At 38.7% G+C, this 121,896-nt stretch overlaps 2 protein-coding genes and 3 long non-coding RNA genes across 5 annotated transcripts; 4 read left to right on the top strand and 1 right to left on the bottom strand.

Annotated features, from left to right (window-relative positions):
- Positions 1-918: 918 nt before the first annotated feature.
- On the bottom strand, positions 919-24,650 carry LOC102157045 (SH3-containing GRB2-like protein 3-interacting protein 1). The gene is made up of 4 exons (XM_038549493.1): positions 24,593-24,650; positions 24,256-24,483; positions 6,344-6,424; positions 919-1,318 (listed from the first exon to the last, which is right to left on the bottom strand). Exons 1-4 carry the CDS (start codon positions 24,648-24,650, stop codon positions 1,233-1,235), a joined length of 453 nt encoding a protein of 150 aa, XP_038405421.1. The 3' UTR covers positions 919-1,232.
- KCNJ2 (potassium inwardly rectifying channel subfamily J member 2) lies at positions 24,558-31,341 on the top strand. Its single transcript, NM_001003120.3, is given in 2 exon segments — positions 24,558-24,677; positions 29,840-31,341. A coding segment is annotated over 1 exon segment (1,284 nt). The 5' UTR covers positions 24,558-24,677; positions 29,840-30,057.
- Positions 31,342-50,637: 19,296 nt separating this feature from the next.
- On the top strand, positions 50,638-53,372 carry LOC119873420. The gene is made up of 3 exons (XR_005363996.1): positions 50,638-51,117; positions 52,952-52,999; positions 53,307-53,372. It is a non-coding gene; the product is annotated as an uncharacterized LOC119873420 (long non-coding RNA).
- Positions 53,373-53,863: 491 nt separating this feature from the next.
- On the top strand, positions 53,864-56,945 carry LOC119873421. The gene is made up of 2 exons (XR_005363995.1): positions 53,864-54,455; positions 56,565-56,945. It is a non-coding gene; the product is annotated as an uncharacterized LOC119873421 (long non-coding RNA).
- A 26,274-nt stretch (positions 56,946-83,219) lies between these two features.
- On the top strand, positions 83,220-88,719 carry LOC111097529. The gene is made up of 2 exons (XR_005364254.1): positions 83,220-84,531; positions 88,325-88,719. It is a non-coding gene; the product is annotated as an uncharacterized LOC111097529 (long non-coding RNA).
- The last annotated feature ends 33,177 nt before the right edge of the window (positions 88,720-121,896 follow it).

Genomic DNA, 121,896 nt, shown 5'->3' with positions numbered 1-121,896 from the left:
TGAGCCAAAGGCATATGCTTAATGGCCTGAGCCACCCAGGAGCCCCACATTTCTGATTCTCAGTTCCCCAACCCTAGAGTGTTTCTTGCCACATTCAGCTGTCACGAAGAGCGCAGGCTTAAGAACCAGACTGCCTCGGTTTAGGCAAAATTTCTACTATTTTCTTGCTGTGTGACTGTGGACAATTTACCTCAGCTCTCTGGGCCCCAGTTTTCTCAGCTATGGAGCCAGGAAAACAAGAGAACCCACCTCCCTGTTGCTGCAAGGATTAAGTGCACTGACATTTGTAAGATGCTCACAACAGTACCTGGCACGTCACGAGTGCTAATAAAGTGCAGGCTGCCGTGGTCAGCGGCAAACTCTTCATCTCTTACAGTGTTTTGTCGATGAATTCACATTCCTTGGCACTTGATGTTGACTTAAGCCCCTTCTCCCCCCCCCCCCCAAAAAAAAGAAGAAAAAAGAAACAAAAGAAATTAAAAGGAACATTTGGTAGAAGGGATGGAAGTTCTTCCCATCCAAATGTAAACGATTTGTGTACTATTTTGCCCCAACCACTTTGGATTATGTAAACCACACTTCCTCTCCATTGTGTGAGGCATTCAGGATTCGGTAAAATGGTGTTTTGAGAATATGAGAATAAAAATACAGCTCTACTCCTATACACAGAAGGCTTCGTGAGTAGTACCAAACCAAGGAAAAAATCAGACTGCAGATCATACAGGAGGCTGTCCTGTGGAAACTGCCAACTGGGCTTTGCATGCAAGCAGCTTCAGAAGTATTGAACCAAAAAAAAAAAAAAAAAAAAGAAAGAAAGAAAGAAAGAAAGAAAGAAAGAAAGAAAGAAAGAAAGAAAGAAAGAAAGAAAGAAAGAAAGAAAGAAAAGAAAAGAAAAGGAAAAAGAAACTATTGAACCACTCTATGTCATAATATCATGCATTGTATTCAAACTTCTCAACTTGTTCCAGCAAATTAAAGGGCTTCTGGGAGTAGCAGGCTCATTATCCAAAAATGACCCATCCCAACCCAGTCGAGCTGTCACTAACTGAACCTGGAAACCCTGGCTGGCCTAAGATGCGTGGGCCCCGTGGGTCTGCGGAGCACCCGGAAGACTGGGAACCAAGCTTCATGTGCCAGAAGAGAAGTGTGTCAAACTCATCTGGGATGAAGGAAAAATGATCCTTTTTCTCTAATGAACGATGGACGGTAGTAGGATGATTGCGGACTTGAAATCAGACAGGAGTAGGTTCAAATTCCAGCCGTGCCCCTTGCCAGCCATGTGAACAAGGCAATTTTGTAGTCGTCACTGAGTTCGATCCTGCATGAGTATAAATGCAGATAATAGTCTCTATCTTGAGGGCCAACCATGAAGTGTGTACCAGGATGCTCACAGGCACACACACACATGTACCTACATACGTATGTATTTAAAGGCATATACCTATCAGGTACATGGGATCTGCTCAATAAAACTAATATTCCCTGTTTTCCTTCAAAAAATCAGTAATAGTAGATCCTTCCTTCCTTCCCTCCTTCCTTCCTTCCTTCCTTCCTTCCTCCCTTCCTCCCTTCCTTTCTTCCTTTCTTTTTCTTTCTTTCTTTCTTTCTCTTTCTTTCTTTCTTTTTCTTTTCTTTTCTTTTCTTTCTTTTCTTTTCTTTTCTTTTCTTTTTTCTTTCTTCTTTCTTTCTTTCTTTCTTTCTTTCTTTCTTTCTTTCTTTCTTTCTTTCTTTCTTCTTTCTTCTTTCTTTCTTTTTCTTCTTTTTTCCAGAGACAGGGAGTGGAGAGGGGTATATATAGAGAGAGAATCTTAAGCAGGCTCCACACCTAGCATGGAGCCTGATGTGAGGCTCGATCTCACGACCTTGAGATGGTGACCTGAGCAGAAATCAAGAGTTGGAAGTTGAACCCACTGAGCCACCCAGGCACTCCAATTGTAGCATTTTTCAAAGAGATTTGAAAACAAAAACATTATCAGCTGTGGGATAATCATGTATTATCACAATTTTTTTTTTCTAATTAGCTAGGTTTTCATCTTGATGTCTAAAGTCAACTTTCTAGACGTATTCTTTTCCTGACCCCAGGAGTACTTGATTTTAATGCCAGCCCTGCCACAAATTAGCTGTGCCGTTTCAGGGAATTACTCAACCTCCCTGGTCCACTGTTTCTGAGTGTTACGGCAGGGATGTTGCTTTATGTTACTCCATGATTCCTTGTAACCTCAAAATGTGATGATTTTCTCTTCCTCTACTTCTCACCCTGATTCTTTTTCATTTCTTGTTGGCTTTTTATGCTTTTTTTTTTTTATTAGTGTACCTAATTCACTGCAGTCTTCCCTATTCTCATGATTACTGTACTAACTGAATTTTATAAGAAAGGTCTATTTCATGTTATTTTCTGTTTCTTTAAAATTCTTATTTTGGTAGGGGCAGAGGAAGAGGGAGAGAGAGAATCTCAAGTGGGCTCCATGCCGGGCATGGAGCCCGACTCTGGGCTTGATCTCACAACCCTGAGATCATGACCTGAGCCGAAATCAAGAGTCAGACACTTAACAGACTGGGCCACCCAGGCTCCCCAATAAAATTCTTCTTTAATGTGTAACTGTAATGTGCCTTTTTTACTTACTGTGATAATATATGGTCAATTCAGCTACAATAATATTTGTTGAACTTAGTTCTCAGGTCTGACATTACTTTTTCTGAAATAGGATCTAGTGTAAATAGCAAAATTTGAGGAATTTAAAAATGATACACGTCTGATTGTTTTTTAAAAAAAGATAAATTATTACTTCATAATTACAATGGCAGGAAGCAAATAGTGACATGAAAAATGTGGTAACTAAAGTAGAGCATTAGAATTCTCATGAGGGCCACCTAAATTTATGACCAACTCACAAAGGGTATTAAATGTGCTATTAAAATTTGTGAAATGCCAGAACACTTGATCTATGGAAGTTGAGGAAAAAATTTTCAGTGAAGGATGCTACTAACCCTTTGTATTACTACTAAGAGTTGCTTCTTCAGATTGGTGATTTACGTAGTGAAAAACTAAACAACTGCATCTGGTCGGCCTGTGTTATGTTTCCAGTTGGGCAAAAGTGGCCGCTCTTTTTTATCCTCCCAATAACTATAACTGTCTATGATTGCACCTTGTTTCCTATACACTAGTGGTCTGTGATTACCCCAAGCATGAGAAGAGATGGTCTATTCTTAGTATCAAACAATCATAAAATTAAGTGGACGGCACATTGGAATCTCCTGGGTGTTCTTCCCAATATCGTGTCTGGTGTAGGACCAGAGAAAGCATAAATTCCAAATAATGAACCTGAATTTTGTATTCTTATATTACAGATTAATTTTAAAATAGTCACAGAATGACTAAAACTAAATTGAGAACATCATATACATCAAACAATATAAAATTTGGTTTATCCTTCTCCAGACATGTAACTTATTATTTAAGTCATTACTCTTTGTCTTAAAATTTTGGATAATTATTAAACGAAGGATCTACACACCTACTTGTCCTTCCTGGATTTGGGGGTTGGGAAAAAGCAAAATATTGATGATTTTGCAGACAGATGGAAGATGATAAAAAAAATAAATAAAAGCACTTTATCTTTTCACCGAAGGCTAAGATGGTATGTTGGTCTTCTGAAATATCGTACTGATAATAAGACACAGTATTAATAATAACAATTATGTAAAAGCCTCTGGTAATTGCAATTCTATTAGGATGTTGAATATTCTTGGTCACCATTGTGCCACCTTGTGGTCACAAGAGAACACATGTTTTTTCCATGAAGTAAATCGATTAAGTTTTTATTCTCTCCCCACTACTATGGGAGGATATTTGGAAGAATAAGTTGGGAAGCACATTGCCAACAAGGACTGTAAATAAAATATAATGGGCACCACTCAAATTAGAAACTAGCATACAGTGAAAAGCAACAAATGGTATTGGTGTAGGTATGGATTCCATGTACTAGATTTTCCCTCTGCTACCTCAATGTGAATTACATATTTAGAGGATGAGGGGTGCCTGGGTGGTTCAGTCAGTTAAGCATCTGCCTTTGGCTCAGGTCATAATCCCCAGGGTGCGGGGAGGGGGGGCGGGGATTGAGCCCTCTGTGGGGTTCCTTGCTCAGTGGGGAGCCTAGTTCTCCCTCTCTTTCTGTTCCTCCCCAGCTCACTCACTCGCCTGCTCTCTCTCTTTTGGTCTCTCTTACCTGTGCTCTATCTCTCTCTAATGAATAAATAAAATCTTTAGAAAAAAGAAGATGGGGGCACCTGGGTGCCTCAGTGGTTGAGCAGACATCTGCCTTTCACTCAGGTCGTGATCCCGGAGTTGCCCTAGGGATGGAGTCCCCCATCAGGTTTCCCACAGGGAGCCTGCTTCTCTCTCTGCCTATGTCTCTGCCTCTCTCTGTGTGTCTCTCATGAATAAATGAGTAAAATCTTTTTTTTTTTTTTTTAAATGAAGTTGAAGTTCATGTAGGTTGCCATTCTTGATTTGCAAACATAGACATGGAAGTCTGGATCATGACCATTGAGAATCTAATTATTAATTCAGCAATCTATTTATAGTAAAAGAAAGCAATCAAAATTTAGGTATCAATCACCAATACTAGATTAGAATGACTACTTTAATGCATATATAGGAACAGTTTAAAAAATACAGTTTTTATAGTGAGTATTTGCTTTGTAAATATATTACAACTTCGTAAGTTTTACGCTTTTCAAAGAATTGTGTTATTTGTTTAAATGATTTTTTTTTTTTAATTTCTAAATCCCACTAGGTCAGCATCCAGATGTGAAGAACAGAGAAAGACAGGATTGGCCACCATCCCACAGAGTACTTGTCTACTAGGGACGAAATAATATATTTTGTACCAAATTCAGAAATGTAACGGCCACTGATTTATATTCTCATTGCTTGTTTGATCAAGGCTACAGCTTTTATCAAGGATGAAACTATTAGAAAAAAATGAAGTTCCAAAAATCTCTCATTATAAGTAGTGGGTGTGTAGAGAATGAGAGAGAGAGAGAGAGAGAGAAAGAGAGAGACAGAGACAGAACCAGTTTAACAAATTCTCACAGATGCATTACTGGGCTAACACACTGGTCTTCGTTTTCTCTTCATCTGACTCTTGGTCTCTTATATCTCTGTCTTCTTTTTACCTATCAATTTCCTATTTCAATCTCTGATTCTCATTCTCTGTATGGTAGTCTTTCCACACCTCTCTTTCTCTGTTACATTTTCTCATTTAATTTAGACTGAAATCCAGGTCTTCTGGCCTAGATTTGAGTCCCAGCTCTGTGGATTTCTAGCGGTGTGCCCTTGCACAAAGTACTCAAACTCTGCTTCCTTATCTGTTAAATAGGGGTAAAAGTACTTACCTCCCACAACTGTTGTGACAACTGAATGACTCATTGCATGCAAAAGCACGTAAGACCATACTTAGCACAGAGTACATGGCCAGTGCATGGTAGCCCATCTCTATTTTTATTGTCAGAAAAAAAAAGTATCCATTCTTAATATTCAAGTCCATGTCATCGTGTTCCAATACTGCCTCACTTAGAGGTATGATGTCACTGTAAATTAGAGATGTAGCTCATAGAATGTTAAAACAGAAATATCTCCCATGTACCTCTTCTCACAACTGTATCAATAAAATGCTAAATCAGGAAATGCCCCGCCTAGACTCATGCAGTTATTAAGTAGAAGAACCCAAAATGATCTCTATCTTATTATGAACAATAATCCTCATTCTAAACCGTGGCTTTATTTTTTGACTCGTTTTACTTTTTCCTTCTCTCCTTGCCTCTCTTTCTTTATTTCTTATCTATCATTTTTAATCTATCCCCTAGCTATTATCACCCAGTTATTATCTATCTATCTATCTATCTATCTATCTATCTATCTATCTATCTACCTATCATTATTTATCTACCATTACTTGTCTATCATCTATCATTATCTAGTATCTATCTTTCTATCTACCTACCTATCTAGTATCTGTCTATTCATCTATCATCCATCTATTTATTTGCCAGGGCTAGAATTAATACAGTCAGTGAGATAAAAATCTTCCATTGCAATACCTCATTTTTCTAACACTCACTAATTCATATATTCATATATTAACACCTACCTCATATCTGGTCACTCATAGATATTGTGAAGGTAAAATGAACTAAACAGAAAGAAAATGATATTTCTAGGAACTTATAGTCTAGTAGTAGAGACAAAGGTAAAATGAACAAATGACAAACAAACCAAACATAATGTAATGCCAGGCACAATAAATTGCTATGGAAAAAAAAAAAAAGTAAAGGAATATACCTGTGCAGAGAGGGATGGGTGCCATTTTAGGTAGAGTAGTCAAAGAAGGCCTCTCAGTGGAGGTAACAATTGCCCAGAAATCTAGAAGAGGGAAAGTAAACCATGTGGCTATCTGGGGAAACAGAGTTCCAAGCCAGTGCAGAAGCCTTGAAGCAGAAACAAGTTTGAGAGCTGGGGGAGAAGCAAAAACTTAAGAGTTCAGTTTTGACCACGATGCATCTCAAGTGCCTATTGGATGTACCCAAGCAGAGAAAACAGTAGGGCGTTGTGTATGTGGGTTTGGAGCTGGGGGAGGTCAGACCTGAGCATGGAAAGTTGGAAGCCCTCTCCATAGATAGGTCTATAAAAGTACAGGTTTGCAAGCGGTCGCTCAGAGAACTGAGTGGGATTGCGGGGTGGGGGTGGGGGGCAGCAGGGAGGGGCAGTAGGGGAGGAGACAGTATGATCCAAGAGCCAGGGGCATTGCAGTATGGTGGGTTGAAGCTCATGAAGTCATTAAAGGGAGACAAGAAGAAGCTGCCTTGTGAGGGAGGAGAAAAGAGAGATGAGTGGTTACTTAGCCAAGTAAAAAAAGTGAGCAAATGATTGACTGTCAAATACTTCTTGGAGGTCAAATGGGAGGAAACAGAGTTGATGGGGGGGGGGGGTGGTAAGAATGCCTGGGGGGTGTGGCCAACTCAAGGGGATTCAATGGAGAATTTGGTTTGAGAAGACAGGAACATCTTCTGAAACGTTTTGATAAAAAGGGGAGGAGATAAATGAAGTTAACAGCTGGAGAAAGGGATAGGGTCAAGGGAAGCTTCCCCCCCCCCCTTTTTTTTAAATTTCCTTCTTTGTATTTTTCTTTCTTTTGTTAGTGGGAGGTAGTTCAGCATGTTTATGAGCAGATGGGAATGATCCCATAGAGAGGAAAAAATAGACAATGTAGGAGACAGGGGATAAATAAAGAAGAGGCCTTGAATAGATGAGCAGGGATGGCGCCCAGTCTACAAGTGGAGGGAGGGGGACACCCCAGCCCCAGCAGACACGAGAGGGAGGGCAGCATACCCAGGTGGGGATGACCATGTGGATGCGTGCAGGAACCTGAAGGGTGAAGAGGTATCCTTCTCTCTGCTGCCATTTCTCTCAGTGTGATGAGGAGCAAGGGAGTCAGCCAAGAATGAAGCGTATGTTGGAGGTTTGGGTGGAGCTGGAAATGGCTCAGGACTCCTCTCAGAGCCCAGGAGTGTGAATGGACCAGGAAAATCTAATGGGGTTGTCAGGTGTTCCCAAAGTCCCTCGGAGGCCTGTGACCATGTTTAAAGTCACATCAGCCAGCGGGGCTCTGTTATAACATTTGCCATAAAACTGAATTTACCAAGAATTTACCAATTTTTTAAAAAAAATCCAGATTAAAAAAAAATACACCCAAAAACCCTCTGTCCAACCTCAAAAACCCAGCTTTTGAAATGAGCAAGTGGCACATGCACTCACACAGTTTAATCAAAGGGATAACTAATTTTACCTGTCATGGAAACACGAATTGTGAAGATCTAGAAGGAAATGGCTGGATCACCATTTTGGTTCAGAAAGAACATCTGACCATGTGAATATACTGAAGAGGGAAAAAAAAAAAAAAAAAAAAAAAAGCCTCTGACTCAACGTGCTAGCTCTCCCTCTCTCTGTGTTTGGTCCTAGATTACAACCAACTGTCGAAAGCAAATGTGTAAAGTGTGTTGGGACTCCATCCTGGCCCATGGGTCTGTATAGTATTTCACAAGCTTTTTAGGATGTGGTATTAAAGTGTAGTAAAAGAGGCTGTGTTGAGTACTCGAGCTGCAGAATCAGAGTCTGTTTGAAGCTGGGGTTTTTCTAGAGCTGCGGCCACCTGGCTGCTATGCATTGGTGCTGGAGCTAAAGAGCAATCAACTGAGGGACACAGTTTTTAATCAAACATTTGTTTGTCTTTATGGTAGTTTGACTTTTATTTTTTTCCATCCATGGGTTTGATTTTTTTTTCCCCCATGTATTGCGTATGATGTCAAAACTGGTCTTTCCACTTAAAGTCAGCCCATCCCCTTGTATGTACCCTGGATTGCTATGAATGTCTTCTCCAATGAACTTTTTCCACAACCACTCCTTTTTTTTTTTTTTTTTTTGAGGAGGAGGAGGGATTTGGTGCTGCCTTGGTTTGGGATATTGCTTGACATGCTCTTACAACCAAGTCCTTTTAAATTTGATTTTTTATTTATTTTTTATTTTTTTATAGAGGGGAGAGGTAGAGAGTGTGCATGCATATAGGGGACAGGGAGGGCACGGGAGAGAGAGAAAATCTTAAGCAGGTCCACACTCAGCATGGAGCCACGATGGGGGGCTCGATCTCATGACTCTGAGATCATGATCTGAGCTGAAAATAAGAGTTGGAGGCTTTACTGACTAAGCCACCCAGGTGTCCCTAAATTTCATTTTTGAATTTACTTTTCATGCTTTTAAAATTTGCTATTACAGAGCATGTAGTTAAGTGATGCTAAAATCTAATAAGGTGAATTTCAATCATTCAATAGAAGATAAAAACTAGAGAAGTTGATTTTTCATTGTAAATGTAAAGAAGGAGGGTGATGGATTCAAGTCCAACAATGGGCTTTTCAATGAACACATTAACTATTTGTAAAGCTATGTTGGGCATATATCAGGGCATGGATTTTTGTATTGATCAATGAAAAATGTTCAATGTATACTCCTAAAGGTATTGAAAAAGAGGCATTTATGATGTAAACAAAACTCTGATGCATATTTTGTGGTTGTCATTGTAAATTCAACTGTAATATTTGGATGAGGGTTGTACTTATATTTAGCTTATATTAAAGTTGCTGTTTATTGGGTTGCTACGGTGGATTGGTTGACTATCATAACATATAAATAAGAGAGAGGGTCAAAGGGCAGCCCGGGTGGCTCAGCGATTTAGCGTCGCCTTCAGCCCAGGGCGTGATCCTGGGGATATGGGATCGAGTCCCACGTCGGGCTCACTGCGTGGAGCCTGCTTCTCTGTCTGCCTGTGTCTCTGCCACTTTCTCTCTGTGTCTCTCATGCATAAATAAATCAAATCTTAAGAAAAAAAAAAAGGGAGAGGGTCAGAAAAGCTCGTTAGAATGCTTATTTACAAGTAACTACTAAGGAAACACTCTTGAAAGCAACAAATGCACTATCTTCTTATTTTTTTGTGTTTGCAATGATAGCTGCCATCTAATTAGCTTTTCCGGGAGACTATATGAAGGAAATCCATAATCCTGTAAGAACATTGTGTTGGAAATACAAAACATTATGGTTTTTAAACTCACAATTATTGGCTATGAAGAAAGAAAGGGCTGGTCTTTAGCTTAACATTCTCTGAACTGGAAACTATAATGATAATGATGACAAAATAGTAATAATAGTAACAGCACCTTTATATCAACCTTCAGAGATCAACAGATTAAAGTAACTACGCAAAAACAAACAGAAGAAATATATACTGATGTCATATTGAATGTCACAGGACTGAAACCACCCAGGCCAACGGAGAACTAAGGTAATAACTCATATTTAACTGTGTTTACATCTTAATCATTCAAATTAAATATGACTCTCAGAGGACTTACATTCATGCGGAAGTTTTAAAAAGAGATTATAACAATTTTATTTCTCATAGAGGAAGTTAAGAGGCCCAATAATATAAGGTAAAATTTCTGCCATTTTACTTTGGCCAAAGAGATCACAGAAAAATAACTTTGGACAGAATCGTAAGAAAAATCTTGTTCAACCCCCTCTTCCAAGTTCATACAATAAAAACAGGATAAAATAAGATTTTTTATCCACGGATTGATTTTTATCCATGGATTTTTGATGAATAATATTTAACCCCAAAGATCACTAACATCCCTTTTTAAAAAATAAAAAAGAATTAAACTAAATATAAAGGATTGAGGGAATCTTATAATGTTTGAGAGAATTAGCATCATCATTACCATCTCACTAGAGTAGATTCTGAAAACTCAAAATTCCATCTGAAAACTCAGGATTCTGAAATCAGTGGGCTGGCTTTATTTCTTTTTGATGTTTGATGAATTTTCTTCCTACAATTTCTCAGGATATACAACAATTTATTAGTTTTTAAATCCCATGGGGATCACATTTGATTTTTCTCCCTGTTGCGTTTTTCTTTAATTGATTCCTGTAGGCTATTCTGAAATTTTTCTCCATGCAACATGTTGAATGGCTAATTGTTCTCTATGGAAGCACAGCTGTTATGCTACTATTTAATTGGGTTACGAAAAATTAATGTCAGGTGACAAACCTATCAGGCACAAGCTCACTGGAAATCACTACTTTAAAGGAAGATTTTCACATTAGAATCTGGTTTTCGGGGTCAGTCTGTGGGTTTAGCATTTCATATTATTAACAGTGTGATGACAAACCAGAGACAGGAGAGTTAATGATAGGATGTGTTCCCGTCTCTCTCCTTGTAAAGGAAATATTCAAATACGCAGAAGGCCAAAGCTCTATTTATTTAATATTGAGTTTCTGATATTGCAATAAACAAACAAGGTAACTCTTACAAAATACGATTAAATGAGGCTTACAGTCGTGACTAGTTTTGTGTAGGGAGAAAAGACCAAACTCCTATTAATTAATTATTAATTAATTTCTTAGAATTGCATCCCAAAATACTGGAAACAAGTCTTGATGATGTTGTACTTCTGTTCCTTGAAGGAATTGACCAGTATTTGCCTTCTGTGAGGCAGGGTTGGTAAAAGGTGCATGCTGAATTATGTTTAAAATGTGCATTCTGGTTTTTATTTTTTCTTGTGAAACCCAGGGAGGAAATTTCCCCTAGCCTCACCAGTGAACTTACATTGATTTAGAACTATTTCTGCATTCACTCATTTAACAGCTAAAGAACAAGAGATTATATAAATGACTTAGTTGTGCTTCTAGACAGATATAATATTTTTTTCCCTAATGAGTACAGAAATATGATTGCAAAGTCTGTGTGAACTGGAAGAGCATTTAACCAGTATTATTTGTAGTTACCTCAGCAAATGAAAGATCAAAATGCTGTCTTGGTCTTAACAAAGAAGACAAACTTCTAATAAAAAGGAATGGCATCTTCATTTTAGTCTTAAAATTATACGGTGTATTAGGTTTTTTTCTTTATTACGAAATAGTAAGTATTTGGATAAAAATGAGAAAATGCCAATACACAGTTACAAGAAAATAAAAATAAGTTATAATCACATCTACTAGGTCATTGTTAAATTTTATATCGGGAGGCACCCAGCATATGGTCTGCAGAGAGCCCATCTTTTTACATGTAAGAGAAATAGGCCTATATTTTTTGATATATTGATATTCTGAATTTTTCTATTGCAGGAACTCCAACAAATCTGAATTGCATAACAATTTTGGCCTATTTTGTTTATCATGGATTATTTTGCATTATATCATATTTTTTAAAAAATATGCATTTAAACTATTACTTATCTTGATTCCTGGTTTTTTGTTTTTATTTTTGCAATTCTTAAAGTTCATACTTGAGGTGTGTAGTGCCTTCTTTACCACATCCAAATCCTAGCGCTGAAGACAAATATAGAAAGAGGTTTAGATTCAGAAACTGATTTAAACTTAAAGATTTTCTTTTCTCAAAGAAATGGAATCATATGATACAATCTGCATTCAAAATTCAGAGTCCTTAAACATTTTCCAGGATGCAATTTCTTTTTTCTAATATAATATATTTTCTTCTATTATTTATTTTTAAGATATTTTTCAATCACTAAATACTCTTATATGCAACACTTAATGATTGCTAATGAGATCAAATTCAACATTTGTTGAGTTGAAGCAACTCAAAGTGAAATACTTGTCTGATAGTTTCACAGACTCTCAGGTCCCTTATGTATCTGTGAGCATAAAACAGGCTATCTATGGATTTGTAAAAATCAATCTCCATAGAATCAATTTTGACATTTACTAATTTTTAAATTATTTATATTATTTTTTAAAAGATTTTTTAAATTTATTTGAGAGACATTGAGAGTGAAAGAGAGTCTAGAGGGAGAGGCAGAGGCAGAGGGAGAATCAGACTTCCCACTGAGCAGGGAGCCTGGTGCGGGACTCGATCACAGGACCCGGAGATTATGACCTGAGCTGAAGGCAGACACTTAACCAACTGAGCCACCCAAGTGCTCCTAAGGATTTATATTAAGAGTAACCTTAATTTTATTTTGTGAGCCTACTTGAAAGACACTTAATTTTGACAAGTAAGTGAATCTGATCAAAATATCGAATAAACTAAATATTAGTTTAGACAGAAAACACTTATTGTTTGAATATACATTTTATAATCCATATATAGCTAATCCTAAAAATAAACCTATGAGCATTTTCTTTCCTTTTAAAGAAGGAGGTACCCACAGTTAAATAAATGCTACAATTAAATGTATTCAGTCTGCTAGTAGGAGAGCTGAGGAATGGCTTTTACACCCTTTTTACTCCACTTGGCCTAATGCCCATAGCAGTATTTTGGATCAGTGGTCAGCAAACTTTTTCTGTAAGGGGCCAGAGAGTCAGTATTCTAAGGTTTGTGGGCCACATATGGCCTCTGTGTCTTCTGCTCGACTTTGCTGTCATAGACAATCTGTAAGCAAATGAGCATAGCTATGTTCCAACTGCAACTTTACTAATGAATATAGAAATCTGAATTTTATAAAATATTCAAGTGTGACAAAATATTATTATTTTTTATTTTTTCCCCAACATTTAAGAAATGTAAATCATTCTTAGCTCAGGAGCTATATAGATGGTGAGCCAGATTTGGCCTGTGGGCTGCAGCTTGCAGATCCCCTGGTCCAGAACAGTCAGTGGAAAGGGTGACCTCCTTGATTTAAAATCTCAGGAAGTCCCTGATTTCAGAAGAAAAGTTTTCATTTTTCTATGGGTCTTGTAATAGAGGGACATTTGCATATGATGTATCAATCATATATCTTTGCTCTGGTTCGTTTTCTTGATGTACATACTCTCCCATCAAAATCCTCAATCCTGTATTGTTTTCATGAACAAAATAAAGGGCATTTTAAAATAAAATTCTACCCAAGGAGGGGAGCCTGGGTGGCTCAGTCAGTTGAGTATCTGCCTTCTGCTCAGGTCATGATCCCAGGTTCCTGGGATGGAGCCCCACAACCCTCATGGCATTGGGCTCTCTGCTCAGCAGGGAGCCTGCTTCTCCCTCTCCTTCTATTTATTGCTCCACCTGCTTCTGCTTGCTCGCACTCTCTCTCTCTCTCTGTCAAATAAATGAATAAAATCTTTAAAAAAATTCCACAAGGAATCAAGTTTTTTGAAAAAAATGATATTTAGGGGGAAAAAATCTCCCAGTAACGCTATCTCAAAATGTCTCATTTGTTTTCTTCCCAGGTTGTTACATTTTTCATTGTAATTGAGCCCTTCATTAGGTACTTCTAACAATTTACTGTATGGAAAACTCCCCAAGACCACCTCTTCCAGATATGTGCCCATCTAGATATTTGAGTTCCATTGCCAAGAAGCATCATAAAGGTTTTCCTCGAGACATTTGTGTACAAATCCCAAAGGAGGAGGAGGAGAGGGGAGGAAGAGAACAGAGTGACATGGGGAGGACCTGTCCCAAGCAGCTGCTGCTGGCCCGTCTAGTATCCGGGGGCTCCACAGGCAAACACAAGGCCACCCAGATGCAGCCATGGCCAAGTGCAAAAGTGCAACATCTCCCATCAGTGTGACAACTGATGTCCCTGCCTTCCAGCTGATGGAAAATTCCTGGAGAAAGGGAAAAAAGGAAAGGAGCCTGTTGGGATGGGGAAGGGGCGGGGTTGAGTTAGGGATCTGAGTGGTGCAGGTTAGTTCCGCCCACTTTCAATCACCCTCACCTGGACCCTCTATAGAGAGCTCAGGTAGAGAAGCTTCCACTGCAGGATGAGGACCCAGAGGACTGCAGCATGTAGCTCATTCACTCTTTGGAGCATTTGATCTCAGATATCTCTAAAGGAAAGAAAACAAATGCATGCTCCCTGTTTTTCTCCAGGACCATTTTTTGTTTGTTTGTTTTGTTTTTAAACTTAAGCCACTGCTGTGGCTTTTCTCTGCTCAGGATTCTTTCTGAAGCCAAGTCCTTTGGCTGTTGAAACCATGCATCTTCCTCACACTTAGGTTAAGATCAGGACAAAACAGTCCTAATTCTAGAACGTGTCAGCCAGAATCAGACCATCACAAACCAATCACCCAAGACTGCTCCCTGCTCCCAATACTTGAGATTATTTTTCCATGATGTAATAAACCTTTTAGATCCTCTTGAAAGAAAAATCACCAGCAAGTACATCTCTCTGCCTAGAGATCCTTGCGAACCAGAAAGTTGTTGAAAAGGTTTTTCAGACCAGAAGCATTAGTTATGGATGTTGTCATTGTTGTTCCTTGCAAGGAAGAGAATAAAAGTGTAATCATACTAGGTCATGTGTAAGTTTATGCTGTTTTTACTGGCTCTTAACCCTTTTCCTTCCAGGAATTGTTAAGTTCCTTTGCAGTGATAGATCAGTTCTTGGGTACATTCTCACCAAGGGTGACCGTTTGACGGTAAGGTCCCTCAGTAGACCAACAGAATAGAAGTCGGGTCACATAACGGACTCCCTGGAAATTACGTAAGAGAAATAAATACCCTGGTATTTGCCCAGAGAGGAAATTAGGAAATTCACTTCGAGCATGAACTCATAGACTCTCTCAAACTCTCCTGTGAGAAAAAGTCTTCTTGGTCTGAGGGGGTCTTCAGTGGAGTTGGGGGGGCTTGTAGGAGAGACCTCCAGTCCCTATGTTGCTTGCAACAGGGCTGCAGGGCAGGCTGCCTTCCTTGCCGTGGAGACTCCGAAGAGGGTTCAGGAGACAGGAGAAAGAACAGGACACCTGTCTGTGGCAGGAAGGGGGGGGGTGGGTTCCTTTTTTCCCCTGTTCTTTCTTTCATTTTTGGGCTTTGTGTCATGGCCTTCAAGTCAATTTACAGAGAAATGCTTGTGGGAAAAAAAAAAAAAACAATTTCAAAAACGGTTTTTATATTTTATTTTTATTTTATGCCGACTGGACTATTTTGCCTGCAGGGTATGGGTTGGTTTTATATTAAGTGTGCTTGATGCTTTTCCGGCAAGTTGCTTTGATAGGCTGTGCTTTTGTAATGGAGCCTGTGGAGCTGGAATCATGCAGATCCTGAACTGCATTTCCGAAGATGAATCAAATGCTGAATAATGTTAATAATATAATTATAAGTGCTCTGCCTGGATCACTGGCTATGTCTGAGTCCCCTTTTCTTGTAGGATTTGAAATAACGTGTGGATCGTGGAGAGGAAAAATGAACCAAGGCGAGCAATGCATGAGGAAAGAAGATAGAACAAAGAAAAGAGTGAATTAATATCTGTGCTTAATTCACTTAGGGAAGAGCACCGATTCATTGTGAGCCCAGGATTAAGGAGACTTGCAGACGTTTCCATTATACTGCCTGGATTTTGACATTATGGATACGGCACTGGTGACAAAGTCTTTTGTGCTAAATGATGCTTTGACCAAGTAGATGTTCAGATAATCTCTGCCAGGATGTACAAATCACACTTTTACCGTGTGCTACTCCAAGGGAAGAACTGCTTATGTTATGTGTACTTAGCTAGCATTTTGCAGAAAGATTAAAGTGGTGTAGCCTCAGAGCTTTATAGATTATTCTATTTTTGGAAAATACTGACAGAGTCACCACTATCTGATTTGAAAGTTTCATATTTTAATGCATCAGAAATATGTGTGCAATGGGTGAGTAGATAATGTTTTAAATTGCAAATTGTAAAATATGAGTGAACTCTTAAACACCATAAAATCAGAATCGTGAACGCAAGTTGCCGAGAAATTGGAGACTCAAAGCTGACTACAGCTCTTTTGTCACAACTAAGTAACTACAAATCAAACTTGAACCATCTTCAACGTCTTGTGAGGTTTTCAGATATGACACCATGAGGTCAAGAGATAGAACTCTGTGTGCGTGTGCATTTTCACTTTTATGCACTTTGAGTTTGCTTTGTGCCAACTAATTTATTAGGTACATCCCTTCTTTCTTAATCCAGTACTAAGGAGGCACTATATTTTTATATAAAAATAATAGGCATTAAGAACAATAGCTTTGGGTTTTAACCTTTGCCCAAGCGGGAAATACCTCATTAGTTTTCAAGAATTTTTCTTTTTGGAAAGCATTACTGCATGTGTTAACACGTATAAGTGGTTTAATATCAGTTAGTTGGAAAGCTAGCTCTCTTAGTTGATTTTTTTTCCAAGTTGACTTCACAGGTACAGTAAGGGGTCTTTGTATTTCGGTTTACATGCAGGAAGATGACAATGAGGTGACAAGAAGGCATTATTTATAGCATCAGTTCCTGGCCTGCTAAAATTTGGCAATTCAGTTATGCCAACCACATAAAGGGATAGATTTAGCATAAATACAAGTCTTAAAATGAGATCTTCTTTGCTGACAAGAAGATCAGAAGCTGCAACACTGTGACCACTGTGACAGAATTTAAGTCTGTGAAATAAATTCAGAGTTTCTCTGTTGCTAATCATAGAAACAATTTTCTGAAATGCTTCTTTACAGTAATCATTCCTTTGAATTTCTTTAACATTTAGAATGGACTGGATGAAGCTCAGATCCAAGTGGAGGAGAAGAAATATCTGGATTTGATCCCAATTAGTACATTAAAATACCCAAGTAAGCACCTATAAAATGGGTACTAACATAACTTGGGTTTTCTTTTTAATAATCATATAATGTTATTAATGCTATTTTTCCTGTTATCGTGAGTCATTAATGTTATCGGTGACAATGAGGTATAGCATTTTATTTCTGCATAGTTATAACACAAGTTGTCTGTAATTTATACATAAGGCTTTGAATGTGAAAAGATAAATTTACCAAGGACCAATGAAGGTTCTTATACCTGCAGAACACAAGTCAATGAAGGAGGAAACCATCAGTCATCTCCTCCGATACTGACCAAATTTATTTTTAAAATGGAAGAGAGTCTCTCACAGTGAAGCCTCAGAATTAAGTCAAACGTTTGGAAGTAAGGTCTTGTATGAGGAGTGCTGGGCCAAATTTTATATATTACAGTCAGCGTAGGAATAATTTGGGGGGGGGGGGATTAGTCACTGGCTGTGAAAATTATCAGCCTTATTCTATGATTTCTAGATTTGTCTGAGCACCGATGTCATGAAAAGTTGTACTCTGCAGAAAGCAGAGGAAGGAATGAGCAGGCTTAGAGGCTGTATCAACAGCTTCCACTCACATGAGGAGCTTCCCTGTGACAGAATTTCTCTATTTCCTTATAAATTAAAATTGGGATTTGGGAAATCATATGAAGAGAAATCCAGAAGCCAAGATCACATGGGAGGACTCCAGCCAGAGGCAACGGAGAGAAATGACAATCAGATCAGTGTCCTAACAGTCCTGCTCACATCTTTTAGCCCTGCATTCACTCATCTGCAGATTGCCCCCTCTCTAAAGAATAGAGTGTCACTCCTCCTGCTTGTCTAAAGAGTCTAAAATCTGGCCCAAATTTGATGTTCAGTTCTAAAATCTCTTTATTCATGAATGTATTCAAATGCTGACCATCACCAGGAAAATCCACTCTGCTTTTCTCCCTCTAACACCAACCCATACTTCGACACAGCTATAAAATGTTCCCAAACTCCTCAGATACTTACCTCTTCGTTTATGATTTTCGCACTTAAGCAGGCACTGCAACAGATTGCTATGTTATTTAAAGGCTTATTACATATAAATATCTCTTGAATACATCTTACTTCCCCAATTAAGTTATTCTATTTATTAACCTCATCATCATTAGTAGCAGCAAGAGCTAGTGTAAATAATTCCACCGCCTAAGTGTTCATTATGTAGCAAGCATTTTTTTTATTGTATTATTTCTAATCCCTATAACAGACTTTTACAGCTAGCTGGATCAATGTCACAAACACATATCAGGCTGACCCAAAGCCCAAACTCTCCCCACTGTGCAATGCCGTCACCACTGTCAAGATCACATAACTTAGAACATCCTTGAAATTCAGTGCATCAGGATTTCACTTGAAAGAAGGCAATAAAAAAAAAAGTTTCAGGAGATCACACCCTTTGACCTAGTAATTCCACATTTGGAAACCTAACAAAACAGTAGGAGATGAAGATAAACAATCTACAAAAGGAGTTAATGTATCTTTATACAAATATAAACCAAAAATGAATAGAAAGGTATCAGAATAGGTGATGATTCATCAAAGTTTGGCTCACAAATACATATAAACATGAAAACATATGCCTTCAAATGAATTTTAATTGCATGACAAATATTTAAATATAAAAGGTATGGTACTCATGTATCAAAAAGTATGTCACAATTGATCCTAAAAGTATAAAAAATATATAAAGATAAAAAAATAGAAACAAAAAGATAGGAAAAAGGGAAGAAATACACCAAAGTATTCACAATGGTGGGGATATGGATTTATTTTCGGTGTTTTCCTACATCCACCTACATTTTTTAATGTTTATCTTATGCATTTTCCATAGTTGCTTTGACAATAAAAAAAAAAGAAAGACCTACATACACATACTCAACACTTGAAAGACCACACACACAAATTGTTAAAGCCGATATTCCAAACCCTGGACATGAGGGTATGTACCCTCTCTTTCAAAAGTAACATGACAAAATAAAATAACATGACAATATCATTGACATTACTCAAAATATGTTTTCTATATTCTTTGTATCTTGTGGCATATTCCTGAAATGCCTACAGCAGTGACTAACTTTGGTTGTCTGAAGTTGTTTTCTGTTATTGTTAGTTCTGGAAAAAGTCAAGTTGCAGGCATCTTATGGCAGGGTTACCTGACCTAAGCAGCTGCCATCCACTTTAACAGAGAATGAACGGAGACTTTAGTTTAGGCTCATTACGTCTAAGGGAGCTAATGTGCCACAGACAACACAGATGAAATGGTCATCATCATCATCATCGTGTTAAGAGCCATGGTAATGGGGGTCTGGATGAATAAAGCATTTTCAGAATGTAATTGTCTCACCCACACAAAATACGTAAGGTCTTCCAGAGCATGACAGAAGAGTAATTTGCTAAATAATAATTCAGCTGCTCTGGAAGTATGAATGAAAAAAAAAAAATGATCCCACTTATTACTGTTGGTTTTAACATATTTGATAGAAAGCAAAGATCATAGTAATGGACACAGTAAGTACTTAGATGATTCCTGAATAAATGGCTGCATGATTTTGTTGTACATGTACATATAAATATATGCATATTTGCAGACACAAAGTTACCTCCCTTACCCAGAGGTCTTCCTCAACTACTTATTGCACAGTAAATGCAAGGACTAAACCATTTAAATGCTCTGAGAAGCTAAAATAGATGTCAGAAATCCATATCCTGAAGCTTTTTTACCCAAAAAAGGAAACTAGCCAAAAAGCAAGGTAACTCCAAATTTGGCATCTGCTCATACTATTTCAAAAATATATAGCCACCTTAAGCCCTTTAGATTATATTTGCTTTCACTTCACATATATTTTAAAGCAACCTTGGTTATATAATTTCTCAGTACAGTGCAGATTAGAATCAACAAATTAGACAGAGCATGGTGACAGCCTGATATATTTGGCAGAAGCAAAAATGAGAAGTGAAGGCTGTCATTGGTGAAGAAGAGAGAGAAAGCAAACAGACGACTTAAATAAGCTTAGTTTCTGGTCATTTAATGTTGAAGACATTACTCTTAGCGTACCCGGACAGTCCTCCTCTATTGCAGGTAAAAATGAAATAGCTCGTGTTTATTATAATGATACTGAGTCACCGTGCAAAAGTCGTAGTATACTCAAAAATACTGTTGCTTTCATTCCACCCTGCATTTACTGACATTTATTCAGACTGATGTATTTCTTTGGCTGTGTGCAAGGCAATGGAGGTATAAAGATAAAAGACATGGCAGTGGATCCTGAAAAGCTCACTATTGGTCGGTGCAAAAAACATAGGGAGCCATAGCTGTAATAGCACGAGAGGAACAAAACATGCTATACTTGAGAGAGATACAGAGTGTTCCAGGGGCAATCGGATAGAGCTCGAGGATGCATACAGTATATTAGAGAAGATCATTCCCACCACAAAGAAATACCAATTAGTCAGAAAAAGCTCTTATGCGATATGCTGCATTCCCAGGTATGCCAGAAAAATAAGGCATCATCACTGCACTGTGTGTTACAGTGGTAACAAATGACCAATAAAGCCCACTGCTCTAGAAGAAACGGTGTCTGTGTAGGCAGAGACGTGTAGCATTCTTAGAAGCAGCTTCTAATTTATACACACAATTACATGTATATAGACAGATCTGGGAGCCTAACAGGTGTTTTGGGACATAAACTGCATGAAGAGGCAATCCTGTCTTCTGGCACACTCTTAGCATCCTTAACACAACTCATTATCCCTACACGGTAATGCGTCATCCATAGTAAGTAAACCCTCCATTCTAAACTTGCCCATAAATTCTAGTTGGTTTCACAACTCAGAAACGCTCCAGGAATGTTTTTTTTTCCCTTGCATGATCGATTTTAGCACTTCAATCATAGGCTGCCTTACGCTGTCATTTGGCCATTTGATTTCACTTGTGCATTGCTTGTCTTCTCAATGAGAGATTGTGAATTCTCAGAGGGAAGGAATGGTTTCACCCAGGGCTCTTAAGTCTCCCATATCACCCAGCAAACAGTTCAGGTACAAAGTATTTACTCAACAAATACATTTATTAAATTTCATATGAACATTAAATCTTACCAGTACGGGAAGTGAAACTGCCAAGGCTGCTGTCCCATTGGTAAGATTACGTTCAGCGCCTTAAAATACCATAGCCCATGGCTGGTCCTCATTGCCGCAGATTGCAGACTCAACCTGCCTGCCCTTTAAATTCATCTGACATTGATTTATTATTTATTGCTATTAATTATTACTGTGAAGATTAGTAAGGTGTTCTTAATAGCAAGCAGTTGCAAATGACAGGAGATTTTCATTTCTCATCACTGTAAAATCGGACTGCCTATATGGTTGATGGAAGTCTGAAAATATATCTAATTGCTAGAGATATTTATATAAGTGCAAAGGAAAGATTTGTGCTGCTGGTGGAGGAATCACCTTCTGCGTCACACAACCATTCATAATCTGATTGCAGATCTAGATTGTGACTAATATTTGGCTCTAATGTTATAGGTGGTTACTGTGGAGCGAACCAGTAAGAGCACGACTGTCATTTCCTTGGAAAAATTTAATCCACAGATGGATCCCAACACCCAACGGCATTGGTGTCCAAAACTAATGGGGATTTTTGCTAAATAAGGACTGATTCAGCCAAAAAAGAGAGATTCTGACTAGAGAAATCTGTATCATGCATCACTCCCAAAAGTACTGAATGCTTTGGAACACTAGAATTTTCCTAATAGGGGCATAATGAAAAGTCACCTATTAATTAAAATGCACATTTCATTTTTTTCCCTTTATAACATGAAGCAGTGGAGTTAATCGATGCTATCATGCATTTACAAAGTTTCATTTACTTACAAAACCTAATCCTTCATGTTTCCTAATTGAGCTAAGTAATTAAGGCAAAACTTCTATCCAGGCTGAGAAGCTGCTTATTGCAATAACCAATATTGCTCTGACTTTCTACTTCAAGAAATAAGCATTGCTGCATATCAGCCCATGGTGGGTAGGAGGGATGTTGATAAGAAAGATTAGGATATATATATTTATCTGCCCCCTGCCATAACTAAATTTACACGACCAACCATCATCTTGTAACTTTTCTTTTCTTTAAAGATTTAAAGATTCTTCTATTATATGAAACTATTTCGGCCTATGGCGCATTCGGCTTATTTAGAGCAAAACATTACAATAAAACAATTTCAATCCACCTTCCGGAGAAATGGCAGCCCTTTCTGGATGACTGATTTTCAAAAAGAGCTCATTACCTGGAAATAAGAACGCCGCCTCTCTGAATTCACATGGGTTGGAAAATTCTTAGCCATCTACAGATGCTCGGATTGATTCATCATAAAAGAAGAGAACATAAAGTGATGAATTTCCTCTTTCCATTTAGGCCCAATATGTGTTAAGGGATTAAACGGACCTCTCCCACCTGTTTCTGAGAAGAAATCCATGCAGAAACACATTTCAGAAGAAGCCCACTGGGGCAGAGTGAGATGTTACTCATTCTCCTTCCTTTGACCACATAGAATTAGCGTGGCTGTCTCCACGTTTTTAGGTCTGGGCTACAGCCTGGGTTGCTATCCATCCATCCATCTATTTTGCAGAGTCAACTCAAGTTGTCCAAAAGTAATACATTCCTTAATAACTATTAAAGAAGACAGACTTCCTCCCAACCCCCTCCCCTCCCCTCCCCTCCCCAGGCCCCTGTAAGTGTGAGAGGCATTATTCCCACATACGGGGTTTTAAAAGGCAAGACGGCTACAGGGCTCGGCGTGCTGGATAATCTCAGCAAGTGCAACAGAAGAGCAATACGTCTGGCTCTCCCGAGCAGACACACCGCATGCACAACTTGCTCAACACTTAATTTCAGGCTCTCGCTCAGCGCGCTCGCTGAGGCAGGGTTAAGCACGCATCTGCAAAACCCAGCGCATCTCACCAGCACCTCCTAGGGGCCATGTGAGGGTATGGGGCTAGGAAGTGGGTACCCGCGCAGACCTTCCTTCAATTGTCGGTTTCACCTCCCCTACACACACACACACACACACACACACACACACACATCACCCCCAGTGTGTGCCGCCCCGAATACGAGCCAGATCGGCCTAGGCAGCTTGGCGACTCCAGGCCGCCTTTCAGAGGTTTGCACAAACTGCACGGAAAGACGCATTTGCTCGCTTGGGGGGAAATAAGCATTACACACACACACAGGAATCTCCAACTCTGCGTAAGGAAGACTCCTAAACACCCTGCGTCCCTTCAGAGCAGAAGCTGGGTTGTGACACCACCGTGCTCAGAGGTATATGCACGCACTGCACTTGCACACGACAGACACACACGGACACACACGCATCGATCCGCAAAGTTGCAGGCTCCAGACGCGGTTAACACTGAAGTCGACATAGGTTTTCAGAAAAGGGTCTGCATGCTCTTGCCTGGTTGCTGGGAATGAGGGCTGGGAGGCGCTGATGCGAGGGCAGAGCTGAGTGTCTGTAGGAGTTGCTGTTCCAGAGAATTCATTACTCTAATTGCTCTGGTTTTAGATCAGGAGAGCGCTGCCGGGCGGTGGTGGAGCAAGAGACTGAGGGCGGACAGTGCGAGAAGGGGAACGAGTCGTTCACCCTTCAGGGAAGTCTAGGCGCTTCGTAAGGGATTCCGCCAGCAGCCCCGAGCCGGCGAGAGCGCCAAGCGGCTCTGCGGCTGCAACAGTTGTGCGCGTCCGCATCCAGCCGGGGGCTGCGCGCCGCTCCCGGGTCCCGGGTCCCGGGTCGGTCCCTTCCCCCCCCACCCCCGCCCCCGCCCCGCCCACCTCCCGCAGTGGGGTCGCGCTGCTCCTCCGCGCACCGCAGGTTCTGCGGGGAAGGGGGAGGGCGCGGGGCTCTGGGTGCGAGCGAGGGGAGAGGGACACGCGCCGGGGCTGCAATGCAAGCCTCCCCGCCTGCAAACGTGTCGACGGGGGCCCCCGCAGGAGCGCGCACAGCACAGCACCGCCGCCCGCCGCGGAGAGGGAAGAGGGAAGTGTAGGGCTCTGGGGGGGAGGGGGAAGCTTTCTGCCCGAGGCCAGGCTGCAAAGGGGCAGCCGCGGAGCTCCCCACCTGCTGCTGTCCCAGCCGGGGCGCGACCTCCTCCTCCTCCTCCGCGACCCGGCTCGGCGGGCGGAGGGGGAGGCAGCCAGCGGCGGCAGGTTCTCCTCGCTGGCAGCGCCGCGGGCCGCGGGTGTAGCGCGGTCCCCTCCCCGCCGCGAGTCCCGGGGCCGGCCGGGCGGCCAGGCGCGCTGCGATTGGCCGACAGGGCCCGGGGGGCGGGGCCAGGCGGGCCGGTATCTCAAAAGAGCCCAGGATATTGCAGAGCGCACTGGAGCCCTGGCCAGCGCGCAGCCTTCCCCGGCGCCGGCAAGCTGGGTCTTGGGGATTCTGGTTTGCTTTGGCTCACTCGCTTTCACAAACTGCCGGATCTTACATGCCTCTGTGCCCCCCCACTTCCACTTCATGTCCCCATGCTCCTGCGCCAGCAACAGGTAAGGGCCGCTGTGTGTTTTCTTCCCTCCTTGTCTCCCGCTGCCTGTGTGTCCCGGGGAGTGGACTCGGGCCGCGGGCCGCACCCCTCCCCGGCCCCGCTGCTCCAGAGGTGCCCAGCTGTCACGCCGCGGAGTCCCAGATCATGCCTATAGAGTTTGTGCGCGCACCAAGAACATCCCCAGAGCTAAAAATACTGAGACATGCTTGGAACAGTTGAGCAATAGAAACAGATTTTCTCTGCAGCATCTGTTTGTGCTCATAACTTCCAGTGCACCACCAGCTGCAGCGAGATACTGAGTTTGGAGACAAGGGGCGAGGGAGCCTGTGTTCGATTCTCGCTCTAAGGAAGACCAAAAAAAAAAAAAAAAAAAAAGGCGGGGGTTGGGGAGTGCTTCTAAGAGCATTGGTCTCAAACCTTTGGCAGACTTGGGACTCAGCACTAGTCTTGATCCTTGGCGTCTTCTTCCCCCCCCCCCCTTTGTCATTGCTTCAAGTGTAGCGTCTCGAGTTCCAAACGGAGCGAGCGTCTCAAAGTTGCTTTGCTGGGGAAAGAGAGCGCGAGCCCGAGCTGGATTTGAGCCCCGAAGACCGCAAAACTTTCACATCCTATGTCACTCTCTCCCAAGCAACGTCTTATTCGTAGTAATGATCGTATTGATACCTAAGTTGAAGACAGCGTGGTTTCAGGAAAGCACAGAGGTCAAAGAGACTTGATTCTGCAAAGATTGCATCATAACATAGACTCGTCATGACAATTGAAAAAAAAAAATCGAGATAGGAAATGGGCAGTTTAATGTCTGTGTCTGGATGAGCCTACCCAGTGGGATGGTAGCTAGGATACGGCTGTGAATCCTGGGGATTTTCATAAACTCAGAATTTACCTGTTAGGAAACAAGGCATTGAAAACGTGTTTTGGGTATGCAAAGAATGCATATTGCCTTTTACCCCTTGCTTTCTTTTCACATTAGTGATCAATAGGCTGTTAGATCTCCTCTCACTAACCACTGCCCTAGATCTGCTGTATCTTACCTGTACACTTGTTAAGCTTTTACCAACTCACTCCCACCCCCACCCCCCCAAGTGCTTTATTTATATTTGCCAGTAGCTGGAAAAATCTCAAGGCTCAGGAGTAAAGAGGACGTTACTGCAGGGATGGTGGGAGGGGTCAAAGTTGGGGTCAAGGTCATTTAACTTTGCTTTTAAGCCCTCTCCCTCCTGTTTTGATGGCACTTTCTTTAACGTTATCGGTATCGCCTAGGTATATCAGTACTAAACTCTTGTGAATTGGGCCTCTTTTTCCTTTTTCTTTTTCTTTCTTTCTTTCTTTCTTTCTTTCTTTCTTTCTTTCTTTCTTTCTTTTTTTCTTTCTATTTCTTTTTTAAAGAACATACAGTATTTCTACTCTCTTCAGAAGCCCCAGTTGTAGAATCTCTGGGTAGCTGGCGAGTCCTTGTATGACTTTTCAGTGGCATGGAAGATTGGCCACATTATTACCTGAACAGATAGACCTTTGCAGGCTTTTTTTTTTTTTTAATCACCAAATATATATATTTCTCAGCATTTGCCAATGCTGAGTGATGCTACATGCACTGTTGAGTATAAATGCTAGAGTGCTCAAATAGATAAATGTGGATCCCTCTGCCCCTTCCCTTCCTTCCCCTCCCCCCTCCCTTCTGTTTACTGAGCTTCTAAGAGGTTGCTTTGCTAGCAGTTGTGCTCACATAGCAACATGTGCCCAGAGCATACTCAGGCTGGTCTATATGGCGTCAGCTGGGGAATAACTGCCCTGAACACTCATTAGCAGACCTCTCTGTCAGCCCAGCACACTTTCTTTTACTATCCTCATTTGCTATCCTTAGTTAGAAACTTTCTTATTCACTGCACACCATGACCATATTATGAGGCACATTTATTCTCATCTATTCGTCATAATGATATTTTTCTAGTTTTTTTATACTCCAAATTGGGAATATTTCCTATATGGTAAAAATGACTTCTTTTCACTCATTTATACGTGTTATCTCCTTGACCTTGAATTTTATCTATAGCACTCTCTCTCTTTAACATCTACCTAAGATTGAAATGGCTGAACTATTTTTTTCCATTGCTTATGCTTAATTTTGGCTCAGCCTATAAATAGTCTTAACATGAACAGCACCACATGTAGCCTCTCAATTTCCCAGAAATACTTTCTACCTCATTGGTGAGAGCCTGGGTAAAATGATTATTTGTATCTATTAAATTGACATCAGCCCCTTAAATATTTTGGCTGAGAGGGGAATTTACACATTGTTCCTCAAATCAAATATGGATTCTCCTGAACTGCACCCATCAAGGAGTCAGATCACTTCGTGTTCTCATCATTCTTCATCAGATGTCTCTGAAAAAATTATTTTGAATATATGCCTAAAATAAAGTTGCACGAAAGCCCTATTCCTAATGGAAGTTTTTTTTCCAGATGCTCACCAATCGGTGTTTTTTAGTGAGAGAAAAGCAGGCAAGGAAGTTTTCTGCTTGCCTAAAGCCACTTGGGCATGTGGGCAGGTCAGTAAGGAGGGCCTTCTTCATAATGAAATGTTGAGACAATCACCCGAGCGAACTGTGGCAGGTTCCAGATTTTTGCTATGTAATCAGCTCCCCAAAACTCTAAAATACACATACAGTGTGTGCACACATATACACACATAAATCTGTTTTGGAGCATATCTATTTGAAGTGACAAAAGCTTCCATTTTGCCAGAAAAATCTTTTTTTCCCCCTTTCCAGCAGAATGGTAAAATTTGTAAATGATGCTGCGCATGTGGAACAAATTCTGTCATTAACAGTGGAAATAAGACAATAATAGTCGTTCAATACAGGCTACTTTCAAAGTTCCAAATGCAGAAAGCTATTGGTAGGAAGCTGGTATTGTGTGTTTTGTGGAATTCGAACTAATGTCCTAGGGTCAAGATTTTTGGAGGGTCGTAATTCAGTCTTTAGATTTCATATGGTTGTTATGCTTTAATCTGGAAAGAGTGCAGAAATAAGTCAGAAGAAATTTGAAACTGTCTACTCATGGTCCCTAATGGTAACTCAGATGGAAGGATTGTTTTGAATCATGAAAAGGGAATTTCTTGGTGTCAGCTTATAATATACGATTCTGAAGTCATCCAGACCTCAAGGATTCAAGCACTATTTAAATGAGGCCTCCTCTTCTCCCCCCTTTTTTGGAAAGTACACCTGCATCTGATGTTGCATTGTTATCTCTCTCTGGTCTTGCGTAGAAATCCTTGGCAATATCATATGAGCCCAGTAATCTGAAGTCACTGTTGAAAAAATTCTTTCCATGTCCAGGATCTAGAACCCTGAGGAATAGGAGTCTTATTTCTTTTGTCCAAGTACAAACTTCATAGGGAAGCAGACAAAACATTGAAGCAGGTGGAAGACTAGGAAGGCACAGTAACTTCTTTTTATAAAGTAATTCAAAGGCACTTTCAAATCGGGCATCATTTACGTGTCAAAAGCTGCCAAAATGTAACACACATTGCAATTTTCACAGATGACTAATCTCAGGAAAAATGTGTTGGGGCACATTCTTGCATAATAACTTGGATAAGGAGAGAGAAGTGAAAAGACTGTAACAAGGCATTTTCAAAGACAATGCACCTTGCCTCTCTTGAAGGGGGGGGGTGCGCAAAAACAAGATAAATGACTCGCTTTATTTGTTGGCAGGTGGCTCGGCTGAAATTGGTTCTGTTAACTACTTAATCTCTATGCGGTTGTGGGGGGGGGTGGAGAAAGAAAAAGTGGCGTCCTCATAATCAGGGCTCCAGTGACTTTCTGCTCCTTCCCATCTGTTTCCCATTGCCCCCCTCCCCCCTCCTTTCCTACAGGAGATCGATTGGGTTGTTTGACAAGTGGAGAGTCACTTCTGGGTTTTCAGTTCTATGCCGGGGTTCATTTTGTTAATTTCTATTTGATAGAGGAGACACTTTGGACTTTATCTTAGACACTTTTGTTAGTCAAGGAAAAAAAATAGTTTCTTGGGAGTGAAGATGGGAAGTTCAAGGCGATAGATCGTTTTTATCTGGGTTAGGATGAGGCTAGAGGAGAAGACTGAAAACGATTATTGGTTCACGTTAGGTAAAGGTGAGTGCCTTCTCCATGGGAACCTAGAGCAAACAGCAGCACTGGAAGTGAAAGTGAGCCGACTGACAGTCGTGATCTACTCCTACCAAGTTGTCTCTGTTTGGGAAAACACGGAATTGGACCCACATGAAATGAGTTCCTGCCTTATCTCAATTCGCTGAAGACCTGGTCCTTTGGCACAAAGGTGCTTACTTCCTAGCCTGTCATTACACATGGCAGTCCCATCTCCGGAGAATTTCAGGACTCATTGCTAGGCAACAGACTCGCTCTTTATCCCCCAGAGCAAACCCACGCCTTCAAGTCAGAATCACTTGCAGTAACAGAGATGTTATCGGGCATTTCTGCAAAGTGGCTGCTAGCGCCGTGCGAAGTGATGGAGCAAGCCCAAACAGTCTCCAGAAATTGGGACCGATTTCAGATCACTCTAAGGGCTGTCTGCTCAGTTGTTGGTTTTTTATTTTTTTTAAATGATTAAAAAAAAATGTTTAATCATTTAAACAAAATAGTCTGTGCCTTCTGATTTCCACCGTGTCCTCGAGGGCTCCGCTCTATTCTCCCCCGATGCACCTGCAGCTCAGTTAATATTAATATTCTGCGTTTATACGAACGGTCGGTCCTCTGGACATGTCTGAGTTCCCAAAGCCTCGTGACAAACCTTGGCCTTGCTCAGCCAGTCTCCCTTCTGCTTGACAACCTGGGGCCCTAGCAAGCAGAGTAGGCACGAGAGAGGATAAGAGGGGTTTCTCTGGAAAATAGAATCGCCTAGATTGCTGGAAAAAAAAAAAAAGAAAAAAGAAAACAGGGGGAAAAGAACCTGACATTTTGATTGAAAGACTGTCCCAAACTCTTCCACGTTCGATGACTTGATGCTTTTAAGTACAATAAAAGATACAGTTCAGGGGACAAAGCAGCTAAGAACACCTTCTAACTCAGCGCAGGGTGTACGTCCGCTAGGAAATGTCCCCCGAGAGAGCAGAACCCCTTGCCGATGCCTTCTTTTCGGATGAATAACGTCTTGTCTCGTTGTTTCCAGGTCACGTCCTCCCCTGGATGTCAGCTGAGTTACTGAGGTGGCTCTGCATGTCCGGAGACAGACGTTGGTAGAAGCCCCGGCTCCTGGAGGCCCGCCGTCTCTCCTTCTTCTTTGGCGTGTGTGTCCTCACCGAGCATTCAAAACTGTTTCTCCAAAGGGTCTTGCAAAAACTCAGACTGTTTTCCAAAGCCGAAGCACTGGCGTCCACAGCAGGAGCGATGGGCAGTGTGCGGACCAACCGCTACAGCATCGTCTCTTCCGAAGAGGACGGGATGAAGTTGGCCACCATGGCGGTTGCCAACGGCTTTGGGAACGGGAAGAGTAAGGTCCACACCCGACAGCAGTGCAGGAGCCGCTTCGTGAAGAAGGACGGCCACTGCAACGTCCAGTTCATCAACGTGGGGGAGAAGGGACAGCGGTACCTCGCAGACATCTTTACCACATGCGTGGACATTCGCTGGCGGTGGATGCTGGTCATCTTCTGCCTGGCGTTCGTGCTCTCCTGGCTGTTCTTTGGCTGTGTGTTTTGGTTGATAGCTCTGCTCCATGGCGATCTGGATGCATCTAAAGAGAGCAAGGCTTGCGTGTCCGAGGTCAACAGCTTCACGGCGGCCTTCCTCTTCTCCATCGAGACCCAGACGACCATAGGCTACGGCTTCCGCTGTGTCACAGACGAATGCCCAGTTGCCGTGTTCATGGTGGTCTTCCAGTCCATCGTGGGCTGCATCATCGATGCCTTCATCATCGGCGCGGTCATGGCGAAGATGGCCAAGCCAAAGAAGAGGAACGAGACTCTGGTCTTCAGTCACAACGCTGTGATCGCCATGAGAGATGGCAAGCTGTGTTTGATGTGGCGGGTGGGCAACCTTCGGAAGAGCCACTTGGTGGAGGCCCACGTGAGGGCCCAGCTGCTCAAATCCCGAATCACTTCCGAGGGGGAGTACATCCCCCTGGATCAAATAGATATCAACGTTGGGTTCGACAGCGGGATTGACCGGATATTTCTGGTGTCCCCCATCACCATAGTCCACGAGATAGATGAAGACAGTCCTTTATATGACTTGAGCAAACAGGACATCGACAATGCAGACTTTGAAATCGTTGTCATACTGGAGGGCATGGTGGAGGCCACGGCCATGACCACCCAGTGCCGTAGCTCCTATCTGGCGAATGAGATCCTCTGGGGCCACCGCTACGAGCCTGTCCTCTTCGAGGAGAAGCACTACTACAAAGTGGACTACTCAAGGTTCCACAAGACCTACGAAGTGCCCAACACGCCCCTCTGTAGTGCCAGAGACTTAGCCGAAAAGAAATACATCCTCTCAAATGCTAACTCCTTTTGCTACGAAAACGAAGTTGCCCTCACAAGCAAAGAGGAAGATGACAGTGAAAATGGAGTTCCAGAAAGCACGAGTACGGACACGCCCCCTGACCTAGACCTTCACAACCAGGCAAGCGTACCTCTAGAGCCCAGGCCCTTAAGGCGAGAGTCGGAGATCTGACTGCTTCCTCCTCTGGAATATTGACTTTCAACTAACAGTCTGTTGGTCAAAGGCCCCAAGCAGTTATTCAGACGACGGTACTGGTGAAGAGGTGGGTCAAGGCACGTGGCCACAAGGGACCGAGGCGAGTACGGTGGCGTCGAAGAAAGGACTGTAAGCTCGGAGATTTAACCTTAGAGCACTCAACACGCCTCCTCTCCCCCCTCCCCCACCCCATGACCCGATGGCACATACATGTGATAGAATAAGTTATGGGGTTTTTCTGTTTCGTTTTGTGTGTTTTACAAAACTTGAACTCGCAGGCCAGCCTCGGTTGGGTATTTGACGAATCCAGAATGCTTCTCCTTAGGGAACAAGAATGTTTTTAATGGCATAACAAAGGCAAGACTCTGCCTTAATTTTTTTTGAAAAGCTGCTAACTACATGAACACAAATTGTATTTTTGTTGCCGTGTAGTTCTTCTTTCGTGTAATTTAAAAGTCAGTGTTGAACTTTGTTGAAAGCTCATGATATGTGCTTCAAAGTGGCAAGTATTTGGCTATTAAGCTGCCAAAACGAGAGCCTGATTTTTTGAGGCCAGTAATTTGTTTGCTAGAATTGATTTTTTTTTTCTCTCTCTCTCTCTCTCTCTTTCTCTCTCTCTCTTTGGTTACATAAGGGCATTATGTAACACTAGCCAAATGGTAGCCTCTGGGTTTTCTTTTTTTTTTTTTTCTTCCATGATGTTAATGGGTTATCTCAAATTTTAAGTTAGACTACCTAAAATAAATACCAAAGATAATGCACATTTTTGCACAGTGGAGCTTATACTAAAAAGGATAGAAAGCCCCACGGCTGCCTTGAAATCAAGAAACAGTAACTTTGAACCTCAGCAAGACCTTGAACTGCCCTCTCCTTTTTTCACCTTATTCAGAAAATAGAATATCCTCCGCAGAGTATAGTAAGTGTCGTGCTTTTTCAGTTTTGCTCTTTCATGCAACTAGTGTATGATGAGAGGAAGAAGAAAGGGGAAGGAAAATTCACACACACACAATCAAAATATCCTTTCTTTCCTGTGAGGTTGGGCTGGCCAGGCCGACGCATAAGGTGAGAGATGGTGACGGGCTCTTAGATTTTTCTGGCTCTCCCCTTTGGGCGCCTTCCAGGATTTATTCCATAAGATAAGACCTAGGTTGGAGTTAGTTGGCATCCCCAAAAGCTGAGCCATCCAACGTGAAAGATAGAGAAGTTTAAACCCTTGCAGCTGAATTCATTGGCCCAACTGTCAGGACATTTCCAGGCCGACTTCGCCTTTGAGAAGATGCCACGCCTGGCCTCTAGGCTGGTTCTTCCGATCAGTGTGTCTGGAGTGAGTCCTATAGTGTCTGGGAGGCTGCAGATGCCCAAGGGGGAGCTGGTGAGGTGTGGACCGTGTGGACCGGCCACTTTGATACAGCACGTCAGCTCAAGTATTCGGGAGGGAGAGGAAAGTTATTTATTTATTTTTAATGGTAGAGGGTAGGAATGAAAATGTCGCAGTATTCTGGGGTCAACCAGAGCCATACAAGATATAACAGCCACAAGTAGAAGAGATAATGATCTAAAAGGATTATTTCTCCTTTATGTATGCACATTTGGGATTGGATCTGAGCTGATCCTTCTCGCCTATAGAGCCCTAGAGCAGGTTACTAAGGACACATTGTTTTCCAGAAGTCTCTCCTGCCTGGCTGCCTGACTTGACTGAAACTTTTTTTTTTTTTTTTTTTACCCTGCTCTAACTCAATAATGGAGCTCTTTTTTGGTTTAAAGTTCCTTATGTGTGAATTCTGGGGGTTGCTGACTTTTCTTTTTTAATTGGAGTCTCAAAATCAACTCTCTTATGGTATTATAACCCTGTATGCCATTAAAAAACAGCTTGTTCTGGAATCCTGTATTTCGTAAATTGATGTGTGTGATGGTCTCTGGTTCTTGAACAGCCATCTCTGAATGCCGTGCCTGCAATAATATTACAGTTTCTGCTGTTCTCAGCCTTCAGAGTCGATGGGTTTGAAAACTGGTGTTCTTCTCATGGAAACCAAGACAGAGATGTCAAGCAAGCGGATGCTATTTTAAATCCAAATTTAAAGGCAGGTTTGGGAAGTTGTTTTGAGAGTTGGAGGAATTGGGATTGATAGGACAAAAGAATTGACAGAAGAGAGAACAAGTTGGCTGTTGAGGGTGAGAGGTTACTGAGGGCTTCAGCTGCTGCTATTTCGATATTTTGCAAAGGAAAATAATCAAACCAAAGAGTATTCAGTGATATGTAAATTAAATGAAGATGCAGTGGAGCATGGGGTGACCACTGAGAGGGCTCCTCCCAAACACACAGTGCTGCCACTTAAAAAGACTTGAGATATTTGAAAGGGGGTGGGTCTGGGGGCAAGAATGAGGGAGGGAAATCTTTCAACTTATTTCTGAAAAACAGAAAAAAAATCTAAAATTTCTGGTGCACAGGTTTGTTTTTGTTTCTGTTTTTTTTTTTCCAAGAAAATTTTGCAGAAGCTATGTTTTTAAAGTGTACATTTTATAAAGTTTATCAGATATTTTCATATTTAAAGCCAAATGTAAATAGAAGTCTGTAAAGGAAAAAAAAATTGCCATAGAAAGTATAATTTCAGTGCAGCAATTTCAGAGAGCTAGTACCTCTATGCTACCGGTTAGCATGGTTTTAGCAAATATTTACCAGCCTTATAAGGTTCGTATTGCTATGTTCTGTTATTTATTTCAGCATGGACTGTTCATTTGAAAGCTCTTTCTAGTTAGTATTTTAACAATTACAAGCTTTAAATGGCAATTTTTTTTTTTTTTTTTTTTTTTTTTTGTCAAGAGCCAAGACACAGGTAATGCACAACATTTTTTGTTGCATTTTACCTTCAAAACATTTGTCCTTATTGACTGAGTCTCCTTAATTAGTGCACATACGTCGTTAAAATGAAGTCCGAGGAGACTCGCCGTGAATATCTGGGGTCTGTCCCCAGCTATGTGTTGCTTCTCTATTGCAAGCAAACCCCCGTTGAATTTACTTAAGAATTACTCCCTTTTAAAGAATTTTTGCTCGTATCTGGATGGGCATTATATTTTTGGGAGGAGGCATAGATTCCTGGTTATCCTATTTTTAAATAAAAGATAGACAAAGTGAATTCTATTTTGACTATTGAGAATGGAATAGTTTTCTATCCCTCTAAGAGTATACTTGAATCAGACATTGTAAGGATGTCAATATAGCACTGTAGCCATTTCCAAATTCCTGGAGAAAGTCTGTTTTACCTTTTTTTTTTAAAAAAAAGAAAAAAACTATTAATGCATTATTTCTTCTTTTCACTTCCTTTCTTCCCTATATTGTCTATTTGATGAGCTCTGTCCCCCAAATCATGTTACCTTTGCAAATGACAAATGTCAGCTCATGTTTTATAATAAGCCACTCAGTAAAGGCAAAAAGCTTGTTCTGAGGAGCAGAGTGAGCTCTCCTTCGCTCTGTCTAATAATGTTAAGGTGAAAAATAAAAGTGTTGCATAGTCACCTCCCCACTCCTGACTAGAATCTCTTTTCTAGTTACGTTGGGTTTCAGCTCTGGGCTCTGGCGAGTTGAACAATCCCGGCCTTTGACAATCGTGATAGTCATTATTTTCCCGTTTGCCGTCTTTTTGTATCTAAAAGTCTTCCTATTGTACTGCACAAACCATGGATTGTACATATTTTTATATATTATGTCTTATTTTATTATTTCTAAATAAAAAATTAAAAACTGAAGACAAATTGGTGCAAGAATCTGCGGGCTTCCTGTATGGTTACTGTAGCATCGCTGAGATGCGAAGCAAATGCTCCCAAACAACAGGACCTAAGTGCTGAGAGTTGGGATGAATAAAGCCATAGAAATTGCCTGAACAGGGAGGTGTGGTGTGGTGGCAGATTAGCTTAATCCAAGTTAGAGGAAGTCAAGCTCATATTTTGTTTTTGGATGGAGTGGCGCAGGTAGACGGAGGGTAGAAAACAAGCAAGCAAACAAAACTGATCATAAGACATATGATAAGCTTTAGATTTTGAGTCTCTGTTTAATGATAATAGTCATCCTTTACGGAGCCCAATCTTGTATAGGGTCCCGCCTGATATGTTATCTCAACCCACCCACCCCCACGCGATTAGGATATTATTCTCCTTGTACTGTGAGTCGGGAATTGGTAAAAGTGGAGGGTCAGATGGTAAATATGTTTGGCTCTGCAGAACAGAGAGTCTGTCTCAACTGTGCCCTTGTAGTGCAAAAGCAATCACTGATAATATGAAAACAAATGGTGTGGCTGTGTTTCAATAAAACTTTACTTATAACGGGGCACCTGGGTGGCTCAGTGGTTGAGCGTCTGCCTTTGGCTCAGGTCGTGATCCTGGGATCGAGTCCCACATCAGGTTCCCCATGGGGAACCTACTTCTCCCTCTGCCCATGTCTCTGCCTCTCTCTGTGTGTCTCTCATGAATAAAGAAACAAAATCTTTTAAAAAACCAAACAATTTTACTTATAACTATAGGTGATGGGCCAGATGGGGCCCATGGCCTATAATTTATCAACCTCTGTTATAGAAGAAACAAGCCAGGTTTAAAGCTAATGGACCACAGACGTGGTATTCAAATTCAAATGTATCTATCTGCCTCTACACTTAGTTTAATCCACTAACCTATAGTTTCAGGAAGCAGAGTTACTAGGGATATGCAATCTCAGAGAAAATGCCACTTCTAGCAGATTTGGAACAACTTCACTTTTTTCATGATTGGAAATACTGAGAAAATCTGCATTCTGAAATATGGGTTGCATCTTAATGCATTTTCTTTAACAAAACTCCTGTGGCACTTGTTGTGTTTCCAGCATGGCTCTGGATTCCTCGTATGAATTAGGTAATTTAATCTTAACAGCAACTCAATGGAGTAGGCAGTGATATTCTCCTCAGTTAAGAAATGGGGAACCAGGACCAGAGAGGTTGAGTGCCTTGTGCAAGCACACACAGCAAGCAGGGATTAGAACTGAGATTTAAAATTAGGCCAGTTAGCACTGGGTTGTGATTCTTTTTTTAAGATTTTATTTATTTATTTGAGAGAGAGAGAGAGAGCGAGCACAAGCAGCATGAGTGGCAGATGGAGAAGGAGAAACAGACTCCTTGCTAAGCAGGAAGCCTGATGTGGGGCTCAATCCCAGGAACCAAAGGCAGAAGCTTAACCAACTGAGCCACCCAGGCACCCCTGGGCTGTGCTTTTTATCAATACTCTGCTTTCCATTTAGAAGCATTCTTGGTAAAAGCCCATCATTTACCCCATGGCTTCTTAGTTTTTATTTTCCTACATGATGAAAATGCATTCTTTTTCTTCACACGGGACACATCAGGCCAGGATTTCGACCTCCTTCAAAACCTGCTCCTCCATTTCTCATCCAGTTCTTAAAGAGAGGGAACAACTCACAAAAGGTAGACTGGACAAATTTAAGCACTGATTGTGGGATTTGGGTAAATTTCAAACTTCAGATTAATTTCAATTAGCTGAGAATTGCTTACTCCTGTCTCCAGGTGCAACCACAAAGCTCCTTTACTAACCAGGTCACAGGCCCCCTACCACGTCATACACTTCAGCTCTCTTCCCACTGTAGGGAGCCAAAGGTGTAACAGGATCTCCTTGGGGATTGGTCCCACTGAGCAAAATATATAATTGTACCTCCAGGCAGTGAGTTGAATGCTATATGGGCCTCACCTTTACTTTAAAAAAAAAAGTTATTAAATATATATGCAAAAAGAAAAAGTAGAGGTGGGATCTCATTGTCCTGCTTAGGCTTCTTTTCAGTCACAGTTGGACAAAACCTCCAGATACTGGCCTTCTGAAGCAGCAACCCAGATCACACCTGCGAAGAATCAAAAACAAATTTCCCACTCGAAGTTTCCATCTTACAACTGGCAGAACAGATTAAGTCCATCAGTTTTCCTTCCCAAATTTCATAAACAAATACCTAAATAAATGAAGGCTAGCTCTACCCACGTTAAGTGAAGAACCAAGTCCATGATCAGCATATTTCAAGAAGCCAGAGCCCTTTTTTTTTTTTTTTTTTAATTTTCAAAAGAGTTCAGGTCAAGGACTCTAGGGAACCTGATGATTTGAGCCACTATAGGAGGATTGTGAACACGACTTTAAAAATTGCATGAGTACAAGGTAATACGTGCAAAGCACCAGTGCAATAATACTCTCACAGTGCCCGCTTCTGGAGTAGGGTGACCAACTGTCCTGGTTTGGCCGGGACAGAGGGGTTTCCCCCGACGCAGGGCTCACAGTGCTAAAACTGGGAACGTTCTGGGCGAGCCGGGATGAGTCAGTCCCCTGGTTTGGAAGCTAGAGGAGTGTTGGGGAAAGAAAGGAGAGAGACGGTTAAGAAGAACGTGGAAGGGGAGGAGTTTAAAAATCAGCACAGGAGTGTTATTAACTAATAAGAATAATAATGATGAATAATTACATCTAAGTGGTTTTTTCTAAATAACAAAGTTGTTGCCTCCAGGGCATCCATTGTTTGGGAGCAATGGTTCTCTAAAATATTACACAATTCCCTGCTTATTTAAAAAAAGTGGTATGTGTTATTTAATGTTTCCTTGTGTCACACAAGCTAATAGGTGTCCCTCTGCCTGGTGGGACGTGCTTGTGAATTTTACCCATTAGGTCATCAGCTGCTGTTTCGTCCTTTGCCACAGTCCCCTAGCATCATTTAGATCTTTGCTTCCCATCTGCTGTGCCCAGGAAATAAAGAATCCATTCTAAGGACTATATGACTAATATCAGAATGCCAGGCAAATCAGGAAAGGTACAGATGAGACACAAAAGTCTGGCTTGAATGGAGGGATTTTATGGTGACTGTACTCATTTTCAGACTCCCCCCGCCGCCCCGAATTTCTGAGAGGTTGAGGCTGTTAAGGGGTTTGGCTTCTAAAAAATCCTATTCAACTTGACCAAATATTTATGGAGGAATTATTATACGGTGCTGGTTATTCAGAGTTTTCTATAGGGACTTTGTCTTCATTAGATGATGGTTTAGGAAATGAGCAGTACAAATGTATATTCATTTTGCCTTGCAACTGAGACAAATAGCTGATTTTTTTTTTAAGATTTTATTTATTCATGAGAGACACAGAGAGAGAGAGAGAGAGAGAGGCAGAGACACAGGCAAGGGGAGAAGCAGGCTCCATGCAGGGAGCCTGATGGGGGACTCGATCCCAGGTCTCCAGGATCACACCTTGGGCCGAAGGCAGCACTAAATCGCTGAGCCACCGGGGCTGCCCCAATAGCTGAGCTTTAGATAAAAGAAATGTATGTATAAAACAATAGCTGCCAGTTATGTAGTGCTGATGATGCACTCGGTGCTACACAAAGATACAGTGCTTGCCCTCCACATGCAGGAATCTTCTTCACTAATTTTTTCAAGGATGTTGCCATAGATTCAAATACTTTTACAACACCTTATTGCTAATTGCTTAAGTTGGTTTTGTAAAAACTTTGCTGCCAAGGATGCTGTTCTTTCACTTCATGCTGAATGACCACCTGACCCCAGTCTCTGCTGAGATTAGGTCTGTGGAATCATCTACCTTAGCACCCTCCCAGGCCTGACACATGGGCAGAAGAACATCCCTTGGGCAAGTGTCCTGGTTCACTCCTGGTTAACAAAGGAACGAACCAATTCTCACACTGCGTAGTTTTATTTGGCTTTTGTTTTTCAAATTTTTGCTGATGTGCTTCTACATCTAAAGTCCTAGATAAGCCACTTTTTCTTTGATCCCACAGAGTATTCCACTAAATAGTATATAAGAGTTTCTTTTAAAATATATAAATAAATAAATAATAAATAAATAAATAATAAAAAATAAAATATATAAATAGCTGCATTAGGTATTTAGACACAGACCCATAACAGCTGATTATTTACCAATAGTGAAATTTCAGAGGCAAGTGTGTACATATCCCTGACAAAATACTCTTGGCAAAACGCAGTCTCAGATGGCAGCCATTCATACGAAAACGAGGGAAAGTCAAATCAACAATTCAGAGATTTTCTTCGGGCCTTTCATAAGCTCTTTGGTGGCCAAAAGATTAACAACACTCCTCCCTGCCTTTTCCAGTATCAGCCAAAAGTTGCAGCCTGCATCACTTGGGCACATTCAGTCAATGAGGCAGCTGAATTAGATACCCCAGGGTTGCCATAGAAACTGAAAGAAGCACCGAAGCACCTTCTCCTGCATACTCTTTAATTTCATCTGAGTGACTTATTCAAGAACCAAAAATAAAAAGTGCACAAGGATGTAATTATTTAAAAAGCTGTGTTCGATTATAAATACAGTATGTACTTTGGCCTCAGTCTACAGCTTGCTCCTCCCTTCTATTTCGAGACATTTGAACTATTCAAACCAGAGTCTTCATTGAAGGTTTAATTGAAGCGAGCCCAAATTTGCCAAGATAAGGGGAATGAGGCTTTCTTCTGAATTTCTACCTTTTCCCAGCTCATACCCGGCATCTGAATGCGAAGTCTTTTAAAAGAGGGTCCGGTTCTAGTGTGTGTTTGTTCCTATTAGGCCACCTGGACTCACCAGGGCCTACTAAAATTGCTCTGCCTTAAGGCATTTGCTGGTCTAAAACATTCTATCGGTTTATGATCATTTTGTAGGTTAATAAAAAGAAGTGGACAGGAGAATGCCAAAAAAACAATTAGGGAAGAAGCTAGCTAACAAAATTCTTCTTCTTTTTCTTCTTCTTCTTCTTCCTTTTTTTTTTTAAAAAAAAAACTTTTTTTATCCTGTTGCTACTTGCAATAAACAGCTCCTTTCACAATGAAGAGGTGGAGAAGGGAGACACAGTACCTTAACTCTAGTCCTATTGCAATATTCACCCAGGAGAAAGGGTCAGAACTGCAGAGGCAGCCCCTGTTCTCGACCCCTTCTTATAGGCTGATGGATTAAATGTGCTGGAAGAAAAAGTTACCTCTTTCTTCTCCCTTCTCTCCTGTTCTGGAAACAAGGCCATCCTGAACCTACCTGCTGGCATGATTTGAAAAGTGTTTAGGCTGCTATTTCCTGCTCGTGATTTGCATGAAATTGTGTGTGATATGGAATTTACTTAAAAAGGAAAATGCAAAGGCACAAGGTGTGTCTGATATGCAAGAATACAACCTTAGTCGTTGTCAGGGAATATGCCTGTACGTACGTTCTTTTGATCTGGAGGATGAGGTATATACCCTCTCCCCATTTTACATGGTGTGTGGATCTGACACCAAGGTTTTCTGCCAGGCAAATAAGTCCTTTGTATGAAAAAAATATGAAAGAACTTCCCCATTTTGGAGAGAGAGCAGCCTGCAGGTAAAAACTGGCTCGCCATGTCACTCAAGCACCTGCTGAAACCAGCGACATGCTTGCAAAAAAAACAAACAAAAAAAAATATGGGGCTGAAGAACTGGCTTGAGAATCTAAGGTGGGAGATGCTTACGTTAACAAACCTGGAATTTTCAGACCTTTGTACCTAACGCTATATAAGAACTACTCAGAAGAGGTTATTACTCTGTCCATCTTAGTTATTATAAAAGATAAAAAGAAATCTGTGCAACCAACAGAGTTGCCGGCTTCTAACAAGGAGGGTCTTGCGAACCACATGGTCCATTTGTGCTGTTTAGCATTTTCATGGGCTTTGGGAGATAAAAAGAGTCCAGTCTGGCTGGGTACTCCTAGTGGAGAGGGGGGAAGAGAAAAAATCTTCACAGAAATAGGACCTGCAAAATGAGTTAGATGCTTTTTCCCGTGGAGTGTGTGCAGAAAACCCCTACTCAGCCTCTCATACGAGATTTTCTGCAAAGCCCACATTGCTTAATAATGGATTTTTCAATTATTTGGAAAGACTCAAAGAGGAGTTGAATTCTAGCTGTGGGTTGATGTGGGGAAAACAAAAACAAAACCAAACCAACACCAACAATGGCAGCTGAAAACCAGAAACAATTCATCTGAACTCGGAGCTAAGCGGATTTTTAAGGCTGTGTTTGAGTGAACCTCTAAGTGGTTATTACGTACCTCTGGGTACAGAAGTCTGAGAATTCTAGATTTTAGAGTCCAGTTACGTTTGACTTTCGAGCCTGGTTTACTCAGTGGAAAATAAGAGCAAAAACCGAATTCTGTGAGATTTAAAAAGAGATCATTTTTGTAAGGGTGCTTTACGATTTGAAGTACTCTATATGTGTTCGTTTTATATTTGCATTTTTTAAAATTTTCTAATCTAGATCATCTTTATCCCAAATTCAAAGCATATGTCAATCTCCCTCCCCCCTCCAAAAAGGAAAAAAAAAAAGGAAGAAGAAAGAAAAGAAAAGGAAAAGGAAATTACTTTTTCTCATTTTGGAAACATTCACCAAGCACCCAGCACCTAGAACTATGATGTGTGTTGGAGATTCCAAGGTGCTCTTTTCCAAGAGCTTGCAGCAGGACGAGGGGGAATGAGAACAACAATCACAGTAAACTAATTTTAGACTTAGACTTCTATTTGTGCTCTGACCTTAGCAATCAAATCAAAAGACCTCCAATATGGTATCTGTGCAAGGGATGGAAGCATACTCTTCTCCACCCTTGCTGAGAAAAATCCATGGCATTACCTGTCATATTATATTATATGTACCAAATGCCAAGGTGGTGGTTTTTTGTTTTTCTGTTTTGCAATTTTTTTTTTTTTTTTTTGCACTGGAGTTTGTAAGGTTGGAGTTTATGCACCTGGACCCTGGCACTACGTGAAGGAAAGGCGTTGTTCTTGGCAAAGTGCTCAGTCACAAACCTATCAGATTACAGAGTGGATTTCCTTTATCTTGGGGCATTGGACTCTATTCAGGGGGCAAGAAGAATAGAATTTCACAGCTTGTTAGGACATGCTCATTATTTCTTATTCTCGTTCTTTCTGAGAGAAGAGTGCAGTCTCTGGCATACCTCCTTGTAGGGTCAATGCCCAAACAAGAAACACATTAGGTGCCCCAGATGCCTTCTGCTGAGCAAAATGGCTTCACTGGCCAAAAACACAACTGCTTCCTACGTGCAAGGGGTTGGCTCTTCCTGGAACTTGGAGCCAAACTAGAGTGGCCTCGCTCTTTCACAGAGGATTGGTGACGTTTCTGTCAGGGTTGATTGTATAAGAAAGCTTCCTGTCACCATCTCGGAAGTGATTTCCCCTTATTGGATTCCAAAGGGTTCTTTCCCTATCACTTCCTTTCAGATTTCTTTTTTCTCTCACTGCTTTCATCAAATCATTTTGCAAGCCAAATCACTAAATTTTCATGTCACTGAAATCTTTCTGGGAAGTCTGCTGAAAGGAACCATTTATTTTCCTTTGACAAATTCTTTTAAAAGGAAAGCAGTATTCCTGACAAAGAGTTAAGAGGGAGCTCATTTTGCCCATCATTCACACCCTGCCACATGCACACACACACACACACACACACACCATCCCCACGCACCACTTGCACATGCACGTATAAAACTGAATACACTACACTTACTCCATTTACTCCCAGAATCCTCACTGTTAAGGACACTCTCTTGTGATATTGGTAAGATCAAAGGGGAAATCTAGCCCAGAAACTGCGCTAACATCCCATAATTCAGATCATTTGGTCTGAGTTATTTATTGTTATATGTATTACAGTTACAAGAAAGGAAAGAGTAATAACAGTGGGATTGTGGGTGATTTTCACCTTTTGCTTTACAATTTGTTTACAATTTCCACAACTTTCCAATGAAAATATATTATCACCGTTTTAGGTCTTACCCAAGATTGTTGAGTTGAACACATGGCTCATTTTTTTCATTCTCTTTTTCCTTTGTTTTCTAACACATGCATTAATTTATAGAATATCAGCTGGGTGCCACTTTTGCCAAAACCCATAGGCTTTTGGATATGTAGCATTCTCATGTTTTTAAAAATTTCTAAGTAGTTTGTAATAGCTCAAAGATTATCAAAAAGGATCTTCTAAAATGTTCAGTTGGATATTTGTTTATTTTTTTGTATGGTTTTATTCTTGTGGGAGGAGGCCATCTCTTTCCTTTTGGTTTTTATATCTAATTTTATTGAACCATGCTCAGAAAACACGTAATATATTATTTTCTTTCAAATATAATGATTAATTTTTGTACATATGCCATGACTATTTGAAATGAAAGTATATCTGTACTTTGTTATGTATACATTCTATGCATTTATATGCCTGTTAATGATACCATTTTATAATCCAAGTATTATATAATTCAAATATTCCATACCTTTAAATATGTTCATCTGTATAATCTCTTGGCTACTAAGTGTGTTTAAGTCTCTTGAATGATGTTGGAATAGTCTACTTCTACTTATATTTTCTTTTTTTTTTAAGATTTATTTATTTATTTGAGAGAGAGCATGTACAATTGCACTCACAAGCTGGGGGAGGAGCAGAGGGAGAGAATCTTCAAGTAGGCTCCCTTGCTGAGCGCTGAGCCCAACTTGGGGCTCACTCTCAAGACCCAATGAGATCATGACCTGAGGTGAAACCAAGAGTTGGTCGCCTAACTGACTGAGCCACCCAGGCTCCTCACTACTTGTATTTCTAACAGCACTTGCTTCCTGTATGTCTCAGTGATATATTGTTAGGTGTATTCATCTTAATAACTGTTCAACCTCACTGGCGGATTGTTGCTTTATCAAATAAAATAATCCTCTCTTTTGCCGTGAATTATTTTTTTTGTCAGACACTATGGCAATGCTGTTTTAGGTTTTTTAGTGTGTGGTTTCCTTCCTTCCTTTCTTTCTTTGATTCATACTTTTTGTTGTTGTTGTTTACCCAGCATATGTTTTTCCTCCCTGCACTGTGTATCTTTCTATGTATTTTTATATGTCTGATTTTTTTTACCAAATTTGAGAAGAATATCTGTCATTATTATGAGTACTCATGTTTTCTATTTTCCTTCTCCTTCTTTCTTTCCTGCCCTTTAGATTGATGTATTTGTCTTAACTTTTTCTTTTATTGACTTATAAATATATATTCTAGCTCTTTTAGTGGTTGTCCTTATATATTCAATAAACAAGCCGTTCCGAAAATCTAGGATTGGTTCACATTTATATCAATTTTTCCAGTAAGACAAAACCTTAACATGCCTCTCTTCCCTTCCTTCATATCCCTGTGCTTGTAATTCCTGCACCCTATTGTACATGCTAAAACTCAGAACTGAATGCATTTTCGTGGATTATATTTTAGCTTTGATGCAAATTCATTATGCTCTCTTCATGAAGATGCAATAGACATTGTTACAGTGATTCAAGCAGAATAAAATTTTTACTATGTCAACAGAGGAATCTGGATTAAGTTGTAAATTCCAGGAAATAGGTCAAGTTGTTAATTTGATATTGAGCACAGCTGCCTTTCAGTTTGGTCTTCAGAACCCGCAATGGTTTACCTTTCATCCAACATTGTGTGTGGTAAAGGACCACTTGTATTTAAACAGATCTTCTGAGTCATTCTGATGCATGAGAGTTTGAGAACGCTTGCAGTAGACCTAACATAGATGGGCCTCACCCCAGAGTTTCTAAGTCAGTAGGCTTGAGGTGGGATCCCAGACTTTGCATTTCTAACAAGTTCTGAAGTGGCGCACAAGATGCTGGCCCCAGGGCCCCAGATGAGGTACAAAGGGTCTAGCGCAATAAATTCTGAATGGAGCTCTGAGTACTTATCTTGCCTGTAATAGACTAGTTTTACTCTTTTGGGACATTTACCCTCCCAAGATTCCAGTTTCCTCAAGCAAAGGGACAGAGGAAGGACAGATGGCTTCTAAGGTCCAGCTAACTCTAGTTTTTGCATTTTTTTAAAAAAATCTCTCTCTTTCTCTCTCTCTGTAAAGACACTATGATTTACTTTCTATTTCATTTAATAGGAGAGAACATCACATTCATGCATTTATCAGTGATGTTAAGACAATTACATAAAGATTGTTGCTTTTAGTATATGCTAGTAAAAATTTCATACAAAAAATATACAGCAGATTTGTTAGAAGCAAAACCAAAACCAAAAAAACCCCAATAACAACTAGGGAATTAAAGTTCCAACAGAATAGAGAGTAGCCTGCATAATTCATGCCATTAATATTTATATGTTTAACCAGAGGGGCAAAAATATGCTTCTGTGTATATGTTGTTAGCAGCCAAATTAAAGGAAAACAGTCAAAATAAGATAAATGGCTTAAGAAATACATATAGTGCTGTTTTCAACTGAAGGCAAAGGAAAATACCTTAATTCAGGGAGCCTGGTTAAAACAGAGAGATTTTGGTAACAGAGAGTTTTTTTGGATAAACTGAAAATGATAGTTATGATTTGAATAGGGATGGTAGGAAAGACATCCTAAGCAGAGGGCCCACTGCGGGGACACATACAGACATGGGAAACCTAAGGCATATCTTGCTAACCACAAGAGACCCATTTTGTCTAGGGCGGTGATTTTGCTCCCCGGGAACTTTTGACAATGTCTAGAGTTATTTTTAGTTGTCAAAATTGGCGGGGGGTGGGGGAGAACAGTGCAACTGGCATCTTAGTAGGTGGAGGGCAGAAGTGCTGTTCAACATCCTACATGAACAAGAGAGACCCACAACAAAGATTTATCCAGTCTAATATGTCAATAGGGCCAACATTGAGAAGCCCTGGTCTAGGGCATAGCTTCTTTAAGACCTTAATGGGGAATAAGATTGGAAAGTAGCTTAAGGTTTTTAAATGATTTTATTTGAAATGAAAGGCTGTGAGCGACCACTGAAGTTTTTGGAGAAGAGAATGGGGTAGTTATAGTGACTTTTAGGAAGATGAAATGTCAAATACATAGGAAGATTAAGAGGTGAAGATAGGAGCTGGTTAAGAGCCAATGGGGATATTTTAATAATAGGTAATAAGTGCTTGAACTTGAGGATGGAAGAGAAGTGGTCAATTCCAGAGACATTGCAGAAGAAGAATGTATATGATTTGGCAACTGCTTAAATGTCAGGAGGGGAAAAGATGGTAGCAAGAATCAAGGATTGGACACAGTGTGGCTGAATTAGGAAACAAGAGTCATGAGGGAGGGCTGGTTGGACCGGCGGGGAATACCCACGGGGTCTAAAGTGCCAGCAAGACATTTATAGGTGGATATATCAAACAGGCTGCAAGAAGGCAGATAGAATCAGAGTAACACCTCTGTCTACATTCCTAAACTCTTCCAGTTGAGTTGAATCAAGTTATCACCCTCATTCACAACAATGAAATATTTTTACTCTTAGGTGTCAGGGGGCACAGGCTGGCTTGGCTTTTCAGCAATTCCACTAGAGAGGACAGTTCATCTAGTCTCATCCTAGCAGTGTATGACTGGAGTTCACTAAACACTTAACAATAGTCCAGGGAAGTAATGGCTTCTGTTTACTAGAAATTGTGCCTGCTTCTGTGTACCATCTTCCATGATTTTAGGGTTGTAAATTTGCAAGTCACATTTGTTTTCTGGGCATGAGTTCACATTTATGTAAATCATCTTCACATGCTGCTGCAAATCCACTCAAGTCGACTGTTCAGCACATCCCAACATGTACATTTCCATGAATTACATTCTTTGTTCTAATCCTGCATTGACTCATTCCCATGTACTTGCCATCATTCCTGCTGCAACTTGACTCACGGTGCTTTGTTAGCCTTGTTATGTATGTCTTACTTTGCAGTGGGCAAAGATGCTATCCCTCCTCCTCTTACGGCATGAGTGGAAGTAGTGGAGGCCAGGAATTAATCACTGCCCACAGCTGATGTACACAGCAGCCAGAAACAGGCATTTTGATGTATTCATTAGATGGAAGCATGGCCAGTTTAATTCGTTCTGACTTATGCAAGGCACATTTGCTTTCACTTCGGGATTTCCTCATGCTCCCAGTTCCATTAAATCATGAGATGCTAGAATCTATATGTTCTATGTCTCCCAACCATATTTTTACCATGCAATTTGAGTTCACGATTCAAAGAGTAGACATGATACAAGGCAGCTAACTGTAGTCAGTTACACCATTTCTTTCTCTCTGTCCTATGAGTTTCTATTAACTGGTGGTGTTAGTGTGCTGCCCACTAGGTGCAGGAGTACATGTATTTCATGAATTTTATTGACTGGGCGGGATTCAGTACATAAGCTCCTTGAGCTACTCCATGTCCAATAGTCAAACTCACCAAGAAGAGAAACATAAACTAGGGTGATATACCTTGAACCCTGCTGAAAGACTATCTTCCTACTACTAGGAAGGGGCAAAGAGAAGGTACTGTCTTCCAGTCTACCACCTTCCACATGCCACCAAAGAAACAATTGCTAGGCAGACAAATTGGTCAGTTCCTTCTTGCCACTTCTACATTTTTCTGTACAAACTATAATATCTACATTCCCAAAGATCTATAATAGTTTTGGCAAATGCTTTCGAAGCTGAAGGTACCATAGCAGGTGACTTAAAAGAAAGAGAAAAAAAGAAAAGCTTAACTAACTTCACAATTCTATACAATGAGTCCTGCTTCTCTGGCTATTTTAATTTGAAGTTTGTTTGAAAATCCTGAGTTTAAAGAAGATAAAGAACCATAGAGAATAAAGAGTGGGATGATTTAAAAAAAAAAAAAGCCTTAGGAAATATGAATTCTTGAAAAGCTATGGAATGGATTGAGATTTCTTGTTTAGAGGATTTAGATGGATAAAATCATGTTTTATTTAATCATCTGAACTTCCAGGCAGGCAAACTGCTCCCCTGGGGCTCTGGAAGGGACTTCCAGAACAGTATTTGTGACAGATGAGTTCCTTAGGGGCCTGGGAAGGAGAAAATACCTTTAGAAATTCTTCTTTATTCCACATAAGACTGACTCAGTCACAATCTTTCTTCCTTCTTGGTTTACCAATCTGGAACAGTTTTTTGGAAATACCATCTTCAGACTGTAAACTTCAGCAACAATGACATAATTTTACTGAGATGAAATGGAAAGTATGGCACTAATAATATCTCAGATTCATAGCAAGTGTTTCCCATTCCGGGATTCCTGTCAAAAACGATCACTGGGATCGAGTTGAGTGCTAATGCCCATCACTATCTAAAAACCATTTTAGTCTGACTGCTGCTGGGGAGTACCACCTGGGTTGTCTAACTTTTAGCTCTTTATGCACCTGCACACAGACACACAGCTGCGTTATTTTCCATTGTACCTTAAACAGTTCCCTCTGTCACATTCTTCCCTATGACAACCTTGGATGAAAGAGTTCCACTTGTGGAGTCACATATTCTTTCACCTGCCAATGGAGCCAGGATTTATTAATTCTATAGATTTGGAAGCCCTTAGTTTTACGTCATTTAGGGTTTCATGATTAGTAAACAATCTACCCTAAGAACTTTAAAGCAGTTCCTAAACTACCTATACTAATCCAGAAACTATAGGGAGGAAAAAAAAAAAGTCCTTTGGGTCATTAGCCCATGCCTTACATGCAATATCTGTGCCTCTGCTAATTACACCAAATGAATCTAAACTATCTGCTGTGTCGCCATTCACGATGTCTCAGGGTAAAGATATGGGTTTGCTAACTAGCCTCTGTCTCCTCTAGTCACCAGACAATGATTTAGTGTAAGTAACCGAAGACAAATATTTTTAGTGGCAAGGAATATTAGTCCTCAAGGCCACCAACCCGCTATTTGGCAACCTTGTTGTTAACTTTAGGTCTTCCTCTTAAAGAATTACAGGAAAGCTTAAATTGTTCTGGATAATTCTGGACAACCTTTGAAACTTGTGAAAACTTTTATAAAAGCACCGCTTTTGAAAGGGGTCGCCATGATCCTGGAAAAGTGTGGTCAGTAATAGGTTTCTGAATTTTGGGAAGTTCTGACTATTTTCTTTTTGTCAAGTACTAAAATCCCTGAGAAGTGAATCATTTTGGCTTTTTTATAAAAACGACTTCACAAATGGTAAATGAATGATGGTGCGGGAATAAAGACAAAGCTGCGCTCTGGAAATTGCGATTTGAAGTTACCTATGTGCTGCATCAAGCTATCATAGCTGCTAGTATTTAGGTGATTTTGAAGTTTGAAAGATCATGAAAAAAGAATCAGACATTATTGCTTTTATGGACTTAAAAAAATGGCTTCATCTTTATTTCTCAGACTGTTTCCACAAAAATAATGCCATGCACAATGCCAAAAATGTTAGGTTACTGCTCAGGTAGTTACAGATTTAAACAAAGTAAAACAAAACAAAAAAAAAAAACAAAATATTTTCACTGAGTTGGTTTGTAATTGGCATGAGATCTGTCTTTGCCTGTGTCGTTTTTCACCAAATAACTTTTTAGAATATAATACCGACAACAATAATAAAGGTGACTTTGCTACACACTATTAGAAGCATTTGACACACAGTATGATCTCATTGAATCCGGGACAGCTAGGTATTATGACTATCATTTTTGCATAATCGAAGAGATTTTGAGAAACTTGCTCACAAATAAATTGTTCTAGGGTGAGTCAAGATTTGAACCCGGGTCTCTTTGAGTCCGATCGATTCTAATTGCTATGTTACTCTGTACAGAACTGCTATTGATCCACATTTATTCTTTCTCAATGTGCTGTGAAACACTGATCTTCCTGTTTCATTTTGTCAGCAAAGTGCAGGCTTCCGTGAGAAAAAACTCTCTATTACCCAACTCCTGTGTTAACTCTTCCCACCCATGCATTTTTTCTGGCCCCCACATTCCCTGGTGGCACCTTATGAGTTATACAATCGCCATTCATGTGTTTAAATTAAAAAAAAAAAAAAAAGCACAGTGAGTATAGGGAAACCTGTCAGAAGTCAATTTTAAAAGTCCCTAGGGATGAATAAACGGCACACTATCCGGAGACACATGCAAAAGAAACTCTCGAACACTGGCTAAGTGGAGGTCAAAGAGAACTGCCATGTGAGGCAGTTCTAGTAGTATATCTGTTCATATGAAGTTAATGCTTACACAGTTAAAAATAATTGCCATATTGATCACCGGAATGGATCACAGTATCTAGGAAATGTGCAATTTGTTCTTTTGTCTACAGTTTTAATTTTAGTTCAAATGACTTTCTGAATCTATTCTTTAATCTAGACCTATTGCATCTGTGGTAGAAAATATAGGAACCCAATCCTCAACATCCTTTGCTTGAGACTCATAATTCTCATTGCGGTATACAGTTTGGCATAGTGTCATTAATGAATTGACATTGAAGCCATCACGTTTATTTTGCTGCTGCAGCAGTCTGAGCCCCGGTTACCCTGGGTGACTTTAAACTGCAGAAACTAATCCCATACCCATTTAATCTGCCTAACTCAGAACTTCTAAAAGAGATGACCCAGGAAAAAGCACTTTCACTTGGCAGTCCTCCACCAAAGACACCCCGCTCCAAACAACAGAATTAACAAGAAAAAGAACAGAAAAGAAATATCTTGCTCAAGGGAATGAGGAATTCACCACTGCTGCGACATTAATGGTGATGGCTATTTGTGAAGCCTACTGAACCCTGGATGGCTCTGAAGAAGACCCCTAGGAGAAACTGTATCTTTAGCTTTTGAGCAATGCAGCTAATTTTTCACCCAAAGGTGACAAAATCAAAGGTTTGACCCATGACCATTGACTTGGAAAACCAAAATGCAGGAGTCTCTGTTTCAGCTACAGAGCATCCGGAAGACAGAGGGGAGAGCTGAACAGATGAATGGACAACAAGTAGTAGGTACCCGTCTTTCCTTGTTTCCATGTTTACGCTCTTGCCACATAGAGCTGCAGCCTTTGTTCCTTTTTTGGTTTTCTACCAAACATGTAGAGCCCATGGGATACTCTGGGTAGATTTACATCTGGGCCCGAATAGAACATTGTGTTCTATCTTTAACTCACAGGACATCACAGCAGGAGTCTGGGTCTCCTGAGAAGTCCTGGAATAATCTACAGATAGAATTTCTCTTTCACACCTCTTAGAGCAGTCATTAAAAATAACCGAAGCAAAGTTAATATCAACGAGGGGACTATCTTTGGATTCCATGAGGATGAGATAGAAGAATATGTATTTACATTTTAATGGGTGTCAAGATAAATATTTGTATTGCCATCAAGGTTAGAAACACTTTAAATTTTCAACTCCAGGAGCACCTGGGTGGCTCAGTTGGTTAAGCAACCGACTTGATCTCGGCTCAGGTCCTGGTTTCAGGGTCATGGGATCAAGCCCCGAGTCAGGCTCCGGGCTCAGCAGGGAGTCTGCTTGGAGATTCTCTCCTTCTGTCCCTCACCCCAATCTCTCTCTCTCAAATAAATAAATTAATTAAAAAATATTAAACTTAAGCATTCTAAAAGTGATTTATGTCTTATTATTACTTTTTAGATTTTCTTAAAGTTTTTGGCTCAGTTTTGACATGTATCAAAATGGTGACAATAGTAGCTACCATGTAGGACTGGTTTGAGGAAATTTAAGGAAAAAAAATTCTACAAAACAGTCAGCGTGGTGCCTAGCACATTGTACAGGTCTAGTGTCCCTCGTTTTAGACAGGACCCTAATTTCATCGTATTTTCTATGCCCCTCTTTCCAAGAGCATTTTGGAACCATTTTTTACATCTCATTAAAATACTTAAAAGTTATTAAGTAGAGAAAGTAAAATCTAACATTTCTGAAATGCTTGAAATAATCATAAATCTAAAATAGTACCTGAAGAGGAAGGGTTACCTGTCAGATTGAAGGTATAGCACGTGTGTTCTTTACAGTTTGAACAAAATCCAGTTGATTTTTTTTCTCTTACTTTCTGTACTTCCGCTTGTCAATGTCAGAGATTCAAAGACTGTGGATCAGCTTCAGGCACTGGTTAAGGCAAACATTCTTAGTTGGAAAAGTTTGAAAGTGATTTCTTGCCAAGCCCAACCCTGATGGCGGGAAAAACTCCCTGCAAAGAGCCCTGGGCGTAGACACAGTGCTATCACCATCGAAACTGGGGTGAGGTGACCTGGACCTCAAAAGGGAAGAATCTGAGACTTACCTCTCAGCCTCTGTTTATAGACTAGTTTTCACCTAGGGCAGCATCACTCTCCCGTGTTTGGGAATATATATGGGTGTTTTTGTTTTTCACAATAACTGGAACATATTTTTAATATTTAATACTGAGGAGCCAGGGATGTTACACTCCTGCAATGTGTTGCAGAACCTGCAAATGAAAAAAAAAATCCCATCCAATTTGCATTTTCATGCATTTAAAGATATTACTATATATACATATGCTTATACACATATGTCTATATAACAAATATAAATATTAAAAATATATATATATATACATGCAGAACAAAACCAATATCCATCTCAAGATGCTAATGTAAATAAATGCATAGAATGGCTGATGCACTTCCTGACAGCTGAGTGGTTTAGGGATTAATCTTGTCTACCTCACCATTTAGATCCTCAAATGTTGCAAAAAGGTTAGAAATAGAAGTGCATGTCCCCACCACACCCAACTTCTGTTCAATATTTAGAATGGCAACAAGAATCATAACTTACTGTTTTGTTTTTTTTTTTTCCTAACCTCAAGGTTTAAAGATGATCCCTCAAGGAAGCCATTGTGAGAAGGCTACTTTGGGTAGGTAGTAAATCTGTGTATGAGCCTACATGCAATGCATCTTCTTTAGGAAGGGATGCTTTTTAAAGAAAGATTTTTGTAGGTGGTTCTTTTTTGTTCTGACATTGCATTTATATTGGGTTCCACCTCCACATTCTTTCATTTAGTTGCATTTTCAGAAAGCCAACTCATAAAAAGATATGTATTTTTTTCTTTGTCCTATACTGGGGTGGAACCTCTTCTTATTTATATACACTGTCATAAACAGATGCTATAGAAACACAAACTCTTATTTTTGGTGGCAACTTGTCTTTCCAACTCCATGCAGACCTGGAGGAAATTATATCCTGAGAAAATGAAAGATTGCAACACGTTGGTGAGAAGAGGATATTATTTAAGAGCTATATTGCTCAGGTGAAGTACTTTTGAGCCTTTCTTTAATGTCCTTCCTGGGTCCCTGGCCAAGGAGATTTGGGTTATCATGAATGTCAGTGCCTAATTCTTCCCAGCCAAAATTGCAACATCAAAGGAAAAAAAAAGAGTGCAGTTTTTTGAGGAATATTTTACTGGGACTGTAAGTTATAAATTGGGAGGGAGGAAGAAAAATCTGGACATGGACCAAATTCTTGCTTATTGTCAGAGTAACTATTATAGCAATTGAGTAGCTTGTGTGTTATTCTATGTGTGTGGATCCAGCAGTCAAAACAAATGTCCTTAGATCATAGGTACTTTAGCTAACATGCATCTTCGCATTATGAGTTTGTGAAAGATGAAAATAAAATAGCTTGTGTGCATTTCCAGCAGTATCTATATTATTAGGTGCTTTATTTCTCCCAGGAGGAAATTTCTCTAAATTGAATATAAATGTATCTCCACCAAAGTCAAATTTTCCTTCACAGATGGAAAGATACATCATAGTATTTTAACTTTTTTTTTAAGAGCAGTTTTAAGTTCACAGCAAAATTGAGAGGTAGGTACAAACATTTCTCATACATGCCCCACCCTCACACATGGACATTATAACACCCCACCACCACCAGAGTGGTACATTTGTTAGAATTGATGGAGCTGCTACATTATAATCTCTCAAAGTTCATTGTTTATATTAGGGTCACTCTGGGTATTATATATTCTGTGGGTGTCATAGTATTTTTTTTTAAAGATTTTATTTATTTATTTATTTATTTATTTATTTATTTATTTGACAGAGAGAGAGCTAGAGAGCACAGTCAGGGGGAACAGCAGAGGGAGAGGGAGAAGCAGGCTCCCAACTGACCAAGGATCCCTATGTGAGGCTCCATCCCAGGACCCTGGAATCATGACCTGAGCCGAAGGCAGATGCTTAACCAAGTGAGCCAACTGTGAGGCACCCCTCACAGCATTTTAATACTTGTATTCTAAGGCAGATATTGAGTTCATGGATCACATCAAGTCAAAACTCTCTCAAATACCCACCTAGTTCCCTGGAAGAAGTCGTGTAAGTAACCAAAAGTTTTATTCTATTTGTGAGAGTCTTTGTATTTTACTGTGCTTTCAGATTCCATTACACTTCCTGGTTTCATGTCATACTGGAAGTGTCAAAATGTAGCAAGAAAGAACAGCTCTAGCCTTACTGGAAACAAGAAGTACTTAAAGGTTCATGAAAATATATGTCTTATTGTGAAATTTCTAATCCTGTTGCACAAATTTAACAGTTTCCACCCCAAACTTCCCCCTGTTGTCTCATGTGCTCTACTATGGGGAAAACAAACCTATGCATGCTTTTTACTTAACTTAGTGAAGAGATGTTAAGAGGGAACGGGTATTAGAAGAACCTTGGAATATCCCCCCAAAGGGTAACTGAGAACGTCTGTGTCCTACCACACCCTCCTCTGTCCTACTCACACCTCTCAGAACATGGCTAGTGTCTGGGCACAACCATGTGGCTCACACGACCTATTTCTGAGATGTTCAATAAAAGACAATATCTATTTACATGAACACATATATATTAGAGTATCAACTCTTTCCCTCAGGCCATGCATATTATTTATCTGATAACCTAAAGAAGTAATCAGGATCATCGCAGTATCTAATTTGGTAGCAAACAGACCCTCCTTGAACTCTGAGCATAGATATCTATTTACTGAAAAAAAAAAAAATTAACTTGTTAACATCCTATGTTACCTGTGCAGGAGAGAACATAAAAGAAAAAGAAAGTGCCATTTTCTAGGAGTCAAGCATTGTCAGCTAAAAACAGAATCCAGTTGACCCTTGACCCTTGAGCCACACAGGTTCAAACTGTGTGGGTCCACTTATACGTGGATTTTTTTCGATAAATACAGAATACTGTAAAAATATTTTCTCTTTGTTAAGATTTTCTTAAAAACATTTTCTTTTCTCTAGCTTACTTTATTGTAAGTACACAGTGCATAACACATATAACATACATATGTGTTAAGCAACTACGTTATTGGTAAGGCTTTAAGTCAATAGTGGGCTATTAGTAATTAAGTTTTGGGCAGTCAAAAGTTAATGTATGAATTTTTGAGTGTATTGGGGGGGATTGGCACCCTTAGCCCTGTTTTTCAGGGGTCAACTGTAATCACTTTTTCCCTTTGTGCTCAACCCAACCCATATGCAGATCCTGTGAATTAAAATGACTAGCATATCAATTATCTTAATTTGCTGCTTTTCTCTTGTCTTCCTTAAGTGGCTCTCCTATTCAGGCCCATTATGCTTGCCTTCTAATTTCTGTAGCTTTTGAGGCAGGGGCATGATTTGATTTTTTTTTTTTTTTTCTGTATCTTTTGGAAATCTCAAACTCTAATGCCTAAGATCCTGAAAAGGTTTTGTCTTTCAATAGTTGGTAGAAAAAGACATTAGCTGCATCTACACTTTTACAAATGGTTTGACTGAATTAGATTTTTGTAATAAATCACATACAATTTAAAAAAACCTGTATGTCTAAGTAGATAGGATCATAAATGTGGGATTTTTCGCTTTGGGAAAAGGGGTTGGGTAGATACACTGTTATGAGCTAACACCCCATCATTCAAGTCACTGTTCTTCCTTTGAGAGCATCAGTATCTCCAGTTGATCTGGTCCTCATGGACTCTCTTACCATTCAAAAACATAGGGACTGTCTTCCAAGAAGAGTAATAGGGCAGAGCTACAATGCAGATACCTATTCTAGCCATCTTGCTTTTCCTCTTACAAAACAACTATATTTAGGGAAGGATTTCACCAATCTTCAACCCTAAGTCTGGTGGATAACCACAATTCAAATGTCCTCACAATTCTTCACGTAAGCAGAAAAAAAACCACGGATCTGAGTTATGCTATAATTAAAATAACAAACACAGTATATCTCTGTGTGTACATGTATGTGTGTGTATGTGTGTATGAAATTCTTCCAAAATTGTACCTAATATTTATGGTGCTCATTCTGAATGGGGAGCTTATGAAAAAAATTTATGCTCACCACGAAAATTGTGTGTATTTGCCAGATTTGATAATGATGAACAAGTTAACATTATCAGAACAAAACAAAGACAGAGGGTGTAAGCGGTGACATGCAATTAACATTTACTCTCTCTGTCTGCAGCCCTTCATTTCATAATCAAAACACCGAATTATTTCTCAGAGCTGTGGACTGTTATTCAACCATCAGAAGCACAGAGTAATATGTGATGTGTAACAAGGAGGAAGACAAAACACAGTGTAAGAGGAGGAAGTTATAAACGTGGGACACATTTTGAAGAGTTGCAGCCATTGAGCAAAATGTGTTTTTGTTTGGTGGAAAAGGAGTTAATCTACAGTCCGTTTTTAGAAAAGTGTCACCTGAAAGTATGAATATTACCTTAAAGACAGATTGCTGTTTTGATAGAAAATCTGACTAAAAGGTGGAGGATTGAGGCGGTTTGTGGAAATGAATTTAGCCAGCCTCTGTCAATGCTAATTATATACCTGTGATTTCATTCTCCAAGATAGTATTCATTTGTTTTACTTTTCATCTTTAATGTTTGTTCTTCTGCAATCTTTGAATTCTTTTTCTTTTTTAAGATTTTATTTATTTATTCATGAGAGACCCAAAGAGAGAGACAGAGACATAGGCAGAGGGAGAGGCAGGTTTCCCTGCGGGGAGCCCGATGTAGGACTCAATCCTGGGACTCCGGGATCACGCCTTGAGCCAAAGGCAGACGCTCAACCACTGAGGCACCCGGGCATCCCTTTCTGAATTCTTTTTCAGAACAAGATTTCTTAGACTTTCCAAAGCCTGATATTGACAAGATCGGTCATTAGCATCTGTAAAGGATTTGGATGACCATCATGCTAGTGTTCGAGAAAGGGGCCTTTAGTTATATGTTATCTCTACTTTTATTTGTGCAATTCTATATTTCAAGACTTTATTCATCCCATTGGAAAGGACAGGTTGTTTATTCCTTTCTCTTGCAAAGCAAAGAATCTCTATGAGGTGGAAAATCACCCTGATTTTGAGGGGCACATAATTACACACTTAGTGGAAAGAATCTCTTTACTGTCAACCTGAGTGCAAAGCGATCGCAGATCGCAGCGTGGATGGCTGCCTCTTCCTGAAGACCTGTGTGACAAACTCATCAGGTGGAGGCTGTGATCTCTAGTGACTACACCGGGTGAGGGTCTGAATTTTGATGACCTCACAGCAGATGAGCCTGTCTTTCTGCCCTGAGGAAGGTGGCTACTCTTGACTCTAGACACAGGATTCTAGCCCCCAGCTTTGGTATGGAAAATACCGATTTCAAAGGCCTTCCTTCAGAATTTATGCTGTGAGATGTAGGGACAACCTGCACGAAAACTAGATCCTACTCTTTATAATGACCCATCTGATGTGTTTTCCTCTTCATAGCACAGAATGTATTGTCAGGAACTAAAATATAGACCTGTAGTTACATACAACCCAGAAATTAGAGAAAGACATGACAAATGGGGGCAACTTATGCATGTTTTCCATTTCCTTCATAGTCAGAGGAAGGAGTGTAGAGCCTCACACACATTATGTACCCTGTCTGGAACATGCCACCACCCCCAGCAACCCAACCTGGAGGACCCCTACTCATCTCCATTCAATCTTCTGGAGGACTTCTCTGATCCTCCCATCTGTGTTTTCATACCACTGATATTTTCCCTTCTTAGAAAAAAATGAAATTTGTCTGACTTTTTTGGTGATAGTCTTACATGGTCTTTTGTAATAGACTTCAAACTCCATGATAACAAGAAGTTGGTCTATTTCTCTCACACAGGGTCTCCCTTCTCAGCATTCCCATGTCTTGGGACACAATGGGTGCTCAATAAATATTTATTGAATGAATGAATAAATGGATTGAATGAATGCAAAAATAAACAAACAGGAACACTGTCTTTATTCTGATTCTCCTGCTAGCCTGAAACTTTTCTTTTAGTTTGCCTTAGCAACTTTTGCCCACTCCTTAGATGTTTTTCCTTGAAGTCCTCTCATGTCTCTTCTCATTCCACCCATTTTCCCCTGATTCATTTCATTCCTTCTTGTGGTTTCCATCAACCATGTGTACAATGACTCCTGAATCTATGTTTCCTCACTTGACCTTTCTCTTGAGTTTAAAATGACCTTTCTCTCTTTCTGTTCATCTTCTCCAGGAGATAAGGTTGTCTAGGCAACCCCAGATCAACTGCTACCCTGCTCCCTAATGAAATCACTCAATTCCTAATTGCCTGAGCTAGAAAACAAAATATTATTTCTGATGCTTCCCTTTCTTCCAGACTGTCATTCACCAAGTTTTATCAGCTCCACCTCCAAATTATCTCAAGGATCATGTGATGGCATTCACTCCCTCTGTCTCTATCTTAGTCCAGGCTCTCACATCTCACCAGAACTGTGCACGTCCTGCCTCTTATCCACATCAACTAGTACATTTTCTTTTCTAACATGTGTGTGGGGTGTGTGTGTGTGTGTGTGTGGCTGTCAGAATTATTTCTCTTTAATGTAAATCTTCTTCTGTCCTTCCACTTAAGAAAATCTTCCATGGCTGTGTATTACCTCATCATAAATTGCAACAGGTATCATTGAAGTTATCATGAAGTTAGAAGCTTTAATCACCTCCATTTTGTCTATGCTCCAGAGATTTCTGTCGAAGCATAGTGGGTGATTTTACATGTCCCTGCATGTATATGTTGTTTATATGTGTTAATATATATGGTTATTGTTCTGGCTGAAATGCCCCTCCTTTACTTTTCTGGGCCAAATAATCTCCCACTCATGCTGTGAAACCCAGTCATATCTTTACTGAGGTGATTTTCCTTTCTTCTCTAAGCAGGGCTTAATTGTGTCCTCATTTGTATGCCTACAGGTCTTCATCTGAATTTTTTAGATGGCCTGATTTGAAAATTGAGGGATGGATCTAATTGTCAGGGTCCAGAGCAATGTGTAGAATAGTTAGGATGGGTATTTTTGTTGTTGTTAACAAACACTGATACCATTCTTATTATAATCCCAGCTCTGTGGTGTTTATAAATATTAGCTCATTAATCTGCATAGCAACTCCTGAAACAGCTACTGTTACTATTCCCATTGATAGATGATAAAACTTAGATCCAGAGAATTTGAATAACTTGCTCAATGTCATACACGGGCCAGGATATGTACCTGGACAGTTTAGCTCCTGAGTTGAGATCTTGCCAACTTTAGCACTATACCATATCCTTCAAATGGATGACAGTCTTTAGGGCATGTGCATCAGTAGAATTTCAGACTAATGAAACTGTTTCAAAATAGTTGGTAGGTTATCAGTCTCCTCATTCATTTAACCACACAGCCATAGGGTGTACTAACCAAAAGGTTCCTTTGAACTGCAATGCTTGATTCAGGCAGCTGCTCAGAGTCACACAGCTTTATGACTTCTTCATTCACATAGTGCAAAACCAGAACACCCTGTTCTCCATGAACCTAGTGTCTCCCAAAGTGGAGGAGATAGCCAATTCTCATTAAGCTTTATGAAACTACATGCTAAATGGAACTCAAGTTGCTTGGAGACTAGGTGTCCTTATATCTTTCGGTTGCCTGGGATATTTCCTGGGGCAGAGCTCAACAGTTGAAAGTCCATAGCTTGGGGTGACTTTTTATTTCCTGGACCATTTGGCTTTGAGATGGTTAGATAGGTTCCAAAATGTGTAAACTGCATGTAAACCACAATCTTTTGGGGTATGTTTCTTTTCTGATGGCATGCCACCACTTCACAGTCAACCACTTTGGATGAATATAAATAGTTTAACGGTTAATAGATTTGGCCTGTAGGTAATAATATATTTCAGCATTTAGGCTACTATTCCTTTGATAAATGCTAAGTTAAAAGAAAAAAAGAATCATTTTTTACAATTCTAGACTAATCATGCATTTCATGTTTTAGCTCTTTTTTCCCCTTCTGATTATAAAGTAATCATTTCAAAAGCAATACATTCATTATATACTTACTATTCAAAAATTACAGAAAAGCATAGCATGGAATGTAAAAGCCTTCTATAAACAGCTTCTCAGTGATAACTGTAGTTAACAGTTTGGTACGCTTCTTTAATTTTTAACACACAAGCATATATTTATACACATATATATTTATAATATAATTATTAACAACAATTTTAAACAAAATTATACTATATCATAAACAGTATTTTTAAACCTTGCTTTTTAACAGAGCAATAACTGTTGAGTGTAAAACCACTCAGGAAGTATTATATTATACAATTTATCTTGTCTATGAGAGTCTTGATTGTTCCATATCACTGAATTTCCACATCTCTAAAATGTTCTGTGTTCTAATCATTTAAAACTTCTGACATAAAAAAGTTTGCTGCCTTAAGTAACAGAAACTTAAAATCCTTTAATTTTCCTTCATATCATTCTTAGAATGTTCTTGACCACTGAATTGAAACAACAAATTATCTGGGAACTTTGCTATTTGTCTTTATTTTAAACAAATGCACATGTCTATCAGCCAAAGTCAGCTTTCAGCAGATTCATCCACATTACTCATTTGCTTATCTACATATGCATTTTCAACACTTGTCCACTTTGAGAACTCTAGCATTAAAAATAATTCCCCCATGAACAAATAAACAAACTCTGGCATAAGTTCCCATTAAATTTTCATAGCAAATAAGTTTAATAATTTAAGTTAAACACACACACATAGAAAGGTGGAAAAGAAACACTTCCATGGATAGGATAACAATGACCAGGGTTTAGAATGGATTGTTTTTTCATTAGACTCTTTGCCTCCCTCCCTAATTATTTTTTAAACACTTCAGAATATCTGGAAATACTGTTTCCATACAGGACAACTCTCTCTTAATGAGATGCAGAAAAATACAGCTCCATCAGATAAGAGTGAACAGAGTAAGGTAAGTGTCATGCCACTTGAAGAATATTTGAAGAACATGGACATGCTTAGCCAGTATAACAGAGTAATAGAAGAGAAGCCCTCCTTCTCTCTCCTCTATTCTGTCTCCTTTTCTGTCACTCCCCACATTTGTTTGAGAGTTGGCTGGGAGCAGAGCAGAAACAGAAGCTGTACTGTGGAAATGTTAATAACTGAGCTTAACCATGTTAAGAATTGGCTGTGAGCATGTATATATATGTATACCATGAGGGACCAAATTAGAATTTGGGACGAAATCTCAAGGAATCAGATTTCAATATAAGAAAATTGATTGGCAGTCAGAGATGTACAGAAATGAAATTATTTGCATTGAGTGGTAATGAAAATGATCGTGATGGTACCATAAACAACAAAGACAGGTTACGTGTATCGATCATCATCAAATACATTATATGCATTATCACATTGAATCCTCATGATCCCGTCATGAACTAGCAATTTTTGCTAACCCAACTTTACAGATAGTACACTGTGATATTAAAACTTGTTCAATGTCAAAACAAAACCAAAAGCAACAACTTTTTCAGTGTCTTCCATGAGACAAGCCTGAATGCAGGGATAAGCTGCATTGCAGGGGTATATCTCACTCCACACACCAAACTCCTAAGTACTTTTCCTGCATTGAATGGTAGTGAATCATCTATTACTGAATTAGCCATGGAATCATCTAGATAAATATTTAGTAATCTCTTCAGCAGATGCTAAAAGCCATTGTGATAGTAAGAATGCAGTGAGATTCAAACAGCTGGTGAAATGTTAGATGAGCATTTATTGGTTTTGTATTTTATGACCAAGCAAACACAAAGGTCACAGTTCCTGGGTGGACAGTTTTGAAAGCCTTCTTCCAATGCCTTCAAATTATTACAAACCCACCCCTGACCCAATACACACACACATACACACACACATTCATTTCAGACATTGCTTCCCACTTGCGGTACATGGAACACACCTTAAAAACCAACAGACCTTGGAAGACTCCATCATCATTGTGGAAACAATACACAAAACCTTTGCTTGTCTTTAGAATTTGCTCTTTAAAAATCTTTCTTGTCATAGTGACAATGAAGAGCAGCTGCTCATATTTTATGTTACTCTGTTCTATTTATATGAAATAAAGAGGCATGAGGATCAGTGCAGTGACATGGTGGACCCAATCTCTGCTTTAAATTGTGCTCAGGACTCAGTATATACGGCTCTCCTTGTTAGCAGGGTGATTCAATATATTGCAACATTTCATTATTGAAATAATAAATATAATAGGTGTTATGTAATGTCAAGTTTTCTAAGGATGCAGTAGCTTCTCATCATGTATCATATATATATATCTCCAGATATACAAATTAGAATGCTCTATTCTCTTTATGTGCTAGGGTGTGTATTATATATATATATATATATATATATTAGCATATACTATATATATACATATATATATTAGCATATACTATATATATACATATATTATATATATATTAGCATATACTAGAGCATGAAACTTTGGGGTGGGACTCATCACTTGAATGTGTCTGTGGCTAGGACAGAGTTCTATTCCAACAGGCTTTCAGAACTTGCAGATATGACAAAGATGATTGCAATTAACCATTTAGAAAGTATTTAAACTTCTGGATCTCAGATAGCTGTGAATTCAAAAATCTGACATTCCCATTACTCTATCAGGACTGTTTTTTACATCTGCGTGGATTCTACAAAATACATTTGCATGTGTTAGTTTTGCATGGATTTCATGTCAATACCCACCCCCCACTCCCAAATGGACTGACTACTTAAAAGAAATAAGAAACAAAAAACCCCTTTGTCTTGTAACTATGGTGCACGTGATTACTTCTGTGAGTGGTACATTTATATTTCAATAAGATGATTTGTGCTAATTCTTGAGTATGTTTTCAAGCGTTGCTTATGAGAGTTAAAGTCAGCTCCGACTCCTGGATTTTAGAGTTGACAGTGATGCAGTTCTGATAGCATGTGATTACCCTGTCTCTTCTCTGGCAATCCCTGAGGCCTTTTTCCATGCCATTCAATTAAGGAGTTTCCATTATGACTAACTTTATGTGCTCTGAAGATCTTTCATCATATGGTGCAGTGAGGCATTATTTTAAAATAGAAATGCCTATAAGACAGCTCTTTATTTTCTCCCTATCGTGACATGTTCTATTTAAGTGTGTGTACATCACCCACACTTATTCCTTGATTCCTGATGATTTCTAATTCCTCCACATCTGTAAGGTCAACCTTTGAAGTTCAGGTGAAGAATGGAATAGGACAATTTGTGAATATTTCAGAGTCCAGCTGAGAAAAAAAAAGAAAAGAAAAGAAAAGAAAAGAGCTTTGGATTGGCCACTTAAATTCCCTCTGTCTCTTTCTCATTCTCTCTCTTTTTTTCTCTCTCCCTTTCAATTTGTCTCTGTCAATGCATCTTCCTTTTTCACTCTGATGAAGACACTTGAAATGCAACATTATTTCAAGAACTGTGAAGTGGTAAAGTAGCACATGCAGCTCCCTAAACTTTCCTATTGACTTGGCCGACATAAATAAATTCCTGAATTAATTATGGTAACTGACTAAGAACATATCAGTGAATATCTGAGATTCAAATTACTTTACGGGATTTACTAAAACCAGTAAATTAATGAGGAATGATAGCTGAGTTCCCAATATTCAAGAAGAATTGATAGAATTTTCTTTTTAAATTCTAACCTAACCTAAGATCCATGTCTTAGTTTTATAAGATATACTGCGATGTGACATGGGGAGGTAAGTGGAACCTATTTCTTTGGTTCAAGATAGGTCTCTTTCTCAGACTGGGAAGATATTTACTACAGTTATATGAAGCACACTTGAGAGGCATATGATAATAATATGGAAACATTTTATTGAGATAAGCATCCGTTTTCTAAATTACACAGATTCAAGTTTTGCTCTGGAAGAGAAGATGGTGTAATTAACTGGGATTTGTGATTCTACTGTGAGGCCAATGCCACTGCCAGTTGATTGATTACCTCTTAGACCTTCTTCATTGACACACATCCTCTCAACTGAAGAATTTCATTTCCTTCCTTTCTTCCTTTCTTTCTTTCTTCTTTCTTTCTTTCTTTTTCTTTCTTTCTTTCTTTCTTTCTTTCTTTCTTTCTTTCTTTCTTTCTTTCTTTCTTTCTTTCTTTCTTCTTTCTTTCCCTTTCTTTTGAGAGAATGAGAGCATGTGAGCACAGGTATGGGACAGAGGAAGAGAGAGAATCTCAAGCAGGCTCCACACCCAGTGTAGGGCCCTATGTGGGGGCTCTGTCTCATGACCCTGAGATCATGACCTGAGCTGAAATCAAGAGCAGTTGCTTAACCAACTGAGCCATTCAGGTGCCCCGGAATTTCATTTCTTAAGCAGACAGCACTAAAATGTTCTTTGGCCTCCAGTTACTTTCAAACTGGTTAGCAATGCTACTCATATCTGAAGGTAAAGAAGCCTGTTTGTGAGTAGGTATCTAAGAAAGAAAATGGAATTTTGTACTCATGTTCTCCCTTTGAGGTTCATAAAGGGATAAAACAAATTTCCGTATGAAAACCTCTTTATGTTTCATTAGCAAATAGATGTAATCTGAATGACACTCGTGCAAACAGATCTCTTAAATCCTAGAGATCATAAACCATTTCAAATGTTAATTGCTCTAAGTAAACATGTGATTTACAGGGAAACTTGCATACTTGTTCTACTATTCAGTTTACTTGATCTTTCCGCAATTCCTAGTGCTCTTCTGATGTATTAAACCACTGAAAAATATGTGTGAGGTTATTTCCTCAATATTGTTGAACAGTTTCTTCTTACTTCAGAATGACAGTGTTTCTTTCTTCTTCTTCTTTTCTAAATAAAACATCCTCTTCATGCCAGCATCCTTTCTATGTTGCTTCATGTAATATTCTATTACCATGAATCAAGTTACATTGATGATATTAATATCATATATGAAAAAGTTACTCCACTGTGGCATTTGGATGAAAACAACTAATTGACTACATCAACACATTTTCTTTTGTAATATCACTTTTAAAAAATGGTTTGAATATGAACAACTGTTTATCTATATCATCTTTATCTCCTGACTCACCAGTACAAATATAGCTCCAGGAAATTTACCAAAAAAGCTGATTATATTGATAGGACTTCCTTCCTTCTTTCCTTCCTTCCTTCCTTCCTTCCTTCCTTCCTTCCTTCCTTCCTTCCTTCCTTCCATCTTTTCTTCCTTTCTGTCTTCTTGATAAATAATTGAGTAAAAGATTCTTTGTATGACAATAAATATCCAGACCAGAAATTTCACTTTGTCTTTAACTTCCACTTTTCATTATGCTAGCAAACGGATACAATGATACTATAAAACATGGCTTCTTATTTTCACCTCCAACTTTGTCCATTTTCAGATGGAATTCCTTTGGAAAGTGATAGTAAAGTATCAAATCAATCACAGATGTTTATTAGGGGATTCCCTGGTATCAGGGTACAGTATTAACCAATAAACTAACTCAATGGTATTCTTGTTTTCTTTCAACACAACAAAACCTGAAGAGCTCTTAGCACAGAACCTAGAATTGGGTAAACATGTATTATAATGAACATTTTATTGAAAAAAATGTGTTCTTTTCTGGATAGTAGTTATCCTTATAGGCTATATATTTTAGATATAACCATTGGAAAACATGTCTCTTTCCTTAAAAGGAATTTCCTTAAGTGGCCAATACTGAGGATGATATATGCTTTTCAGGATACTATTCTAAAAACTGCTTGATCAGGGACGCCTGGGGTTCACTGGTTAAGCGTCTGACTTCGGCTCAGGGCGTGATCCTGGAGTTCCAGGATGGAGTCCCACAACGGGCTCCCTGCATGGAGCCTGCTTCTCCCTCTGCTTATCTCTATGCCTCTCTTTCTGTGTCTCTCATGAATAAATAAATAAAATCTTTATTTTTTTAATTTTAAGTTTTTTTTAATATTTATTTATTTATTTATTTATTTATTTATTTATGATAGTCACACACAGAGAGAGAGGCAGAGACACAGGCAGAGGGAGAAGCAGGCTCCATGCACCGGAAGCCCGACGTGGGATTCGATCCCGGGTCTCCAGGATCGCGCCCTGGGCCAAAGGCAGGCGCCAAACCGCTGCGCCACCCAGGGATCCCATTAAATAAAATCTTTAAAACAAAAAAGTAAGAACTTCTTGATCAAATTTATGAGCATGAGATTGCCACGGACCCATAAGTATCCATCCTTCTGTTTCTATGTATGTGTAGATCAGGGGTCTGCAAACTATGGTCTGTAGGCCAGATAGCCTGTTTATGTAAACAAACGTTTTATTGAAGCACAGCTATATTTGTTTACATATTGTTTATGTGTGAATGATGGTGCTTTCGAGCTAGTATTATAGAAGTCAATAGTTGTGACAGAGACCATATGTGGCCCACGAACTCTAAGATACTTACTATCTGGCCCTTTAAGGAAAATGTTTTTGTTTTAATATTTTATTTATTTATTTGAGAGAGAGAGTGGAGGAAGGAATCTGCAGTAGACCCTGCACTGACCACAGACCCTGATGTGGGGCTTGATCCCATGACTGTGAGATCATGACCTGAGCTGGAACCAAGAGTCTGAGGCTTAACAGACTGAGCCACCCAGGCTCCTCTAAGGAAAATGTTTGCCAACACCCGGTATTGATGATCAGCTTCTATTGATTTAGTCAACAATTAAAGATGTATTCAACAAACACTTAGCAAGCATTTTTCCGAAGTTTCAAACAAGAAATAAGCAAATATTTTCCTTACAGAGCTGAAAGTTAGGCTAGTTGAGACAGAAAAAAAGTAAAACGTATTAGTCTATCCTTTGCTTATTTTTTTTTAAAGTCCTTAAATATTTCAGTGATTCCCCTTAAGATTTATGAGAGAAGAATTTTCTAATTCATCTCACATATGGGACTGAATTTTAGCAGAACCTCTATTTATCAAAACTCAGTTATATTAAAGAAGATATGATACAAATATCACATATGTATATATATGTACATTCATATATGTATATACACATATATATCAGAATATTATTCATTTGTAAAAATAATAAAATCTTTCTATTTGCAACCACGTGGATGGATCTAGAGGGTATAATGCCCAGTGAAATAAGTCAGAGAAAGACAAATAGTATATAATATTACTCATATGTGGAATTTAAGAAATAAAGAAAAAAAAAAAGAGACAAACAAAAAAACCAAGCTCTTCAATATAGAGAACACACTGGTGGTTCCCAGAGCGGAGGTGAATAGAGAAATGGGTGAAACAGGCAAAGGATATTAAGAGTACACTTATCGCCATGAATACTAAATAATATATAGAATTGCTGAACCACTATATTGTACACCTGAAACTTGTATAACACTATGTGTTAATTCTACTGGAATTTTAAAAAGGCTATCTTTTGGGAGCAAAGAGGGGAATCAAGATAAGAATTCCTCTCCACTTTGGCAAAGGCGAAGAGAATAATCTCATGTTTGACAATCAATAAACACAAAATTCAGATTTTGTTCCTTGAGGCAAAAATGAATCTGAGGTGTTAATATTATTATCTTGATTGCTGGAGAGTCATTTGCTCCCTTGCTACACTCTGTCATTCAATCTCAGAGTTCTGTGAGGCAGGACATGCATGGATTGTGATTTCATGAGCAACTAACTGATCTGTTTAATCCAATATAAGCAAAATGATGGGAAGATTTCCACTGCTAGTATTGATTCTATTCATCATGCTATGAAATTAATGCTTGCTATTCTATGGGGCTGCACAACAGCAAGATAAGTTACATGTCTCATAAACAATATCTGTCTGGAGCGTACTATGCATTGACAATGTGATAAAAAGCAAAAACGGAGGTCCTGTGTTTTGAAAATATTAATAGATGTTCAGGCAAGTTCACTGCTGCTCCTTTTCGTTGACAAGCTGAAAACACACCGGAGAAGCGAGCTAGCCAGTTAAATCTTTCTCAGTCAAGGCAAACATGAAGACACTATGAAGTGCTCAAAGGAAAAACCATTCATTGATTTTGTTATAATGCACACCGTGACTCCATTGCTGATTTCAGAAGGTGACTTCAAGGATAATTATTGCCACACAGGCAGACTCTTATAGGAGAATGTCATGTTAATGTCTAACCTCAAATATAAAATGCACCTTGAGATGTTTAGGTATAGTGTGAAAAGTCAGGGGAAACATCCCCTAAATTCTTTAAGGTATTTTCAGCTACCTGCACCAGTAACTAGCCTTCATGACCATTGGCACTAAATTGGTGAAGACTACACCAGCAAAAATGCCATTATCTGGTTTTCAGGGATGGATGAAAAAATGTCATTGGGAACACGTAAATTTGTTTGATTCCTGTCATCAATAGATATTCTTACAATATATAGCATACTAAGTTAGAGACACAGGACTGGACAATATTGCTGCCCCAGTAACTAGAAGTATCCTTAAAGGACAAGCTGTTCTTTCTCTTGTGTTTTATTTGAGAGATATAGATAGGAAACTTGGGCATGGGGCTTGTCCTCATCCCTCTAGGTCTTCAGGTTGGTCTAGCATTCCTCTGAATTCACCAATGACCAATTATCTTGGATCAAAGACAAATACAAACAAGCAGAAGGCAGTTACTTAACATTTGTAGGATATAGGGCAAGAGTTAAAATAGAGAGCCACGTACCATATGTCTTACTATTTAAATTATAAACCAACCTAAAAATGAATAAATTAAATATTTTCTACTCAAATCTCTTGACAAATACAGCTCCTTTAAGTCTTGGAGATCCAAGTTTGAGTTTGGAATTTTCAGAGGTTTTGAGGTTCCCATTGGCCTATGAGAGTGAAGAAGTGCCAGTAGCCATACCTCATGTCTCTAAGTGCTCCTGATTCTGACCAAAACCATGAAGGGACTTGCAGGCACATATGTAAATATTCACTCATGAGGTTGTAAGATCCTTTCACATTCCTCAACATCTTTTTCCTTCCCAAATAGTTGTTGTCTTTGTCTACTCCTTGGACATTGTGGTATACCTATGGGGCATGGCCTCAAGAGGAATGGCCTCAGAAGGCTATTTGGCCAGGAAATCCCATGGTTCTGGACATTTGGAAGAGAGGCTAGAAGAGAAGCACAGTTACCAGGGGGGATCCTACCCTGTACTTGCTCCCTGGTGCATCTAGACTACAGACAAAATAGGATCCTCTAAAGTATGATGTTGGCAGCAGCTAACAAGTCTCATCCAAATCTAATGGTAGAGCTACTTGTGTGTTTCTGTGACAGAAATGTCTATCTTCAGAATCTCCCATCATATACTTTCTATGTGCCTGTAAACATAATTTGGAAAATATTTAATTCTCAGCTAGAGTAAAAAAAAAAGCAAAAAAGATCGTGGTTATAGTATGTCATTGAACAGCATTTCATAATGAGGTAGATCAAAATTCTAAATTGATAAAATTAAATAGAATGGTCTGTGCCTTCTCTAATTATTTTGTGAAGGATTTACTGAATTTAGCATGGGTTTACTGCACACAGGCCACAGCCAAACCAGCTCAGATTCAACTTCATGCCAGATAAGAGTTTCAATGTATTTTGGGAGATGCTGTATACATTTAATGTACCACATCTTTCCACGAATATACCCTGGTTTATTTCTGTCCATTTTGATATCCCATACATCAGATTGTTTACTTCAAAATGAACCTCTCCTATAGACGTGCTTCTTCAGAGAGGAGCTCCCTGGGGTTTACTCTTGGCTCTCTTCACTTTCCATGATCCTCTTGACATTTTCTAATAAAATCTTCACCAGTTTTTCTTTCCTTTAGCAAAATTACCCTGATGATACAGAAATGCCTTGTGTCTAAAGACAAAATGTCAATTTACAGAGAATCTTCATTCACAGAAAATTGCACATGGATCTTGGTTCTATACTTCCCATAAAGATAGCTGGCTGAGGCAGCTTTCTTTGGAACCTCAGTGTAACCTGATCATTTGTATAATGCATGCTTTATTTCACAATGTGGAGAGTCAGGGTGAAATGGAGGAAGAAGGGAAGAGAAATTACTTCAGCAGCCCCCTTTAATAAATACATCTACAGTTGAATATAAAACTTGGGGCTTGCTATGCAAAGACAGGCCTTGAGATACCTCAATCATCTCTTTTAAATCAGGTTTCTCAAACCTCACTTTGGAAATGATTTTAATGATATATACATGACCATAAGTCCACAGATTTTTTTTGAGTTATATTCACTTACATTTTTAACCAAGCAGAATTAAAAAACTAATAAATAAACAAAGAATGGATCACAAAAGCAAGTCAACCTAACTAAGTCAGAGAGATTTTCTCTGGTTCACAAGTCAACTACAATGGTAATAACCCCTAACACATTATATGAATATTTTTTAAAAAATGATGATGATAAGGCCCACACATTAAGTGCTTTTATTTTGATTGACATATTCATTTTTATAGCTGGCATTTAAGTGGTAAAACAGACTGTTAAATGGATCTGCTTCCTCAGACTTTCCTAAACAGAGTGAAGACTCTCTACCCCAAGGACACAGTCTCTCCTTCCACACCAACTCATCACAACTGCAATTTGTTTTGTTGAGAAGACAGACATGATTTTCATTTCCAACATACAGATAAATTGTAAGTGGTTCCCAGGTGGTCAATGAGTCATCATGAACTAAAATCACAATTTTTTTTTCCATTCCACAGAATGAGACCTTTCCTCTTTTTTTTTTTTTTAAAACAAACAAACAAACAAACAAACAAACAAAACAGAAAAAACAGCCACATTCTATTCCAGGAATCTTGAGAGCAAGAACCTAATAGCTAAAGATGACTGAGTACACATTATTCTATGCTCAGTGCTTTACACATCTCATTCAATCCTCATTGTAACACTGTGAGTCAGGAATGGTGACAATCCTCATTTAACAAATACAGAAATGGAAGATCAGGAAGCTTTGGTGACTTGACCAAAACCACTCTACTTAATATACATAGGGTTGACATTTGAACCTAAGTCTGGTGACTCTAAAAATCATTCTTTAATTACTTCATGAGGTATTTTCATGGTGGATCTAAATCTTTAACTTCAGAAAATAGCTGTGCTTCACTCCTCTGGCAATGAGGAGGGATCTGAGAACCCTTCTTATGAGTTGTGTAGACTTGCTTGTTGAAGCCATTGTAGTTTACATAACACAGTGTCACTGTTCTCTTCTCTGGTTCACCAAAGAGGGGCACAAATCTATGAATACTTCCCCAACCATCATTAGTTATCATATGCTCTCTGTGCATATTCTCAGTGTGGAACTATAGTGTTCATATCTCTCTCTCCTATCTCTCCTGTCTCTCTCTTCTTTGTCTCTATCTCTCTCTCTTTCTCTGCTGGTGGTTTTCAAACTCAAGTACCTGAGCAATGTAGCAACAATACATTTGGTTAATACAACTTATAAAATCAAGTCAAGGTTTATTTGTAAATGTTTTGTGCAATATCACCTGCTAATTGGGTCTCAATTGATCACAGAAGAGTCTCATGGAGTAAATTAATGACTTTTGAATTTCTTTTGGTGTTGACTGTGATGACAATGCAATCATATATTGTTGAAGCTCAGCCTTAGTAAAATTGTTAAGACTCCTACATTTTTAAAACTCGGCGGTTTCCTGCTTTGCCTTAAATATAAATTAGATTAAATAGAATGATCTCTTGCTAGTGGTTTTGAGGGCTGGCCTTCTTAAACCTGTAGTAGCCAATGATAACTAATTCAAAGGCAATTGTTATGTTTGAGTAAATCTACCTTCCTCAAACTGGATTTGACACGTTTTTTCTAACTTCTTAGAATCACTAAGAATAAAGGCACATAACTCTCCAGGAAGAAAAGGGAACAATCTGTTCTTTTGACTATCTGATGAAACAACTATAATTATTTAATATGCTCACCACAGTGGATGCTTTTTATGCATATATTTTTAAGCTGAGGAATAAATATGTAAAATCAGGAATAGTATCATTGTATTATTCACACCCCCTCCCAAACATGAAACTCTACCACTTGAGATAGGCTTATAGATAGTGCCTTATTCTGGGTTTTGTTTTTAAACATGAAACAATTTTATTTTGAGCCATTAATATGCTTTTGCTCTGTCCCAATTATTTTCTATAAAATTCCAAAGGGCATAAAGTTTAATCAACCACAATACATTTTTCCAAAAAGACCTATCATTGTGTAAAGTTGGGTCCAGTTTAGGTGGTAAGAATTTGTCTCCTAAAGTTAATCTTTAATCAGAGATTAGTTCATCATGTGGCCATTCTGTCACTGAGGTTGGTGGCACCATATTTATCTGCAAAGATTAGCACTTGATTATGACATTACTTGAAGAGATCAGCTGTATAATCACCAGTACATGGACCTGTGTGGAAAAATAGGGTCATTTCTCTTGAATAATTTATGTAGTCCATCTTCCATACTGTTGTATACATTATATATACCATGCATGGATTTACCATCTTTCCTCACTCTACAGTTTTAGAGGCTGCTCATTAGCAGAAAGAGAGATAGAGCTCTCCACTGCGTTGATCTAAAAGGAGCTTCCAAAACACCCTCTACTTACCAGGAATATTAAGCATGTGACAAAACTAATAACAGAAAACATCAGTTATTTAGTTATCAAAACAGAGCTGTGGGCAATTCAGTTTGGTTCTATTTTGGAGAAACCTTGGTCTCCTTTTCATTTAAATATACAAACTATGTCCAGGTCCTTCTTGTATACAATGTCAGCACGGGCAACAATCAACCACACTCTCAGATTTTTAACCATTTATCTTAATCATTCGATTACTGATGATACAACATCAGTCCCCTTAAGTCAATTTTTTTAAGGTCTTAAGAAGGCAATTTAAGATGCAAAAAATGAACCAACCCTCATCAAGGCTGAGACCCTATCCAACCAGTCCTTGTGAACAGAGAACTGAGTCTGCCTTCCAGCAACCACTGTCCTCAGCAACAAACGTTATTGATCAAAAACCAATGAAATTAAAACATCATAACATGTAATGTTTAAGCCAATGATTGCTTATTTCCTTACCAAAATTGGAAGAGAATTAAAGTAAAACACTCCCCACTCCCCCCAGGGAATCTCTCCTAGACACCTGACTCTCTTTTCTGGAATGCCTTCCCTGTACTCATCAAAGAATATCAATTCCATCGATGAAACAAAGAAAAGATGATTATTCTTGTTATATGCTTCTATTACAATGATGACTGTGGCACAGAGACATATTTTACATAGTAGAATGGGCTTCTTAATCTTTTGCAAAAATGTGGTTGTTTCCTTCCTGGGAGTGGAGGTTCTGAGAGAGCCAGGAGGGAAAGGGCTACTGACAGTTCTGTTAGCCTGCCAGGAAAAAGCCTGCCTGGCCAGTTTGGGGGACCTGGGACTGAATGGGATATTCTGCAACAAACGGGAATGGCAGCTTCTGTCTCGATAACTTCCTATTTGGCAAGTACAACATGTGTTGATTTATACAGTTGATATTGCAGAAGAGCAGGCAGCAAAACTAAAAAAAAAAAAAAAAAAAAAAAAAAAAAGGCAGAGCCACAGGCTTCTGTGCTCACAATCATGTCTCATTCATGGTGTCCATGTATATTTTCTAAGGATTTTACCATTAGTGTTCTAGAATTTTAAGATTGAAAACTTCAGGCTCCCATGTGGCTTAGCTAACCAACTCAGAGTGGAATGATGTCTTTTTTTTTTTAATCTTATTTATTTATTTGAGAGAGAGAGAGAGAGAGAGAGCATGAGTACAAGGGAGTGTAGGGGCAGAGGGAGAGTGAGAAGTAGATTCCCCCTTGAGCAGGGATCCCGATATGGGACTCCATCCCAGGGGTCATGACCTGAGCTGAAGGCAGATGCTTAACTGATTGAGCCTCCCAGGAGCCCCTGGAATGATGTCTTGATAGTAATGTCAAAGAAATGGAGGGAACACAAACCCACAGTTTGGGAATGGTCTACACACATGCCTTTGTCCCTTAAGCTCAAGCTCAATGTATAGGCTGTTCAATCAGATTTCCAGTGATACTTTAATAGTATTGAAATAAGTGAATCACGTTTAGTATAAGTCTGAGTTCTTCAATTTCCTACTTCATTCAGATTTTTGCATGTGTTCAAAGAAAGCTTCACATGGCCTCAATTCATTACCTTTCCCACTTGTATTAGCAGAAAGAAAATGAATAGCTTGCTTGGCTTTGTCTGGTTTCTGTATCCCAAACTGTAAGAAGAAATCAAATTGCCCATAAATTGTATCTCCTAGTTCTCTTTTTGGGATACTAGCATTCCTAGCAAAAGGATTCCTACCTAGGCAGACACGCTCTGCAAGGTGAACTCCAAAACAAGCTATTGTCAGCTGCTATGAATCTTTCATCCAACCATTAGTTGGAATAATCATTCACTCACTCAATTCTCTGAATATCTTTGGGACATCTTTTATGTGGAACAGTTGGGAAAAAGGTAAATTCCCTTGGGGGACTGATTTACCACATCCGTTTTTCATGTATAGCTTTAAATGTTTCCTCTAGAACTAAATGTGTACTTTCCCATGCTGTGCTCTTGAATGATGAGATCCATCCTCATGCACGCAAAAAAGTACACATGCACGCTTGTGTATATCCATTGTCATTTACCTACATGGATAGGGAGGAATATTGATGGAGAAAATGCCAAACAGGAGTCAATTCTGGAGTTGCTCTTGCTTACAAAATGTATTTTGGGGGGCCGTAGATTTACCTTCCAAGTTATGTTAATGTTAAAATAGATTAGCCCCGCACGCAGCAGCCCTATGCTAGGATAGGAGACACTGGGTGGAGTGGAGAGTGGAGGAATAAGGTCTCCGATGATCAGGGCAGCAGATAGAGGCAAAGCAGCATTTTAAAATATACTCTGGATTACCTACAGAATAAATAAAGCTTATGCAGGCCCAGGAGTTCGTTGTTGACCTTTCTTATATAATTGCATTTTTATCTTTATGTTTCTCTTCAAATGTATTTTTCTTATAAAATATCTCCCCAAATATATGTGTCTTTCATGGAAGAACTTCCATGTTCCATAACCACACAAGCACATGGAAAAAGATCTTCTGGTTGAGGTTTGTTCATTGCGTGAATGATAACCTCCTATATAAGCACCCATGGAGATTTAGCCACCAAATCACTTTTAGCTCACTTCCCAACCCCATGCAGAAATGAACCAGGGAATACAATCGATTACGTAGGTATTCTCTTATTCCAGCCAGGCACTTGACCCTGGGGAGAAGAGATGTGGTTGTTAAAACAACAGATTTTAAGTCGGCCAAGTCAACTAGGAGACATCGTAGAAGAGACTCCTTGGAGGGGAAAAGCCTTGAAACCTCAGCAAGCAGGACTTTGAGAAGCGCTGCCTGTCTCCCCACTCCCAGCCACTTTGGAATTCTCTTTTGAGTAAAGTGGTTCCATTCTGATGGTCAAAAGGCCAGGCCAGAAAAACCTGCTGGAACTGGCTTTGGACAGTGCAGACAATTTCCTGGGGAAAACACCACTTTATTTCTGCTTTCCCTGAATCTGTTAAAAACATGTTTGTTTTGGCATTTTTCTGCCTTAGTGTGATTTTTAGTATTCCACAGTTTGAGAGGATTAGGTTTCACCTTGTGACCAAAATGAGGGCTGGGAGTAAGTTAACTCCACAGCTTAGAATCCTATAATTATGGGTTCAAATAGAAGGAGTAAGGTGAGTCTAGATAAACTTTGTTTTAAGGATTTAATGCAACATACTGAGTATGACTTAAGACATATTATATTTCTGTGTTATATACTTTGGGCATATCACATGATACCTGTGCCTTCAACATATCATATGCCAACATTTTACAAGGGTTGTGTATGAAGGGTTGTGTATAAAAGAACTTGGGAAATGAAGGGAGGTAGGAGTCCAGCCCCCTCACTCTATAGAACAGACACTGCATGAGATGGAATATAAGAAATGATCTCAGAGTCACACAAAAAAATGCTCCATGAGCGTTCAGTTTCTCATGGAGACACTTTTGATTCTAAGCAAAAACTCCTGTTTAAGATACACACATATACAATTATTTAAAATATAATATTGTATGTATGAATTATGGAAGCTGGGATCTGTTTGGTTTTAGAACTGCTGACCAAAAGTAGCTCTGACTTGCTTGCTTACAGCAGCTCTGAAAATAAAATATAAATGTACTGAAAAACAAGTTCTAGATAAGAGCTAGTTCTATCTCCTTGGAGCAGAGGAGAGAGAATCCTGGGCAGTTTTTTAAACAAGAACCCAGTTTCCATTGCTATAAGGGAGATTTCCTTTAGCAAGACAAATAAAGAGTGAAAAGGCTCTGATAGGACAACTGTATCTTTATCAAAGCTAGTAAGTATATTCTCTGAGATAATAATTATATGGGAAAAAAAAACACAACACAGGAGACCTACCTACTCATCTTGTAAAATAACTATTCATCCAGTGTCAAAAACAAGGGCATATTTTTACATACTTGTATTTATTCATTAGGATCTCTATAAACTCAAAAGGCCCCAAAATATTTTCACTGCAATGGTGGAGATATCAGCTTTAAAGTAATAAAAACTGTATGGAATCCTAACATAAAGGGATAGTAAAATGTCACCCTTTATTCTTCTTTGTTGGACAAGGTTTATTACTATTATTTGAAGTTTCATACCTGTAATCATCTCATTATCACAAACATTCTTAGAAAGGGAGGAGAAAGTATAAGAAGTTAGGCACATTGCCAAGAAGTCTGTTCATGGCAATATTTCACTGTGTCCATAAAAGGTGGGAAAAGACTAAAAGCCAATGCTTGAGAGAGCAAAGGACAACTTCTTTGTGACCAGGTAGTGGAGACAGTGTAGAGATGACCAAGATTTTCAGGGGAAACAAGCTTTGTCAATAAATTATGCTGAACTATAGAATTTCAGAAACCTAATCTATTTACCTCCCTATGCAGTTGGTGCCTGAAGATCACAAGATTCATATTAATAACAAATTATTATAAATGGTAGGAAATTGTTGGGAATAGATACCACTGGGGAGAAAAAAAGAAAGATGATTCATCAGTTTCCTAGGAGATACCTTTTTATAAAAAAAAAAAAAGTTTTAATTTATTTGTTTAAGAGAAAGGGGGGGGGAAGTAAACAGGAGGAAGGGCAGGGGGAGAAGCAGATGCCCTGCTCGGCAGGGAGCCTGATGACTACGAGGGCGACCCTAGCATCATGACCTGAGCTGAAGGCAGACACTTAACTGACTGAGCCACCCAGACCCCCTAACAGATATTTTTGTTCTTCCATGTTTCCTCACCAAAACCAAAGGCAATGTGGGAAAGAAGTGTAGGTATTCAGGAGAGGTAAACAGAGGCAAAGTTATTTTTGTTACCTGCTGGTTGAATTTCCCTTATAAAAACAATATGTCTGGATAGAATTTACAGTCCTGGATCTTTCATATTCTTAGAACAAAAAAAAAGTTTATTTTAAACCTTTATGAGTTTTTTAGCCAGATGAGTTTGAGCTTTCCTAGATACAGAGATAAGGACAGAGGGAGATGCTACACTCACAGGGCTGAAGTGGTAGGATGGAGGAGTGTGGGTGGGGTGTCACACAGAAGAGAGAAGTTGTATAACTAAATCATAGTGATTTAACTTTTATCTGAGGCTGGAGAGTTAGATCATGACTTAGGATTCTACACTAGGGTTTTGAAACCTTTTTGAGATAGATGAAGATAATGTACACGTTACTAGAAATACTTCAGTGGTGGCTTCCCAAATCTCTCTGTAAACAGAGAAATCACCATGTAGCTTTTGGGTTTCAAACCACCTCTGTCATCTCCTCTGATCCTCCATGTTTAAAGATGATTTGCTACTAGAAAACCTAATTGTTACTTCTAAGTTTGCTGTCACTACAAATGCTTTTCTGTGAAGAATTAATGACATAATGCCATTCAAATATACTGAAGGTCAGGAGGCTGGCATTTTGAAATCTAAAAGCAATTCAACTGTGGATGATTCATTCTTTTCATTGAAAGCAGTCTCCTCTTACAGTTTCTAGTGCTTCGTGCTTTTCTTAGTGGCAACATTAAAGTCATTATAGAAGTTTGAGTTAGATGAATGCAGCTGGTTTTATGTATTTTTCTGTTCACTCAGTCTTCCATTCAAATATGTAATGGACACTCAGACTATGTCAGGTGCTTTGCTTGCGTTGAGAACAGAACACAGCAGGAGAAAGACCTTGTCCCTGCCCTTCTAGAGATTTAAGTCTAGCAGGTGACTTAAATAGTGAGATAAATAGTAAAATATCAAGAAAACCACAGTGTTAAGGGAACATGAAGTGTGAGCTTGACACTTAGATGTAGGTAAGGGAAATGATGTGAGGAAATATTTATCCCAAAAGAAGACTTTATAATGAAAGAAGGTTAACTAACTATAGGAAAGAAAATGCACAGAAAGTGAAGACCTTCTGTTCTTAGATTAGAGTAGAACACATAGAGAATTTAGTGTATGGATTGTACCTTAAGTGATATATACTGAAGGATTTTAATGGGGAGGGAGAGAAATGATCAAATTCCCATTTGAAAAAAGTCAATGTGGATTTCTGATATATTTTAGATTTGGAGATAAGAAATCAGTGTGAGAAGCAGTGTAGACCAAAGGTTAAACCAAAGACACTGGGGGTAGATTGCCTATATTTAAGGATTTATTTATTTATTTGAAAGAAAGGGGGGGATGGAGAGGGACAGAGGGAGAGGGAGAAAAGCAAACTCCAGGCTAAGCATGCAGCTCACACATGATTCTGAAATCATGACCTGAGCCAAAATAAGAGTCTCATACTTAGCCAACTGAGCCACCCAGAAGCCTCAACACTGCCTATATTTAAATCCCAGTTCTACCACTTGATAGAAGTGTAACCCTTGGGGAAGTTCTCTCCATATCCCATTTTTTTCTTCAGTAATAAAAATAGTATTTTATACAGCTCTTATAAGGATTCGGAATTAATGTACACAAAAGTGCTTAGAACAGTGCCTGGCATAGTGAATGTTGTATAAGAATTAGCTCTTAGGAGAATTTTGCTGCGATGTATGGAAGACATTAGGAGAATCTGGGTTAAGAGAGTACAATGAAGCTAGAGGGAAGAAAATGGCTTTGAGAAACATTTGAGAAGTAACATCTCTGCGACTTGGTAACTGATTGGATATAAAGGACTAGAGAGAAGTAGGCAGCTGGGATAAACCCCAGATTTCTGGTTTGAATGCCTGGTGAATGGCGTGTCTTTATTCATGCAATAGGCAATATGGGAAGAAAGGCCATTTTGGAGAGAGATGAGGAATTTAGTTTTGGACAGTGACTTGGCGATGTCTTAGTCCTTCTACTTGGTAAACTCCAATAGGCAATTGGATATAATATTCAAAAACATAAGGAAAAGAAGCTTGGCAGAAGATATAGATTTAAGGGGTCCTTAACATATTAATGATAATTGAAGCCACGGAGCAGATGAGATCATCCTAGAGAGTGAATCAAATGAGGAGAAGGCCAAAGATAACACCCTGAAGAACATTTGAGAAGAGGGTGGAATTATAAAGCTGACAACAGAAACCAAGGATGAAAAAATAAAGGAGAGGTTCCAGCTTCTGGCCATGATGGAGTAACTGGACTGCATTAATCCTCCCATTATAAACAACCATAAAACCAGACAAAATATATGAAATTACTGTTTTTCAATGTTGGATCATGTAGTGCAGTTCTGTAATCCCAGAAGAAGGGAAACGATGAGGTGAGCACGATGATTGCTCAGCTTTCTGCGTAGTGGCATTTTCTGCAGTGTGGTGCAGGACAGAAGCCTCCCCAGAAAACAATGGGCTGGCTGATTTGAAGAGAGAGATGGAATTCAGGGCTACTGTTGTACAGCTGGAATTTTTGGAGCACAGCATTGGACAGGAAGATCTATGCAGGGAAGGAGCTCCTAAAATCTGCATAGGGATCCCACTGAGGATTTGCTGAACACTAAACTGTATGTGTGTGCAACGATATTCCATGAGCCTTGGCAAAGAACAACTCCTGAGTAAAGACAAGTTATTGTGGAACTATGAGCTAGGCAGTGATCGGAGCTTGGGCAAGGCTGAGAAACCTTAATTTCCTACCATCTAGGGTGAAGAAATCTTGTTGAACAGCATTAACATTCAGTAGATTTGAGTCTACACACAGGAGAAGGACATAGCTAGATATACCTTAACAAAGTCTGAAAACACATCTTAAAATTATCAAACCGATATGAAAATAAACTCCTCACCAGAACAAAACTCAACAAAGAGGGAACAAAATCCAAATGCTCAAGAACTTGATATCCGTATGTCCACTTTACATTAATGATAAAAATGTTTCCAAATTTGCCCCAGTTTATAAACTAACAGATCCAAGAAGTTCAAGAAACTCAAGGTCAGGTAATAAAAAAGAAAGCCATGGCAAGGGCCATCATAATAGAAGTAAGTAGGCCTGCAAAAGAGCAGATAAATGTGACCCTAAGGAAAATAAAAATCAATAACTATGGACTCAGAAATAAGACAATGGAATTAGAAAGACCTTTAAAAGAACAATTATACACATACTAAAGAAGCTAAAAGAAAATATGAAGACAATGAAGAAAAAAACTAAGGTCTCTATAGCAAAATTAAGATTATAAAAAAAGAAACATGGAAATTATAGAAGTATAAAATATAATACTGGAATGAAAAAAAACTCAATATATTGTTTAGCTGGTTAGACACTGCAAAATTAAAGATCGGTGTCCTTGATTCCTCAAAAAAATGAAACATAAAATTATCATGTGATCTGGCATTCCACTTTTAGGCATTTACCCAAAAGAAATGAAAGTAGGGAGTCAGATATTTGTACACTCATGTTCATAGAAGCATTCATTATTCATGGTAGCCAAAGAGTGGAAGCAACCCAAGTGTCTATTGATGGATAAATGGATAAACAAAAGATGGCATATAAACCCAATTAGTATTGTTCAGCCTTAACAAGTACAGAAATTCCAGGATGACTGGGTGGCTCAGGGGTTGAGCATCTGCCTTCGGTTCAGGGCATGATCCCGGGATCCTGGGATCAAGTCCTGCATCAGGCTTCCTATAGAGAACCTACCTTTCCCTCTGCCTGTGTCTCTGCCTCTCTCTGTGTCTCTCATGAATAAATAAATATTTATTCATTAATCCCGGGACCCCAGGATCATGCCCTGAGCCAAAGGCAGACACTCAACCACTGAGCCACCCAGGTGCCCCTATATGATTCCACTTATATGAGGTATCTAGACTACTCAAATCGGTAGGGACAGAAAGCAGAATGATGGTTGCCAAAGGCTAGGGGAGGAAGCAATGAGGAGTTCATATGGAATGGATACAGACTTTGAGTTGAGGATGTTCCAAAGATGGATGGTGGTAATGGTTGCAAAACAATGTAAATGTACTTCATGCCATAGGAGTTTACACTTAGACATGGCTAAAATGGTAAGTTTTATGTTACATATATATATTTTTAATGTTCTAAGTGAGTAGTCTCTGGGTAGTCAGATTGTGATTTTTTCTTTTTCTCTTCTTTATTTTGTAAATATTAGATGATGGAAATATAAGGGAAAAACTGAAAAAAAAAAGAGACAAAATAAAACAGAAGAACTATGATTTTTATAATACTCCCTAATATATAGAGTAGGATTTACACCCAGTACATATGGATGTAAATGTCAGAAAAAGATTAACACTAAAGGATAATATGTAGAGTTGGAGTAAACGTGATAGAATGAGTGACTTGATTTTAAGATTCCAGAGGTACAGCAAAGTATTGCTTTGTTTTTGTGTTTTGTTTAGCTTTTGCATAATAAAAGTTCTATGACTTAAAAAGAATCCATAAATGTGAGAGCAATAAAATTTATCCAAAATGAAGCAGAAAGAGAGGGGGGAAAAAGAGGTAAAAACCTGCCCTGGTTTATGGCTCAATGACCTATGGGACTCAAACAATCATGTGTCTGTGTAATCGGAGCACCAGAAAAAGGAGCTTAGTATCTTTAGAGACAAAAATGAAAATTTTTCTAAATTTGCTGAAATATATAAACTAACAGATTCAGGAAGCTCAGTAAAACCCAGGAAAAGTAAATGGAAAACAAATCATGGCAAGACACAACATAAGCTGCTAAAAAAAAAAAAAAAAAAAAAAAGTGAGAAATAAAACCTTGAAAGTATGGGACAAGGGTTCATTATACACAGGAGGCAAGAAAGTCTGTTGACTTCTTAGCAGAAGTACTGAAACCTAGGAGACCAACACTGTCATCTTTGAAGAGTTAGAGGAACAATAAGAACACAAAAATCTGTTGGCCTGGAGTCCTATATTTTGTAAAATAACATTCTTTAACATAAAGACTTTCTAGAAAGGAAAGGCGATAGAATTCATTGCCAGCCAAACTGCATCACAAGAAATGTTAAGTGAAGTTCATTAGGTTGAAGGAAAGTGATAACCTATGGAAACATGTCTACACAAGGCATGAGGAGTGACAGAGGAAGCCTCATGTGTTAATGCACAATTTCCAGTTTTTCTTCACCTCCTCGGTGACCATGATGTTCCAGATAATTGAGGCTTTGTAAACACTATTCTTTGAGAGAAGTTAGCCTCTCCCCCAGCCAGATAACTTTTGTCTGGTTAAGTCCTAGTCATCCTGTGATCAATTCAACAGTGACTTTATCTACGAAGTCTCTCCCTATATTCCAAGCTGTATTTCGGTTCCCTGCTGTAAGGTCTACATTTTATTCTCTTCTTATTTATTTCAGTTTATAATTATACCACTTTACAAAGATATTTAATATTATTATTATCATTTCAGGTGGCTCTGTCTTCTTCCACTAGAAAACATGTTCCATGAAGATGGGAAGCATTTGGCTTTGGTTCATTGTTTTATATCCATGGGTTATATAGTTGATATTTAGTAAATATTTGTTGAATGAATTCATGAATGAAAACTGAGAGTTGATAGGAAGAATATATTCAAGTCTAAAGGATCAGAGTTAATAGAGTTGTTTCGGGAGAAACTCTTCAGAATACTGTGATGAACAGGAGTCTTTTAAGAAGGTGGAAATTATTAGAATGTTAAGAAGGTCAGAGCACTGGGAGACTAATGTTGAACAAGCTACCTGTGTGAATGAATATTCCAGTTTCATAGGATCATGAAGGCTCAGGGAATGGAAAAGCAAGACTACAGAGTTAATGCATGAAGTAACAAGTGAATAGATAGAAAATGTCATGAAGAGGCAATAGAGCATCCTCTAGGTGACTGGCTGTGTCCTGAAGAAATAATGATTTATATAGGGGAAAAGAAGTGGCCTTGAGGTCTTAGGAGAATGGTAAGCCTGATTCAGACCCTATGGTGTTGCAGAGTGTGTAGTTAAGAGCCTCTACTCAAAAGAGCTGCAAGCACATGATGACTTGCCCTGTAGGGCACACGGCCCAGTGTATAGGCCTCAGGGTGAGTGAGCATCATGACCACTAGGCTGGAAAGGGTCAGACTAGCCTGTGAGCTGAAAAAGGCTATGGAGATTGAGTTTGACATTGGGAAAAAAGGTCAGATCTTACTCCATTCCTGCTTGTTCAAAATATTTTCAGCTTAGGGTTAGGCAACTTCTTTAAAGCAAATTCCATGTATGAAAAGCTTCAGCTCTAATCCTAATGGAAAGTCCTTCTGGAACTTTATGGACCTAAAGGGATTTATCAGTCTTGTGAGTGATAAGATCCTTCTGTTTAATATATAAATCGCCTCTGCTGCAGATAAAATGGGAAAATGAGCCTCCTCATCTGTTAAAGGGCCCGTTCAAGTTTGCATTATGGATATTGCTCGACCAGTGGGAATCTGTGTAGAACACTGAATCCAGAAGCATTATGACGCATAAACCACTCAGCATCCAGAAGCATTATGATGCATAAACCATCAGGAGATGGTTAAATACCACTGCCTGCACTGGAGCAGAAAAGGTAGAAAACTGATTAATTTTTGGAAAGGTATCATCTGGATAAGGCATTTGGCTAGCCTGTACTAAAAGTTGAGATTTCACCATAAAACCCCGTTTAAGTCTCTCAGTTTTTGTGATAACAATACAAGTGATCTGAAGGAGGACTGTACAATGCACCCCTTCTGACATCTGTTGTCTTGTATTCCCATGTAAAACTGCATCCCTAATTATAGACATACTTTGGATTACAGACACTAAATCTCGTAGGAATCACTCTTAAAATGTCAATTCCCACAGGAAGGACTCTACATTCAATCTATCTTCAATTAACAACTGAACATGGGTTGATTTCATGGCCTTTAGGGAAAAGGGTGGGACCATGAGATCAGTTGTAAAGAATGACAGGTAGAGATTTCTGTTAAGATGTATAGGATGTTGAAGTGTCTGGCCTTGAACATGGGAGCAGCAGGTGCCCTAAGACAGGAAAATGTGCCACCAAATATTGTAATAAAGGGACTAGATTGTGAAAGAGATTGGGAGGGAAACAGTGACAAACAAAAACCTCAATTTCACTTTTATTCAGCCAGTTAGCAAATATCATTGGGCACTTTCTACATACTGGGGGATAAAATACTGAGCAAAGCAGGCAGCAATCTGTGTCCTCATGACGCATGGATCCTAGTGGGAGGAGGTAAATAATACACGAGACAAATAAGTAAATTTATTTACTTATTTACAAATAAGTAAATTTAAACCACATTTAAGTTCAAGATTTGTACTATGGAAAAAGATCAATAAGGGGATAAGGTTTGCAAGTGTAGGGATTTGGGGTAAAATTCTAAACAGGCATCTCAGGAAAAGCCTCATTGAGAAGGGGCACTTAAATAATGATTTGAAGGAAATGAGAGAATGAGCCACGCAGATACCTTAAAGAGATTTCCAAGCTGAAGAAACAGCAAATGCAGAGGCCCTGAGGCATGAGTATACCTGGCATATTCAAGGAAGAACCAGGAGACTAGTGTCACTGCTGTGAATGAACAAGAATAAGAAGAGATGAGAGAGAGGAGCAGCTCCCAATAGGACTTTGGCTTTTATTCAGTGATATGAGAAGGCACCAGAAGTTTTCCGCTGAAAAGTAATATGATCTCATACATTTTTCAAAGATGTTCTTGGCTGTTGTATTTAGGAAAAAACTATAGGGACAAAGCGGGGAGATTTGGAAGAGAGGGGTTTCTTGCAGAAAACAGAAAGATTATGTGGATGCCACAGTGCTTGCTGTGGAGGTGTTAAGAAACAGTCACAGTTGGTGTACAATTTGTAGTCAAAGCCAATAAGATTTGCTATTAGATGCAATATATAGGAGGAAGAGAAGAGTCAAGGATGATCCCAAGATATTTGGCTGAGCAACTAGACGGAGAAGAATTGTCATTTATTAGGGTAGGAAAGATGTTGGCTAGCACATAGAACGTCCAGTGTTGGCTAGAACACTGGACGTTCTTAGTTTGAGATTTCTATTCTGTGCCCTAGGGGAGATTTCAGGTAGGTAGTTGGAAGTACAAGTCCAGATTCCCAGGGAAAAGTCTTGGCTGGGATATAAATTTAAGCAACAGCAACATTTCTGCGGGAGTTTTAGATGAAAAGAGGTCCCAAAACTGGACCCTTAAACATGCCTATATTTAGAAGCTGAGAAGATGAAGAGGAATAAGCAAAGACACTGGGAAATCCTAGAAAAATAGGAGAAGAGCTAGGTGAATATAATGTTCTGAAAACCCAGGAGAAGGAAGTGGTCAACTGGGGCAAAATAATTGTCCACAGCTTGTAGAACAGATGTCGCTGGTGATTATGCTATGAGTAGCTTTGGTAGAATTAGAAAGGTAAAATCCTGCATGGAGTAATTGTAAAGAAGAATGGGAAACAAGGAATTTAAGGAAGAATATAGGCAACAGCTGGATGCCAGTCTTCAACCCGAGTCAGTGTAGGAGCATCATTAGTCCTGAGCTAGCTGCCATTCTCTTTGACTTAGGGCAGTTGGTTATCAAGCCAAAAGCATGGATTTGACCTCAAGAGGTCTTCCAACGTTCTCATTGGAATGCTCTTTCTATTTAATATCAAGGGTTGCCTGGTTCTCTACACTTTAATGAAGTGTCACAAACCAGAAAGGAAAAGAATGCACTCACAGAGTCATGAATCTAAAAAATCCCTGTTCTAAATATCAGAATATCAAACTAGAATTAGAAAATCATCTGGTTATTGACTGGAATAATTGTATAATTAACACTTTTTCCCCCCTCAGTCACCATCATTAATGGCAGAACCACATTGCTGTTATTTCCATACATCTGATCTATTTGGCCCCCCAGGGGTACCCCCGGTGGCCCAGCGGTTTAGCGCTGCCTTCAGCTTGGGGCCTGATCCTGGAGACCTGGGATCGAGTCTCACGTCAGGCTCCCTGCATGGAGCCTGCTGCTTCCTCTGTCTGTGTCTCTGCCTTTCTCTCTCTCTGTGTCTCTCATGAATAAATAAATAAAATCTTTAAAAAAATAAAAATAAAAATAAAAAATTATTTGGCCCCCCATTGTGATTTGTGTGGTGACCATTTTACTTTATAGACATTGTGCACTCATGCCATAGAGAAGCTGTTGCTAGCATTCATAGTTTTCAAAGTTTGACTTATATGCTTTACTCACCCTTACGGTTTGCTACCCACCTGCCCTACAACTGAAGCAGCCTCGTGATCCTCGTTCATTGCTGAAACGTGAACCTTCAGAGTATTACAAATGGAGATTGGTTGTGAGATTTCATGGGACTCTCAGACACACAGATTGGGGTGAAGTGAAGGCTGCATCCATCTGAGGAATGTATTTCTCATTCGGTAATATTTGACCCCAGATGAAATAAAATGTGGCTTCATCTCCAATGTAAATATTGGTCAGTTCCTATCCCATTAAGTGTTCCTGAAGACAAAGATTCTGGTCTATCAATCATAATAATACTCCCATTAGCTCTTAAGCAACATGTTTGAATAGGAAACTGCCTCTCCCTATCTCTCTCTCTCTCTTTGCCTGTTGATGATTTAGAGACAGTAAGACCTCCAGGCTTATCTTGAAAATATTTACTCAGCTTCTTTCAGTGATCATTTTAGAGCTTGCTCATGAAAGTGCATGTTTCTCTAAAGCAAAAGGTGATAGAAGATGAGGAGTGCAAAAACGCCTCTGTCTGGCCTAATATTTTGGTGGAAGGTGACAGAGGAGATTAGAAAACCAACATTGAGGAAATGTTTCTGATTATCTGCTCAGTTCAGAGACACTGAGAAAAAAGGTATAAATCTCCATCTGGTTTCATTTTATCTTCTCCTCTTCAGTCCAGATCTACCTACACTTCAGGCTTTTTTGTTTTCCTCTTCCTTTTGTTTTGTCTACTTATTCCCTTATGTTTCCGACTTATGCTTATCCTTTGAGAAGCTAACGTGAACATGGGAGTTTTAAAAAATAATGTATAAAGATAAGAGTCCATGAGTATGAAAGTCATGTTCCTTCTTTGCACCGGGGTGAACAAAAGAAGTAGATGGTTGTCGTTTAAAAGGACAATTTCAGGGATTATATCATGGGGAGGATCATGTTAGTCCTATTAGAAATGATACTTCTCATGAATTAACAGTTTTCAATATTTTATAGAAAGGATGAAAAAATTGATTATAATTAAATTATTATCATTATGTATCAAAACCTTACTTTCTCCCAGGCATGATGTTACATGATGTTAAAGTCTATGCATGGTCATCTGATTATCAGTTCAAAAATCTATCTTGCCTATAGCATGACTCTCATCTCTTAAAGAAGACAATGAGCCCAGAGAAGCCAACATATTTCTGTAGAAGACTTGTGAGCCCTCTCTGAATGGCAGGCGTCTCATTTGCTGTCTGCATGCATCAAGGATCATCATGAAACCACCGAGTCAGCTTAGCATGCAAAAGTGACCTGCCTACCACTTGTCAGGAAGGATTTTCAAATTGAAGAACAACGTTCTGAAGATTGTTGATGCAGATCTAGGACTTTGAAGTGGAATCCCCACCACACAGAAACATATTTTTTCTAACCCTTGGACATGGGGTTCCTCTTTTTATTTGAAATCCTATTCTTAAAAAAAAAAAAAAAAAAGAAATCATATTCTTGATTGTGAAAAAGGATATGAATTTGGACACTTTAGTCTTGAAGCCTAACATAAACATTTGCTGTTAAAACATGGGAGGTAACATACTTGAACATGTGTGCTAATCTTTATTTTCTCCTGCTATGTTTCTAATCTCATTTATCTCTTTTGTAAGGTAAGTAGCCTGTGTATGTAACTGGATTTTTATTTCAGCATCGTAGGCTTTTTCAAGACTTTGAAAACTCTGAAGCTATTATATTTAAAGTACTTATAGATAAGAGATCTTAGGTTATCTGACAATTCCTTGAGAAAGGGAGAGTTAATGGTATTGTCATTTTGCTTATGATTTGTTGAAAGACACAGAAGGTAAATGATATCCCACATGATAAGAGCTCATTGGTGGGAATGACAATATTAAAGCTTAAGGCTCCTGAATTCTAAATCACTTTGCCATGCAGCCATAATATTCTGAACCAAGCCAAATCAAGTAAAAGATCTGAAAAATATATATTTATGGAACAGTGCAAAGACAATGTATGTAGGTATGGGCTAAGCACTTGGAATTTTTAACAATAACATCAGAAAGATTTTGGGGGGGGGAGGAAAATAGCATTGAATTCAATGTTTGGAAAAAAAACTATAAGGCAGGTGTTGAAAAATTAAAAGATATCATAGGGAACTGGTTAATCTTTACTTTTTACTTTACATTTTTCACTGATCCAAAATGGCAATCTTGAGTTCTAGGCTCATTATCTTAAATATTTGGTGACTTCAGCATGCTTTACTGGGACACGTTCAATAGCAGGTGATAGATTTATTTTTTTTAAGATTTTATTTATTTATTCATGAGCAACACACAGAGGGAGAGAGAGAGAGAGAGGCAGAGACACAGGCAGAGGGAGAAGCAGGCTCCATGCAGGGAGCCTGACGTGAGACTCGATCCCAGGTCTCCAGGATCACACCCTGGGCTGAAGGCAGCACTAAACTGCTGAGCCACCCAGGATGCCCAGGTGATAGATTTTAAAAAAGAAAGAAAGAAGAAGAAACAAACAAACAAACAAACAAAGAAAACCCAGTATTTCCCATTCTTAAGAGTTACCTTGCCTGGACGAATGAATGAATGGTATTACCAGCTGATATTCAGTGCATGGCTGAGATAGTGTTCTGGTCAAACCACATTGCTTGGTAGGGAACTCCTTTTTTCCTGATACAATTGGAATGAGTTCAAAGAACTGGAATAACCAGGGAAGAAGAGCAGGCAACCGATTTATGAATGAAGATTAAAGGATAAATTAAAGAGGCCGATTAAATAGGCTTTGTCCAAACTGCATATAAGAAAGAGTGTGACAAGATTAGAAGGATACGTTATTGAAAAGTTTACACATTAATGAAGATGATTATATGGTGCAATAAAGTGCGTGCAGGGAACAGAAGCAAAGGTAAGAGCAGTATTAAACTCATCAAGTAGCTTTCCTACGTCCAAGACCGATTACATTCTACAATGAGCTCTCCAAGTTGATAACAGAAGCTGTTTTCTGTTTAGAGCTAGACTCAATTCAGCCCAGGATGAAGTGGTCTATCATTCAGAAGTCAGAATGAAAAACAATGCTGCTTTTTTCTCATTAGGATGGTAGATTGAAGCATATGGACTCCCATGAGATTCAAACATTTAAATTAATTCTTATCAAGAAGTTCAGGGCTTAGCTTCTTTAAGGCACAGATTCCTGAGTATTGAATAGATATGTTGGGAAACAGGAAAATGAATCAGCCATCTGTTGCTGTGTAACAAATTACCTCAAAACATAGTGGTTTAAAAATACCAATAAACATTTACCCTCTCACATGGTTCCAGCAGGTCAGGAACCTAGGAATGGCTTGGCTGGGTGATTCTGGCTTAGGGTCTTTCATGAAGTGGTGTCAAGATGTTACAGTATCTGTAATCATCAGAAGGCTTGCCGGAGGCCGAAGTATTCACTTTGGGGAGAGCTCACTTGTATGTTGGCTGGCTTGTTCTGGCTTTTGGCAGGAGGTGTCACTTCTTGCCACATGGATTTCTTCACAGGGATGTTTGTGTATCCTCATGACATGACAGCTGACATTCCCCAGAATGAGTGATCCAAGAAGCCACAATGTCTTTGATGACCCAGACTCAGAATCCACACACTATCATTTCTGCAGTGTCCTATTGATTTCACAGGCAAGCCTTGTTCAACAGGAGAGGAAACTATAAAAGCATAAACACTAGCAGATGGGAATTGCTGGAGGTCATCTTGGAGGCTGCCTATCCACAAATCCCATGACAATTGTAATTTATTTTAAAGGGTGATATTATTTTCTTGTGCAAAATTGTGCTTTCCTAACTCTTCCACAACAACAAATGGGGCGCCAAGCTAGGTTGTTGTCATTAACTTATAAAACCATTGGCATTAACTAATCTTCCATGTGTATAATAAAGAGATTTGACAAAATATTTTATACTTATTGATCATTTTCATGTCGAAATGCTGATTATGCTCCACACAGTCTCTACAACAATCTGGACCCCAAAGCAAGAGACCTGGAGACTGAGGCTAGAGAGGTCAATTAATTTTCCAAAGTTCATATGGCTATGAAGAGACGGGGGCAGATTTGAATCCAGACTGAAACAGCAGAGCCCAGGAACAGATCAAGATCCTGGCAGGAAACAAGAGGCACAAACAAATTGGGAAGTTGTGAGTAAGTTTTCATAAAGGGGTTATTACTTTTAATGTCTAGGGCTAGGGACAGATTGCCACGTTAGGGGTGGGGGCAAGATAGTAACTGCCAGAAATTAGAAAGCCAACTATGCCAAGAAGACCTCTGATGGTAGTTATGAACTTTGTTACAGGAAAAGTTCATGCAGGATATATGAGGAGCTAAGGACTTTGCTATCTACCCCCCAACCCCACCCAGAACCTCGTCTTAGACAAATTCAACCAGAAAGAAATAAGAGGTAATGGAGCCCTTTGATGCGGTCTCTATATGGCTTGGGTGAAACACGGTTGAGAGAGGAGCTGGAAATACCCAACACACCCACTATTATCTACTATACTATGCTGTTTGTGTTCCCATGAACTCATTTAACTTTACAATCTGAATATAATGAAGACACTGAAGATCAGAGGGAAAGTTCACATGCTAAAGTTTCTACAACTATGATGTGGTCAAATCAATACTTAGATGTAAGCATTGGACTCCAAGCACTCTGTTTTGTACCAGAATATCAGAAAGAGTCAAGCTCCTGGCAGAAGAGTAGGTAATTTAGTATTAACTGCAGTCTATCATATTTCAGTAATACTTATTGCCATAAATTGTTACCACCACTGCCAGCTTCATATTTAAGTGAGTAGTGACAAGTGAGGAAATGATCAGTGGATTCAATCTAAGCATGTGGTGCTATCTAGAAGTGGCCTTACTGCTGGTGGATTTAGTGGGTTATGATGATGATGAGCCTCTCATTTGTTGTCTTTCTACTTCACTCTGTTGGCCAGTCTACAAAAGTATGTATTAGTCTCTGTTTTCTGGTTAACACTCCCAAGTTCTAGATACCTAGAACTGCATCTGGTGTGTATTAAATGTCTGATGAGTGGATAAACAACTGGATAAACAATCAAATGCACAAGCAGTAGCCAATCCCCAGCTTTCTTGTCCAGACCCTAGGTAAACCCCAATGCCACCACCATACGACCATCAACATTACCATCATCATCATCTTTTAGCACAAACTAGATGCCAAGTCCTGTGCCAAGCACTTTGTATTATGATTGTGACATAATGATTTCAATAATCTTATAAGGTTTATTACCTTTCTTGTACAGATAAGAAACCGAGGCTTAGCACAGAAAATTAGTTGTGCAAGATCACATTCCACATAAGGTGGAATTTGAAGCCAGTTACACTGCCTTTAAAGTCTGTGTATTTAACTACTGTGCTATATTATCTCTGTATCTCCAACTCATCTGGAGTTCAGGCATGAATAAACAATTATCTGGGACTATATTACTCTTGCTATACTTAAAATTATCACTTAGAGTTTGGCCTACTATTAGTATGTCCCCTGTCTATTAGAGAATAGCTTCCCCTACCTCTTGATTCTGTTTTGTTACCAAAGATTGCTTGAATTTTCCCTGGGTCTAAGGCCTCTTTTGACACAACAGTGGACATCCTGGAAAAAGTCTGAGGCCTGAATTTCTAGAGCCTCTTCATTCTTCCAAGCTTCTAGACCATTTGGATGCATTATTTTTACTTTTGATGGTCCTTAAATCCCAGCATATTCCACATTCATGATTGTTCAGGGTATTTCAAGTTCAGGGGGCCACTTTGCTACTTAAATTGGGTTTTATATTTTGTAGAACAATTTAAAGAAATAAGGCGTCTGAGAGATAGAAAGTGCCTACACAATTGTTTTCCTAGCCAGTTTATTATCTTGAAATGGGAATAAAGCACTGGTAAAATGATCTCTCTGAGTGTCTTACTTATCAGAGCCAGACACATTTGCAAACGCTCACACTTGACATACCTGTACTTTGGTTTAGTAATCTGAAATTAAATTTGTTCATCACTTTGGTTCTGAATCTTCCCCTAGGAGACAGGAAAAAAAAAATCATCGGTCTCCATGGCATCACATCTCATTTTTTTTAAGCTTTTTATAGATTAAAACCCAATTTCCATCCTTCATGATGATTCAGGCTGTGTCTATACTACGCCAACACAACTGGTTAAAAAGGGAAAAGTTCAGTGTAATAACGGTGAAGTTTCGTTGACAAAAATCTTAAATAAAATAAAACTTCACTTATTTGGGAGTCTTTTAGAATTGAGACTTTCTAGATTTTTAGTATTTTAGCTATTAATATTAGGCACCATTCTAACCATTCTGTTTAGAAATCTTTGTAAATGTTTAACAGATTTATATTCCAAAACAGCACACACTAGATATCTTGAAATAAGCTCCAATATGAAACACCTAGAAATACTAGGGCAAATATAAGAAACATTCCCTAAGGTCAGAAAATGAAGAGAAAGCTGGAAGCACAAGTAGCCACTTACTGTCTAACTGTCCTGAGAACTTGAATTTTATGAATAAAGTGGAAGAGAGAGAAGGTCTTGGAACTATATGAGGTGGGAAGTAGGACTTGACATCTTCAAATGAAATCCAGATTTTTGAAAGATTACACATTTATGGAGGAGCACAACAGAAAATATCTGCCTATCAGCCAAGAGATGTGACATGGAATCTTGTTTTTTGTTTGTTTGTTTGTTTGCTTGTTTGTTTTGGCTCTGGATTAGAGAGGAAGGGAGGGAGAAAATTCTCTTCTGAGGGCTTATAACAATAGTACAGGCTTAACGAAGATTTGGTATGCCAATGCATCCTACTTGAACAGTCCTGAAGATCACAGGTCACAAAAAAATCAGCATGTGTGCATGCATACACACATAATAGACCCAGTTTAATGTCCCTGACAGAAGTCAAAACGAACAATTTTCAGAGGGACTTTCAAACCAGGTCACATAAAATTTCTCCACATAAATCCCCCTTAGACTTAGTAAGATAAAATAATCAAATATGCTTAAGACTTCCTGTGTAAAGACTGGCATGTGGACCAAGAGCAGCAAAATATCTTGGGAGATTATTAAAAATGAAGAATCTCAGGCCTTTCCCTAGATCAATGGAGTCAAAACATGTGATTTGATAATATGTGCATATGATTCAAATATATATTAAAATTTGAGAAGTATTACTCAAGGAAACTAGCCTCCATAAGCAAGATCCTGAACAAATAACATGTTAGGCTTTCAAAAATATTCAGTAGAGGACTTTTTGGAGGCAGACTTATAAGTAAATGCATTTAGAATAATTTAATTAAAAATGGGCCTGAATATATGAAGCAATGTTATAGTATTGAAAAAAAAAAAAAAAAAGACCCAGGTAGATGTATAACAATGGAAGCCATAGTTAGATAAGCATTGGAATTAAACTCAGTGTAAAAGTTAAACAGAAGATAAAGCACAGTTGAAGAGACCATTAGTGAACTGGAAGGTATGTATCTAGAAATTATTCAGAATGCAATACAAAGAGGAAAAATCCATAAAATAAGAAAGAAAGTTTAAGGAGCATGAAGACATTACATCAAATGTTTAAAAGGTACCCCAGAAAGAGAGAATAGGGAAAGCATGGGGTAAGAAATATTCACAGAGAAAATAACTAAAATCATTTCAGAATTGTTTGAAGACTCAAGCCCTCAGATTACAGACTCAAATATATATTTGAAGCAGTGTTTTTTTTTTTTTTAAGAAATTCGCAAAACCTTAGGAAAGAAACTACACAACTTCAAAGAGAAAGAGAACATGTTAAATACATCAAGAGTAAAAAATAAAACAAAACAAACAAACAATGGGTCACCTACAAAGGAAGGCCAATTAGTTATAGGAATAGAAAATTTCTCAACAGAAATAAGTGAAATCAGAAAACAGAATCAGAAAACACTCTCTTTTTTCTGACACCTCAGATTATGTGTCAACTTGAAAACAGTAAATCTGCAGATACTGTGAGGCACAAATTATACTGTCAACCTACTGTTGCTCTGGTTTTAGACTCCCACTTCATACATTACCAAGAGTCGATCACTGATTTAAAATTTTTAATTTCTATAGTTAAGATTTACTGCATAATATAGAATATAAAGTTAAGTTAACATACTAACATTTCTCCTTTGGAGAAAGTTTTAATCCACTTCAGGATGCATATTATCAAGATACTTTCATATACAGGATAGCCTAATTTTATTTGTCTAAATATGCTTAATATGCCCCAGATTGCAAATGCATCAGTCAGTAACATCACTGTCTATATGTGGAAGACATGTTCCCATGGATCATATGTGAAGATGTCAATAAGCTTGCATTAAGCCACCTGCTTTGTAAGTGGATTGATTAATAAATAACTTATATTTCAAAAAAAAACCCAAACCCCAAGATGACATAAAATAAAGACACTTTCAGACATCAAAACCTAAAATTAGGGATCCCTGGGTGGCGCAGCGGTTTAGCGCCTGCCTTTGGCCCAGGGCGCGATCCTGGAGACCCGGGCTCGAGTCCCACATCGGGCTCCTAAGCAGGGAGCCTGCTTCTCCCTCTGCCTGTGTCTCTGCCTCTCTCTCTCTCTGTGTGACTATCATAAAAAAAAAAAAAACAAAAAAAAAACCTAAAATTACTTATTACCAGCAAATAGTACTAAATGAACTTAAAGTCTTGCTGCGAACTATCTCTTGGACCAGAGTCAGCAGCATGATCATTACCTGGAAGGTGCCAGAAATGTAACATCTCAGGTCCTACTTAGAGCTTCTCAAACCTTAATGTGCCAAATGTCACCTAGGAATCTTGTTAACATGCAAATTCAGATTCATTTGGTCTAGTTTCTGAGGTTCTATGTTTCTACTAAGCTCTCAAGTGTTGATCCAATCATCACATTTGAGCAGCAAAACTGCTCAGGAAGAAAGATATTGCACCCACCTGGAAATAAAAAATTATCAAGAAGCCATGGTGGGGAAAGGAATTGGTAAATATGTGGGTAACTCTAGACAATGCTCATATAAAACACCAACAAACACAAATAATCTAATAGGTAAATAAAGCAATATGCAACTAAGTAATGGAAAAAAAAAAGATGTAAAATAGAAATAAGATAATAATAGCTAAATAGTTTAAGGTCTTCATAATATGGGAGAAAGTATAATTTATTTTATTCTTTATTAAGGAAAGCAAAATTGGATCTCTATCTTCCTAAGCAGTTGATGGTAAATGTATATCCTATTTGCTTTTTATCAGCAAGTACTACTTTGTCTCAGCCCACAACATTATATTAACTAATTTTCCTGTTCAGAAACTTCCTACCCTTGTGTGCTTCTTTTTGCTTCATTAGCCTCCATTTTTTTTTTTAAAGAAAGTATAGTCTAAGATAAATGTGTCCATTTCATTACAACCTACACATTCTTTAAATGCATGCCATCTGGCTTCTTCTTTTACCATCTTAAAGATCTCTTTGTTAAAAGTTACCATTGACATCCTAGTTAGAAGATCCAATGGCTCATTCTTTGTTGGGCTTTATCAATTTCTATAAAGTCTGGCTGCTCGAGGTGTGGTCTGTGGAACTGCAGCATCCATATCACCTGGGAGCTTGCTCTGGTCTCACTTCAGACCTACTGAATTAGGCTCTGTGGTTTTCAACATACTCTGGTGATTCATATACACATTAATGTTTGTGAAGCACTGCTGTAAAATGTTTCACATTGAGGACTACCTATGGGTCCTTGAAATTCTCTCTTCTCCTGTCTTCTACTTTCCTCAGTGTTGTGCCCCAGATTGCGAATCCGAGAAACCACCAAGGAGCCGACACCGATGCAAGCACACGAGGGTTTATTAGCAAGCTTGAGCTTGGGTCCAAGTAAACCCGACACAGCGGAGCAGGGACTTGGACCCCGAAGTGGGTTACAGCTGGGTTTTTTATAGGCTGGTCTAGGGGATTTTCAGAAGGGGTGGAGGAATTTCTCAAGTTCTGTTTACATTCTGATATGGGGCTTTCAAGGGCATTGAGCTCTGTTCTCATTCTAATATGGGACTTTCTACCACGGGCGTGGGCTCTGTTGTCTTTCTGATATGGGATTCCCTGCCTACGACATTCTGCAGTTTTTCCGGTAAAGTTCAGCTCTAATTCACAGGGGCCTAAGATGGCTGTACTAGTGCTAATGCTAAACTTTAGGTGGAATGGCCTTAATTTTTCTTGGCCTCCACACTCATTACCTTCTTCACTATAATAATATATATTTTTTCATTATCTCTAGCTATTTTCCTCCTTCCATTACATAGGTGCAGGTATCCTCCAAATTCATTATCTTGGCCCTTGACTTCCATCTCCAACCTCACTTTCTCTCTCCCTTTCTCTTGATAATCTACTCCAGTTAATGTCTTCCATTATCTTCCTAGATAAGTCATTTGTTCATCTGAGTCACAGAGGCTTCTTGTTAAAAATAAAATTTCAAGAGACCCTCACTGGAGCTTCTAAAACCAGCAGGTCAGAGCAGCCTGGGTCGATCAGCGGTTTGGAGCCGCCTTGGGTCCAGGGCGTGGTCCTGGAGGCCCGGGACTGAGTCCCACATTGGGCTCCCTGCATGGAGCCTGCTTCTCCCTCTTCCTGTGTCTCTGCCTCTCTCTCTCTCGGTCTCTTATGGATAAATAAAATCTAAAAAAACAAAAAAAAACAAAACAACAAAACAAAACAAAACAAAAAACAACAACAACAACAGAAAAAACCACCCAGCAGGTTAGTTTAGGACCCAGAATATGCAGCTTCAAAAGCATCTTCCCTGCCCCAAGTAATTTAGAGGTAGTCAGCCCATACATTTTTATGTAATTGACTAGAAAATGATTATGTAGATGTCCAATCTTGACTATGTTATTAGTCACTCTAGGGCAAGTAGAAATAAACCCTCAAATACCATTGACTTAAAGCAATAAGAGTGTGTTTGCTTGCTTACGTCATAGTCCATACTGAAGGTGTCTCTGTCCCTGAATGTGACTCAGGGATATGGGTTCTTTGCACACTTGTCTCAGCCATCTCAATTTACTTCACTTCCAGTCATTCACAAGGCAGGGAAAGAGAAAGAAGTAGAATGATACACAAGTTTTAAGGACATACCTGGAAATGGAGTGCCTCATTCCTGCCCTCATTCTGTTGTCCAACTAGTCACATGACTACAAACTGCTGGGAAGTACAATCTTCCTGTGTACATAGGAAGAGTAAGTGAACTTATGAGCATTTAGCCAGTCTCGGTTTCAACCCTTCATCTCTGGTCTCATGTTTCCAACTGCCCACTGGATAACTTCTGGAATCAACTGCCCATAGGATATCTTTTCTTGAAAGTTCAACTAACATAACCAAGTCACTATATTTGAAACAGAAGTAATCCTCGAATCTCCACACCTCCTTCCCAGATTGAGCTTCCTTTTAAATTTATTCTTTTGTCAATGCATCACCATTCTAGGCATGGAGGTGATAAGGGAGAGCTTGGTTCTTGTCTCACAGGGTCTAAGAATGAATCTCGCAGACAAAAGAGAGTGAGTAAAGTGAAAAAAGAGTAAAGTGAAAAAAGAGAGTGAGTAAAGTTTATTAAGCAAAGATACAGATAAAGCTCTCAGAAGTGAGAAAGGTCCCAACAGGGTTGCCACTGAGGGCTTTTTTTTTTTTTTAATGGAAAACCTGACTAAGGAGTTGATGAACTTGAGATTTCTTGTGCCGTTTTTGAGTGAATGACATATGACCATTTTAAGTCTTGTTGATGACTTGATAGCCATCAAAGGAAGATACTCCCTAGCATTTTGGAGCCAAGGGGCCAGATTTACTTCCTTATCTCTGTTTCTGTTGCTTTATCTCTGTTGCATCTCAATGTTCTTGGGATTTACGGGAACCTGACTCTGGGGCCTTTCCCTTACCTTTCCCTACCTAGCCCTATCTGTCCCTAACTCAGAGGCTTAAAGCCTGGACACCCTCCTTTATCTCCACTCTTCCACATAACCATGTGGAACCATGACAACTATTTGCCAAATCCTATTGATGTAGTTTTGAATGTAGATAAGGTCTGGAGCTGATGGCCAAGAAAGAATTCTTGAGACATCTTCATGCAAAATGGTGGTTTTATCAAAGCACGGGGACAGGATCTTTGGGCAGAAATAGTTGCCCCAGGGTTCTGAGGGGTTCTGATTATTTACTTGGGAGTTGGGGAAAAGGAAAAAGAAAGGTTTTCAAAAGAACTTTGTATGCTAAAGAGGACCTACAAGGTATTGGAGGTCTTGCCATTGTCAAGTTAAGATTGTTTTTACCTCTAGCAATGTATTAACATTAAGAAAGTTGGGAGCTTCCTTAGTTAGGTTATTGATAAGAATACTTTTTTCCTTGTAAATCACTAAAACATTGTCAACTGAGGGAGACTCTTTTGCTGGACTGTGATCACTATTAGTTAACCATTTGTTTTCCCTTCTCTTAGTTTTAGGGAATGCAGGAATGCGTTCTCTTTTTTATTTTCCTTTGGCTCTGTTTCTCATTGGCTAGATGGCCCTTTATGGCTCTCCTTTGCTTGGTATAAATACTACCTAACAATTACAGAGCACTAATCACATGTCAAGTGCTGGGTAAGTATTTTACATGAGGTGAATGTTATTATCACCTTTGTGAGTGTGTGTGTGTGTGTGTGTGTGTGTGTGTATGTGTGTGAATAGATAAACAAGGCTCAAGGGTAAAGTAATTTTCACTGGCTGGCAAATGAAGACTAAGGATTTAAAACCATGTCATTTGTAGGACCTCCTAAATTCTAAAGTCCTTGTTTCATTTATAAACAAACTACTTCATAATATCTACTCCTTTACAATCTGCTCCATCCTCTTTTGAACCTAATTGAAACCTGGATCCCTCCTGTGGATCCCACTTTTTAGGAAGTCCCACCTTGTATTTGGTTCTTGTTTATTCACACAGAATGGGATACACATAGTTCAAAGTTAGGGTAAGTTTTCTCTTATCCAGAGACTTTCTATCCTCGAAAACAAAACAAAACAAAAGCCTTCTTTTCCTTTATGGACTAAATTATTCATCTATATTTCTCTCAAATTTTCTTTATGAACATTTATCAAGTTCTTTACTAATAAAATCATTCACTTTATTTTCATGGATGACTTCTAGTCATCTAAATTTTAGTAGATCCTATACTCCCAACTTTGAGTAGGTGATGCCTATATCAATGTAAATGTCATAGTAAACCTAAAGGCTTTGTATTTCCTTAAATTTTGAACGTTTACTTCATCTTTGCTCTTTCAACAACCTCTTCACTTCCATGATTGACTTGTACATTTGTCATATTCTTACTTTTTATTCTAATATTTCATATCATAGCTCTCCAACTTTGAATTCTCTCATTCTTACTACATATGGTCTTTAAATTCATGTGACTGCTGGTCCCAGGACCTCTGTATATTTTTCCAATTTATCAATGTGAAAAAAAAAAAAAACCCACAAACCTAATCCTTGTTTTTATTGTTTTTCTATTTGAACAGTATTGGGCAACTGGAGAAAATCTACCATCATGCTGATTGCCACATTTCATTCTCTTTGTATTATTACCCTTCATAATTCCTTTTACTTACCCACTAGTACTCTGTACACTACTTCCATACAGCTTCAGCCTTCTAGTCAAAGTTTCTACCGAAGTTTTTTTGTTCTATTCCATTTCTATTCATGTCTACAACAATTTCTTTCTCTAATTCTTGTATCTCCAAATCCTCATTTGGTCTTTCTACCTAGCCACCAGCATATCAATCCACACATCTTTCTTTTTAAGAAACAAACAAAAAATCCTCCATCTGTATTGAATTCTAGTTACTGTCTCTAGTTTGTTCTTCTGTTACTTGTTTCCTGGTACTAGTAAACTATACTATCTCTACTCCTTCATCTCTGACATAAAGATTTTATGCTATAGAGACCAGAAAGCAACCTTATATGTAAAGAAGTAAGCTAATTCTATAGACATGCATTCTTCATTCACTAAACAAAGGCCAAATATAAATACATGTCAAGCATTTTATTTAACAGTAACTCATTATTAACTAACTTAGGGGCACCTGGGTGGTTCAGTGGTTGAGTGTCTGCCTTTGGCTCAGGTCATGATCCTGGGGTCCTGGGATCAAGTCCCACATCAGGGTCCCTGCAGGGCCTCTCTCTGTGTGTCTCTCATGAACACACAAATAAAACTAAAAAAATAAAAAATAAAAAAACAAAACAAAACAAAAAAACCCTAACTTATTCATCATTAACTAATGGGTAGCACAAATGGGATGTTGTGACTGATTTAAAGTACAGACACATGTGTTCCTATGCACTTGTACACACATAGGTATATAAAAATTAATAAAAGAAAGTTAGATAAGATTGTTGAATCAGGGACAAAACTGGTTAATGCCATACAAGGAACTATACTTTTGGGGATTACCACTTCAGTGGTCAGAAGTCATTTGGATCGTTACTGGACAAAAATCTACACCTTCATCTCGGCCTGTACAAAATAAGCAGACAATAGAAAATTAAGCCTAGCATTTCTCTGAAAGAATTCCCAGTAATCTCTTTTGCCTATTTTTAAGTTTTACATTATTTTTTGACTATTTGGATTATTTTTCTAGCATTCCCCCTTGCCCACCCAGCTCCTGGGATCATAAATAATCTTTGAAGCTTATTCTTCTGACCAAGAAAGGCTAGTTTTGCTACATTTGGCCTGTAGCAAGAGTATAAACTAACTGTATAACTCTCCATGAATTTATAACGAATATCTAGAAACTTATAGTATTGAGTAAACACAATTGCCAAAGAATTTGCTTTGTTTGGAAAATTTCTCAAGGAATCTCAATTAGACTTTTAAGCCTGTCTCATTTACTTCTCTATCTGGAGGCTAGGAAACCTAGCCCAAGGCATTTGCTCCACCAAATTTCACTCACAGTACTTATGAATTTGGGTGGATTCCTCTCTTCTTACAGTTTGCAAATTCTTCTAAAGTTCCTGACCTTCCAGGAAGTGGCTCCTTTCCTACCTGTGAGCCAAGTCCAGGTCCCTGTTCTTGGAAAAATTTTATAGGCATTGGTTCCACATATAAAGTCAATCCTTGTTTCTAAATACTGGGCTTGTCAGACCTGATTAAATGAGACTCATTCTCAAACATGGCACTCCTGTGTGATCCTGGTTGCACAATTCATTTGTCAAGTTGTGACCTGGTATAAATGAGGACAGCTTTTTATGAAGCTCAGTAAAAGTATTCGTTCCTGAATTATGAGAGACAGTGAGATGTAACACCACTTAAAAATGTTTTATTTCAGTTTTCAAATGCCTACTAAACTGATATCCAAAGGGTGATACAAAGAAGGAGAAAAGACCTCTCCTTCATCCATGAATATTAAAAAATAGTGCTAAACTATATTACATATAAACAAGTAAGCTTTTCTTATTAGCTCATTATGTTCTATGTAATATATTCATGTGCTGGATATTGAGAGTGAATGGTCTGCTTTCATGAAGTATGTCTGCTTCTGGACTAAAATGAACACTGGAAATCCTGAGTCAGACTGCTGAAGCTTTCTGAAAATTGTCTAAGCAATGTTAGCTAAGAAACCTGTACCCAGAGCCTATTTTTGGACATATAATAAATTCAAATAATCTCTTTACAAGACTCTGAGATTCTTCTTTTGAAGATACAAGTTTCTGTAATTTATAGTAGAGACTTCAGGCAAGCACCACAGGAAAACAAAAACTAATTTGATAGTGATATGAGAGGCTGTGACTAATTTATTACAATAACCAAAAATATAAAAGTGGAGGTAAAATTCTACTGGAGTATGTTACAAAACATTTCATGGAGAGTAATTAGTATTTTCCTTGAGGATAAGAATATATTACAAACAGAATATGGGAATTTAAGAAACAAAACAAAGCATGGGGGAAAAAGAGAAAGAGAAGGGCAAACCAAGAAGCAAACTCTTAACTATACAGAATAAAACGATGGTAATCAGAGGGGAGGTGGGTGGGGGGATGGGTTAAACAGGTGATGATAATTAAGGAGTGCACTTGTGATGAGCACCAGGTAATGTATGGAAGTGTTGAATCACTAAATTGTACACCTGAAATTGATATTACACTATATGTTAACTACATGCATATATATATATGTATATAGTTATATATATAGTTATATATGTAGTTAAATTTAAACTTTTTTTTTAAGATTTTATTTATTTATTCATGAGAGACACAGAGAGAGGCAGAGACACAGCAGAGGGAGAAGCAGGCTCCATGCAGGGAGCCCGATGCGGAACTGGATCCTGGGACTCCAGAATCAAGCCCTGGGCCGAAGGCAGGCGCTAAACCGCTGAGCCACCCAGGCATCTCTAAATTTAAACTTTTAAAAAAGAATATTTATTATGAACAGAGAAAGCATTAATAATATCTAGGGCTTTACCATAATACATACTATATATATATAATGATAAATAGATGGATATATATTTACATATATATATATATATTTACATATATATATACACATATGTATGTATATATAATATGGGAGAGCTTGGTTCTTGCCTCACGGAGTCAAAAAATAAATCTCACAGATGCAGGGGAGTAAAAGGATAGAAGTTTATTAAGTAAAGACACAGAGAAAGCTCTCTGGAGTGAGAGGGGTCTTGACAGGGTTGCCACAGAGGCTTGTAGGGTTGGTCTTTTATTGAGAGCCTACTCAGGGGACCTAAATCCTTTTAACATATCCATTGATATCACCACTGAGTAAGGACTAGTGATAACATCTTTAATGGCTTACTTCCTTTTTAGAGTCTGATGATTTTTTTTGTTGGTTACAAGTAGCTGTTATAACAAGATACCCTCCCTGCCCACACCTTAGGGCAGGGTGATCTGGCTTGTTCCCTTATCTCTGGTTTCCTTATACCTCAGCATTTTGGGGATTTTTGTGAGCCTGATTCTGTGGCCCCCTATCTAGCCCTGCCTAGCCCCACCCCATTTGTCCCTAACTCATATATAATTCTATATATATATCTATACACATACAGAATAATTGTATTTTAGTTACATTAGCTTAATCTGGAAATGGCTGAAACATCCCTTCTGATCTGACAGTTCTTCCTATGTAGCTTTCATGAAGGTATTGAGTTCATTAAGAAGCATGGCACATATGAGACAATCATATTTCTAGTATCTATCTTTTCACAAGATAAAGGAAAAAAAAATCACTGTGATTTTCTGGGGGGGAGGAGGGGGGGCTAAGAAATCCTAAAGGGTTTTAGGTTGTAAAAGATGTCCTGAGTTTGAACCCTAATTTCAGGGTCTGATCTTGAGAAGACAAAATTAAATGTGTTAACATAGGAGATTTTGTCACCTGACTATAACTAAGCTTATGAGGGAGGGGGGGCTGAGAAAAAGTAATTGGTTATTTATTTAATCAAAGTAAAATGACATTAAACTATTTTAAAATTAACATAGTTAGAAAATGATTGTAAAGAACTTTACTACAAGTAGGAATGTTTTAGAAAATAATTAAAATCATGATAAAGTAAACACAAATCACAGGTAATTATGGTAAGATATGGAATCTTTGTTATCTGGGCAGATTACACAGACAATAAAAAAACTATCAAAAAAAAAAAAAAACACCTCAAAATGGATCAAAGACTTAAGTGTAAGACCTGACACCATAAAACTCCTAGAAGAAAACATAGGTACAAAGTTCCTTGACATGGATCTTGGTAATGATTTTTTGGATATGACACCTAAAACAGAGGCAAACAAAATACAAAAATACACAGGTGGGACTACATCAAACTAAAAAGCTTTTGTAGAACAAGAGAGACTAGTAACAAAGTGAAATAATGAAATGGGAAAAAATATTTTCAAACCATAAATCTGATAAGAACTCCAAAATATATAAAGAACACCAACAACTCGATAGCAAAAAGCAAACAAACAAAACCTCCCAAATAACCTACTTTAAAAGAAAAAAATGGGCAAAAGACCTGAATAGACATTTCTTCAAAGAGGACATGTGAAAAATCAGACAGGTACATAGAAAGATGCTCAGCATCACCAGTCATTATGAAAATACAAATTAAAACTACAATGAGATACCACTTCATGCCTGATAGAAAGGCTATCATCAAGAAGATAGGAGATAACAAATGCTGGCGTGGGAGTAGAGGAAAGGAAATCCTTGTGCACTGTTGGTGAAATTGTAAATTGGTACAGCCACAATGAAAAACAGTTTGGAGGATCCTCAAAAAATTTAAAATAGAGTAAAACACAGATCCAGAAACTCCATTTCTGGGAATATATGCAAAGGAAACAAAAACACTATTCTCAAAAATGGAATGGATACCTATTTGAACGCCCATATTCATGGCAACATTATTTATAATAGCCAAGACATGGAAACAACTGAAGTGTCCATTGATAGACGAATGGATAAAGAAGTTGTAGAGAAATATACACATTGGAATATTATTCAGCCCTAAAAAACCAAGGAAATCCTACCATTTGTGACCATATGGATGAACCTCGAAGGCATTATGCTAAGTGAGATAAGTCAGAGAAAGACAAATACCGTATGACCTCATACATGGAATCTAAACAAACAAACAAACAAAAAATAAGTATAGAAAAAAGACTTATAACCAAAGGCAGAGGGTAAAGGGAGGACTACTGGAGGAAGGTAGTCAAAAGGTGCAAACCTGTAGTTGTAAGATAGATAAGTACTAGGGATGTAATGTACAAAATGTTGACTACAGCTAGCACTGCTATGTAGGAAATGTGTGAAGAGAGTACAACCTGGGGCACCTGGGTGGGATACAGCATCCGACTCTTGATTTTGGCTCAGGTTATGATTTCAAGGTCATGAGATAAAGCCCAGTGTCAGGCTTTATGCTCAGTCTGGAGTATGCTGATATTCTCTCTCTTTCTCACTCTCTCTCTGCCCCTCCCTTCGCCTCCCCTCTCTCTTAAATAAATAAATAAATAAATAAATAAATAAATAAATAAATAAATAAAACCTTAAAAAAGACAGAGAGAGTAAATCCTAAGAGTTCTTATCACAAGGAGGTAGAGAAGATGGATGTTGGCTGAACCTATTGTGGTAATCATTTCACAATATATGTAAATCAAACTATCACGCTGCATGTTTAAGGCATTTATGCAGTGATGAAGGTCAATTATTTCTTAATAAAACTAGAGAAGTAAACCCAACTTATTACACCCCCTTGTTAAGAGCTCCAAGAACAATTTATCATTTTAACCGAGTAAAATGGTTTGAATTGTGCTTTAATATACTTATTTGGCAGTAAAGAGTTCACCAGCTTTTTTCCCCTCCTTTAAATAAACCCATTAAACAGAGCCAATTTTGGCAAAATGTTAAAACATATCTAACAAAGATTTATTATTAATTAATTAATTTATTTATTTATTTATTTATTTCAGAGAGTGAGAAAGAGAGAATCTCAAAGTAGACCAGAGTGGAAACCGAGAGTTGGATGCATAAATCAATGGAGCCACCCATGCGCCCCTTAACACATTTTTGTTCTTTCTTTTCAGACTCAGGATTTGCAGGTATTATAAACCAAAACAAATAAGAATTTCCTTTTTGCAAACTTTTTCCAACTTTCTATATCCATTCATACTTTGTCCCTTACTATCATTTTTCATGTTCTGGAACAATCAAGCATGTAAAGAGAAAACTATTCCTTTTACCTTGATAAACTTCCCCTCATTCAATGACCTTGCTTATGTATTCATACTTTCCTGCTACCATCACTTATGTCATGTAATTTCATGTTCTGAAATATATCAATTGTAAGTTTAAACCAAAGCAACTAACTTCTACTTCACAGACAAATCCAAAAGGTAAATAATTACTAGTCTATGGTGGTATGTTTGATGACTTCAGGGAATGGCAAAAAACCATGTTGTACATAATGCATCAAATAGGCATGAAGGAGATCTGGGAGCAGGCATAAAATTCAGGGGGGAAGGGTCACTGATTGTCAGGAAGCACTTCCACAAACCTGCTAGAAATCTATAGACATAGATTTTCTTTTTCTCAAGATTTTATTTATTTATCTGACACACACACACAGATATAGCACAAGTAGGGAGAGTAGGGGCAGGCCAAGGAAGCAGGCCCCCTGCCAAGCAAAGAGCCCAATGTGAAACTTGATCCCAGGACCCTAGGATCATGACCTGAGCCAAAGGCAGACGCTTAACCAACAGAGCCACCCAGGGGTCCTGACACAGATTTCTCTTCCACTTCTAAATACAGATCTGTTATTAAAGATTAAAACAAGGGTCTGTATATCTGCATCCAACAGGTGGGGGGAGGGTCCATTAAAGCCTTCTTTTTTTTTTAGGAAAAGAATTGAAGTGATTAGTTGTATCTTAGGAATATAAACATGGGGATCCCTGGGTGGCGCAGCGGTTTGGCGCCTGCCTTTGGCCCAGGGCGCGATCCTGGAGACCTGGGATCCAATCCCACATTGGGCTCCCGGTGCATGGAGCCTGCTTCTCCCTCTGCCTGTGTCTCTGCCTCTCTCTCTCTCTCTCTCACTGTGTGCCTATAAAATAAAATAAAATACTTAAAAAAAAAAAAAAAAGGAATATAAACATGGCCAAAGTCTGCTGGTTGGATTGGAGTGGATAAAATGAAGAACTAGATATGTTAGTTATATGGAAAAAGCATCAGATAAGGAATGCAGAGACACAAATTTAAACCACAGACACACAATTTACTAGCTTCATGATCTTGAGCAAACATTTGATCTGAAGTTTTTCAAACTGTGGGATGCAACCTAACAATTTAGTTAGTTGTGATCAGCATTTTACAAATGGAATAGAATACTATAACCTGCAATAGATACAGAATAGGAGGGTGCTTTGTAAGGATAAGTACTGTCCCATGAAATTTTGTTTCATATGTACTGTACAATATATAGCTATATATGTGCCTACCATGTTACAAAGCAAAATTCATTTCTTACCCTGGGTTGTCTTTTAAAAAGTTTACTTTTGGGGTGCCTGAGTGGCTCAGTCAGTTGAGCATTCGCCTCTTGATTTCAGCTCAGGTCATGATCTAATGAATCTGGAGATGCAGCCCTGTATCAGGCTCTGTATGCAGCAGGGAGTTGGCTTGAGATTCACTCACTCTCTCCTCCTCTCTCCCTCCCATTGCTCGTGCTCTCTCTCAAATAAAAAAATAAATCTTAAAAAAAAAAAGTTTCCATTTAGTGTCTGTATTTTCATTAGCGAAGTAGAGAAGGTAAAAATGTCTGCTTCTATTTCTCCATCATACAGTATTGAAAAGAAAAAGGATTACTAAAAAGGATAAGCATAACAGCATTATATAAACAGTGCAATACAAATGAACAAGGGGTGATGACTATTATTATTACTTACACCAATTCGACTATTCCAGCTAGGATGTAGTGAACTCTTAAATTTCCATGCTCATGCTTCAGAGGGAAGAAAAAGGAATGAATGAATGTGAGACCTTGCTTGCTTATTGTTTTGTGTTTTCATTTCCTCCCTAAATCCCAATCAAGATTCTATTGTCATATAGTGTGGTGTGAAGTATTTAAAATAAAGATGATTCTGGTGTGAGGGACATGGGTGACACACACATAAATCATTGAAGGAGGGATTTATTTTAAGGGTAATTATTTACATGCTTTAGAAAGTTCTTATCCTAAATTATAATTGTATTATCACACCTCTGCCTTGTCTCTTCAACTGTGAACCTCTTAACTCCTCTCTGAAGCTAAGACAATGTCTTACACAGAGTAGATCCCCAATTCATTTTTGCTTATACAGTATTCAGAATGAGCTTTTAAATATCTCATCATTTCCATCCTTGCCTGAAATACTTCTAATGTTCTCCAGTGGGAACTAGAATAAAACCTTGAATTACAAGGCCCTTCGTCATGATCCAGCTCCTACCTCCCCTCTGACCCCATGTTCTATGAATTTTCATGTTGTCCACTTGACAAGTCATACTGGCCTTCTTGCTCTCTCTCAAACTTGGTGCACCTGTTCCTTCTTGAGTCATTGCACTATTTGTCCCCTTTGCTCAGCAACTCCCACATTATATTCACTGTTCTTTTCTGCTCTTGCACCTAGAATATTTAACAGATGTGATACTTCAGCGGCTTTACTCACTATTCACTCATTAGCAAAAATAAATAAATAAATTATCTCTGGAAATTGCCTGTGGCTGAGTCATTTATAAACTGTCACATGCTTTATAGGCTCTTTCTGCAAAATCACCTTAAATAAACCAAAGGGAATGGGCATAAGAAGATATTTTACAACCTTTGTATGTTGTGTTTTTGTTTTTTGTTTTTTGGTCTTCCTACATTCTCTTTGACTTGGTCTCATTTCTACAATCTTCTTCTTTAAATGCACTTTTATCAATAATATTCTGCCCTCAGACTTGTTTTTGGATAACTTTGCAAAATAATTTCTTCATCTCAGAGAGCCTCACGGAATAACAGAATGGTAAGGTACGTAGTAACCCTAGAGCTTGTTAATTGTTGGTAGTAACAGAGATTGATATATCCAATAATTCCAGCAAATTTAGAAATCCAAGCATAAACCCATTAGAAATCCATGAGTCAAACACTACAAAATTTTAAGTCCAACACCCTGAATTTTTTTAAGATTTTATTTATTTATTCATGACAGCACAGAGAGAGAGAGAGACTGAGAGACAGAGAGAGAAACAGAGAGGCAGAGACACAGGCAGAGGGAGAAGCAGGCTCCATGCAGAGAGCCCGACATGGGACTCAATCCAGTGTCTCCAGGATCATACCTTGGGCTGAAGGCGGTGCTAAACTGCTGGGCTACCCAGGCTGCTCCAACACCCTGAATTTACAAACGAATAAAATGAATACAAGAGAAATGAAAAATATGCCCAGAGACAGACAACTAAACATGCCCAAGACTTCTAAATCTTCAGATGCCTCATCACACAATGCTACTTTGTAACCAAGTTACCATTAGTCTAGAATCAAATTTGGGATTCTTTTGTGCCAAATGAGAGTTTCACTACTAATACATCTATGATAATTTTTAACCAATGTATTGGTATGTTGACATACACCAGGATATATATTAGGATATCAATATATCAGGATTTATTCATTTGTTTCTGATAAGAGAAAAATTATTTAATATTTTAACTATCTATAAAATCCCCATTGTCACTGAAACTTCTTAATATCTATAAAGTAAGAATTTTCCCTTGTTCCTTAAAGACAATCCATTTATTTTACCTACTCATGATATTGTAACAAAATTGTTTGAATTTATACAGAAATTTTTCTTTAAAAAAAAAGCTTATTCAAGTTAGTCATAGTTTGGATCTTCTGGGAGTCAAGTTTTCAAAGACAAGGTTTTGGGTAAAAGTCTTTTGTTTGTGGGGTACCTGGGTGACTCAGTGGTTGAGGCCTCAGGTTGTGAACCTGGGGTCCTGAGATTGAGCCTTGCATCAGGCTCCCTGCAGGGGAGCCTGCTTCTCTCTCTGCTTTATGTCTCTGCCTCTCTCTGTGTCTCTCATGAATAAATAAATAAATAAAATATATTTTTTAAGTGTTTTGTTTGGGAAGTGTTCCTAGGAAACACTAGTAGGGGAGAGAGTGAGAAAGAAAGAAAACCAGCAAAGGATATGTTATTAAGCTTGTTATTACTATAGGCAGGTGAGTTCAGTCCTGCTGGAGAACTCTAGGAGACTGGTTTAGGATCTAATCTCAGAACTGGCCACCTAAGGAAAAAGGGTGCTGTGGGTATTTGTCCAATACATTGTCATTGTTGGAAGTCTCATTCTGGAGACATTTATTCTTCCGGGGTCTCAGCTTGCCTTGTGTGCAAGCTGAATCTAACCTTTGGGCAGAAAATCTCAGGTGTTTACAGTGATAGGAAGGTAAATGCTGAAGTCATATGGGTATAGCATTGATGATGTCTGCTATATTTTATATCTCATAACCATGTGACATATGCCATGATCACTAATATTTATGTGACTAGTATAAACGAAGCTGCTCCATTGCACAGACTTAATTTAATATTAAATCAGTCACCTCCAAACACAAAATAATTAGAAATCCACTTGAGTCCCTACAAAGTTTCTGGTTCCAGGTAAGATGGAGTAAGGACATAGTACTCTGTTTTTTATATTTACTGTAGACACAAACCTTGAACAAATTGTATGGAGCAGCTCTCTGAAAACTACGAAAAGTCAGTAGAAGATAAATTGGGGAAGGGGAGACAAGAGTTCAATGTACCATTGAGCCCATAGTGAAGTTACAAACGTTTTTCTTACAATCCTCCAATCTGAATGAAATTGAGCATGAAAACCAGAGTAGGCATTGGAACAGACAGAGAAGCTAGAGTAGACATCCGCCAGGTCTGCCTCCAGGAAGGAGAACTGACTATGAGAGAATGCAGAAATCGCTCTCTGTTTTTATTTCTGCTTTTCTTCATTCTTTTACATTTCAGCCCTGAAGCAATTCGATATCTTCATAACAGTGAAGGTCAGCAAGAACGAAAATTCTAGGAGAAGGGAATTTTTCTCTTTGATTAGTACTCTGTGATCCCAAGAGGATGGAGGCAATAAACAAAAATAAAGTAGAGAGGATGAGAGTTAGAGATCACAGATAGGTTAAAGGTCAGGAAAGTGACCCCATAAAACTGTTTGTGAACTGTTTGGGATAACCATGACTGTTTTCATAGAACTTATTCTAGTCATAGGGCACTCTGAGAACTGAACCAACAGCAGGCCACAACACACATGGGACATATCCAAATAGCATTCTAAAGACTTTGAAAACCAAATTCACTTTGGAACCACAGCCTTGATATAAAAGGTGGGTTAGAAGTTTCAGCTTGAATCTAACGAGGTTAATTTCCTACTAAAACAAAAATATCAACATTTTCCATAGAACTGGAAAAAGATACAGGGTCTCATTATATACTATTCAAAATTAATAGTACATAATCCAAAATAACTCAGCATACTCCAATTAGGAAAATCTCACATCACATGGGAAAAGATCACTGACAGATGCAGATAATTAAGATAACAGACACTGGAATTACCTGACAAATATTTTAAACCAGTAGTATAAATAAATGTTCTAATAAGCAACCACAAGCACTCTGAAACGAGAAGAAATATGAAGTCTTAGTGAAGGAATAGAAGATATAAAGAAGAACCAAGTGGAAATTTTAAAACTAGAAAAGTCACAGTAACTGAAATTTAAACAAAACAACACAACACAACACAACTCAGTGGAAGGGCTCAATGGTAGTTTGGAAATGATAGAGGGAAGAGTCAATGAATTTGAAAATAAACCAATAAGAAATATCCCATCTTAACATCAGAGAGAAAAAGGATTGAGAAAATGTAGGACAATAACAAAGAGTCTAATATTCATGTCATCAGCTTATCAGAAAGAGATAAGAAAGAAGGCTATGCCAGAAAAAATATATTTAAAGAAATAATAGCCAAAAACTTCCCAATTTGGCAAGAACAAGCTCATGGTTTCAAGAAGCTGAGTTGACCCCAAAAGGATAAGTTTAAAGACAGAAACTCATGTCCATATTCATCATAATTAAGGTACTGAAGACAAAAGGCAAAAACAAAATCTTGAAAGAATTTAGAGAAAAACAATGCATTATCTATGAGGAGCAATGATTGAATTCCTGCAGATTTCTCATCAGATAGCACAATGAGCAAAAAGAAATAGCGTAACATTTTTAAATGATGAAAGAAAAATATTTTCAACCCTGAATCTTTATTCAGCAAAAAAATATCCTATAATAATGAAGGTGAAATAAAGGCACTCTTACCTTCTTGAGGTTTAAAAATAGATTAATAGTTGAAAACAAAATTGGGGCTTTTGAAGTATGTGGAGGCAATATTTGACAACTATGGCAGAAAACCTTTAGGATAATAAGGTTTCCATATTCAACTTGAAATGGTAGAATTTTGATTATAAGTATAGGGACAAAAGTTAAGTAGGTATACTGTAATCCCTAGAATAATCACTAAAATAACCCCACAGAAAGGTAAAATCAAAATCTCGATAGATACATTAAAATGGAATACAAAAAATGGGGAGGATTCAAATAAGCTAATGGAAAGAAAGAAAGGGCAAACAGGGAGGGAGGGAAATGGAAGGAAGAAAGAAAAAAAAAGAATTTAAGATGGTAGACTTAACTCTAAGCATATCAACAATTGCATTAAATGTAAATGTCTAAATACAGCATTTGAAAGACAGAACCTGTTAGAATGGGCTTGCAAATATGATGCGATTCTATGCTGCCTATAAGAAACTTTCTTCAGAAGTCAGAAAAATGTTATTATGATCACACTCATATCAAACCTGAATTACACAAGGCCTCCTAATGAATTCTTCTTATCTCATCCTTCCATGCATATTTCTCACTGCTCCACATTCAACTTCCTCAAATATTATTCTTGTTATACAGTTTTCTGTTGCCTATGATAGGGCCAGGCACATAATAAGTTCCCAATGCAGTCCCATTAAATAGGAAAGTTAATCTTAAACTTTATTGACTACAAATGCCTGAATAGCATTTGCTAATTTTCTTAAATCAAAGTGGCTTAATGCAGGTAGAAATCTAGGTCAGAATAGGTTCTAGCCATCTCACACTTTTCCACAATAGTCTATCTTATTACGTAAATTTAAAAATGAAATTTATTATCACTAATAAATATAATAAATATATGTAATGTATATTATGCTATACTTAATATTATGCTATACTTAATAAAGAAGAGTAATGTGTTTTCAAATTTTTTTTTTTAATCGAGCATGCCTACCAAAAGAAATATTTGGGTTTTTTTTTTTTGTTTTTGTTTGTTTTTTTCAAAAGAAATATTTGAATTAAGATGCCTCATCAAGTGATGAGTGAACCAAAACTGATCAATCCTTTTCATGTATCTGGCTTCTTCTTCTTCTTTTTTTTTTTTTTTTTTTGTATCTGGCTTCTTAATTGAGGTTTTTGCTTAATAACAATATTGATCTCATCTAACCTGAGATCATTTTCTAAGGGACAGATACACACTATGTGCTTTTCATTCATTTCCTTGTTGAATGAACAAGCTACAGGGTCAGTGTAGATAGAAAAATGGGTAACCTTTAAATCAGAATACCTGAATTTGAGGTTCAAATAACTTTATTTACAAATCTCTTATGTTCTTTTGAGTCTTTGTCTTGTTAGATGAAAAATGGCAATGATAATACTAACCCCATTATGTCCCAAGGTTATTCTAAAGATCAAATTTCCCTCTGTGTAGCACTTCATAATCTTCATAATCTTGAAGAGATTTCACATATATCTACTTAATGCTTTTTCTACTCTATATTAAGTAGCCATCTTCATTTATGAGAAAAGGCTTTTAGGTAACATGATTTAAGCTTATCCATGCAGGTACTAGGACAATGGTTCTTTTATACTCCCATTGTTCTTATCTTCATCAATATAATCTCTTCAAAGAACGTTGTCCTCTAGAATTTTTATCAATGCTTTCTTATGTTCATAGAGGAGTCGGTACACAGTCCTGGTAAGCAACAGAGTCAAGGGCAACCACGTGAGTTAACATGTCAAATCACTCACACAAATGAACCATGCTGTAGGAAAATGATCCCACATGCCACATCTCAAAGAGGTTTATTTTAAAACCCATCCAGAAGAAGTAATTTTGCCTGAAGAGGGCAACTTCACTAGAAGACTAACTCCCTTTATTAGTTTGCTTGTGTTTCCATAGCAAATTATTACAGACTGAGTGGCTTAAAGAACAGAAATTCCTTTTCCCACAGTTCTGGAGCCTGGAAGTCTGAGACCAAGGTGTTAGAGGGTTGCTTTCCTCCATGGCCCATCTCACTGGCTTGTAGATGGCCACCTTCTCTCTGTGCCCTCACATGGTCCTCCCTCGGTCTGTGTTTCTGTAATCCCTTCTTCTTATAAGGACAGCAGCCGTATCTGATTAGCACCCACCCTAATGATCTTATTTAACCTTAATTATTTCTTTAAATATCCTATTGCCAAACACAGTCACATGCAGACATATTGAGGGTGGAACTTCATGATATGAATTGGGGCTGGGAGAGGGCACATAATTCAGTGCACAACAGCCCAAAAAAAGGGGGCCTTACCCATTTTTATGGATCGACAACTTAAAATTCCTTCTTCCCCGGCAATGTGAGGAGGTTCCTGACTCACTCAACATGTGCTATTGAACATGAGATGATACATTGCATTATAAATACAGCTCGAGTTGTGCAGATGCAAAAGACATGTGCAGCTGAACAGTCATCTCAGGAAACCAAAGTGAACAGCACATGCTCCTTTCAGGATTTATCAGTTTGAAAACAAGTGGAAATTATGTTTGATGAGAACTTGGAGCAAACTCATTCTGTGCTGAACTGGAGCCTATTCTTGGCAATGCCCAGAGAGAAGGAGAAGCTGGATATATTACTGGGACGTTCACCCAACAGGCATTCATGTCAATTATACTCAATGGGATCGAAACCACATCTGAAGTCTCTCCACAGAGGGTAAACCACAGTGTGGCGGCCAGGCACAGTGACCCTGGTCACCGCGCCTTCCACTTAAAAGCAGCAGCGCCTCTCAACACCTTCCTCTGCCATTTACAGTCACCAAGAGGAGCATATTCACTTTCTCAGATTATCCTATTGGGTTCTCTTTTCCTGCCTCACTGATATTTTATTGGGGGAAAAAAATCAGGCTTCAACAGCTTCCTTTCTCTCGGGCCATCCTATGTAACTTCTATCATCTTCTAGTTTCCAAACAGCAGCAGATCAAAGAAACTTTATTCTTTACCCCAAGGAACAAAACACATTTCACTCTATCTCATTAATTCTTTTTCTTTTTTTTTTTTCTTTTCTTTTCTTTTCTTTTCTTTTCTTTTCTTTTCTTTTCTTTTCTTTTTTTTCTTTTCTTTCCTTCTTTTCTCTCTCTCTCTCTCTCTCTCTCTCTCTCTTTCTTTCTCTCTCTCTCCCTTAATTTCAAAGATAAAATGAGGGCAAAGAGAAGATCAGGCTTCAGGCTGTAGGCTACGCAAAAACCATTCAGCATAGTAAATAAATCAGACTGAATCTAATAAACCTCTTTTTGGCTACAACTAAACAAGTTTGCAAACCGATGGTTGTGTCCCCACGTTTGCTGAGGAATTGCATAACACATCAGGTAGGCCAAAAAAGCACTAATAAATCAATCTTTACTAAACATAAAATGAGACTTGGCAAAGTCGAAGAAGAAAAGGAAGAAGCCGAAACGTGTGCACGAAATTTCCACATTAAAAACTCATCGCTCTTGCCTGGGTCCTGATGCAATTTGAAAGGAAACAGACAATTCTATAATTTTAGTAAAAATATTTATGGTACCGTATACAAGTTCACCAAAACATTCTCTCCCAAGTTCTTTTAAAAAATCAGCATTCCTTATCCCAGCAAAGGGGCTGCCTAAATAAATTTATTTTTAGTACATTTCAGAACATTCTGGATTCTGACTAAAAAAAACCATAAGTGCTTCCACCCTTCCCACCCCCCACCTCCATCAAAGAACTCTTTGGCCAGATGCCCTGTGGCCCAGCCTACTTCTTTATACCACACTTTAGAGGGGGAACGTATGCTTTGACATACATTGTCCTTAGAATTAAGGTCAGTTGGTCAACATTTCAAAGACGAGGTCAAAAATCAGGTTGCAGCTCTAGGAGAAGAAAAGAATTCAAACCAAAAACATTGGTTTTGAATTCTGGCCTTGAGAAACCTATGTAAGCTCTATGTTTTTTAAGTATGCAGTATTTGGGAAAAAAAAATGCATCAATTTATATGAAGAATATATAAGATAAATATATAAAGGAATTACTATTTGTACCATACTAGGTTATTGTAAGGGTTGAATCAAAAGGGAAAAGGCACGCAATGTTTGAATAATTTATCTGTTCATTCATTTACACATTCAGGAAACCTTTTCTGAGAGTCTGTTTTGTGCCAGGTAGGGTTGCCATCATCAAGGAACTCAGAATATGGTGAGGGAGCCAGAGGTGCCCTACAGCGGGTTGTCAATCTGTGTAAGTTCTGGAATAGATGGATGCACAGTGGTGAGATGAGAAAAGTTGAGGACAGATTTGGGTCAGCCAGGCAAACTTTAACACTATAAGAAAAGTTTTTATATTTAATCATTAAAAATTGAAAAAGATTTTTATCAAACAAAGAGGACATGGAAATTAATAGGTCTCTTTGGGCCTTTGCTTATAAGTCTCACATTTGCATAGCTCTCCTTGAGGACATTCCCAGTCAGTCTGCCGGAGCAAGAATATGATTATATGTTTAAGAGAGTGGCTGAGATGGCCCCTGGTTATTGCAACTCCCAGGGTCTGAATCCTTGTGTATCGCTTTCCCTTGAAATATGGCCAAAGCTGTGACTGCATGAACTAACGGAACATGGAAAGAGTGATGAGATGTCACTTCCCTAATTACATTACAGGAGATAATAACCCATCTTGTTGGAAGACCCTCCCCACTGCCAGCCTTGTTGTCAGCTTCTCTACACAAAGGACCATATAACAAGGAAGTGATTGTAGCTTCTGGCCAGTAGTCTACAGGAAACCAAGGCCCCAGTCTAACAGGCCCCAAGGCACTTAACTGTGCCAGCAATCATATGTACATAGAAGTGGATCCTTCCCCAGTTGAACCTTGAGATAAGACTACAGCTTTGGCCGGCACTTTGATTGCAGCTTCTGAGATCCTGAAGCAGAAAACCCAACTAAGCTCTGCAGGAACTCCTGATCCACAGAAGTAGTGACGTAATAAATGTATGTTGTTTCAAGTTGCTACGTTTGTGATGATCTGCAATGCAACATAAAATAACTAATACTGTATATAATATATATAATATATTATATATTATATATATATTTTTTTCCTATATATATATAGGAAAGGGTGCCTGGGTGGCTCAGTTGGCTAAGCATCCAACCCTTGGTTTTGGCTCAGGTCATGATTTAGGGTTCATGAGATCAAGCACCGTGTCTGGCTCTGTGCTCTGTGTGGAGTCTGCTTAAGTTCCTTTCTCCCTCTGCTCCTCCTACCATGTTATTTCACCTCTCTCTCTCAAATAAATAAATCTTTAAAAGAAGGGGGGGGGAGCTAAAGACATAGATTCTTCCCTGTATAGAAGCAATTCAACTCACTAAAAATGATTTTAAGTACAACTTTTTCAGGAGGATGAATATACCATAAGGGTAGATATGCATGTCCCTACCTTTATTGCCTTCAACTGAGGAAGACTTCACTCAGATTTTTCAAAGCAAAGACATTCTGACTTCAGAGTATACATATTATCCATTTTCTACCTGATTCTGGTCATCTGAAGATGGTAATATATGTCCTGAACTCTTACATCTCCTCTGGCATAGCACATTTCCAAAGGCAAAGCTCAGCTAGATATACCTGAGAAATACAGAAGAATCTTATAGTTGAGGCAAGTCATGACTTTAAATTCTATGAATCTTACAGGTTCTGGACTCCCTTGTTTTTGAGAGATATCAAACTTAGGTGGTTAAATAAAGGTGAAAATCTAGATCAGTCACTGGCATACCTGTTCTGTAAAAGGTGAGGTAGTAAATATTTCAGTAAAATACTCACATGTAGGTATTTGGGTTCCCGTTGCTGCTACTCAAGTCTGCTAATGCAGCAGAAAAACAGCCACAATCTATGAACAAACAAACAGGACACTGTACTGATAAACAATGCATCTATATACAATGATACTTGAATTTCACGTGATTTTTACATATTAATAAATATTCTCTTTTAACTTTTAAAAATCATTTTACTTTTAAGAAAGATTATTTATTTATTTATTTATTTATTTATTTATTTATTTATGAGAGAGCACATGTGAGTTGGGGGAGGGGCAGAGGGAGAGGGAGGAAGAGAATCCCCCCTGCAGACTCTCCACTGAGTGTCAAGCCAGACATGCGGCTCCATCCCAAGGCCCTGAGATCAATGACCTAAGCCAACGTCAAGAATCAGCCACCAAATCGATTGAACCACCTAGGTGCCCCTAAGAATTATTTCAAAAAGTAAACACATTCTTTGCTCATGAGACATACAAAAACAGCAAGTGGACCAGAGGTGGCCTATGGGTTGTAATTTCTAAACCCTTGCTCAAAATCATGAACTCCTGGTGTTTGGGATGTGACAATCCCAGTGAATTTTGTGATTAGTATTTTCAAAATTTAATTCACATTTATTAAAAAATTTGCGTGTAAGAAATACAAGACGCTGTGAGATTCAAAGAGGTAAGGGAATACAGAGGGGAGGAACCAAAGAATCCGTGGTGCCCTGTAGCAGACACTTGTTGGGCCCTGTGCTCTATAAAAGAATGGACTTACCACTTTATCTGTTGTTCCTGAAGCTGAGGGGAATAATAAATTTCATGTAAAATCTGTGTCATTAGGGTCAGGTTGCCAGGGTGGGGACTGACTGATTTCTATTTTACTGTATTTGTTCCCAGAGGTACAGAGCATTCTCTCCTTGTTCCCTTAAGGGTTATGGTGAGGTTTGGGAATGAAGTGATAGACACACCTATGAGCAGGCCACATGGACTAGCTGTACTCCTTGTGCCCCAGAATTTGGATTCTCAGCCATGTTTTCTCCCAGTATGTTCCACTCTGCTGGCCAGTTAATCAGCTGGAGCAAGAGACAAGTACGGGCTGGCATGAGATGAACAGCCTTGAAAGGGCAGTGCCACTCTAATGCTCAAAAGCTACAGCCTTTTAGAAATGTGAAACTTGTTCTAATACGCATGAAAAGATCTATTAAACTTGGAAAAAATCTCACCAGCCACTGAGTAAATACTGTCTCTATAAAGTATTGCTTTCATGTTTCTGTCTGAGTCTCATATCACATCTTTAGCCTCAGACTTTGTCTCACATAAACAAAAGGAAGGGGGGGGGGTTGGTAAAGAAGCAGAGAGCCTTTAATCAAGGACCTTGGGTAAAGGAACGGTCTTGTTTCTAGTCTCCTTCCAGCTGTAAGAATGGAGCTGCTGCCCTTCTACTATAAGAATAACCACCCCCCGCCCCGGCCCTAAGCAGTCTTCCCATTTTTAACTCACCTAAGGCTCAGTCAGTGCTTTCTCAGTGTTCATCAATAGGTATGCTCCTCGCTTATTTGTGAATAACCATCTATATTGCCTTCTACTCTGGGTACCCATCAATAAGAGGCAGATCTTGAACTCCCACCCCCAAGAATAAAATATTTAAATTAGTTGTCAAACAGGGGTGTCTGGATGGCTCAATATGTTAGACAACTAACTCTTGATTTCAGCTCAGGTCATGATCTCAGGGTCCTGAGATTGAGCCCCACATAGGAGCTCAAGTAGAAATTCTCACTCTCCCCCTCTCCCTCTATCTGCCTCTCTCCCTACTCCTGCTCCCTCCCTAACTCCCTCCCTCCCTCCCTCCCTCTCTCTCTCTCTCTGTCTCTCTCTCAAATAAATAAATAAATCTTTAAAAAGGCAAAATAGAATAGCTGTCAAACAGACTCTGATGCCTCCTCTCAGAGCACATCATACATATGCATGATCTTCCTTTATAGCAATTATGTTTAAGTGAAACAGTGGCAATGTTTTATTTTCCAATAGTAAGGGGAAAAAAAGAAAGCAATATTAGCCAAAAATGAGTCACAGTGATGGAAGAACTCTCTAGAGGCCACCACTTCATTTATTTGGTTATTTGCAGATTTGTGCTCTAGCCGTGTCTGAAAAGAGAATGGACAAATCTCAAAGAGTCCAGACTCTCACCCAGAAGTAAGCAGAATCAGGGAGCCACTCCCAAAGTTTATTTTAAATCCCTCCCACAGTGAATGTATATTGAGACATTAGCAAATGACACTTAGCTTCAAATGGGAAGATCCCTTGTCTTTGCTGAGATGAGGGTTGCACATGGCATGCTGTCTACAGAAATTATTTTTGTCTTTATCCATGAGTTAAAGCCCTGGCTTAAAAGCAGGATACTGGGATAAAATTACAGATTCTTAAATAGACCTGGAAGGAACTTAAGAGAGCTTAACCAGAGGATCACTCATCTTAGAAACAACAATCTAGAATGTCCTGGTGAGTTGATGTAGTTTGCTTAGGTGGTTAGTGGATGTGCTAATTGGATCAAAGACTAACGGATTTTTTTTTTGTCTGTTTGGTTTTGGTTTTTGATCTTATTTTCAGATTCTAAAAGTGGATCCATTAGGTTTCTTTAATTCTACATGACAGGCCTTTATACAGAGACAAGAGACTCCCAATATTAAAGACAGGATTAGTGCTGCTTCCCTTTTCCACTGGCCCAGGAAAAGAGGTGTGTCCCGAGTGCAGAGGAATGGGGTTTCTTTGCCTGGCTTCTTTAAGGCAGACAGGAATATGCTGGTAGTGGAGAGGGAGGGTAAACAGTGTTCTGCAAGCCCAAGGTGTCCTATATACTGGTCTTGATTTGTCTTATTAACAGTGAAATAGGGATTCCGAGGGCAGGTCTCTTAAGGTGCA

The sequence above is a fragment of the Canis lupus genome, chromosome 9 (genome assembly GCF_011100685.1).
Source record: "Canis lupus familiaris isolate Mischka breed German Shepherd chromosome 9, alternate assembly UU_Cfam_GSD_1.0, whole genome shotgun sequence".
Lineage (NCBI taxonomy): Eukaryota > Metazoa > Chordata > Mammalia > Carnivora > Canidae > Canis > Canis lupus.
This window is presented reverse-complemented; position numbering and strand designations above follow the sequence as displayed.

Excerpts from the sequence above, each read along its gene's own strand:
- LOC102157045 (XM_038549493.1), bottom strand. The coding sequence starts at position 24,650 with ATGAAGTGGAAGTGGGGGGGCACAGAGGCATGTAAGATCCGGCAGTTT. Across the intron at positions 24,484-24,592 it reads CCGGCAGTTTGTGAAAGCGA|ATACCGGCCCGCCTGGCCCC; the intron begins GTGAGCCAAAGC and ends GGCTCTTTTGAG. Across the intron at positions 1,319-6,343 it reads ACCCATCCCTCTCTGCACAG|GATCGAACTCAGTGACGACT; the intron begins GTATATTCCTTT and ends ATACTCATGCAG.